This window comes from Polyodon spathula, chromosome 10 (genome assembly GCF_017654505.1).
Source record: "Polyodon spathula isolate WHYD16114869_AA chromosome 10, ASM1765450v1, whole genome shotgun sequence".
Classification (NCBI taxonomy): Eukaryota; Metazoa; Chordata; class Actinopteri; order Acipenseriformes; family Polyodontidae; genus Polyodon; species Polyodon spathula.
Genome location: NC_054543.1, coordinates 23,935,483 through 24,079,661, shown reverse-complemented (window position 1 = coordinate 24,079,661; position 144,179 = coordinate 23,935,483). Strand labels below are relative to the sequence as shown.

The 144,179-nt window shown below is 40.3% G+C and overlaps 3 protein-coding genes across 3 annotated transcripts; 1 reads left to right on the top strand and 2 right to left on the bottom strand.

Annotated features, from left to right (window-relative positions):
• Positions 1 to 172: 172 nt before the first annotated feature.
• On the top strand, positions 173 to 3,673 carry LOC121322152 (protein slit). The gene is made up of 2 exons (XM_041261710.1): positions 173 to 424; positions 1,371 to 3,673. The coding sequence occupies exon 2, from the start codon at positions 1,389 to 1,391 to the stop codon at positions 2,454 to 2,456; it is 1,068 nt and encodes a 355-aa protein (XP_041117644.1). The 5' UTR covers positions 173 to 424; positions 1,371 to 1,388; the 3' UTR covers positions 2,457 to 3,673.
• Positions 3,674 to 5,813: 2,140 nt separating this feature from the next.
• On the bottom strand, positions 5,814 to 12,006 carry LOC121322364 (protein S100-B-like). The gene is made up of 3 exons (XM_041262216.1): positions 11,901 to 12,006; positions 10,889 to 11,047; positions 5,814 to 7,110 (listed from the first exon to the last, which is right to left on the bottom strand). The coding sequence occupies exons 2-3, from the start codon at positions 11,024 to 11,026 to the stop codon at positions 6,961 to 6,963; spliced, it is 288 nt and encodes a 95-aa protein (XP_041118150.1). The 5' UTR covers positions 11,027 to 11,047; positions 11,901 to 12,006; the 3' UTR covers positions 5,814 to 6,960.
• A 33,110-nt stretch (positions 12,007 to 45,116) lies between these two features.
• On the bottom strand, positions 45,117 to 110,706 carry LOC121322011 (SH3 domain-binding protein 4-A-like). The gene is made up of 5 exons (XM_041261440.1): positions 110,612 to 110,706; positions 70,219 to 70,407; positions 67,237 to 69,587; positions 50,702 to 50,890; positions 45,117 to 49,997 (listed from the first exon to the last, which is right to left on the bottom strand). The coding sequence occupies exons 2-5, from the start codon at positions 70,337 to 70,339 to the stop codon at positions 49,773 to 49,775; spliced, it is 2,886 nt and encodes a 961-aa protein (XP_041117374.1). The 5' UTR covers positions 70,340 to 70,407; positions 110,612 to 110,706; the 3' UTR covers positions 45,117 to 49,772.
• Between the last annotated feature and the right edge of the window lie 33,473 nt (positions 110,707 to 144,179).

Sequence of the window (144,179 nt, the reverse complement as noted above, 5' to 3'; positions counted from 1 at the left end):
CCAAATTTGCATTGTAAATTTTTATAAAGGAACAGTGTTTGGTTCTAGTTTTGTAAAACGAATAGAAAGGAACACTTTGACATCGATTCCAGAAGAGCGTGTGCATGAAGGTGTTGCAACGTGTTGCTGTAATTAGTAGCTGATGTTGGTACAGAGCTAGGGACAGCAGAAGCGGGATGGGTTTATCTTTCAGACCTCCTTAACGCTCACAGGCCTGGCCAGGTGTTTACTACACCTCTCCCAGCCTCCAGCTGTCTGAATTATTAAAACATTCATTCTTTCTCTCCCTTTCTCTCACATTTCAACAGGTACCCTCTGTACAATAGCACTCGCCCTCAAACCCAGCCACCAGCAGCCCTCTTTTTCCATCACTCGATGCAGTCTGTTGACAGAGCACAGTGGAGATTGTTGCTGCACTAAAAAGGTAAGGCTTGGTTCTAAGCTTGGATGCACTGTAACTAAGAAATGTTCAGATTTTAACATTGGTGTTGTACAAATCAAATATATTTAATGACATTTGACTGTAATGTCCTTGTTTTACTAATGTACTCTCCAACAAGGTTTGGAATAATGGAATAAATGTAGAATGGGACATTTCCTCTTTATTCCTCAAACTAGTTTTTTTTTAAGACTTACACCTGTATGTATGTATGTATGTATGTATGTATGTATGCATGTATGTATGTACTGTATGTATGTATGTACTGTATGTATGTATGTAAAAAGAGGACGGTTATCTATTTAGGGGTAAAAAAAGTCTGAATGGGATTAAATAGTACAGTTGCCCCATTTCCTGTCTTACTGTATTTACTAATCTGTTCTCATACCTGTTGTAGAAGAGAGAGAGAGAGAGAGAGAGAGAGAGAGAGAGAGAGAGAGAGAGAGAGAGAGAGAGAGAGAGAGAATGAAAGAAAGGGAAAGGCTTCGACATTAACAGTGTTTTAAAAGTCAGAGTACAGCAACTGCATACATGTTTCACCCTGTTTGGGGCTCATCAGTGCAGTGTAACTGTACTCCGACTAATGAAAAGCTACCTTAAACTTAACTCGAAAGACATTAGACATTTTATATGTTATGAAAAAAGTTAATGTATTTCAAAATGCTGTTTATTTAATAAATCCAAAAGAAAATGCATTGGTAGGTGATTTTTAAGAAATATATTTGAAATATATTACTATGAAAAGGGGACATTTTAAAATATATTTGTATATTTACCATATATACAAGATGTACAGTATTTAAACATATAAAATATATATGGACCATATAGTTACACTATAATGTATTCTTTATCATGTATTAATAATACATGGTTGTCATATGGTATGTTTTTGAAAATTACTGTCACTCAGTCTTGTTGTCTTTAAAAGGCCCCACAGAAGACAAGGATGACTTTCTATTTCTGGTTTCTCTTCCAACTTTGTATCACAAGCCCCAACTCCGTGCTTCAGCCCCCGTGCCTGAAAGGATGTGACTGCCACAGCATGTTCAAATTCGTCAACTGCTCAAGTTATTCCTTCACCTTCATCCCAAACGCCACTCCCTCGGACACAGAACACCTTGATTTATCCCGAAACAACCTGACAACTATTCCAGACAGGGCCTTCTGGCCCCTCTGGAGGCTGAAGGTGCTCCTAATGAATGACAACAACATCAGCCACATTGCAGACGGAGCGTTCTCTTCCCTTCAGAGCCTTGAAAAGCTGGATTTGAGCCGTAACAAGCTGGCTGCTCTTGGTAACAGATTTTCCATTGGTCTCAATTCTCTAAGGGAACTAGTGTTGTCAGAAAACAAGCTGAAGGCCTTGCTTAGCAACAGCCTCCTGCACCTAGAGAACCTGGAGAAGCTCAATATCAGAGGCAACAGGATCAGCTTCATTGAGAATGGGGCTTTCCGTAGCATGACCCATCTCCGGAGGCTGACTTTACAGGACAACAACATCACCACCCTTCCCCACGGGATCTTCTCCATGCTGCCAAAGCTGGAGGTCCTAAACCTGCAGAGCAATCAGATCAACAGCACTGATATCGGGGTCTTCACCTCCTTGACCAGCTTGTCTTTACTCAACCTGGTCCACAACCACCTGGAGAACATCAAATTCAAGACGTTCCTCAGCATACAGACCTACGGGACTCATATCTTGCTGGCCAATAATCCCTGGCATTGTGACTGTGACCTCCAGAGGGTCTTCAGAAAGCTTCAGAGTGTCCAGCGGCTCATTCTAGATGACTATTTCAGCATGACGTGCACAGAGCCTCCTCAGCTGAAAGGCTACAGGCTGGATGATGTGGATAATAGGCTGTGCATCGGAGAGACCGTGGCGGTGCTGATCATCACTTTAACTGTCATTGTGACTGTAGTGGCTGCCATTGTCATGGCGGAGAGGAACAGGAAGAAAAGCACTGGCAAGCACTGGAGCGAGGAAAATGACGTGCCTTACAACTCCCAGGACTAGGAGCGGACAGACCAGATATGTACAGATACAATTTATTTGTATTTAAACACGATAGACAGCCAGCTCTCTGTTGACCTGCATTCTTGTCCCACAACCCCTACTGTTATTCAAAAATGAAGGGATAATAGCATTTTGTCACTGTTATAGTCAATATTTGAACAAGGGACTTCAATTATTTACAAGAAACACGCCCCAGCAATGACATTACACCATTATACTATACTACTTTTTAAAGTTATTTATATTTTTACCTTTGTCTCAAATAATCATTGTAGATCACAGAGAGGATTTTTTAAGAGCAGGGATCAAGCATCTGTTAGAAGTGTTTCATCAGCAAGCAAGAACAGGTGTCATGAATTAGTGTCATTTCAGCTGTGCTTTATTCACCATTCCATTATTGAGTAATAACAGAGTGGTTGACCTCAATAGAAAACAATGGGAGAACAGTTGTATAATCTACAATGTTCTACAGTGTTCAATGTACTCCAGATTGTCATTAGCACATTTTATTTTCAGAAAATCACATCCGCATAGTTACTCAACCAGAAGTAAAACCTTTAATTATATAACAGTGCATATCTGTTTGGTTCTTGTTTTGGAAAATGAGATTCAACACTGAGGTATCCTGTGCAAATCGACACGTCCGCCATCTTTATCGATTTACCTACAGGGCCCAAATACAGTACATACAGCAAAACCATAAATAAATATTTTAACAGTAATACTTGAAAAACACTGAGAGTAAGTAGGCTATCCTGCTTGTCTCTATTTGCGTTGCTGACAGTTTCCTTCAAAACCAAAATATAGTTCAAACTTATTTAAAACATTAAAGAGTAACAAGCTTCAAATTCCCTTATTGCAAAAATGTCTTTATGAAAATCACTATTTTGGTTAATGTTTCTTTTTTTTGTTGTCAGTACACTGCTGTGCACTCCAATAGATGGTGCTTGTACTACTAATGTAAAGTGACTGTATCTGATGCATAGATCACACACCCTAACTAATGTAAAGAAACTTTAGCATGATCTTGCCTGCATTACATATGCCTATGGCAGACAACTAGAATTTAGCACAAAAATACTATATTTCAGTAATTTCAATAATGAACATTCAAAACAATTCTACACTTCTTAAGATATGTTGCATCTTTTAAAAAGGTATCGATCTGTTGTATATTTTATTCTGTTGTATCAGCACATTATTAAGATCCAATACAACCTATTGCTACTGGAATAAAATGTTACTTTCTCAAAATCCCTGTGCAGTACTTGTCCCAAATCCTTTGTGTAATGTGATCTCCTGGGTTTTCTCATGTTTCTGCCAGGGTATCCCAATGTAAGCAATTAACACACACCCAGACACCTTATTTTGTCCTGTTTTTCCCTGCACTGGACAGAGCATCCCTCTTTTTCAGGGGATGGGTGGAATGTAAGGAAAGCAGGGGGGACTTCAGTTACTGCAGCCCAACATGGAGGAGCAGGCTGCTCTATAGTGGTGTTCCTTCAAGAGCTTTCCAAAGAAAAACTGCATTAGAAAAATAAAGTCTGACTGTGCAGCGATCAGGGGAGCAGTGAAAAAGGCACTGAAGTATATGAACGGAAAGGAGAAGATTTTTTAGAAATTTGGTACATTCACTTGATCAAGCAGGCAGTCAGGAAAGAAATGTGTTTTGAGATTTTTCTGTGCAGCTTCCTTGTTGACTGTAAGTGTTGTATCCACACTGCCACCTAATACAAGCCAGCTGATGCAACGACGTTCCCGTAACTACAAGACATTGTAAAATATATATTGTTTACTGTAAATGATCTGATGGCTTTTTAAAGCAATTGTTTGCCTATTTATAGAATGAGTTCCGTTACACTGTGCATTACAAGTGATACTGTGTGTTTATATGTATGAGTGAGTAGCTTCAAGTGTCACTTTTTTATCTTCCTTACTATTTTATGGTTCTGGTTTATTTTGCTCCAATATGCCTTTATTTGTTGCTGTGAGCGTGTCTGGAGAATCCTAAATGCCTGGCGTGAACAAACTTCCTCACTCTGTTCAAATCATTTCAGCTCTGTCAGCCGTGCCCTGTTCAGAACCTGGCAGAGGATTCTCCAAACAAGCTAAAAGCAGATCAAAGCCAGGTACAGGCAGATTTAGAGAAATTATACAAACTCAAAATTGGAGCAACAGAACCCCGAACAGCTCAGATTAACTGAAAACATTAGTGCAGAGGACTTGAGTCATTGACATTGACTTCTGGAAATATTGAATGTTGATTAATTGGTGACATGTGGTCTAGGACAGTCACACAAGGCAATGTCAAGAGAAATAGAGGTCTCCATCTTGTGGCCATCAACAGCATTGTGTTCATGTTGTATATATGAACACAAACTGTATGCTCTTTAACAATGTTGTACAATAAGATATTACAGTTTATAAATTCAGTAAACAGCTGTAAAACTTCAAAGCATGGCACGATATTGCCAATGCACCTTCTCCAGGGACACTGGCTTTAGTTTAATGTGGTATTGCATGGAACAATTCAGATGTTTTCCTAACTTGAAAGCATGACGGTGCTGTAACAAGAGAAACATGTTTATGCGGTTATTGATTAAAGGAAAATTATGAACAAATATTTTAAAAGAAAAAACAAAGTGCAAGTTGAAACAGCCTGTGAAAGTTGATATTTAAACATATTTGGACATGTTTATATAATTTAGAGCTTGTTAATTAACCTGCTGTGACTTCTAGCCTGACTTCAAACATCAATATTAGGGGATTTCAGCATAAAGGGAAATCTTTTATTTAGAGTGCCTATGTTTTTTTTATACTTTTTCCCCAATTTACAATGGCCAAGAAAATGAAAGATCAGTGGTCATCCTCCGAACCCAAGCCAATAGCCTCTTTAACCAGATTACTGTCGATTTTGTCTCCCAAAACTAAAGGAGTGCTCTTATAAAAGTTTACCACATTCACTTTCCACAGTAATGTTAGTTATCCTATGCTTTTCCCATGATTAAACTATTAATTTACCATAGTGTACTATGTTTTTAAACGTAATAATATGCATACCTCTGTGTTTTACTACACTTTTACTATATGAATGCAGCGCTTGCTAGCAATGGCACTCTCCCTTCAGTATCCAAAGCTGAAATTGGCCAAAGCCAGGACTTGAACCTGCATTCCTCTGATTTTATGAGAGGCTTATGATATGCTTGTAAACACAATGTTTTGTTTTATGAATGCCCTTCTTTGTATGATAATGTCATAGAACAGGGAAAAACAATCATACAGCAGTCTTGCGTTGTGTGCTTAAATACTGGAAGTGATTAATGGAAACAGACACATAGACACACCACAAACCAGTTCTGTATTTGCACTGACCATTTTATTAACAGTACAAGCAGACAGTCTTCCAAAGCTTATCTGCTAGCTATACTTTGCAATAGCTTTCCATTCCTAATCACATAAAAGGGACATACTTTTCAGCCAACTTCTAGCTTGAATTAAACTGGCTACAAAGTTATAATGAACCAGTAATAGAAAATTAGGCACGTATGCATTGTCAGTAACACTGTTGTGACTTTGAGGATACACTGCAAGCTCAAGCTTCATTTCAGTCTTAAAACATTCAACAAGTGCTTGACCAAGGTATCAAGGTTATCAGCACACAATCTCTTTACATGACCTGGCCTGGCCAACATCTCAACATTGGAAAATGAAACACGTTGCAAACTAAAGCTATGAGATGAAGGGCAAATAAAGTGTCTACATATACAGAGGCGCTTTAAACATTCATAACATAGCAACAATCCAGTAGTGTGTTAAACACAGGACAGGTGAGACTAATATAACAGCACTTGCAATTGCTTCTTGTCTAGTTAGACCAACATTTTGATGAGGTGTCATTCTTGTTATAAAAAATGATCCAAAAGACATTAAATGTCATCGAACCCAGCTGGCTTAATGGTGAAGGAAGGCAACGCAAATATAGAAACAGACAAAAATAACAGCAACAATAGAAAATAAACGATCAGATTAAAGAAGAGTCTCACTAATTCTACATGTGACTTCAACATAAGGCAAAAGGGAAAACAGCAACTTTCCCAACACCAACTCCAAAACATTCTTAAAAATCAGCTATCACGTCAGCAATGTGTGATGGCCTGACTTTTCATATAATGTTTCTTTATTATAATTACTGCATTTCTTAGAACAGTGCAATCCCTACAGGTTTGATTTTATTTATTTATTTATTTATTTTTTGCTTATTGATCTCAAACTGGAAAGATTTGAAGATATTATGGTACACCACAGTCTCTGTAAACACCACAGAAATTAAAAACAACAATTTAAAACATAACACCAGCCAGCCATGGTTCAAACTAGTTCCAAAGGCATTACCATCTATTAACCCTCATCAACAGGTTTGTATACAGGTTAAGGCAGGTGAAAGGGTTACAAGTCTGCAGTGCATTTTAACTAGAATTATTTATATATATGGTGGGTGGATTTGTTACTCGTCTTCATGTTGTTCAAAGAACTCATGGCAGCCGATGGTCACCATGGCGATGAAGGTCATGAACTCCTGAAAGTCACATTCTGAGTCAGCGTCCGTGTCCAGGCTCTCCATTAAACTGTCCATCGTTGCCTGGTCTTTGATTTGCTGGAAGAAAACAGAATGGAGCTTTATCATACTGTATGCAGGTGAAGTGCTGCACCTGCATCACACCAGTAGGGGGCAGATACCTTTAAATGAACAGGAAGTCATTTAGAAATATCCTAAAATGAACAAAAAAAGTTATTTTAGAGCTGTCTCAAAGTAAATTACAGATATCTAGAAAGGGGTAGGATATTATTTTGTGACATATTCAAATGAGTCAGAGCTCTCTAAATGTGGTTTGAGTACATACCTACAATCCCTCCCCTTTCTTTCCAGTACCGTTTAGCCACTCTTAGTTGTGGTTAGGATCTACCTGATTGAATCTGTTGTCAGAAGAAGAACTTGTTGAGAAGCTCCAGTGAGAGATGATTCATTTCTGCTAGGTAAACACTCCACCATCTGACATAGTGAGTGTGATTTTACCAGTAGAAGAGCGGTAGCATTTTTCTAAAGTCATATCGAGTAAAACCCCATATTCCACCACTTGAACTCTGGTAAACATAAGTGAGATAGACCAGATACGGTAGATACCATTTCCATGTATTGCCACCAGTATTGCAAGTTGAGAATGTCTTCCTCTTGCTGAGCACAAATGATGACACATGGTTACTGTATTTATCACTACATTAGCTCATTATCATCACATCATCTGATTATACAGCAGCTGAGTGACATGCTCCTGTAGACAGATAAGGAGTATGTGGTAGAAGTAGTTCTTTTATAAAAGTTTACTAGAGTAAAAGCATAGCAAAGTGTAGTAAAACAAAGCGTAAACAAGGTCAAGCATAGGTAAGCATTGTAAAGTCCAGAGGTACAGTAAAGCATATTAAAAAACGTCGCAACACATTGTAATCTATAGTAAATGCATAGCATAATTATGGAAAAAGCATGGAAAAATTGCAAAATCACAGTGTAAAAATACCTTGGTAAACCTTTACAACATTCATAGATGTATGTATGCCTTCTTAGGAAGTAGTTTGTTTATTTACTGGTAAAATCCATTTCAGCTCCATGGGTTTAGGGAAGATGGCCTTGTCAACAGTTAAAACAGCATACTGTGTTTCTGTTGAAGACAGGTGGTGATACAAATACTTCTCTGACAACAGTGTTCACTGTACCAATGTGATGGGCAAGGGCCTGTTATACTGTGTTTTTGCTTGAATCAGGTTTGAATGCTCATTTTTCCATTTCAAAACCAATGCTATATCCATAGCCTGAGCTTTCAATGCAGATGGAAAATCATGTATGGATTTCTCAATTTCTCCTTTGGGCACCCTCATTGAATTGAGAGTGTGGTGTCTTCAACGACATTGAGATTATGTTTTCTATTGCCTCAGGAGCATTCACAATAACATGCTTCGAGAGATCTATTTTTTCCAAAGGAAGACAGAGAGGTTGTCCTCTCTGCCAGGCAGCAACTTCTGTAGTTTGGTATTTTTGCCATCCAAAGTAGCAGCTATCAGTGTTGTCTACTATGAAGTGGACACTTTTCCCTAGCGGGATAACAGTTCCATTATCAGAGTTCATACTTCTCAGTGTTCTGACAGCCAATCCCAAACATGTAATTAAAGCTGATAGTAAAGCCAGAACTGGGAAACTGAACAAGTTGTTTTTAATCATGTTGCCTGTTGAAGGTGCTTCCAAGGGCATTGTACTTCAGGGTCCACTTCGTCCCATCACTTACGCTGTATACTAAATTTTGTGCAATGCCGAGGACCTTAGATATTTTGTATTTACATACATACATACATACATATATACATACCACACAAACAGAACATTTGTTAAAGTTTTTTTTACTCATCCCAACATCAAATTGGTGATATAATCTAAAAGAAAACACTGTGATAATATATAAATTTGGATAGGAGAACCAGAAATGGGTGTCAACTGGGGAGTTTATTTTGAATTAAAGAATACACGTTTAAATTACCCCCCTCCACATACTGATTGTTAACTCTCGGTCAATCATAACAGTGAGTTTTATGTCACCACTACAAGCATGGGGATTTTACATAGCATACAACCCACTCAAAGCATCAGCAGGTATATCTTATGTGGTTGTAGCCCAAAAACATGGACTGTATCACACCACTTCACAAACATGCTCCTGGACGCTCACAAGACTCTCTACTGCTGTGATATCTTTGTCGATGTGATACAAATTTGAATGAACTGCTTTTGAAATGCACATACAATGCAATGATTTTCAGTTATTGCAATTTTTGTGTTCAGATTTGTGCTGTGGTCGATACATACCCATGTGATCTTTCCTCGTTGCGCATACAGAGCTTGTGGTAAAGTGCTGTTCTAGTCTCTGTATTAAAAAGAGTCACCAAAACTTTGCCAGATCTGACCAGAACATGCCTCTGCTGTCCCCAAATATCCCAAGTCATTGAACAGTTGGCAGATTCTGTGAAAAATTCACGATTGCAGGAAAGACTATTTGGAAGCAGTAAGGCAGATCGCAAACACTGTAAAAGCAATCCTTTTAAAAAAAAGTTAACCAGTTCAGTCTTGAAAACTCATGCAATACAGAACAATATTTATTAAAGTTTAGACAACAAATATTACATTGTACATATTTCCATTACATCTTTGGCCTATGCCTCACCCTTCAGGGTAACCCTGCCCATAGTTAGTTTGCTGAAAGTGGAGAAGCTGACTTTAGGGAAGCGAAAAAACAGGTGGAGGCTGGGGAGGAGAAAGCGAACTCTGGCACACAGGGGGACGAATTGATTGAGGTAAGATATAAAGCCCTGTCTGGTTGATAAATGGACGTGTTGTTTATTGAATGACAAATGAAATACAAGCTGTTTTACTGAAGAATCTTCTGGTAATGAGGGAACATATTATGCTTGATTTTAAAAATTTTAATCTAACTTAAAAGTGAGCTTTCTGTCTGAACTTAATAGAATTATATTTTAAAGGGAAAAAGTAAAAATACAAAATGCACAGATCTGTATTTATTTTGAAAATTTCAACAGCTTTTGTTTACTAGTTCACATTTACTAGATTGCCGTTTTTTTATTTTATTTTATACTCTGAATAAATGTAGTTTTGGGATGAAAAAAAAATATTTTGTACAATCGAAATTACCAAAAAATCTTCTACTTTCAAAAGCTTTGAAAAATGTAATAAATAAATTCAAGCATTTGTATTTTTAAAAAGTAATATGAGAGTCAAATTGAACTTTATTTATCTTAGAATCCAATATATATATATAAATATGCAGAGAAGAGAAAGTTAAAATTATAGCTTAGTATTTCGCTGTGTGTTATTCGAAATCTATACATTTTGTTTCTGATATTTTCAATGTTTACATTCTGGCAACGTTTTTTTTTTTTTTTTTACTTTCACAAGATGTCTACCTCATGTACTGTTTATAGAATATAGATGGGGTCTCCCATATGCCCTACATCACTGCCACCTAGTGTGCAGCCAATAACAGGATTCTGCAGACAATGGCATCCTCATCCGAAAACAACTTGATAGTGAGCAGGTCGCTCTTGTTTTATTGAGCAAGGTAGTTTCATTTACTGTGCATGTATTGAAGATATGGAATTAGTTTTGTTTGTCTGATTATTTTGTTGCTGCTTTCTATCAGTACAATGATTTAATTAATACAGTACTAGTAAAATAGAAAAAGTAACAGTAACAGGCTATAATACATTAGCAGATGAAATAAGAATTTTGTGGACATTTTTTGAGGGACTGGTGGCAGGGCTGTGCTTTGAATTCTTTTGGTGATATTTAACATTTCTAACATGCAGCTACTCACCCCTAGAAAGCTTGCTAACTCGTTATTGATCAGATCCTTCAGTTCGCTCTTCTTCAGCTTGTGCTTGTCTCCCTCCTTCCCCGAATATTTGTGAAACACATCTATGATGGTTGCCATGGAGTTCTCTAAGTCAGACATTTTCCACACAGGGTCCCAAATCTGAAAGAACACCCACAACTGTTAAACACTCAACAGTGATAAATCTTGAAATTCTAAAAGAAACATATATGTGAAGTATGTGTCACTGAATTAATGAACTTTTAAAAAATAATTCTATTGAAGATATTGAGAAAGAATTATAATCGAAAAATGTAAAAAATTGGAGTAAATAGCTTTGAGAATGTAGTGCCTTTGTTAGTAAGCACACTAACTCCAGCAATGCAAAATAAAACTCAAAAATATACATAGACTGTCTGATCTAGTCTGTGTTTGTCATTTGAAGCTCTTTAATGTATAAAACAGTCAGTTACACTTCAAAATACATGTAGATTAATGACACTAATTACCAACACATTTTTATTTCTTCATTGTGAGGATAACCAAGTCATAAAACGATGGTACCCTTATAAAGGTTTACAGTAGTAAACAGTGGTAAAATCATAGCAAAGTGTAGTAAAGAATAGTAAAAAGTGTAATTGTTAAAGCTTGAGTCACTGGGAACTAAACAAAAATACATGGTTAACACCAGTCACACACAATACAAGCATAGAACTGCTAAAATAAAGTGCAAATATACTATAGTAAGTTTCATACATGAATTAACAACATAGATTAAGTATCAGTTATTTCCCCAGTAAAGTAATTGCAACGTTTTAAAATGAATCTATATTCTGAAGTGTGTCCACTCTAAAGAAAAAACGACTGTGAATAGGGCACACGGTTTAAAAAATGCATACAATAATTAAGTCGTTAAATAAAATAAGACAGGAAAATCAGTATTTAACACATCTAAAATTACAAAAAACAAAAGTAAATGAAAACCATCAAAAAGTTTACGCCAGATTCCTCTTACCTTGCTGTAGCTAGGTTTGAAGTCTGCAGGGAATGAAGCACATAGAGCTGCGCACTGCCTTTTTATAGCTGAGGGAGTGGAGCGGTCCCCTAGTGACTGTGTTGCAGCCTCACTGCAGCCTGGCCTGGCCAATTAGAAGCTGGAGATGAGGAGAGTTCTTTCTTCAGTCTGACCCAGTGGCAGTGATTTCATTTTGCTGGTGCCAGCACAGATTCAGCATTTCTTTAAAGAGAGTTTCCTCTTCTGAGCAGCTCTGTATTAAGGTGATTGGGTACTGACTATGCCACTTGTGAAGTTAATAGGGTGCATTTTATTAGTCTACACCATAGAAGTCTGTTGCAGGAGGTAGCTTTGGAGGTAGTTTAACACTGTGGCGAATATATTACATTATACCACATTTCCATCCGCAGTGGAATTGCAATGGACACATCACTTGGTGCCTTAATAAAGGGTATCCCAAACCTGGGGCCCATGGGATTGTTTCAGGGTGGGGAACAGCGCATACACACATTTCCTTTCCCAAACGACCCTGTCAAGCAATGTTCCCCACCCAAGGATCAATGAATTTCAATGAATGCTGCTGTTAGGTGCTTGGGGTTATTTCGAATGTAACACTGACACCAGCTCATGTCTGCGCTAAACAAGAACAAAATCGGCAACTAGATTAATGCACTTTATAATTATAACATCACAAGTTTTAATAAATACATAAATAAATAAATGCAAGATTTCTGCCAATGTATATATTTATTCCCCTACATAAATAAAATAAACCATTTATGTTGTGTTTGCAGACAGACAGTGTACAGCTGAGCACAGTAAATAAGAGCGGCTCCTAACGTCCGAGAAATGATAATAAACATACTGAAAGCAGTAATACTTCTACCTGTACAAATGAACAACCTCTCTCACTAAAGGGATCAAAATCCAGATTTTGAAAATAAGATGGTGAGTATATTCAGTCAGGATCTGCTTGCATTACAAAGAAAGATGACCTAACCCTTGTAGTCAGGTACTACTAGCTGCTTGGAAAACTCAATTTCTATGAATTCATTGGATGTGTGTCCTCAGTCAGGGTGCCTAATGTCATGGGGTGGGGGGGAGTTTGGGAACCCCTGCCTTGGCAGGCTTTACACTGCCAACTGACTTCAGCATCATGCTTTGCTTAAGCAGTGTAGTACAATCTCACCCCTGCTCAGCAGTACGTGTAGCATTGGAATCAATTCATGCAGCATCTTCATTGAGGGCATGAACAAATACAAACATATCAGGATCAGGGGTGTAGCTAGTAATGGAAATTTGGGTGGGACTCAACTTCGGTTGGCAGAGCAAAGCAGCCAAGACTGAGAATGTAAGGTAGCGAGTGAAGCAAGACGAACATTTTTTTGCAGTATATAACAGTAGTTGCACATATACACTACAAATACAAAGCACATGTGCATACAACCTACAGAAACAAACACACTGCACAATAAAAGGCAAAACCTGTTTCAATTGAAGTGCAAACAGAATCTAAAAAAATTCCCAAACAAAAAACTGTATTATATTAAAAAAGTGAGTACATATTTATTTTGCCATGTTGACTGACCGCTGCACTACTACTAACTTACTTTAAAAATGCACATTACAATAAACGCCTGGGACTTTTCAACAGACTTTCAACTTTCTGCGTCAACTGCCTTGCAAACTGTCAATCAAACGTGGCTTGCACGTGTTCCCTTTCAATGGAATGACAACCATTACTGAACGGGAAAGAGCCATCTCTGACCGTCAAGCACTGAGCATATATAAAAAAGCTGCCCTGTTGTGATGGGGATGACCCTCCCACCTTCTGCTAAAGAGGGATGTTCTCACAGTAACATATGGCCATTTTCTCTCTCACTTCACTGAGACAGGTCACAGATTGCTTAATGCTTTCTTGTCCAAATTTGGCAGATTTGTTGGTTTATACCTTCAAATTTCTTTACATCCATGATAAAATCACGCTTTTGGGCATTATTAAGAGTGCTCTTGCCTAATTCTCCTGTCAGTTTACTGACTAGAGCTGGTTTCAACCCCTCTTGTAATATTGGTGAGTGGCTATTATTCTTTTCTACTACACAAGGCCTTGTGTAGTTTTCAGATACTGTGTTGGGAGCTGATCTGGTGCTGTAAGGAGACCCTGCGCATTCACTGCATCATCCTCTATGCCGATTTAATTGGCCACAGTGACCGGAAAAAAAAAAAAAAAACATCTCAGGCCTAGCTCCCCCTCTCAAGCCTCGGGCTCACCTAGCATGGCTGTGCTTGCCCCCTACCACTGGGCAGCCCCAACTTCCACAGTCTCATTCCCCATCCCCAGCACCTAGACCTCCTAGTCCAGGAGAGTTGACCTTCACGGCGTCAAGGTCAGACATCTTGGACCCAGCCACTTCCATCGGGCAGGCCACAGCAGGGGGCACCTTATCGCCCCTGCCGCATGCGTCATAGAGGGAAGAGTTCCAGGCACTAATGCGCGTGCAGCTGCAGCCACGAACATTCCCTGGCCAGCAGAACAGGAGGGAAAGGGGAACCGCTTCCTCCACCACAAAAAGGGCACTCACCGCAAGCCCTCCCTTTGTGCCAGGACTTCCTGGAATTGGTGTGCTCCTCCTGGATCAACCCAGCGTCTGCACCCTCAGCCTCCAGAACAGCAGAGTCTGTACTGCACACTGCAGGAGCCCAAGAAGCAGGCCCTGGCACATTCCCCACTATCAGGGACACGGTCATGGTGTTGGTGCAAATTCTCCCGCCTTCCGGTTTACCGTCAATGCCCAAGGTGACATTCACAGCCTGCTGGGGCAAAAGGGCCTGAACACCGTCCCCCACCCCAGAACAGCCAAGCAAGCAGAGGAAGAGTCAGCGGCAAGGAACCACTGCCAGCCAGGGGTAACCAGTTCTCAGGCTGGAGACTGAGGCCGGGGCCTAAGAAAGACCCACCCCCTCCCAAGCAAAAGCGAGACCACCCCTGAGGGGCTCCGGCTGCCACCAACCCCCCTCACAACTGGACTGACCAAAGGCAACGACCCATGGCAAGGCTGCACCCAGGACTCCTGGGTGCTATCGACAATGAGACACGGATACGCTCTACAAGCCTGGGTAAATACGCTCAAGGTACACCCGGTCTGAGATCGGTACCGGCTGGTGCAAGTGTCCAGAAAATGCCAGAAGACACTGGAGTGGTGGCTCGTTCCTGGCAATCTGCACCTCAGATCTCCCCTCGGATCCCCTTACAGAAGAGAAGTGGTCACTACAGATACCTCCAGCCTGGGCTGGGGAGTGGTCTGGAATGGGAGAGGAATAAAAGGTCAGTGGAAGAGACATTGGCAGCAAGTGCACATAAATGCCCATGAGCTGCAGGCAGTGAACCTGGCGTTATCTAATTTTCGCCAGCAATTAGTGCACAAACATGTGCTTGTCCGAACAGACAATACCACAGTGGTAGCCTACATAAACCACCAAACAAAATAAAAAGTGACAAACAAAAAGTGCTACTATTTTCCAGATCCAAAGTTTTCGTACAAAGTTCTTGTGTTGTATGTACTCCATGTGCTACCATTGCTGGAAGTGTCACATGATCTGTTCAGTGTGTTGATATGTAAATAAATCCTGTCTGCCTGCAGGATGTATCAACTTGAACCTCCGTCTCCATCATCTGCCTGTCACTCAGCAATGAATGCATGCATCCACGCGGCAGGGGGCTACCCTGTCACAAGCATTAATACCATGGATCTTTCTAAACAATGGATTTAGGAGAGTTCCCTAATAAAAACTAAATCTCAAAACAATAATTGTGTGAATATAGTTATTGTTGCAGTTGTGTATAATGGTATTTAAAACAGGATTCATTTATCCAACTTTTTATATATCCGCTCTTACTCTGGTCCCACCACAGTCGGATATGCGATGGACTACTGTATCTCTAAATCTGATGATGGGGTAAAGCCATTATTTGTTTTCGCCCAGGTGTCCCATGTTCAAACCCACGAATAGTCTTTGATCTTAACATTTAGAAATAGCTGGGTGTTGATCATCTGTTTTTGCTTTCTTCTTTAGCAATACGTCATTGCAGGAGGTATAAAAAACACATTGCTTGTTTTCACTTTCTATTTGACAGTCTGCAGGCAAACGTTGCTTCTGTCTGGCCAAGATATCTAGTGAAAACGACTTGTTCATTAACATGCTGTGCCATCCATTTCCTTTGAAACCGAGTGTTGTTCTAGAAAGGGTAGAACAATAAAGCTCTTGTCCAAATCCTGGTGGCTTAAAGCTACAAGACAATCAGAATAAAACTCTCCAATGTATTGCATGTCTATACATATTTGTATATATCCTATTCTGATATTTCTGATATACACTGTTAATGCCCTGCACACAGTGAGACAAAAAAATGTATGAGAGAGTTTTAATATCACTAGTTTTATACAGTATATAGTACCAAGTGAAGCAAAGCAAGTCATTTTAATTATTAAATTCAAATTGAACAATGCTGCTCTTGATGAAATTTCAAGAGTAAGTAGTTTCAAATTGAATTTTCTTTGTTTTCTTACTGTTAGTTCAGGTGAAAGAGCATTGACATGAACTTACACCTATAAACATACAGTTTTTAAGTAATTAAAATGAGAACCACTCCAGCAAAATATACAAAATAAGAAAACTAAAGTTATGTTAAGTCAGCTTAGTTTTAATGTTAGTGTACAGTACTTCAGGAGTACACGAACACCCTTTGGTTGTGGAAGAAGCAAAGGGTATTACATTGCGTATTACCTTTAAAACGTTAAAAGCACTATAGTAAGCTACATTGTGTATACTGAAATTGAAAAAGGCTTCTTTTATTGTTGTTGGTTTTTTGGAATTTAAAAGAGTGTGTGTAATGGGCATTTTTGTGGGATGTTCTGCTGCTGTGGATGCTGTCCTCTGTCAATGAGGTTATAAACTCTAGAACCACAAATCAGACAAACCCGGCTCTTTTGCATAGTGGTTAAGATGCTCACTTGTGGTATGCGTGGTTGCTGGTTCACAACGAGCCTCTGCAGTTCAATAGTGCAAAGTACGCTTTATAAAGTACAGAACTAACATTGCAATTCCAGTAAATCTTACCTTATACATTTTGTAAGTCTCACATATTTCCTATATAAAACTCCAACACATTATGATGAAAAGGTATTTGTTTGAAGACACTAAAAGCACACAAGTCACTGGAGAAGCAACGATTGAGGTACCTCCCACATTCATATCAACCTTCTCTCAATGTCAGCTGCCAACAGTATTCAAGCCAGGTACATTTAAACCTACTTCTTTGTACCGGCTGTGCTGTGCTTACCTGCTCCTCCCCCAATCAACACCTCACTTTCATTCCCAAAGTGCCCTGAAGCAAGTCAAAATGCTTTATCTTGTACTAATTGTCCTGACTGAATCTCTTTTGCAAACGAGGGGTGTTGAAAACATTTCTGACTACCAGCAATCTTTTTTAAATGTTTGTAACAAAAACTTTAAAAACTATAACAAACAATAAAAGAAGAAATACGGTATGCATTTTTTAAATAAGTCATTTATAAGGACATTTAAATTATAATGTAGATATTAAAAAGCAAGTATAATTGTCATTTTAATATTTTTTCTTTACAATTGCATGGTGCTTGTCATCGTCCTGAGTTCTCAGTTCTGTTGCTCCAGCATTAAGTTATTATCATGTTCCTTAAATCTGCATGCTTTTCAGCTTCCTTCAGGAGATGATGGGTCATAATGTCATGTGATAAGAATAGAATCCGTCCAGTGTTGCCAGTTAGTATTCTCCAGACAAGATCAAAGCCAGGTGAAGAGAATTAGAAAGCTGATAATAGCTCAATACTGGAGCAACCCAGAACCATTCAGAATGATTTCAAACACTATAACATAGTAAGGGTAAAATAAATAAATTATAAACACATAGAATGGCATTTAAAGCTTCTCTTTAAAAATCTTTTTTCATGATTTACGGTTGCTGACACCCACAGGCCTCAGGTCAACAATCTCTACGGTAACTGTCTGTTTATTTAGTTGTTTTCCACGGCACAGCATGTAGCATAGTGTTAACTGCCTATCAGATGAACACAAAGGGCAGTGAATACACAGAGCTACGTTCTGCTCATAAACAGCACTGTGCTGGAGCCAGGGCAGGAATCAGCCTGCTGAAAAAGCTATTTATTACACCACAAACTGTTTCTTTGTTTGCTTTTAATCAGAATCAAACACATTTCACATGTATAGGCTAACAGGACACTTTTGTTTGCTTCCTACACTAAAACCAGTGTATTTAAAGAGACGCTCCCTTTTCAGCTGCATCAGATAAGTTTAAAGGCTACGGCTCATTTGGGATTATTTGGATCAATTATTTGGGTTCTTTGTTTCCTGTGGTTATTTTTAGAAGAGTAATAAATCACTCACCTTTCATAGTACACATTGGGCTGGGCTTCTTCATTAAAACACCATGAAACCTGTTCATTACTGTATACAACACTTTAGTTTATCAGCAGTTTCAGACCAGTACAGTGGGGCAGAGATACTTGTATCCGAAGTCAGAAGCGCCAAGCATGATTGACTCCAGTTTAATTTGCTGTCATTTTCTTTATCTTAGCATTTGGTTGGCTGCTGGTAAGTAGCAAAACCCCTACAACCAGTTGCACAATAACAGGTTTCTTGAACCCAAGTTGGTTAAAAAATAAAGAGGTTGCTTTAAAAGGTGGGTGATATATTACAGTATTTTTTGAGCCCCTGAAAAATAAGCAAGCCTATTTATAAGGGAATCAGATTTATAAAATGTCTTCGCTGTGACTGTGTTTGACAACTAATGGGCCATTATAGCCTATGGGGTGAAACTATTTTCACATCTCACTGCTTCAAGAGCTCAAACACTTTCTAGAATATATGTGGTGGTTGGTCCCAGTTTGTGGTTCTGGTTGTATTGATGCACATATTACCGCACTGCAACATCACTGTACAGTAGGATTTGTGGAAGGAGAAGCAAGCACCTCTGACTCATGGCAGGGAGCCTTGACTCATTTGGGGCTATACTTGGGTTAAGGCTACAGACATATTCCCACACAAAATTTAGGAAGGTAATTATGATCCCAATAAGACTTCTCCTTTAAAGCACAGGCCTGTTATAATTAAACACATTCAACAACATTTTCCTCTCTATAACACACTGATAAACTATGAAATAAAATAACAGCAAAACAAAACTTCTTATCTCCACAGACTAACCTGAAGTGCTGTTCCAGCTCCCCTTACCAAGCCAGATGGACAAGAACGTGCTTAATCAGATACACTCGGGTGACTAAACAATCAAATAGATGGAAAAATATAATATATTCACTTTCCTGATCATTGTAACCTTGAACTACATCCGAAATATGAAATCATATTTATGCCCAATACTTTCAAAGAATATAAATATACACTCATTAAGGTGCTGCCTGGCCAGGTATTTATTTATTTATTTGTTTATTTGTTTATTTATTTGCTGCTACTGCAGCACTATGGAGGTGTGGCTACAAAGTTCACAGTTTATCGTATGTGGACAATTTTATTGTTTTGTAATGTACGTCTGTATAAGTAATGCACTGACAGGGAAGACAACTTTTGGTTTCCCCATTGAAACACCTGTAATATGTAGCACACTCTTCCCACACTATATATATATATATATATATATATATATATATATATATATATATATATATATAGAGAGAGAGAGAGAGAGAGAGAGAGAGAGAGAGAGAGAGAGAGAGAGAGAGAGAGAGAGAGAGAGAGAGAGAGAGAGAGTGAACAAATAAGTGAACAATTAACACAACAATTTGATACTTACTTGATTTATTTATTAAAGAAAGTGCAATACCCAATGTCCCCGTGTGAAAAAGTAATCACCCCCTTAGACTCAATAACTGGTTACGTCACCTTTAGCAGCAATAACTGCAACCAAACGCTTCCTGTAGTTATTGATCGGTCTCTTACAGCACCGTGGAGGAATTTTGGCCCACTCCTTCATGCAGAACTCCTTCAACTCAGTGACATTTGTGGGTTTTCGAGCATAAACTGCTCATTTCAGGTCCTGCCACAACATCTCAATGGGGTTGAGGTCTGGACTTTGACAAGGCCATTCCAAAACTTTAAATTTCTTGTTCTTCAACCATTCTGATGTAGACTTGCTTGTGTGTTTAACAGTCATTGTCTTACTGCATGAACTAGCTGCACTTCAGCTTCAGCTCAGGACGGATGGCCTGACATTCTCCTGTAGAATTCTCTGATACAGAGCAGAATTCATGGTTCCTTCAATGAGGGCAAATCATTCAGGTCCTGATGTAGCAAAGCATCCCTAAATCATGACACTACCACCACCATACTTGACCGTTGGTATGAGGTTCTTACTGTAGAATGCAGTGTTTTGTTTTCGCCAGACATAATGGGGCTCATGTTAGCCACTTTCGACTCATCTGTCCATAGAAATCTTGAGGATCATCCAGGTGCTTTTTGGCAAATTTGAGACTAGCATTCATGTTCTTATTAGTGAGCAGTGAATCCCATTTTTACACAGTGTCTTTCTGATGGTGGAGTCATGAACACTGACCTTAGCCGAGACGAGAGAGGCCTGCAGATCCCTTGATGTTGTCCTAGGGTTCTTTGTGACTTCCTGGATGATTTTATGCCTTGCTCTTGGAGAGATTTTGGCAGGACGGCCACACCTGGGAAGATTCACTACTGTCCCAAACTTTCTTCATTTGGACAATATGGCTCTGACTGTGGTTTGTTGGAGCCCCAGATCCTTAGAAATGGCTTTGTAACCCTTTCCAGACTGTTAGGCATCAACATATATTTTTTTTTTTTTCCGAAGGTATTCAGGAATTTCTTTTGATCGTGGCACAATGTGCCTTTAGAACTGTGTGTTGACAACTTCACTATGACGGTAGGGGCTAAAGTTAGTCAGATTTATATTGGCCCAAATCAGGCCTGATTTTTAATTAAAGTATTGAAACAGTTGACCCTACTAACCCTTTAATTGGATGAGTTAAATAGGGGGGCAATAACTTGTTTTTATAACTCCCTCTATATATTATTACAACCCACATAAAGATCTGACCAAATTCAATGTGAAAAATGTGTGTGTGTGTGTGTGCATATATATATATATATATATATATATATATATATATATATATATATATATATATATATATACACACACACACACAGGCATCAATTAATATTCTGTGATGATATACATATATTACTGTTCCAAAGTTTCATTCAACTTTGACGGAGGGCTGTCAAGTGCTTCTGTATAGGCTTTATAAATGGCTGATGTTTCAGAATAAACACTGAATTGATGACTCCAAGGGTAATTCTGGATGACTGTACTAAGGATTTCCACCCCCAGTATAACTAGATGAACATACACTGCCTGCGCACTTTATCAGGACTTGTACCTCTCGTCAGGTTTGGTCACCATATCCCTGAACCCAAATTGAACGGTCAAACACTCCTCCTGTTAAGGTAAGTTAAATATTGTCAAATTCTGAGTTTGTTTCCTCAGCCGGAGTTAGTGTATTAATTATCTCCCTGCTGTCAAACAGGGTGGCCATGGGATAATGCCCCATTGTGTAACAGCAGCTGAGGCACTGCACGAGTTCTCAGCGGCTCTCTTTATTCACTGCCTCTGGAAGTGTGTGACTCACTACCTGGCTTCAGAACACAGGGGCTTGGCAGGCCTGCTCCAATCAGTACTCTCCCTCTCTGTTCTCCAGCGGGCTTCTTGCTTTGTCCGCTTTGCTCCACAGTAGAGGCAGCTAGTGAGCTTTATGTATTCACCTCTGTGCCTTGCTTTTTGTGTGAGGGGTTACATTGCCAGGGAGCAAGAATAGCTTCCAAGCTTTTCCTGGGATACCCTCTTAGGGAGGCTTTTAGTTGGGGCTCCAATTGTTCCTGCTGCCATTCAAAGTAGGCATGGGGCCTTGCAAATAAAACAGTTGTGTTTCAGCAGGTAAAAATGGCACTTAAACATCCTTTGATAATCTTTGTGAAAGCGTTTTACAAACAGACAGCATCAGATTGTTAAGTCAAAACATTTCTAGGATGTTATCTGTTGATCTTTTAATTGATTAATATGGCTCTTCAGCTAAGACAGTATATTAAAAAATATAGCTCTTAATACAGTAAGAATTTACGTAAATTAATAAAATACCAAAACGCAAAAGAAATAATAGTTAACACGTTTAAATCCATTTTACATAAACATGGATGGACCTCGTGTTTCAAATTAAGGTTTAAGCAGGTGCGGCTGGTGTATACAGGACGTTGTCACTAGCTGCTATTAACATCATTACAGAGATCATAAAGATAATTACATTGCCTACTGCTACCACCGCAAATGAGCATGTACAGTAAGGACCTCAGGCGGTTCCCCTGCTGCCCCTGTAGCACATGCGCAGATTTCTCATTGTGAGAAAACAGGTTTAGGTACCGGAGTGATACAAGCTGGGGCGTGATGTCAGAAGGAACTATTGACCACAGGTGTGACTAAGTATGGCCCTGCATTAGTCAATGAGGCTGTGAGTCTCTTTTACTGAATGGGCATATCACACCATGTACCCATTCCTCCCTAAGCTGAAGTGAGCTGCAGATCCACAGAGCCAGTTCCTACTCTCCCTAAACAATCCAAGCCCTTGCTGTGCTGAATGCTTGTAAACACATGCCATGCAGCCTACACTATTGAAATCAGTGACGCATCTCCAACAGTTGTTGTGTTTGTACTGGATGCTGCTTGATGAGCAGAGCTGACACGTAGCTTGCATTTTCTATTGTTTTCTGATAAATAATTCTCACATTGTCATGGTTTTCTCCCTTAAATATTTTTGAATCACAAGATGCTAGGAATGGTTGGGATGGCACATAAGCAGCCTTCAATTGGTTGTAGCTAACAGAATATTTCCACTTTCATTTGTTTATAGGTCTTGGATGTGCAGTTTTGATAGAAACACATATTTAGCAAACTCGACTTTTTGTTTTAAGCCTTGACATCTGGTTCTATGCAATAGTGAGATGGCTAGGTTGAACATCCGACCTGTAGAATAAAGTGCATTAGTGCTGAGCGCGAAACATTAATAGATGCTTTCATAGACCCTTTACCTAAAGTTACATTAGATAGTCCATTATTCTTGCAAATTGGTGTCTGTGAAACCATCTGTAAAATATAACAGTGCTTACTTTTATAAATTCCAGAGTAGTGAAACACAAATTAGATGTTTCCTGAAATTTAAAACCTAACCTAAACACTAGTTTACTCCAAAGTGCTTTTTTTTTTCAGTATGGAAGGAAAATAACCTAAAAGCTAGTAAAATAATAATAAAAAATCAATTCAGAAGTGTGTCTAAGTGAGCTATATATTCATTTATTAACATATTTCTTTGTCCTGTGATGAATGTGTTGATAAAAACATTTTAAACTGACGACTACGTTTTATTTATTTATTTATAATATATATTTTGTCTTGTCAATGGATGTACATGTTTAAATCAGTCACAGTAAATGTAATTTTATATTGAAACACTAGAAGGTACTCTTTCCCAACATTCGTACAATGAATTCAAATTCATTCAATTCAAAGCATAGAATAGTTTCAAAAGGCCCCATGTATAGTGTACGCTCAGTCACCTCAAGTTGTTGACAAATAACACATATATATATATATATATATATATATATATAATATACATATCCAATTATTGCTGGTGCGGAATGACACGACTTGCGAAGCATGTTAGTGCAGATGTGATAACTTTAGACACTGCGTGAGAGGTTGTAACAACAACAAACATGACCTACCGACGAACTACTCCGTCTCGACTGTGCTTGTCGAACGTAAAAGATAACAAAAGACTATTTATTTAGAGTGTTAACCAGTCACATTAGTTTTGTGTTCTCTTAAATATTCTTGAATCACAAGTGCTTGCATATTATACATAATTTAATTGTCATTTGTGCACAGCTAATTTTATAGAAGTTCTTCAAATTGATGTGCTATCCATAAGGAAATGAAATGTAGTATCAGGTGTCTGTTATGGCAATGTTTTTCAGTATAATTTTCAAACTCTTACTTGTCAAACAGCTGCAGAGACAGGTTTGGTAGAGCACTTGTTAGAAACTTTTTGTTGTATGGTCATCTTATTATTAAAAAAAGTGATCCACTCCATATTTAATTGTAAATAAATTATTGTCTTTATTATCTGAAACAAAAACACCAAGTTATCAAAAGTAGAGATATCAAAAACACAAGCCAAGTTTCAGGAGACTACTGCGGCAACCTTGGCCAGCACCAAGCAAATAGGCACAACTGTAAAAGCGGTGGGGGTCAAGGTTGCCTCAATTGTTTCTACTAACTTGACTTGTGTTTCTGATGCGTTGAAAAAAAGTGACAGTCTGACATGAATGATATTAACTTTGCCATATCAATGTGTAGCACTCTTGTGAAAGTACATCATGGTTTTATAGAATATATATATATATATATATATCCTATATAAGATAAGGATTCTTCAAATAGAAGTTCACAGTAGGAATAGCTTATGGGTCTTCCAGTCCTGGTCAGGATCAAATTACAGGTGATGTTTACTTGTTGATTATACTTCTAATACGAAGCCTATGCTTGACAAAGTGTGTCCTCTTCAAGCAAGTTCAAGTACGTTAAGTTCCAAACAATAATTATATCAAACTTATAATAGTAGGAAACACTAATGAAGGTTTTGAATAAATTATTGATGCTCATAATGCATCAGAGTAGAAAAATGCAACATGTCTAAGACTTTTGAATAGTAGTGTATATAATATACATAAGTCAGGTGTGAGGCTCCAAAAGGACATCGGGGAGAATATTCAATAATGAATGTTTAGTGGTTTTCGAGGAGGGGTGACAACTGAGGATGTCCTAAAATAGCCACCGTACTTGCAACATATCTAAATGTGGCTTGGGGCCGAAGCAGGCTGTGCTTGGGGGTCATTGTATTTCATCATCACGCTCAAGCATCATTCCAAGAAAAAGTGAGAAAACATGCATGACATCGACGTAGACTAGAGGAAAGTGAAGGCTTGGGACACTGATGAGGTGCAAGCATTTGTTGAATTTTATGAATGACTTATGTGTGTTTACTTACTGGCAACATTGCCGCCCATGAGCCCCTTGAAGTCCTTGTTCCTAGCCCGGGACTGTGTGTATTTTGTGTTATGTGTTGCGTGTGGTCTGTTAATGTTGGTGTATAGGTATTGGTGCATGGAATATAAATGGGTCTGTGTAGCACAAGTGATTAAAAATATATAGTTGCATTTAAGCACGGGGATTGCATAATCACTTCACGTGTATTTAATAGTATGTGAGCACTCTGATTGCACAAATTAGTTCAAACTAAACTAAAAGAAAAAGTAAATACAACAACTGCTTTGACTCACACGTTTTGTCTGTTTAGTGTTAGTCCGTTTTGTTTGTCTATTTATTTTCATGTGCTGTTTTTTTCGTTTAAACTTTTTATTTGCATTAAACGCACTGAGCGCCTCAGCATCTCAGTTTCACCTGCCAGTACTGCCTGTCTCTGTGTACTCCTTTCTGGCCTGACGTCACCCCTACAGCCAGCCTGTTCACAGGGGGTCAGCATTGTATTTAATGTTATTAATTTGTATTTCAATGAAAAGTAATTAGGGAATCGCCAGAATGCACACACAGACTATGTGACGTCGATGTCGAGTAATGTAAGCAGAGAGAAGTAAACATTGTCATGATATCTCCTTAAGATCCATACCCTCTGGTTAGTTCAGTGAGTGGCAGTTCTACATATGCCCACCAGATGTCACACACAGGAAATTGACTTAGAAAAGGATCCTAGTTTTCTGCAATAATAAAAAAAAAAGCTCTGATTAAAAAAAAAAAAAAAAAAATTTAAAATCCAATTAAAATAAAAGTGTACATTTGAGCAACTGCAGTTATAATATTGCTGAGAGTGTAAATCTGTCATTCAGCGTGTCAATAACAAAGCATCTGAAACTTTTAAACCAACAGATTATATATAAACAGATAAGTACATTAACATTGTTTTTTTTCTGTTATTTTATTCAGATGTAATGACTTCTAATATGTTTGTAAGTGCAACTGCAGTTATAATATTGCTGAGAGTGTAAATCTGTCATTCAGCGTGTCAATAACAAAGCATCTGAAACTTTTAAACCAACAGATTATATATAAACAGATAAGTACATTAACATTGTTTTTTTTCTGTTATTTTATTCAGATGTAATGACTTCTAATATGTTTGTAAGTGCTCAGAGGCTACTTCTAATCAAGTTGAGAATGTACATTCTCTTGTACTCTTTGTATGACAGATCCAAGCCTGACAAAGCAAAAGAGCATGATTAGAGGTAGCCACCTATACACATGTATGAATAAAATATGTAGAGTAGTATAGGGAGATGTATAATACACACTGCAGTATGGCTGCAAGCACTCTTTTTTGCTTATCTTTTTGATTTTCACTTAACTATCTTCTACACAAGTTAGACCATGCTACCCTCTGGTGGCTCTACACTGTATTTACATGTGGATTTTCTCAGTAATAAATGATTAATGGAGTCGTGCAGTATTTTGTGCTAAATCATCAGTTTCAACTATTCATTTCAGCTCATCTTAATCTTCTATTGCTATTTATTTATCAGAGCTGTAGCACGAGCTGAGGCACTTTTCCTATGTGTTGCCCACTGCACTTCTATCATTTTTATAACGGAAGAAAAAAGATATGAGGACATAATTATATTCTGTTTATTTCAATAAAAAAAGTTTAGTTTTTTTTTTTTTCTGAATAAGACACTTATAGAATTTTGAGTACCAGATGTTCTAAATTTGCAACACCTGTGTGGTTTGGTACAGTGCAAATAAGTAGCTTTTTCTTTGCAACATTAAAATTCAATATAAAACAAAATAAGAAATGTAGCAATGCAGAGTATTTGTTGTAGACACTATACTTAGTTTTAAGTCCTGATCTATTAAACTTGAATTTTAACAGTGATGTCATTATCCAAATACTGAGAAGAGGGCTTGCATGCATAAAGTTGCGTGTGACATTAATTATAAAATTACATTCAGCAATAAAATGAGCTGAAGCAGGTTGACAAGACGAAGAGTTTAGCTGCATGAGTTGGAAGCACATCATAACTAAGCAATGTTTTCCGACTTATACTCATGAATATGTATTTTAACTCTATTAATGTGATTGGCCAGCTGCGATGCTCCTTGCAAACCACAGCCTTATGAACTCGACAAAACTCGCAACTCAACTACAGTGTCAATAAAATATGAAATAGCTAATTTACTTCAAATGCAAAAGTCAAATGCTTATATAATCTACATACCGGTACACCAGAATGGATATTTAGGATTTCTGGGTTTGGGTTTTATTTCTGAGCGCTCTGCCTACGTTTAGTGTTGTAATTAGCATCATTACACCATCTGAATTTCTCAATTGATCAAGGAAAAATGATAAAATAAGCTCAACTGTTTTTCTACCTGTACATTCCTAAAACCACAGTGATGATCGCTTTACCTCGCTGCTAGGAGGTTGTAACTACGACCAACTATTTTATAAAACAAAAACTTCACCCTTGTAAACTCGACAAATAAAATGAATAATTGTTATGATTAATTATGGGTTTGAATTATAAGACCACTACTTAAAATGCTGAGCAATTCGTTTTATTCTGCCGCCTTCATTCACTGGAGTAGAAAGACGTCTTAGTTAATTGGCACAGTTCACTATTTAAAAAAAATAATAAATAGAGTTGGCATAAAACATATTTAAAGTCAGCTACATTTGTCAAAAAATTCACAAGGCATGAGCTGGGGAGGGTAGAGATAGGGGAGAAGAAGCAGAAGGGAGCGGTAAGTAGGACAGAGTGCTGGCTAGAAAGGACTGGACCTAGGATAGAAGAGCAGCGAGGCCCATTCTAGTAGCAGACCAGCAGAGCTGGACATGGAAGCTAGGATAGAAGGTGGTCACTGACTGAGGGCAGCGATGCTGACACGAGTCCAGGGGCGAAGGACCCAGCAACCGAAGACAGGATACAGAAAGTGGTCACTGACTGAGGGCGGCAATACCGACACAAGCCCAGGGCCGAAGGACCTAGCAACCGAAGACAGGATACAGAAAGTGGTCACTGACTGAGGGCGGCAATACCGACACAAGCCCAGGGCCGAAGGACCTAGCAACCGAAGACAGGATACAGAAAGTGGTCACTGACTGAGGGCGGCAATACCGACACGAGCCCAGGGCCGAAGGACCTAGCAACCGAAAACACATATGAGGGTTATGACTCTCGGAGCCGCCCCTCAGAGGAAGACGGTCCCGGAAGACCGGGACACAAAAGGAGATAGAGAGGGAGAGGTACCCGGCATCTGAGACTTCTGTAAAGGGGCGCTCGTTAGACCCCCAATTGGCCGAGACTTCACGCTGCCTGGGACCTGAGATAAGAACAAGGCATAGAGGTTAGTATGGGACTCGAGCATGAGTAGCCACGTTCCGAACTGAGACAGAGTATAAACAGCCTTGAGTGAGGCAAGATAAGCGCAGGAGCTGCGAAAGAACAGAGTGTGGTCGGGGGTCTGTTCTGACTCACATGGTGAGAACCCCCCTGAAAGTCAAGGGAGGCTGAAGCCTGCCCTGAGGTCGGGGAAGTGATGATCACTTGCCCCCCAAAAGGATGGACCCCCAGCACCTCATCAAATCTCCCACACCGTGAGACAAACAAAAGAGAGCACATGCCAGCGCATAACATAAACAAATGACTAGAAGGACAAACGGGACAAACAGGAGGATGGTTAGTAAATTTAGTAGGATATGACTATGTATATACCTGCTGCTCAGTGGAGAGGAAAAAAACCCTAGAAGCTAATTAGGGGAAAACCTCTAGTGGCTCCAGCAGACAGGTAGCCCCCACTTCAGGCATACTAGCAATTTTGGAATGGGCTGCAACTATGTCAGAGGGAGATGAATGAACATAAGAATCCACTGCAGAAGAGGACCAGCGCCCCATGGTCTTGATCAGGCTCTGATTGATGCTGGCCCTTGCAGCGGAGGTGGCTGCACCGATACGGAATGAATGGGGTGAATAAAGCTGAGGAGGAAGGCCTGTCCTGGAGAGGAGGGTGGAGAGGTGGGTTGAGAACCAGAGACAAGTGACGATAGATCGGGAAGAATCGATGAATAGAGGGTTCAGGGGGGGACAGGGGTTCTTGCATGAGAGATATCTTGACATTGCTGAAAAAGGGCAGAAAGCTGAATGAACTGACCGCGCCAGAGTTGTTCTGTCTTTGAAGTGTGCAACCGAATAAGAAAATAGGAGTTGAAAATAGGAGAGGTCACATAAACGAATACCCACCGAGGGGAAGCAAGAAGCTGAGGGAACTGTGAATTCGGAGCTTCTGAGAAAGCTAAAGAAAGCTGTGAGGCAGATGGTCTCCATGAGTAGATCCTCATAGGGGAGAAGCAGCCTTTGCGAAGAGTAGAGATGATTCTAGCATTTTTAGAAGGAGCAGCAACTATATCAGGGAAGGATGAATGAATGTAGGAATCCACTGCAGAGGAGGACCAGTTCCCCCACATTTGTGATCAGGCTGGGGGGAAGGGGAAAGTCGAGGAGGGAGGCCTGCTCTGGAGGAGAGGATGGAGAGGATGGAGGCCTGCGAGGAGGCGAGGGTGGAGAGGAGGGAGGTCTGCTCGAGGCGAGGCGAGTGATGATAAAGTGAAATGAACAGATGGTCTGAGGAGGGGTGGCGGGGTGGGTTCCTGCTGTGGAGATACCTTGAAAAGGGAGATAGGGAACTTGATGTGTGAGTGGACCGACCATGCTGAATTGATCAGTCTTGAGGTATGCAGCCAAGTGATGGAGTAAGCATGGAAGGTGGCCGAGAGGCAGCTGATCTCCATGGGTAAATCATTGTAGAGGGAGAAGTGGCTTTTCAGAAGAGTGGAAATTAACAAATGTAGAATATATGTTGATATAGACAGACAGGAAGGTGAAGCAGGGGGGAAAGCTCTTAAGAATCCCACAGAGGGTCAGACGGAGTGCTGAATATGGAGAGACTGGAGGGAGTTGTAGAGAATCCCTAGCACGGACCATGAGAGCCAGGTTTTGATTGAAGGGCTATGATTATACGAATCTGGGCGCAGAGGATTGAAGATGCTGAGCCGGCTGTAGAATAGGAGCCCTTGAACAAGGTGGAGGGCTGCAGACATGTAATGCTGAGCAGATTGAAGGAGGTTACTGAGAGTAGGATTCAGCCAAATAGCATCTGGAGAAGCTGAGGATTCTGGATGGGGGTTGTGGAATCAAATGGGACCAACTGACTGAACTTGGATACCGAAAGTAGAGGCAGAAGAAGAGCTGGAACTGAGGGCTGAGGTGGCAGCTGGACTGAACGAACATGAATTAGCTACTGGGGAAGCACTACTCTTTGCACCCCATGTTCTAGAAATGAGGGCAAAGATGAGATGCCGCCTTTCTGTGTGTTAGTTAATACAGGATCGATCAGCGGTTTGCTATTATCATGTCTGCTTGAAATGGAAAAGGTAAACTCACATTCAGAGATTTGGGTTTCGCAATGCCAGTTATTCTCTTAATAGTGGAACTCCTTAACTCATAATCAAGACAGATTTCCAGTCTCGTACCACATCTCAAACCAAGTATTAATGCTGTAACATTTGGGAGGAATAGGATTGCTGAAGAAGTGCCCCGTATTTTGATTAGATGGAGATTAGCATTAGATTTGATTGTGGGAATGCTGCCACGATCTGCGTATTGGAGGAAGGCTGGAGCATTGTTGGCTCTGGAGAAGTGCAGCTGCCAACTTAAACAGTAAACTAGAGCGACTTTGCAGCTGCAGTAGTGAACTGATCTGAAGAGGGAGTGGAGATCTGCTGTAGTGAGGAGCAATTAACAGTAGAGGGCGGGATCTGCTGAACAGAGCAGAGGTCTGAGGAAGAAAATAATGGAGTGCTGTTAGTAGTGTGCAGAGGCCCAGCTGTGAGAGCAGAGATCTGCAATAGAGAATGGAGGACTACCATCGGTAGAGTGCGGTGGTCTGCTGCAGAGAGTAGGGATCTGCTGAATGCAGTAGATATTGGTCTTTCAGTGCTAAGGCAGATTTAGATGTAGCCAGAGATGGGGTTGCTTTTGGGCAGAGATGAAAATTGCAGAGATCTGAGACCGCTGCAGAACCAGAGAGGATGAAGAATATGTTACACAAGGCGTCTGCAAAACCTATTGATTGGTCGGGAGCAGTTTATTGTCTATTGGGGTGTGACGGGGGTGCAATGGGTTGGAGCTGTAGTCGATTCTCCCGATCGCTGGTGGCGTTGCATAAAATGGGACAAGACTGGCGAAAAAAAAAAAAAAAAGGTCGAATCGTCTGAGATGCCTGAACGCGGAAGTCCGCGGCCGCCACGCCACGTATCTCAGTCGGAGTTACTATATACGCCGATTGGGTACAGCGGCGACCGGGGCCGAGGCTAAGGGTGGGGTCGAACAGTATTTAAAGGACGGTACGATCTAAGCTCGGTTACTCAGTCCTGGGAAGAGCGAAAGGAGACATGTTGCTGAATTGATTATTGTGTATAATAGTGTGTTGCATTTCAGAGACTGGAGACAGAGTTTTAGAGTGTTACCCGGAAGAACGACCGGGACCTCGTCGCTAAAATTCTACCCAGGACCGGGAGCCCCCTAGAAACCAGTGCGGGAGTGCCAGTGAAACTTAAGTCTATTTGTTTTCATCTTTTATTGTGTGTGGGACTTCGTTAGTTGTACCTTTTTTTATTTTGCACCTCATCCTTTATCATTGTTGATATTGGCGGGGGAATTTATTTTTGATTATTTTTATTTCATTACTTTTGTTCTAATTTCTTTTGGTTGAATTACTGGTCGGTGGCCATTTTTACAACCAGACTTAATAAAACCCTGCTGCGTGTATTTTTTGCCAGTCCCATTAATGCCACCATTTGACTCAGCCCACTACCCTCCTACAAGTGGTGTCAGAAGTGGGATGAGACTGAACTGGCAAGGACTCAAGTCTCTCCTAGAGGATTTGGAGAGACACCGGGATGGAGTGGAGCGTCGACGCGAGGAACAAGACGCCCAGAGGGAGGCTGAATGGATGGCACATATGCAGGCAATGGCGGACAAAATGGTTAGCCTTTGCCAGACGGTACAGACCATAGTCCTGACCCAGGCCCAACAAGCTGCTGAAACCTCAACCCCGATGGAGGCAGGATTTGGCCCGCCCAAGATCAGGCTACAAAAAATGACGTCAGAGGATGACCCGGAGGCGTTCCTGACCATGTTCGAGTGGGTCGCTGAGGCGTCATCCTGGCCAGCCGATCACTGGGCGCTACACCTGGGTCCTTGCCTCACCAGGGAAGCCCAGATTGCCTACCAGGCCATGAGTAATGAGGAGGCCCAGGACTACCCTAAGGTAAAGGCTGCCATTCTTCCTACATTTAAATTTAACACCCGAATCGCACCCAATCGGAAGTTTCGGGCATATGTGCGCCCTCCTAGTTCCCGACCACGGCAAGTGGCCCAACAGCTGTGGGATCACCTCGTTCTATGGCTCTGCCCAGAAACAAGAACCCCGCAGCAGATGATGGAGGCAGTGGCCATCTACCAGTTCCTCACGGTACTGGGACCAGGGACTCGGGACTGGGTGGCACGTCATGCCCCTGAATCTCTGAAGCAGGCCATTGAACTGGTTGAGGCCTGTGAGGATGCTGCGGAATGACGGGAACCCCGGAACCCGTCTCCGCCCACCCGGACCCAAGCCCAGACGACACTGCGCACAACAGCAGTGAGGCCCCCGGCTTCCATCGACACTTCGGGCGCTTTGCCTTCAAAGTGGAGGACAAAGTTAGCCCCCAGCTGGGCCACAGAAAATCCGGGAAGCCCCTCTTATGGTGGACCCAGAAACAAGCAGCCATCTCCTGCAATGTCCACCACCCCAGTCTGCTTTCGATGCCACGAACCAGGCCACTTGGCCCGGGTGTGTCCTGCTGCCATGCCAAGTACCGGGGAAAGGGTCAGGAGGAATCTTGTCTCGTACCTGTTCAGATAGAGACTGTGAGTACCCACGCTTTAGTGGACTCGGGGTGTTACCACATTATTGTATCGAGAGCTCTCTTGGAAGGTGCGGCTCGGCGGCCTCATGGAACTGTGGCAATCTCGTGTATCCACAAGGACACCAAGACCTACACCACCACTAAAGTTAGATTGACCGTGAAGGGTCGGACATGCAGTATAGTCGTGGCTGTCGCAAGGTGGGTTCCATACCCCATAGTATTGGGTCGGGACTGGCCTTTCTACCATGAATTACACCCATCGACCCCATCCTTAACTGAAATGAGAGAAACAGCAACTGGAAGAGAGATTGGCGAAATCTTCCCATTGAAAGCAAATCTGTTTACCACCAAGTTTCGGCCCCGGAAAACAAAACGAGAGCAGAGGACTGAGAAGCTTGAGTGGGCAGTAACGAGACAAGGATGGGGATTGGTGGGAGAGCAAAAGAAGGGGGTGGGAGTTCAGTGTGAACCACAGGAACTGGCCACTGAGGCCCCAAGGGCAGATGCTACGTCACCACCGGTCGAGCTACCTTCGACCTGGGACCGGGATGTGGACCTTGAGTGGGAGCAAAATAATAATCCCACTCTGGTACACGCCCGGGAACGAGTCCAGTCGATAGAGGGGAAGGAAGTTGAAGGCACCGGGCCGCTCGTTTTTCCCCATTTTATCGTGTCCAGGCAACTACTATATAGAGTATCCCGAGCCTTGGACACAGGGCAGCCTGTAACCCAGTTACTCGTTCCGAAACCTTTTCACACTGAGATATTGCGGTTAGCACATGATATCCCTTTTTCCGGCCACCTGGGTTGAGAAAAGACTTTGGAATGGATACTGGCCTGATTTAAACACGAATCTGGGAACAGGAATAAGTCACAGGAATGGATGCGTGATGCAGGAAAGCAGGACGTTACTATGATGGTAGATACTGAGCATCTCGAAAACAGCTGAGTAAGGTTGCTTCAGACCAGATCCTTGAAGAGGGGAACTGTTGAAATTGGAGAATGTCAGTTGCTACAAAAGGTTGAGGAGGAGGGGGTCTCCTGTAAATCCCTCAGAATGACAACAAACTGCAGGAATGTAAAGAAAAGCTGGAGCGTGTGAGCTTCACAGTGATAGCAAACCAGCTTAGAGACTGTATAAAATTTGTGGTGTTATACTGCCATCTAGTAGTTATGATTAGAATAAACCATTGGCTTGAATGAAGCCGGGTAGAATATTTGGTTATTGTGATTAAAATCCTTGTCGGTGTAGAACAACAATTGCATATTCTTTTAGATTTTAATATCTTCGTTACATGTTTTAAGACAGTTAGTCATGTATATGAATATGTTAACACAGTATTTAGATGTCACAATTTGACGAGTTGAACGAGCCCTCGCAGGTTGTAAAAGCGCAGCAGCAAGCAAGCCAGAAAATTGCAGTACTGAGGCACGGAGCTCGCAGTGCAGATGAAGCTGCCTGGTCACCATGGTTACTTAACGCTCCCCGCAGTCACGCAATGAGGGCATTACCATGGTGGCCACAGACTGAGAAGCGCTGGTGGAAAAATTGCAAAACAGCAGTGTTGTTGGATCTTGTTATGATGAGTCGAAAGCACAAGCCGCCACACAGCGAAACGGAGCACGAAACTGAATGGACAGGTCCCTAAAACGTTGAACGTAGCCAATAGAAATCCTGGGCAGGATCCCATGAAGGAAAGATAATTTTTCTGGCTCTGGGAATGGAGGAGGGGCGCTTGATTGCAAGCGAAGAGTAAAGGAATGTTCAGCTGACAGATCTTTATGGTGGATTAAATAGAGAAGCTATGGCAAGGCAAACACTGACGACGGGAATGTCGATGTCTTCTTGAAGGAAATTTAGAGATTTTAGTGGAGGGCCAGTTTGTCTAATGAAGACGCGGACGAGATGAGAAATGAAGCTGCGGTTTGAACGGTGCTGTTGCTAGGCTGGAGGCTGGATAGAGTAGGAAAGACTAACGCTGGAGCTCCTGCAGCCAAATGGAGAAGCTGAATGATGAGAAGCAGCACCGGAGCAGGTAGGAAAATATTTGATAATATCTTGGGAGTGCTGCGAAGAGAATTGACCTCCAGTGAAAGGCAACGAAGTGTAGATTAGTGGTGAATCACGAAAAGACTGAGCGTCTGAGCGTTTGATATAAAAACGAAAAACTAGACAGCGAAGGTGCAAGTGATCAGGGCTTACATAGAAAATAGGTACTAATTGACAGGAAGTTGGAAGCCCCCTGCTGCACGTCTCCTGAAGTACGCAAGCTAACATTAAATAAAAACCAGAAACTCTAGCTATTTTTTAATAGTGATATTTAATTGAAATACAGACAGTAGAATACAAACATATTGTAATGACCTGTGCCCTTGGAAGATAAAGCAGCAGACGGAGACGTTGCCACATGCGATGAATAACCAATTTATTGGTTGAATTAATACAGTCCCTGTTTGGGCCAAGACCACACCACAAAAATAATAAAAGACCCTATCTTTCCTACTCACTGACTCCCCCTTTCCCTTATTGACTCACTTCCTATCTCTGGCTTTTGTTCTATGCTCCTCCCAGGCTTCATTCTCACACACTGTCTCGCAGGCCCTCTTTCACTAATTGTCACTTCTCAGCGCATTCGTCTGCTCACCATTCGAACCTGCAGCTCTCTCCTTGTCATTCCCATGCAGGTGCTATTTATACCCCCAACCAGCTGCTCCCGCCCACTCCACTGACCAACCAGGTCTATCCCTGCTCCTTTTCCTATTCTATGTGGCGTGGTTGCACCCTTACATTACATGCACACATGCACAGGACAAGACAGACAAGACACACAAACAGCACAACATAAAAGTCCAGCAGACACAGAATGGTGCCCGGGCTGCTACACAGCCCCTCACCTAGTCCCTCGTCCCTGAGGGAAAGACAAAGTCATGAAAGTTACCCGGGAGGTGATGCTGTTGCTGCAAGTGTTGATGGTGTTGGGCAGCCGCGTCTTCCAGCGGTGCTGTGACTGCTGTTGGCAGTGACAGCAAGGATTGCGAAGTGACCTGGGGGAGGGCTGAGTTCCCCCAGGCTGATCTGGGGTACGACGGAGCAGGTCTCTGGTGTTGAGTTGGAGTTTGGGGGCGGGCAGAGGATCCTCAGTACAGGAGAGGGCCCAATATGCACGGGTACTTGACAGCTGCTACCCAAACAAGGTGGTGGATTGTCCGCCCTGCCACTTCAATAGCCAGCTTTCCCTTCCCCAGCATCGGTGCCATCTCTCCAGTGACAGTACGCAAGCTGACTGTGGTGGGCTCCAGCCGGACTCCTTCTGGCAGCATGTCCGGTCGAGCCAGTGTCACTGTGGACCCGGTGTCTACCTGGGCGGTGCGTGGGACCCCCTCTATGTGGATTGGTATGTGGCAGTAGTCCCCTGCAGTGGTCCTGGTGGGCTAGGTCAGCTACTTTGGGGAAGAGTGGAGCCCTGGTTGCCAGTTGGGGAAAAAAGTGATGAAAGCAATGACGTTCGGGGACTGCTTGGCAGGTCCCACTTACACCAGCCCCATGGCGTTTTCCAAGAGTGGTGCTGATGGATGGGTGGTGGCAGTCCAGTGTTGAGGGCATCGGCGCTGGATGTGGCCTGCTTTACTACAGTTCCAACACAGCTACATGTGGGGCTCAGGCACATGAAACAGTGGCGAAAAGGCAGCCCTGATAAGGGCAACAACCTCAGTGGGCCAAGCAGGCTCTTCACAGGTCTGAGCTTGGTAGGCTTCTGGCTGCTGGTGGCTAGGGTTCATTTCTCCTTCTTTATCTTCCCCAAGGGTCAGACTACCCTTGTTTTCCTCAAGCACTGCCTCCACCCGTTCGGCTTGTGAGAGGGTGAGCTTCAGGGAGGTTGGAGCAGCATAGTAGGAGTCAGGCCTCGGATGAAGGCCTTTATGGACAGGTCCTCTTGGGCTACTAGAAGGAAGTCGGGGTACCCCCTCAGCACCAGACTTCACGTTAGCCGCCGGCTCGCCCAGTTTCTCCCCTGGCTTGCGGTAGTGGGTGGCTGAGTGTTGGCACAGCAGGATCCACTCTCCCGAACCTGCATTCCAACACCGTAGCTAAATCATCAAAGCTGGGCGTCTCTTTGGCACTCAGGTCAAGCATGACCTGCAGAGCTTCCTCCTCTAGTGCAGCTATCAGTTTCCCACCTTTCTCTATGGGTCCCCATTCAATAGTGAGCCCTGCCATCTTAAACTTCGCTTGCTAGGCCTCACATGGGGACCGGCTGTCATAGCGGCCTGCTTTGACGGTGCTCTTCCCAGGCCTGGACATCTTCTTCGTCACAAACTCTTCACCCCTCTGTCTGCAATCAGCGTGTTGTCCATCTCAAGGCTTATCTACATACCTTTCCCCTAAGCATGCATCCAGTTCCATTAACATTGTCCCATAATCAATAACTTGTAATACAGTGGTTTGTAGTTTACACAGAGCATCCTCTTGCAAGCAAGCCATCAGATGAATTGTTTTCTCTTTATCTGTCCAGCCCTCTATGCTTGCTATTGTTTCAAACTGCATTTTAAGCAATTGCCAGTTGAACTTATCATTGTATTGCAGGGGGAGAAGTGTGTAGGCTTCTTTGTTTTTGTCCCTCCGACCATCTTTTAATGATGCCGCTTCCTGCTGTTCGCGCTCTGGTGCTCTTACTGGCGTGGTGCGCAGTGACATCACCTCCATCTTCACCACGATATGTCTATGTCCCTCTTTGTTCCGCATGGCGTCCGCAATTTTGCTCTCACAACCCTCTTCTGCCTCTCGCTTCTCCTTGCCATCTCTGGATCCAGCCGCAGCCCCTTCAGCTCCTCCTGTTCTGTTCACTCTCTATGCCTTACCTTCCATGGCATGGATTCCATGATCCCACTTCTGAAACACCAACATAATGACTCATGCCTTTTGAAGATAAAGCAGCAGATGGAGACATTGCCATGTTCAATAAATAACCAGATTATTGGTTGAATTAATACGGTCCCTGTTTGGGCCAAGACCACACCACAAAAATAATAAAATACCCTATCTATCCTACTCACTGACTCCCCCTTTCCCTTACTGAGGCACTTGCTCCCTCTCTTTGTCTCAGGCTGTTGTTCCATGCCCCTCCCAGGCCTCATTCTCACACATTCTCTTGCAGGCCCTCTTTCACTTTAATTGTCCCATCTCAGTGTATTTGTCTGCTCACCACTGAAACCTGCAGCTATCTCCATCTCATTCCGACTCAGGCAGTATTTATACCCCCTCACTCAGCTGCTGCAGCCCATTCCACTCAGATTGACCAACCGGGTCTATCCCTACTCATTGTGGTATCGTTGCACCCTTACACTACATACAACACATACACAAGACAGACAAGACACACAAACGGGACAACATAAAAGTCCAGCAGACACAGAATAGTGCCCGAGTTGCTACAATATAAATCACTCGTCATACAGTAAGTAAATAAACAGACAATAAATATTTTGAAGATCACAGAGGCTAAAGATATCAGCGGGACTTGGAAATTAATGTATGCACACAACGAGGGATGAAATCTATTTTATTTTACGCCAAAGCAACGTGTAAAAGGACCTAAATAAATCATTTTTATCATTATTTTAACCAAGGCCTGTGTCTCGGGTGCCTAGCTGGCTACAGCCTTGTTTATGTTGTTTATTTAAATTTAAGAAACTCCTTTTACTTGTAAATCCCCTACCTTCCTCAAAGAAAAGTGAAAAGCCGTTGTTTTCAGACAGTTAATCATCATTTATTAAAATGTATGTGTACATTTTGTTTATCTTTATAGAGAGCTATTATGATTTTCTGTAACTTAGCAACCACCAGGGGTTCTCATTGATGCTCAATGTTAAAATAATTCTCATGCCCAAACTGCATACAATAATAGTGGTATGAAGTGCAATAGACAGTTCATAAGTGGTATTAAAAAGTGACAGGTAGTAACCAAAAGACGTCTTTGTTGTCAATATATAGGGCGCTTAGACCACACTCACTCACACAGTGAACTGCCACTTGTCCAGGCTCCAGCGTATTGTATAATTGAATGCCAACTAAACAATAGTTAAAAAAACGGATTCTGACTACAGAATGTTTCTCAGTGAAGCAAGGTCTGTTATGCTTGAGAGAAGCTTGGCTCTATACCAGGCTGATTGTTGCAGTGTTGGATGGAGAGGAAAGGGCCGGCCCGGGTACAGCTTGGATCTCTTGTGTGGTCCATTGAAAGCTGACATCAGAGGAAGTGCAGTTGGCAAAGAAAATACATGAGGCTTTAAGTTATTGAGAGAGGCCCTGCCCTGGGTGATGGTATCAGCGCTGATATTACTGTGAATAAGAGCCAGCTTTGAAATGATCCTTCTCTTAAAGAGGAAATTGTTTGAAATCACTTACCTTTTTAGAAGTTTGCAGTCGTTCTTGTTGCAATATCCATTGTGAATAAGGTGGGTGTTAGATAAGCTAACACATCATGTGCAGGGTGTCTCTTATATAAGTTAACACTATCACGTGTAGGGTGTATCTTATTGTACAGAGATGTCACCTTGTGCAGTTTGGGTTAGAGAACCGTAAAGCAGAATTAAGTGTGGTGTTCTATGAGTGGCATGTCATCTCTACACAGGATAAAATCTACTGGAATTTTACCAAATACTTCACTGCAAGTGGTTGATTTCTGGTATGTGATTTGTAATTGTTATAAGAGATCCTGTGCTTGTTCTGGCTGCTGAAATTGTGCTCAGTGATATCTGTTATAATAAGAGACACTCTGCAAGTGACATATTAACTTAGGATTTACCTACTATTAAACAAGCTCTGGAGGACAAGTATATTGCATGCTTGACACATGGGATGGGCTGTGCAAAGTACATTAGGGTTACTGCAAAAGACTACACCCTTACAAAATGCCCCCATAGTAAAAGCATAGCAAAGTGTAAAAAATCAACACATTCCAGCAGATAAACAGCCTGCACCATGCATGTGGATTACAGCAATTAAAATTTGACTGGTGATTATTAAACAGCTCACTGGAGTTCATTAAAAAGCTACCAGGAGCTTTCCTAAATCAGAGGTATTAATCACTTGCATTACATTTAGCATCTATTGTACTCAAACATATAGAAAGTAACGAGGGGTTTTAAATCCTGAGTTTGCTTTTGATTAAGTAATGTATCATAAATCCTATTGACTTGTCTTAAAAATCCCACATGATATGCAGTTGTAACAATTTTACGCTCAGTAAAATAAGCAGGGATTATATATGCTACTCCAGACTGTGTGGTTTTGGACCTTGTTCCTTTAAAGAAAAATAACCATTCAACTGGAATCGTGAAGATTACAACCCACCAAGACTTCCCAGTGAGTCAGATTGTTTATAAAAAAGATCTGTGATGGTTCCTTGAGGGTTATTCAAAATGAATCAATGAGTTATGTAATCATAGTCAACCAGCTAGTGACAATACTAGCTGACGCAATGAAAAGATTTAATTTGAATACAAAATACCAAACAAATTGTTTAAACTCTTTAAATTAGTTTTAATATTATGACTGCATTAACTGTCTTTGTCCTGGGATTTTAAAGATTCTTTTGGATGTAACAGTTCTTATTTCAGAAAGCAGTTTACAATCCGAACAGTGATTATAGATGAGACAGGATAATACTTTACTAGTCAAAACTATAAACTAATGGAGAAAAAAATCATCCTCTGCAGGTCAGTGGGCATCGTCCGATCCCATGACCAAGCCAACTGCCTCTTTACATCCAGGCATTCCACAGTGGGTGTCTGTGAGTGGCCAGCCTCTGGAGAACCAGGACAAACCTTGCAGTTCAACTGGCTTCCTGGCAGTTGGATCTGCTTAAACGATCATTGATTTAAATCAATTACAACCTCTAAAATGATCTTCTCGATGCCAAATAACCTATTCCTGTAGTGCACACGTGGTACATGTGCTCAATTTGTCTCACACCCTAATATGCATGTGGCAGGGTGGAAGTTCTGCACGTGTGAAGTGTGGGGTTAAATTTGTCTCTGCCAGAAATCACAGGTGTGACCATTCCTCAATTAGGTCATTTGTGCTAATTGGGGAGTGGCCACGTGTATAAAATGAGCCCTAAATCTTTTGTTTTGGGGAAGGAGTTACATTAGGTGTGTGCCTATTCCTATCAATGTGGGGACAAAATTTAAAAAAATGTCCCCAAAAAGATAGTAACTCATGAAAAAAATATTTACTTTGTTATCGACTTTCACCCAGTGTGGAGTTTTGTATGGCTGGATTAAGCAATGGTAAATAAAAATATAGTGAGAGCCAATAAGAATCAGTTTATGGTCCCAGGGTTTCTGTCCTTGGTAGAAGGTTAATTTAATGATTTAGAAATGTGCCTGAGTTGTATGGTACTAGTTTTGTAAAATGAACGGGTTTTTGTTTAACAAAAATGGCACACTGTGCATTTTGGTGTAAAGAGCCTAATAAGTGGGGCTCATAGTGTGGACTATCTAAACACCAAGGTCTTTCTCTAGCTGAGGCTTTTCTAGTTCTATAACCCACATTTTGTATAAGGCTCCTACATTTACATTTGTCAAAATGATATTTCATTTGACATGACGAAGTCCTTTACAGTAGACTGTATTTAAACAAAACATAATGTACTGCATTAATTTCGCCTTTCCAAAGTATACGTGTAGTGCAAGCCAGTGAGTAAAGACAACAGTGAGGTTTGTATCAATGTATATTCAGAAAACACAAAAAAACAGCAAAATTCATACAATTTAAACAGCCGTAAATGTTTTTGAAAACAATATTGTTTAAAAATTACAAATTATGTACATGTCAAAACTATAGGTGGGGGTTCCTGTTACACATACTAGTGCAATCATCTCCAGTGTCTTATGGTACTGATTGTCATTTTTGTTCTCTGTAATTTGTACAAGAAAGCTTTGAAACTTTGAGTCTACAGAAGCATTGGAAAGGCAGAATGTTATATTTATGTATATATTATGGTACTGCTACGACAGGAATTGTTAAAAAAAAAAAGCCTATAAAAGGTAAAAAAAAAAAAAAAAAAAAACAACAACTTTAGTACAAAAATATACACATAAGCAGTTGTAAAAAGCAGTTAATTGTCGCAAACTATTCACTCATCTTGTTTCTAGAGAGAGTGTTTTTATGCAGGTAACTCAACCAGCAAAGCAAAATGGGAGGCAAATTTAAATAATAATAATAATAATAATAATAATAATAATAATAATAATAATAATAATAATAATAATAATAATAACACACAACAGACAAATCTTTGTACTGAAAAAGAAAATTGAATTTTGTCTGACTGTTCTTTTTCGTGTTTTTCTTCATATACAGTACCAGTCAAAAGTTTGAGTACACCTGCTTGAAACCAGGTTTTTCATGATTATCTATGCTTTTAACTGTATCAACTTGTCTATAAACACTTAATATTTCATTATATGATACATGTACTTATATAAGCTGATAATCATAAGTGAATTGCATTCAAAGATTTAATTTTTAAATGAAAATGTAAATCTTGTGAATTTCAATGAAATGGTTACCCAAAGCAAGGGGATTTCAGTCTGAAGTCCAAGTAAGTTAAAAGTCTGAAATGTGTATAACACGGTGTTAGAACACTGGCCTAAGTACAAAAGTGTCTTTGTTAGATGTTCTCTGAGTTAACTAGCATGTTACCTAATTAATCTTTTGTCATCAATTATTTTTAACAGGTGAGGGTCCATGATTACTATAAATATAGGTAGCATAGGCACAAGTTTGTAATTCCTGAATGTAAGGGAGCAGAAAATGGCAAAATATGCTCAGTTAAGCAAAGAAAAAAGACTGTAATTACTTTAAGAAATGAAGGTCAATCTTTTCTCAAGACAAATCGCAAGAACTTTGCAAGCGTCTGTAACTGCTGTTGCCAAGACCATCAACCGATTTGAAGAAACTGGAACTCATGAGGACCGAACAAGGTCAGGCAGGCCAAGGGTGACCTCAGAATCAGAGAACAAGTTCATTCAAGTCAAAAGTCTGCGAAACTGGCAATTAACTGCCCCTGAAATACAAGCTCAGCTAAATGCTACTAGAAGTACAGATGTTTCAACATCAACTGTTCAGAGGAGATTGTATGAAGCTGGCCTAACTGGAAGAATTGCTGCAAAGAAACCATTGTTAAGAGTGCAGAATAAGAGGAAGAGACTTGCTTGGGCCAAAAAACACAGAAACTGGATGTTTGAGGAGAGGAAGTTGGTCTTATGGACCGATGAGTCAAAATTTGAAATATTTGGGTCCAACTGCAGAGTATTTGTAAGATGCAGAGAGGGTGAGCGCATGAGTTCTGCATGTGTGGTTCCCACTGTGAAGCATTGAGGAGGCAGTGTCATGGTCTGGGGTTGCTTTGCTGGTGACAGAGTTGGTGATCTTTACCAAGTCCATGGCAAGCTCAACCAGCATGGCTATCATAACATACTTCAGAGACATGCCATTCCATCAAGATTATGGCTAGTTGGGCGGTCCTTCATTCTTCAGCAAGATAATGACCCGAAACACACCTCAAAGTTGTGCAAAAACTATCTGGCGAAGAAGTAAAGTGAAGGACAACTCAATCTAATGACCTGGCCTGCCCAGTCTCTAGACCTCAATCCGAACTGGACAGAAGAGTCAAAGCAAAGCTACCCACAAGTGCCCTACATCTCTGGGAATTGCTGCAGAATAGCTGGGAAGACATGTCGGGTGATTTCCTGCTGAAACTTGTTAAACGAATGCCTTGTGTTTGTGAGGCTGTTATTAAGGCAAAGAGTGGCTCCTTGGAGGAATCCAAGATTTAGAGACATTTTTAATTTTCATGAACATTGCTTTGATACTCCTCATGTTTTGTTTTGTATATTTTAACATGTGTTTTCATTTTCAAGTATTTACAGAAACATATACGACGTAAGACATTGTCAATTATGAAAAAAAAATAGTTTCCAGCTAATGTACTCAAACCTTTGACTGGTACTGTGTATTACGAGCATCCAACAAGTACTTTTACTGATAACTGCAGAATGTCTGAGGGTAGTAGGATCCATTTTAGCCCACTACTCGATAAATATCTTGGATCCTTTGAACGGATAATTGCGCCTCTTCAAACATGTTTGATAATGAGCAACTCATCCCATATACCCTGAATAGAATTTACCAGTGATGCAGTAATACAAAAAATAAACTTAACAGGCTAAATGGCAAATGTTTTGACTAGAAGTCTTTTTCAGTGAAATTTGTAGTTAGGTATTAAGTAAATGGAATAAAACATGTTAATTAATGACTCAACACAAAACAATGTGGTCTCTCGGTTTCCCTTATATTTATATTTTGACATGATAATTTTTTTTTTTTAGAAATGTGACATCTCTGGGGTGAATTGTGGGATTGTAGTCCTGGGCAAAATGTAATTAAACACGACAAAGAAATATATATATATATATATATATATATATATATATATATATATATATATATATATATATATATATATATATATATATAGTTTCCACAGTGGTAGCTCTTGAGGTTTAAAGAAAGGTCACATGCACGTCATGAATCAATGGCATTTGCTAGTTTTGCAACATGTTTTCATTGACAGTATAAGCCCTCGATATGATACAAGTGTCAGCACCAAGGGTGATAAGAAAAGACTTCCAATCGCTTTTAAAACACTCCATATGAAAGTTAATTGCTATTGATTAGTACTCAATTGTAAATCACTTTTCTTGTTTTGAAATCATTAGGTTATTATCATATCCCTGGTTCCCTGAAATAGTGGGTATTTATTGTTATAGACCCTGTAACCTGAACAGATATAACAAAGACTGCTCTTCTGAGCCTGTGACGCAGTTATACCTGCCCCAAGGGCATAAATAGACTTCAACACAGATCTGTATATAATTTTTCCTTCAAGCCTGCTGCAATCATAGATGCAACGACCTTGAAGGTTAATGGTTACATTTCTATTTCATGGAACCAGGGTTATGATAATAACCTAATGTTCTCTATCAAGTACAAAATGTAACCATTACCTAATGGGTAGAAATAGCAAAGGTGTCGCAAGGCAATTATTGCAAATGAAATGCCACAAGCACGGCCAAGGCCACCTTGCATGTTAACGTTAAGAACACCAGTACAAGTAGCTGGAGCTAAAGATTTTGAAGGAGAACTCGCCTCTATGTCTATGTCTATCCTGAGGCCACCCTTAACACTCTCCTTCCAAAACCATGGTTTTGTGGATCCATGACATTCAGCCGATAGAACAACATAAAAGTATGCAGAGTAGCCCACACTACTGCATCGCATATGTCCCTGACAGATGCGCCCTGGAACAAAGTCCACAAAATCGCAAGGCCCCTGGTTGAATGGGCAATGAGCTTTTCTGGAGGGGGCAAGTTGTCCTGCTCATAGGTAGTCTTAACTGTGTCTAATCCATTTTGACAGCCTCTGTTTCGACAGAGCTTTTCCGTGGCTCAGGTAACAGGTGAAAAACTGTTCAGACTGCCTGAGTTCTGTCTACATAATACGCTAAAGCCCACACTGGATAAAGCATATGGAGCCATCTCTCCTTGTCAGACTAGAAAGGAGGCGCATGAAAAGCATCAAGCTCCACCGTCTGGTTAATGTGGAATGCCAAGATGGTTTTCGGCAAAAAGCAGGATTGGCGCGAAGCGTAACTTTTGCCCTGGCTTCTACAAAAATTATGCAGGCTTTTGCAATTGAAAATGCTTGCATCTCTCCCACCTGCCTAGCGGACATGATTACAAGCACAAAAGCCTCTTTCATAGAAAAATATTTCAGCTCTGCTGAATGCAAGGGCTCAACGGAGGGCTTCATAAATGCTTCAAGCACCACATTAAGCCTCCAACGAGGGACAGTCTCTTTCATAGGTGGCCGAAGCTGCCAAGCACCCTTTAAAAACTGCCCTGCCAGGAAGTGAGTTCCTGCCAAGACTGAATCAATCTTAGTATGGTAAGCCAAAATGGCTGCCAAATAGATCTTTAGTATAGAGGAGGGGCTCCCCTCATCAAATAGGTCCTGTAAAAATTGCAGTAGCACTGCCATGGGACAGGTCATGGGGTCAAAACCCTTGGACAGGCACCACTTTTGAAACACACTCCACTTGTACCCATACTAGGAATGCGTGGACGCCGCTCTGGCATTTTGTAGGGTGTCTCTGACCCTATTAGATATCCCTAGATGGCTCAGATGTTGCAGTTCAGGAGCCAGACCCAGAGCTGCAGGCTCCATGGGTCTGGATGGCACAATGTCCCCCATGCCTGGCTGAGCAGGTCGCGGCATATCGGCAATCTCCACGGCTGACCACTCAGGAGCTGTATCAAGGTTGAAAGCCACAGTCTCCTGGGCCAATAAGTGTCTACTAATAGCACCCTGGCCTGGTCCTGTCTGATCTTGTCCAGACACAATGGGAGCATGGCGAGTGGTGAAAAGCATACAGAAGCTGTCTTGGCCACTGGTGCACCAAGACATCTATTGGCAGTGGGTCTCTGATTCCTGTTATGGAGAACCAGAGGGGACATTCTGTTGAATCCTGGGAAGCAAACAGGTCCACCTGTGCTCTCCCGAATCGTTACCAAATGCGGCTCACCACATCTTCGTAAAGCCTCCATTCTGAGGCACTAGGGACTCCCCTTGAGAGGTCTGCTTCCCAGTTTATAATCCCAGGCAGATGTGTTGCTTGCAGGGAGAGAAGGTAATTGTGCACCCATAGCAACAGCTTGCGGGCTACTCAATGGAGACTAGGAGACCTGGGGTCGCCTTGGTGGTTTATAAAAGCCACCACGGTAGTGTTGTCCATCCGGACAAACACATGTCTCCCTTGAACCTCCTGTAAAAATTTTGCAAGGTTAGAAACATTGCCTGCTCCAAAATATTGATATCGAACCCAAGCCACAAGGGGTTCCACACCCCTTGCGCTCCACTGATATTCCACACCACACCCTAGCCTAGACTGGACATATCCATGGTGATGACCTCCCTTCTGGTGACGCTGTCCAATGCTACACCTAAGCACAGATGAGTAGGCTGTGTCCACCAGGAAAGAGCCTCCAAACAGTTCCGAGACACTGTCAGCAGGCGGCCACGGTTCAATGCAGGCTGAAAAACCCTGCTGTTGAACCAGGCTTGGAGAGGGCACATGTGCAAAAGGGCTGTCACCTCCTGAGACAACACCATGGCGTCTCGTGAGTCCATGACTAGAGTATTAGTCACGCCCCAGAAGGGAGGGGGACTGTGTTTGAATTGCAGACAATAACCAGTCTGTACAGTAGTACGCACCCAGTTGTCTGTGGTGCTTTGACACCAATGCTCCAGGTGACTCCCTGAAAAGGGGCCCTGGGTCTGTGGCAACAAATTGCTAGGGCTATTACTTGGCTTGACGCATAGCCTGAGGCTTTTGCCTGTGCACCTAATGGTGGAACTTGTTAAAGTTCTCCTGATGTGCAGCTGCAGGCCGGTTATGAAATCCCGCTCTGGCTGTAGCAGCTGGCATACTGGATATGGCTGCTTGGGGAGCACGTGCACCAGCTCCTCTTTTATGGACTCTCTTTTGCGTTGACAGCATTGTAGCATCTCATCTACAGAGGGTCCAAAAGTATGCCCAGGTGTAATCCACAGTAATGCTTTATCCCCGTCAGCCACCTTGGGAGAAATTCCTTCCCACCGCCTGTCTTTTCAGCTTAGAGATAACGAGCAATATTTTATTAACAAGCCGTGGCTCATCTAACTGTTGTGGTGTGGGTCTGTGGTTCTGGGAGAGAGACCTAAGTAAACATCCTTGGTAAGCTACCAAAATGCTGTTATAAATTACCCTAGCGGTGCAGTGAACACACTAGCTGATTAAGCCCATTTAAGGATCACCTCTGAGACCCGACACTGTTTATTGGGCAGGTATTGTCTTTATTAAGGAGTGCTAACTTGGGTGCCTCCATCAAAGAAGCTATTGGAGGGAACTCAGCCAAGCTGAGTTTCCATGCCTCATGGATGCTGTACAAAGTCCCCAAAGACAGGGAAACAGACAGAGCTGTAGCTGGGTGACCCCAAGATGAGTGCACCTCGAAAAGAAAATCCGGGTGCACTGGGGGAGCGGGGTGGGGGGTTGAGAGGAAGTAGGCTCATCCTCAAAAATGGACTGCTTCCGTGTCTCGTCAATAAACCACAGGACTTGTAATGCTTTAGTACCTCTTTTAATCAGAAGCAGAAGCTCTGCCAACAGAGAAGGGTGAGCCACTGGCTCTACCTCCTCAGAGAGTAACTCTGGATCACCCATCTCCTCAGAGGTGGCAATGGAAAGCAGATCGTCTTGTTGCGAGTCTGCACTTGGTGCCCCTTGTTGACCCAGAAGAACAGCGGGGGCTGGTGAAGCAGTTCCCTCATGCAACAGCTCAACCAGTATTGTACTTTGCTGGAAAACAGCTTCCCAGAGCTTGTCCAGCTTTTCAGAGTCCTCTGATCTGAGGCCAGCGACATTTTCTCCTATTTCTTTTAGAAACAGGAGGAGGGAAGGGAGAGGCAGGGGATGACAAGGAATACCATGTCACTTATTCAACTCTCCTGCTTTCCCTTGGCACAGCGCCCTCAGAGGAGGATGCAGCCATCCTTTTAAATGGATGATGCTGGGGAGCCCTGTCTTGGTGATATAGATGTGGACCGCGCCACAGAGCTGTGAATCATCTGTTTCTCTAGCGTACGCTTAGAGAAGGACACACAGAACTCACAGAAACTGCAGTCTGCGAATGCCTCCTTTGCATGCTTCAGTCCCAAACAGGAAGAGCACCTGCCTTGCTTCTCCTCTACTGGGAGACTGGCCTTGGAAATGTCATGATACCTTACGTACGGTCCTGTTTGGTTGTACACTCAGTACAGTACGATTCGGGTACCCCGGTGCAGTAACCACGTTTGCTGTATGTATTCCGGGTTGGGAACGGAGCAGGTCTGTGATCTACAGTTACTGCAGAAGCAATATATAGGGATGCCCACCTATATAGTTTTTGGCAAACCAACACAGCCCTAAGACTGGGGAAAGCCGAAAACCATGGCTGAGTGCACAACATGTAAATAGCAATTACTATAGTCACTTAATAAAATGTAATCATAAACAGGGTAATTACACAAGTGAATAAGCAGTTAAAAGCAGAAATTAAAAATGATATTGAGATCTGTGCGTGCAGTCTATTTATACCCTCGGGGGCCGGTATGACTGCGTCACAGGCTTTGACAAGCAGTCTTTGTTATATCTATTCAGGTTACAGGGTCTTTAAGGATAAATACCCATTAGGTAATGCTTACATTTCATACTTGATAGGGAACAACACATTAGTGAATAGATTCATTTAATATCTGAGGACAAATGCCTCTTAAAGGTAATTACTCAAGTATCAGCACCCCCTAGTCTTCAATGTCCCTGAGAAAGACACCTCATCAAAACATCTGTCATTGAACCCCGTTATTGTTTATTATTATTGTTCGTCACCAGACCTGGATAAAAAAAATAAACAGCACTTTTACAAACCAGATAAAACCTCTCTGTTCATTACCGCACTGCATTACCTCTGCACCTGCATCCACTCAGACACTTTGTCACGTGCATGTACGTCCACAGGTAGAATGAACGGGGTGTTAAATGGCGACGTCGTCCTGCACGGCAGGGCTGAAGGCTGAAGCTCTCAGGATGTCCAGGCAATTGACGAGGATGAGTGTGCCAGTCAGGTGCTTCCAGCGCTTGGTGATGGGGTTCTTCATCCTGTCCAGCCCCACATGGAGTTCTTGGAGCACATCACGGTAGCTGTCCCCCATCTGGGCAGCCCAGGTCAGCAGGAAGTCATAGGCTGGCTTCCACATCGCCTGGGCGGGAGGCATACAAACAAAGAGATCTTTTTCATTTCAAATATACACTCTTGTGAATCCAGTCCTTGCCAGAGAATGAAGAGTCCTGGAAAAATGTATCATATCTCATTGCAAAATAATGTAACAGTTCTTGTTTATTTTTACCTATCGAATGCAATTTTCTGTAAACTGAAATGTTTATTTATTTATTAAATTTTCCAGAAAACAGTACTGAATTGTAATATTAACCAAAATTAGGTGAATCTGAAATTGTGACCTTTATTATTATTATTATTATTATTATTATTTTATTTATTTATTTATTTATTTATTTATTTTTTTACAGGTGATCAGTTTTAAGAATGAAACAAAAAGTACACGACCTTGACAGTATGAGCATTTGAAAATGTATGACACGACTAAGCACAGATACGGTCACGTAATCATTCATGTTAAAGAAAGTGTCATCACAGTTGGATATATGTAAAAATGTTATGTATAGATGGCACACCTACATTTTTTCGCTAGTTTTCTCAAAGTTTGTTGGGGGGGTTTGTTGGGGGGTGGAATATATCTTGAGCTTTGCACTACTTCATGGAGCACACTGTGTTGACTCTACAAACTCTGTTGTGGTCACCCCTACGCTGTACATGCTATAAAACAGTTGATGTTTTTCCTTTTCTGTAAATGCAGTTGGCTGGATCCTCTCGGCTCAGACCTACCTCAGAGTCAAGCACCCCATTCTTGTCTCTGTGAGGAGCTTCGTAGGCGTCCATCTGTTGTTTGGAGACCTTGGCCAGTTTCTCTGCCAGCTCCCTCCACCTTGCAGCCAGCTCCACAGCCGTGGTGAGCAGCACAAAGTCCTGGATGAGCCGGGCAACTAGGCCCTGGCAGTCTATCTTCAGCAAGGCCTGCGAGGAAGAGAGTTGTGTATGTTAGAAGATACCTTCAAGGAATCCAAAATCTATTGGTTCTGGCAACACAAAAGCATGCTTTGATTCAGTCTCTGGCATCTGCTAACAATGCTGTTTGAAGGAAGAGGGCGAGGTCAGCTGCAGTGTCGGTTTCATTTTCAGACAATACCGAAGAGAGTCTGAATACAAAAAAGGGCAGCGGGATGCGAGAAGGCAGGAGGATTACAAAGTCAACTGTTACCAGCCCGCAGTGCGCAAGAATCTCAGGAATTGCAGGAATGACAGAGCAGGGATGTTCACAAGCGAGTGCCCTTTGCCCACATCTGAAGACAGGAAGCAGCTACAGTAGTGCAGCATGAACCCATTATCTACACTAATGAATAATCTAGCCAAGTTTTCTTTTGGTTATTCTGATATATCCACAAATGCAATGTCTCTAACTAAATTAACATAATATCAAAATAAAGACACAAATGACAAAACCTGGTAAAATCTGTGATCCATATTCAAAAACATTTACAGAAGACTCGATCAGAGAATTTTCTTTGAAATACTGATCAAAATCTGTACCGCACTAAAAATGTCTTGTGTAGTGTGTTTGCTTTATGTTTATTGGCACTTGCATAAAATCGGTAATAACCTTTTGAATAAAACATAGAGAAAGAGCTCCAATGTGATATTGCAGTTTGGTTTCAACTGCTGCTCTCAGCCTGCATTTCATCATGATAGTATAGCACAGACTATAGGTTAATTCAGATTAGTAATTCAAAAAAATATTACAATTCTTAATGTTCTTAATACGTTGTGGTAGGTCGGAAGCCTGCTTTGTAAATAGTCTGTGTGTCTGGTTTCAGCTTTAATAAAATTAGATTTTTTTGTGAATGTAAGTTTTGTCAAGGAAGGAGTTAAAGCCATCCCTGCCAACAACTACGGGTGGAATGTGGCCCTTCCAAAACTAGTTCATTGAGTGCAAATTAGAGAATGACCACATTCTACCTGTGGATGTACATGCATGTGACAAAGTGTCTGAGTGGGTGCAGGGGTGATGCTGTGTGATACTGAACAGAGAGGTTTTATCCGGTTTGGAAAAGTGGTGTTTATTTTTTTTTATCCAAGTCTGGTGACGAACAATAATAAACAACAATAACGGGTTTGCAGACCCAAACAATAACAACAACCCAACACGTATCCACCCCACAATAATACATACACGGTCACCAGTACTGGGTGAGTGCAGTAGTGCTCATGGTGGGTGATACAGATTATTTGTGACAGTTGTGCAGTGCTGTTCCGGCTTTAGTGCTGGCCGTTGACGACAGCTCCGGAATCGTGATGAAGGAACAGATTACGATTCTCCGTCCCCTTGTATGCTGTCACACATGACCCCTTGGTAAACGAGTGCAACTGCCTCTCCAATCTGCAGCTGCCACTTTGTTTCCCTTCCGGGTCAATACATTATTGCAACAGAGTCTCGCCCCCTTCCAGGCTGACCGACTTCCCTTGAACCTTGGGAAAGAACTGTCAGACCAGACTATCCGTGGAACTCTGTTCTCGCTGCTTAGCACCTCTCAGGTCGGGAGGGAGATTTACAAACAAGAATCAGTGTATTTCTGTCACAATGCACCTTAAGTAATTCTAGTTCTATAACACTAGCAGTTTGTCTTTGTTTTTGTAAAAATAGTGTACATTTAGCAATGTAGTAAGTGGTTTGAGACATCATTTCACCTTTGTATACCCATATATATATATATATATATATATATATATATATATATATATATATATTCATTGTTGTATATGTTTTCATTGTGCTCTTCGATACCTTTTCTTCAGCACTGCGGTTTAGCCCCTGAGTTACGTTATTAACCATGTTGCCTAATGTGTATTTGTGGATGCAATCAAGTGTTGAAAGATGCATTCCTATGAAAGGATGGTTGGAAATGATGTCTGATGCATACACTACTGAGCCACAAGTATGTGTGTGGCAGAGCAAAGCTCTGCCCTTTTTAAATTGGCAGGGATGGGGTTAACTTCCCCTACCTGCCTGGGTTTATTATGTTCAGGTGGCTGGGGTTGATTAGTTGATTAGGTTGATTAACGATCAATCAGCGCCCAGCCACCTGATATAAAAGGAGGCCTCTGCTTCTCATTTGGAGAGAGGGAGCTGAGGAAGCAGGTTGGTGTTTGTTTTGTGGTTTTTTGAATTTTCTAAATCCAGTGAAGGCATTGCCCAGCCTGGAAACTTTATTTTTGTGAGTTTTGTTTTTGCTTTATTTGTGTTTGAGTATCTGTTATTTTGCCCTTGTGCACTTTATTTTTGTTTATTTATAATAAAATAGTTATTTTTTTGAACTGCAGTCTGTCTCTGGGCCTCTATCCCACTTCTGACACCAAATGTGGCAGGCTGGCGAGTGGATAGAGGCCCAGAGACAGACTGCAGTTCAAAAAAATAACTATTTTATTATAAATAAACAAAAATAAAGTGCACAAGGGCAAAATAACAGATACTCAAACACAAATAAAGCAAAAACAAAACTCACAAAAATAAAGTTTCCAGGCTGGGCAATGCCTTCACTGGATTTAGAAAATTCAAAAACCACAAAACAAACACCAACCTGCTTCCTCAGCTCCCTCTCTCCCAAATGAGAAGCAGAGGCCTCCTTTTATATCAGGTGGCTGGGCGCTGATTGATCGTTAATCAACCTAATCAACTAATCAACCCCAGCCACCTGAACATAATAAACCCAGGCAGGTAGGGGAAATTAACCCCATCCCTGCCAATTTAAAAAGGGCAGAGCTTTGCTCTGCCACAATGTGATGCAATAGTATTAGGATGCAGTTGAGTAATTTATCTGGAGATAAACAGAGAGCGTGTCAGTAGTAGTCCCTGGGCTAGCTCTGGATGGCACTGATATAAAATGTCTGCTAACTGCTGGTGATCTGGTTATGTTGTGCCTACAGAGAATCTGACACTGCTAGAGGAGTAATGTAAAACACAGGCCCTCACAGTGAAAAGAACCAGAGTAATGCTCTTCAGACAAAAAGCCAGGTCTCAGAGAAACAAGTACCAGTTCACACATGCTGACAATATACTGCCTTGTGTGTTAGATTTAGCCGCCGTGACAAACCATGGGTTTCCCTGCAGCTGGTGCAGAGCAGCTTTGCAGCAGAGGTGCTTGCAGGCAAGCCAGTAATGTTCTGCACAGCCAGGGCTCACCCTAGGCATTCATTAGAAACCTTTCTGATGAGATGTTGTGATGTTCTGATGTCAGCATGTTGGTTTGGACCCTGTTAGAAAGCAGCATGACTGACTCTGACTACTGCTAAGAAACAGAGAGCTGTGCAAAAGCATGATGGCGATGGTCAAAATGATGGTGGACAAAGCATAAGAATCATAAGAAATAAGTCCCATAAAGGTGAATGTGTGTGTGTGTGTGCTGATTTTGCATGTATTAGACAGTCAAAGCTGGTCACGCAGGCAAGGAGGAAAGTCAAACATGAACATTTTATAGGTATTAAAAGGTAGATAAATGGAAAGAAAACAAAAGGGAAAGGGAAATACTAAAAAGAATAAATACAATTAAATTTGTTTACTTTACCCCACGTGAAAATGTGTTCCTAAAATGGATGATTGACAGGACAGGTGTGACATTGAAAGGAAGGAGCACTGCTTCAGAATGCACCTCTCATTGCTATTTCTGTTTGCTGAAATTATATCCAAGAAGGGAACGTTCCAACACATCACACTGGGAAATCTAGGCTGGATGTGCTAATGCTGTACTGCTATAAAAAATACCCTGAAGTTCTGAATCAGCTGAGCCAGTAATAAAAACCAAAACTAAGCTAAAAATAATAACTTATTGGGCCATGTTTCATTCCATCTGTCACGACTGACAGCCGACTCATCTGATTCCCATACAAACCTCCATTCACAATGAGACAGCACTGCAAGCAGAGGGGCTGCTAATAACAGACAGCTTGATCCTCCAGGTAACAATTCAGCAAAATAAATAAAATTAATCAAAGGACCGAACAGAGTGATATATAGAATGGATTTATTGTATACCGGTAGGTCACTGGCTCTGGTGACAGTATTTCAAAATCACATTATGCAAAGTATTTGGTGACATCATTTTTCACTTGGTGAGATGTTATCGCACAATACCTCCCTATACAGAAGAAAAAGTTTATACAAAACATAATACTGGATCCACTAAAGCAAAATCAGCAACAAAGAAATCCTGTATTTATGTGTAACAATATATTTAACGTCAATCTGCTATGTGAGCATGAGAAAGCTTATTTTCTCTTTTTTAAATAAATGGAGCAGACCTTTTTTTTTGTACAGATAACTCAAAGTACAAAGTCTGCAAGATTCTATATGAAGCAGGTTTTGTGCATGAAAATCTCCTGAAGGATAGGTTGCTGATAAGACCCTGATTATTAGAAGATACATCTGCAGACAAACTAATATTATTTCAGGGATGGAAATAAGCTGGATAGCAGTTTGATCAGTTCCTGGTGTTACTATGAGTTTAATAAGATGCACCTGAGCCTGTTACCTATACACTGTGGCTAATTAATAGCGAGTGCATCACAGCGATAGAATATATATATTTCAATGCATAGGTTGCCATACCATACGTATCATGATATAATTAATAAAATGTGAAAAATAAAATGTCTTTGATAGTTTTATTTGATTTTTTTTTTAAAAGTGCTAATGTAAATAAGTAAAACAAAAAAAGTGATATCAGCTGCTAAAATGTTTCAACCGGCTTAATACACTATCTTAAAGATAAACAAGTATGAAACATTTCCATCGTATACAACAGTATAATCCAGTAATGAGATCAGCATTGTATTATTTATATGCAGAAGTTGCAATATTAATCTCTTCATCTTCTCAATAGGGTGGAAAGATGGGTTGTAATTTCAGTATAGGCTCATTTCAGTATTGTTAGATATACAAAATGAAAGCACACTTTGGATTTTAAGCTTATGGTATAGGGTTACTTGTGTTTTTGTCAGACGCTTATTCTTTCGTGACCTCCATTTCAGCAGTGCGAACTTTAAACATGATATTAACATCTTAATCTGTGTTTATAGAACATTTTGTGGTTTAGAATGCTTTGTCGTTTACATGCAAGACATTCTAACTATAGTTACTGTTAACAGGTTCCAAAGAGGACTTTAAATTCTTACAATGGCATGCTTCAGTGCTGTAAATCAATAGATGCCTCTGCAACAACAGACAGTAAAATACATCGTACTCCTACTCTACTCTATAATAAACTGCATAGGCCTATATTTGTGTTTTTTTTTTTAAAGTTACTTAGTATTCATATTGTTTTGTATCGCAATGACTGACAGTGTATCAATTAAACCAAACCTTTACAGTCTGTACAGGTGAATCGCTAACCCCATTAATTAAAACCCGGAATAGGTGAATCTGCTAAAATCCCTGTATTTAAATGTGAGGTTTAGGTCCGGACTTTGACTAGGCCATTCTAAAACGCAGAATTTCTTCTTCTGCAGCCATTCTTTTGTAGATCTGCTTGTATGTTTAGGGTCATTGTCTTGCTGCATGGCCCATTTTCGGTTCAGCTTCAGCTCACGGACGGATAGCCTGACATTCTCCTCTAGAATGTTCTGATACAATGCAGAATTCATAGTTGTATCAATGACAGCAAGTCGTCCAGGTCCTGAGGCAGCAAAACAGCCCCAAATCATCACAATTCCACCACCATGCTTGACGGTTGGGATGATATTCTTCTGTTCGGACATAGTGTTTGGTTTTCGCCAAACATAACGTTTCTCATTGAGGCCAAAAAGTTCTACCTTTGACTCGTCTGTCCAGAGAACATTGTTCTAGAAGTCTTTGGTGAACTTCAGATGGGCAGCAATGTTCTTTTTAGAGAGCAGTGGTTTCCTCCTGGCTATCCTTCCATGAACACCATTTTTGTTCAGTCTTTTTTTTTGATAGTTGAGTCTTGAACACTCACATTAGCCAAGGAGAGAGTGGCCTGCAGATCCCTGGATGTTACTCTTGGGTTCTTTGTGACTTCTTTGATGATTTTCTGGTTTGTTCTTGGAGAGATTTTGGTAGGACGACCACTTCTGGGTAGAGTGACTGTGGTCTTGAACTTTCACCAACTGTAGACTATGTCTGACAGTGGATTGGTGGAGTCCTAAATCCTTACAAATAGTTGTGTAACCCTTTCTAGGCAAGTTTCCACACACCTGTACGGTGAAGACCAGACTCACAAAGTGTCTGATCTTTATATAGGGTTGGGCCTTCCACTTACTTTTTCACATACCCTGAATGTTAATTACTCATTGTTTCTCTAATTCATGCATCATTTTGTTTCAAAAGACATATAATTGGTTAATATAAACCCTATTGGATATTTAAGAAAAGTTTTGATTCAAGAAGGCTATCATGGTAAAACTATGGAATTGCCATAATGATCATTGGGGTTCACAAACTTTTTCTTGGCACTGTATAACTTCCTCACAACTATATCAATCTGACAGGGTCTTTCTGTCCAGTGTACAAAACTCTCAAGATCACAAATCTCCTGTGGCCCAAACATGCTGACATCAAGATCAATCCCTTTGAAACTGAAGCAAGGACAAATCAGACAGTATGTGTGTGTGTGTGTGAGAGAGAGAGAGAGAGAGAGAGAGAGAGAGAGAGAGAGAGAGAGAGAGAGAGAGAGAGATGTTATATGGCTTATTATCCATTCAATAATAAGGTAAAACACAACACTATTAAGGTACTTGCTGGCTCCGGGGAAACCTCCCCAGCGCAACAGCATAAAATCCTAAAAAACATCATGTTCTCCTTTAAACTTTTTTTATTTTAACCAAATAAAGGATCATAAAATGTAAATAAAACACAAAAAGCCTATATTAAAATGTGTTTTTCCTGTAAAAATGGATTAATACCAAAGTAATAAAAACACTGTAAAACAATAAAACTAAATATAAATTAAAGCTAGAAGTTAAACAGCAGCTCTCCCTCCTCATTCAATGCGCAAAAGGCGTCTCCCACACACCACCTGAAAGCCCTCCAGGTTACTGACCATTTTAAAATAATTGAAATCCACCATTACCCGACTAACTACTAAAATACGAAATAATCTGATATCTGTTAGTCCTACCTCCAAAAATCTTATTTTTCCTGGATATTAAAATGGCCAATTTTACCTGCCCTAAAATAATTAATTAAAACACTCTTATTCCTTGCTTTAAAACTTGCTTTAAAACTACAACTACAGTCTGAAAGCTGCCACCCTGCTGGCAATGCTGACCAGGCCTTGCCCCCCTTCATCAGTGGGGAGGTACAGAACTGCCGGCCTTAGCCAGTGTCTCCCACTCTAGAAGAAATCCAGTAATATTCTTTGAATCTCCTCAACCATTCCCCGTGGGTGGTCCAGACACGCCAGCTTGTACCATAACATGGAGGCCACCGAATTATTGATGACTAGGACCCTCCCCTTGAATGACAGCTGAGCCTGCAGCCCCTGCCAGCTGTGCAGCCACCCCCTCACTGTATCCACCAGGCCCTCCCAATTCCTCTGAATGAACAGCTCTGTCCCAAAGAACACCCCCAGCACCTTAATCCCAGTCCTATCCCACTGCAGGGCCTGAGACAGCATGCCCCCCCCGCCCCTTTCCAACCGCCTGACAGGAAGGTGTTGCATTTTGTCCAGTTTATCCATGCTGAAAATGCTCTCTGAAACATTGCCAAGCTCTCCTTCAGGGCCTGGATGTCCCCATCACTGTCTATAGGCACTCTATATAGTTTTTTCCTTATGGGTTGGCTGTCAGGGACATCCGAGATTAACTACGAATCAGAGAGCCCCCCCGTCATCTGACTCATACATGCCCTCGTCTTCATCGAGATCTGCCTCATCTTTTTCAACGACCTTGCCACTCTCCACAGTCACAGCTTCAGCCTCGGTGCCCCCTGTCTTACTACCTGTCTCGCAGTCAGACTGGGGCAGTACTGTATTTCTGCTTTCTTCCTCTGGGCAAGGTGGCAGAGCCTCTGGGAAGACGTCAGCTCCTCTTCCGGCATGGTTTGGGGATCGCATCCACTCTCTGCAACTTTCACGCCTGGGGACTGAGTCTTCTCTCCGCTGCCCACAGACGCTCACCCGCAGTCTCACTTTGGTTGTCCTTCTTCAGACTGTTTGTTTTTCTTTGTTTTGCTACTATTTCAAACTCTTCTTCACTTCGTCCAGCCTCTTGCCCTGAGGGTGTTTGTGATTGGCTGTGGCTGTGTCTCTTATGCTGCGGTGTCGAATTGGCTTCAGGCACTGCTACCTCGGGCTCTGCTGGCTCCACTTACTTGGGCTTTGTTGGCTCTGGGGGCTTCTTGTCCTCTTGCACTTCCCGATCGCCCCCAACCTCCTCCCCGCCAGGAACTCCCTTATCCTGTTCTGCTTCAGCCCGATCCCTGTTTCCTTTGATGTCACTGAGCTCCACATTTAAAACACCTCATCGTATCAGAACTGGCAAAAACAACTCAATTTGTCCCCTTGACATTAAAATTCCATGCTACCACAATAATTAAATTAGGATTATGTTGTAGAATAAACATGTGTCTTCTAAAAGGCAAAACATGTTTTACACTTGGAGTTTTATATCCTAGAGGGATCATCTTAATGGGACACATTAATTTTCCATACCTTGACAACTCTCTTTCCAGTAACTTGTTTTTTAAGAAGGGAGGGACTAGACAGTATTACTTTGGTTACAGGTGTCACTAAAGTTGAAACTTCAATAAAAGACCCTTGCACACTAAACCCCTCCTCCACTAGCTTGCTTACCAAATCCATATCAGTTAAAAAAATGACTAGAGCTTTATTCATCCTAGAAGCTGATTTTATTTTGTTAAAGCCCACAACCTCTCCTACTAGGCATTCCTCCACCGACACAGCGATATACAGCGGCAACAGTGCCGGCGAGTCAGTACCCCTGCTCCCCCTGAAGTACACACCATATCTGCGCTTTCTACGATCAGCTAAAAAAACAACAATGACTCACAAATATATTAACACTATTAGTATAGAGAGAGAGAGAGAGAGAAACCACCTCAATACTGTGCAAATTGGACTTGGGGGAACCCCCCCCCCACAATTTAGGCCTGGACCCTTCTTGAAAAGACACGCTTATGACGTGTGTGGAAATTATACCTTGAGAAATGACAACATTAGGCCTCAAAGACGAACTTGAACAAAGACGATTTTAAATGTTAGCCTTTATGCGTAATTCGGGGGAGGCATATATCAGGTCATCTCCCATGGACATTGCAGCAGCTCACAAGTCCCTTGTTAGTATGCCAGGAGTGGGGGCGCCCTCTCACTACCCCCGACCGACTGGGTCGGACTCCTGCCCAAGTCCCTGCTGTCCCAGGCGGTTCCTTGCCGGTCAGAGAGGACCTACGCCACATCTATACTTTCGCAGCTTATGCGCTAGCCTCATGCAAGCAACAACCTGCTATTACTCTCCCTGAGGAGGGGTCTCTTCCTTCGTCTCTCCTATATGGGACCAAGACACTTTTCCCTAACTCTCCACACCACCCAGCTGCCAGCCGATGCTGCCTGAGTAGTAACTGAATGTGTCCTTTTGTCCTCTATGTCTCATTCTCCTTGTCGCCCAGCAACCAGAGGATGCTGCCTGACTCAGCAAGGACTTGAGAGCTTTGTCTTTCATATGTTCTCTCATCGTCCACAGTGAGAGTTCAGAGTGTCTTGTTTGTATGTCTTGCTCTGGCCCTTAACCCTAACCCTAACCCAAACAAACTGTAACCACATACATCCCACGTCATACAAAATAAGAGCCATCCGCACTACAAAAAAAAAAAAAAAAAAAGCAAAACTCTCCATGAACAACAGCTGTAGTATGTGAAAATAAACACAGTATTGACCAGATGCCTTCATTGTGCTATCAAAAAATGAGATAGAAAGTGAATCTAAGCAATAAGACTCTCCATTAACCCGCAGATTCTAAACCAAAAAGAATGTCCTGACCAATAATCAGCATTAGTGAGACATTTGTAAAATATATATGCGTTTATAGAGACAGTTAGACTAACCCCAGATTGTGACCTTTCCCAGTATGTCCCCACCAGGACAGTTCAAAAGCTAAACAGTGCACGTTACTATGGGCTTGCCTAATGTTTTTCATTTTCATTAAAACATTTTATTGGAAAAAGGCCATATGAGCTATAATTATCTCATTTACAATGGCCTCCAACAGAAGCAAATTACAATCACATAAAACACACAGACTACAAATTTAAAACAATACACAACATGATATATATACATATATATATATATATATATATATATATATATATATATATATACATATATATATATATATACACACACACACATACATACATACATACATACACACACTGAGTGTACAAAACATTAGGAACACCTTCTCTTTCCATGAAATAGACTGACGAGGTGAATCCAGATGAAAGCTATGATCCCTTATTGATGTAACTTGTTAAATCCACTTCAATCAGTGTAGATGAAGGGGAGACAGGTTAAGGAAGGATTTTTAAGCCTTGACACAATTGAGACTTGGATTGTGTATGTGTGCCATTCAGAGGGTAAATGGGCAAGACAAAAGATTTAAGTTCCTTTGAACGAGGTATGGTAGTAGTTGCCAGGCGCGCCAGTTTGAGTGTGTCAGAACTGCAACGCTGCTGGGTTTTCAGGCTCAGCAGTTTCCTGTGGTTATCAAGGATGGTCCACCACCCAAAGGACATACAGGCCAATGGTCGAAAATGGCTCATTGATGAAAGAGGCCAAAGGAGGCCACCACGAATTGTGCAGAGCAACAGATGGGTTACAGTTAGTCAACTGACAGTCCAGTACAACATTGGTGCCGAAAGACCCACAAAACAATGCACAACTCCTCGTAGCTTGACACAAATGGGGTATGGCAGCTGGCAACCTAACAGATTTCCACTTCTTTCATCAAAACACAAGAAACTGCGCTTGCAGTGGGCTAAGAAAAGAAAACACTGGATACTGGAGGATTGAAAAAACATTGTAGTCTGATTAATCCCGGTTCCTGCTGTTTCACGCCGATGGGAGGACTAGGATATGGAGAAAACCACATGAGTACATGCATCCATCATGCCGCGTGTCAACTTTGCAGGCTGGTGGTGGTGATGTGATTTGATGGTGTGGGGTGTGTTTTCATGGCACACAGTGGGCCCTTTGATAAAAGTGGATCAATGTTTGAAAGCCACAGGATATCTGAACATCACTGCCAATCAGGTGCATTCCTTCATGGCAGCAGTGTATACATCTGCTAATGGATTTTTTCAGCAGGATAATGCCCCATGCCATAAGGCTAGGATTGTCCAGGAATGGTTCCACGAACATGACAGTGAATTCAGCTTACTGCAGTGGCCTGCCATGTCACCAGATCTCAATCCAATTCAGCATCTGTGGGATGAGATATAACGACCTATTCAGAGCAGAGATCCACTACCAGCCAACTTGACACAACTGTGGGAAGCATTGGAGTCAACATGGGCCAGCATCCCTGTGGAACGCTTTCGACACCTTGTAGAGTCCATGCCCCGACGAATTGAGGCTGTTCTGAGGGCAAAAGGGGGTGCAACTCAATATTAGGAAGGTGTTCCTAATGTTTTGTACACTCAGTGTGTATATATATATATATATATATATATATATATATATATATATATATATATATATATATATATATATATATAGTGTGTGTGTGTGTATATATATATTTTGTGTGTGTGTGTGTGTATATATATATATATATATATATATATATATATATATATATATACACACACATATACATATATATATACACACACACACACACACCATATACATACACAGGGCTTCTTCAGATAATGAAACAGCACATCTAAGTCCCATAGGCAAGGCATTCCAATCTGAAACTGCAGCAAAAGCTAAATATTTCCTTCCTGTAGCACTTTTTATCAACAGTATTTAAAATTATTTGGTACCACAAACATTTTGTAAGCTGTAGTCACAGGTATACTCATGGAATAGATTACTCAAATAAACAGGAAGTTTGTTAAGGGCCCCTGTAACAGGGGAGATCTGTGCTGGCTATCTGGCGCATGCAACATCCTGCAGGGAGAGGTCGAGAGCCTCATACGATCTGCCTGTCAACCATGGCAGTGAAAAAGAGAGGTTGGGTGAAGGTGTGTTCTCTTTCACTCTCTCTGACTGGTCGAGAGGCGGGCCTTGGGAGGGGCGCTCAACCTATAAGAACTATGCTCTGTTATTCATTCGGGTGGCCATGACAGGGGAAACCCAGTGACGCTGGGTATGGAAGCCAATATAAATAAAACTGAGACAAGAATGTCAGCCACTGGAGCGAGAGAACAGGACAAGCAAGCACAACTGAGGAAGACAGCTAATAGTAAATAAGAGAGAAAAATAATTGTTATGTACCCGGGGCGGATGTGTGTAGGTAGCTGGGAGAACCTTGGCCACCCCAGTGTATAGTGAGCGAATACCAGAGCATATGTTGGAGAACCGAGCTGACTGGCTACGGGGGTGGGACACGCTGCATAAGCAGCACCTTTTGTTTGTAGTTTTATTACTGTGTTTTATTTTCCATTTTTCCTTATTATTTCTGAACACCTGCGCATGCGACATAAAACAAGTGCAACCCCTTTACCATCGTTGGCATTACGGATAGCGGAACCAGCGCCATCTGGCGGATAATAAAAGAAAGAAAAGTAAACAGTAATAAAACTGGGCACCGGAGTTGTTTCAATTACATCCTTCTGCCTCCCATGTCAGTGAATACCCACACCCGTCACAGACCCTTTAAAAATCTGAGAAGTTTAATCTAGAATACAAGGTACAGTGATGTTCTAAAAGACTACACTGAAGAACAAATGTACAAATCCTGCTAAACATTATACAAATCTTCCTCAGCGACTCCTTACTTGTTTTGTTGTTTTTGTATTGTTGTGTATCATTACTATGGGTTTGCCTACAGCCGATGAAACATCACATCATTCAAACTATCAACAAACACCACCCCCACCACAAGATCAATATAAATACAGAGTGAGACCTCAGCAAGTAAGCAAGGATGCCCTGAGGATCTGTGTACTCGGTACGGACGGCACTGTCAAGTCACTGCAGAGAAATAAACCTGGCAGAGCATTCCCAGCGTGTTCCCCCATGTACACAGCAGACAGGCAATTTGAAAATGGGGATAAAAGTAGTTTGCTTTGGGCAGCACACTTGGAAAAGGAATCACACTTAATACATTTCAGGACAGGCTGACACTAGTAAGATTTATCTTTTCCCCCTTCCTTGATTAGGTGGTCCTACAGTAGATTGACAAATTTGTGTAAATTACCATCTTTTTTTTCTCTTCTCTCTTTTTCCTTTAGACAACTGATTTGTCCAGAGAGAGAGAGAGAGACAGATGTTATATGGCTTATTCCAGAAAACATAAACAAAGTGTGGCTCCCTCACTGGTACAATCTTCTGAGGCTGTCTGGTAAGCCAAACAGTATTAAACTGAGAACATGACTGACAGAATTCTGTCTGAAGTTGCTGTATCAGGCAGAACCGAAGGCCCAACAAACCGTGCCCACATTTAAACCCTGTAGAGAACACAGTGGTCAGTCGAGGCATAATTAGAACATTCCCCAAACCTGCTTAGAAATATTATATGGCTGATCTTATACTGCACCTAGCAAGCAAACCACAGTCTAATTACTAAGCAAACAGCATACTTGGAGGATGTTATTGAATCTGATAAACCGTACTTCAGGGTCCACAGTAATTGACATAGAGGTAGTTAAAACACATATTGGTTTTGTATTATTAAAAGGTATAGTGACTCATACAGATTTTAGATGTTGAAATTTTACATGTTGAAATTTAGGCTCTCCAGTTTTTAATATGTTATCAGTAGAACCAAAGCACCATTTCGATACAAATTAACATTTTTGTTTTGATTTGCAGAGCTTAGTAATTACATTAATAACCTCTTGCTGCTGCAGGTAGCAGTGTTTAAAAGTGACAGAATGAAGGGAGGGCTTCAGGAAGGAAGCTACAAACTGAAATGAGTCTGGTGCTCAGAAGGGTAAACTACAGAGCGATGCAGTAAACAGGAATCACAGTTTAAAAAAAATATAGGATTGAGGGATAGTGCAGCTTTAAAGATAAATGCCTTATAAATAACTTTTTAAAAAAATAAAAATGCATTAATTCCTTTTGAAGCTTCAGTTTCCTTCTGAAATGTATCATAGCAAAAAATGTCAACACAAGGGGATCGACCAGCAGATTTTATTTCTTACACATCTTTCAAACAGAATCTTTGAAAACTAAACTGAAGTGTCAACAGAAATTAATGTGTTTTTATTCAAATGTATTTATTTCAAGTCAGTTGATAAGAGCTTTATATATTATTCCAAAGCTGAATTAGTTTTAATATTTTACTGGCAGGGTGATGTCAAAATGACGGCTTTGCCAAGCATTGCATTTTGAGCTCCCACATCAAAGGCAAGGTTTAATCCATTAAAAAAAAAAGATAAAAAAAAGATTTGAGTCTATCTTAATGAGTAAATGGTTAATTATGCATGGTATAAACAGAAAACACATGGTTCAGGGTGAGTAACTTTAAAATAAATCCATTTGTGAGTAAAGACATGAACTCCTCCGGCCTGTCGTCCCTCTGTGTTTATGTCTTCCCTCATTCATTGATCATCTTCATGTTACTCACCAAGAACCACCAAGTATGCTTTGTTGATGCTTTGACATCCAAACCACCGAGCCTGATTTAGCTGTGCTGCATATCATTGCCCTGGCAGTTTAGCACTGGAACTCTGCCAGAGAGTTTAACACAGCCCTTCCTTAGCCTTGGAAATATGGCTTTCAAGCAGTGTTCATTAAATAAAGCTCTCAGAGGAATCAGACCTGCTGACCATGGCTTGAGACAAGGGAGAGGATTGGATGGAAACGGTTCCAGCTGCTGTTCACTTTTTGTATAGTTAGTAAAACTTCTTAGTTAGTTAATAATTAGTCTTCTTAGTTAGTCTAATCAAGCCCCTCTACATATCGGCATTCTGTATGATGTGGCACAATTGCTGGGTCCTGATCAAATCCCTATTGAAATTCATAATGTGATACCCTCCACAATCCAGAACCTGTCTATTCTGGAATCTGATGCATAGATGTACGTCAAGAACTTGCAAGGTTTCAAAATCTGATCCAGAAGTACTGTAGTCGTGAGATCAGACCCAAAAAAGCTAGGTTTGATTTTGCCGACCACTGTACCTTGAAGACATATCTAACTCAATGACTTTCTAACTAGCAGGCAGTGTATACAGCAGACTAATACACTAATCAAGTCTTGTCAAAATCACCAGGGACCAGTCTGGTCTGTGGTCTCAACCTTGACCCAAGAAGGTATTAGTGTGTTACATATCATAATGCAACCATGACATTTTCATCGAATACCAGGTAAAGATCATTACAATAATCATTAACCGTGTTTCAACTCCCATTAAGTGTGACTTTATTCCTAGTTAGTAGCTCTTTCTCTCTGTCTGTTTTTCACTCATCCGCTTTATAAAATAAAGCCATTGCAAATACCAATGCTCTCTCCCACAATAGAGGGTGGCAGGGATGGAAATAAGACTCTTGTTGCATAGCTTCCCTCTTTTAGCATCTCTTTATGGACTAATCCCTGGGAAGAGACAGTAACAAAACATCTTGGGTGCTGTGGTGGAGATCCTTTGTTAGAAACATGAATATTGCTGATAATGCAAGTATTGATAAGAAGACTAAACAAATTCATTGATAATAATATGATTGAGAAGCTCTTTCCTTTTTTTGTGTCTTTTAATATTAAGGGGACCCCTCCTGAACCTGCATGCCTGCTGTCATTTTCATTTACTGTTTGAAAAAGTGCAGGAATAAAGCTTGGTTGAATAACGAGGACTATGTAAAAATGAAGTAAGGAAAGTCAATTCAAGTATTTCATTACCTAGTTAGAGTACATTCAGACAACTAAATATTGACTGAGTATCTGAAACACCAGAGGGATGTCAATACCATAAGCACCACTATGCCTACCTGTATGTTTATCTGTTGCTACTCCCCTCCATATCTAATCCCTACATCAACTTCTTTCTCCCCTCTTGTCCTAAACTGCCACAGCCTTTAGTCTAAGTTGGGCTAATAGGTTGTAATACTAGATGTGTATTTTGCAGAATGTATCTGGTTGCAACTGCATAGTGAAAACTGAGCACTTACTGTCATGAGGTACTTCTGGAAGGACTTCCTCTCTTTGTCTTCGCCGTTGTTGCAATACTCTTTCAGCTTCTCCAGCACCGAGGCCACCTTTTCCGGCTCACTGTCCAAATCAGTCCGGCAGAAAAATGACAGTGGCATATTGTAGTAGCCCAGCGCATCGGCGAACAACCTCCAGCTGCTGATGTTCTCCATCAGCATCGTCCTTACTGATGCATAGATGTACGTCAAGAACTTGCAAGGTTTCAAAATCTGATCCAGAAGTACTGTAGTCGTGAGATCAGACCCAAAAAAGCTAGGTTTGATTTTGCCGACCACCAGCACGTTTTTGGCATGCACAAGTCCTATCTTGCCTTGATAGTACCCTATATACCACTCTTTGGTCCACAACTGTCCTTTCAATTTGATTTTCTCCTCACTAAGTAGCGCGATCATATCTCCTTTCTTGTACTCCAAGAGGTACTGGTTCTTGTTTTGCCTCATCACGGTCTTGAGGAGCTTGCCGTACTTTAAACTGGTGATGCATCGGTCTTGGAACATCGGATATTTATTTGTTACAGCAAGTGGAGACAATAAAATCTTCTCTACCTCTTTCTTCTTGAGGAACCTCCTCTGCCCTGTGGTCCGTACCCCTGTTTTTGGCAGGGGTTGAGGCGTCTGTACACAAAACTGCGCTAGGATGCTTTCATGGTCATCCTTCACTTGAACCTGGAGGGTGAAGTCTGATAGGTCATCCACATTGCGGGATGTGATCATGTAAATCAATCGGCTCACTTTCCCCAGTTTCACCTGAAACCCCCGTACGATCCTGGTTTGCTCGTTCTCTTTGACCTCGTAGTTGGACATGTTGGAATACATTCCGATTTTCAAGTCCTGTGGCCTCCCGAGCACAAACTGGTGCTTCCCCCATAGCTGTAGGGCCACTGGAGGGGCACTGTGGGCCTGCTTCCCCACCTCGCTCACCATTAGGGTCTTGGGTGCACAGTCGTGCCCAAAAATAGCCACCACGGTTTTAAAGGAGGGATGGATATGTTTAGGCCCATACACACCAAGAGTGACTTTCTTCACCACATGATCCCATACTGTGGAGGGCTGCATAAGATTCTGTGCTTGAACGATCACTGCCACATACATGCAGGGCTCCAAGTTGTCAAGCTGCACCTGCACAGTGTCCCCAAAGATGTATGCTTGGGGCATCGGGAAGTAAGGCCCTTCTTTGCAGTCACTCCTAACGCAGACAACATCAGCTGTGTTTCTGCTGTCCTTCTTCACCTCCACAGACACTTTCATTTCCAGGGTGATAAAGGTCTTGACCTCCATGTTGCTCAGCTTGATCTCCACCACCGGGCTCACTGTGGAGTACTTGTCACTGTTGAGCTCCAGCGGTGGGTCTAGCAGGGCTTTCATGGAAATCTGCTGGGTGTCTCCAGGAGCCATGTGGCCCTCAGGGACGTGAATACTGATGCTGGTGTCTGGTAGCTGGACAGTCCCACCACAGCTATCCAGTTTGCACACTATGTTTGTCTCCACCGGTTGCGTTTGACCCCAGCCTGGGTTCTGGCCGAGAGAGTCCAAGTCATGACAAGATCTGGCCAGCTTCCGATGATTCAACCAAGCTGCCCTAAAGTCCTCCCTGCTCTGGAACTGCTCTGGGGCAGGGGCTTTCAAACCGGAGAAGAACCCAGAGGAGACAGAAGAAGCATTGGACTGGGCTTGGAGAATAGAGAGCTCCGAAAGGCTGTAGGAACGCTTACTCCTGAAGAAAGGATTGTCCTGTCTCAGCGCCCGGCACACTTCCAGCTTGGGACTAGAGGGAGCATTGTCAAAGATCCTGTTGCTGAAACTGTTGGTTGTAGGGGAGCTGGGAGAAAGGGAGTCAAAGAGAAGCAAGTCCACCGCTTTCAAACCTATCTGCTCACTACTATTCTGATCATGCGGTGGCTGCACAATTCCGTTGAGAAAGGGGTTGGTAGAGGAGCAGTTCAGAAAGGGATTGTTCTCATACGTCTTGGTAGACTGATTTGTGAAGACCTCCGTCCATTCCCCAAGGAAGTCAAGTTCTTTGGCTCCCTCGTTGGCACTGTCTCCAGGGTTGTCTATCATCCCACTGTCGCTGAGAGAGGAGTTACGATGGTTGACCGGCAGGACGTAGGCAGCAGGAATGTAGCCCATTTCGGTGGTGTTGTGGGCATACCACCAGTCTCCTCCGGAGGCGTCCAGCACATACAGGTGGTCTCCCTTGCAGAACTTCAAAGTGGTGAAGCTGGTGGGGCAGTAGTCCTTGATGGCAACGACTTCTCGTGCATCTCCAAAGGAGGCAGACTTATCCAGGAGTAAGGCACTTGGAGAAGGCACTGCAATGAGAAGAAGCAGCAGCAGCATTTTAAAGAAACTTCTCAGAACTATAACATCTGCATTAAATCAACCCCGACTTTGCTTTTTCTTTAAAATATGGTTCAATGTCTTTAGTTTTGGTTACTTACTGACACCAAGTCTACCGCTTACATTTTCCCAGTTTAAAGGTCACTACATTGGCTTCCATTGGCTTCCACTTACAAGGCTCTCCGTGGTTTTGGTCCTGCCGATTTGAATTGCTAATTCCTTACAAACTGGCCCACACTTTGAGATCTGCCAATAACAATCTCCTACTAATTCCATGAGCTCAATTAAAAATGTATGGTGCGAGGGCATGTATGTATATCTTGAGCTCCTCCACTTTGGAACTCACGTCCAGGTTCTATTCAGAATGCTCAGTCAATCAATATTTTTAAATCTAAGCTTAAAACATTTAACGTCTCCTTTATTGTGTTATATTTTTTGTAAAATGCCCTGGGATGTTTGTTCTCAAATGAAACTGGTATGATATTATCTTATGCTATTTAAATTATTTACATTTTGTTTGCTTGTAGTACTTCTACTGCATAATGGCACTTTGGCTAGCAGCAGATTACCAAGCTGAAAACCTAACAAAGTAGAATCACCCACCTTCAACATCACTGAAGCTTGGCTCAGGTATCCCATCGCTCAAGTCGATAAGGGTCCCTTCTGATTTGCAGCGGGGAAGCACGTTGTTGTTATTCGTAGCCCGGATTCTCTGTGCAGCCATATTGGATCCTTTCCAGTTGCAGTCCTATACTTCCACATCCATGTTATCAAGGACTAGCAATCATTTATCTAAACAAATTAAATACATCCTTATGTTACAAACATATCCACAGTCACAAATTTAGAGATATTGCATACATTTTATCATAGCACATTCACTTCTGCCCTCTGTAACCTATATGAGGATAGTTGGTCTCGATTAAGTAAAGCCGCACAACATCAACGGATAAAACAGCATAATCCATAGTTAAAAAAGATAACAATGGCAACTTAAAGCATAAGTATTTGGGTTCCAGAAAATATAGTGTTACACATCCCCACGCATTGCTACAGCTGTTTAAATATAGCATTACACATCCCCACGCATTGCTACAGCTGTTTAAATATAGCATTACACATCCCCACGCATTGCTACAGCTGTTTAAATATAGCATTACACATCCCCACGCATTGCTACAGCTGTTTAAATATAGCATTACACATCCCCACGCATTGCTACAGCTGTTTAAATATAGCATTACACATCCCCATGCATTGTTGCAGCTGTTTAAATATAGCATTACACATCCCCATGCATTGTTGCAGCTGTTTAAATATAGCATTACACATCCCCATGCATTGCTACAGCTGTTTAAATATAGCATTACACATCCCCATGCATTGCTACAGCTGTTTAAATGGCCCGCTCTGGGGCATGGGTAGAGCATCCTCATATATAGCATTACACATCCCCACAGATTGCTACAGCTGTTTAAATATAGCATTACACATCCCCACGCATTGCTACAGCTGTTTAAATATAGCATTACACATCCCCATGCATTGTTACAGCTGTTTAAATATAGCATTACACATCCCCATGCATTGCTACAGCTGTTTAAATATAGCATTACACATCCCCATGCATTGTTGCAGCTGTTTAAATATAGCATTACACATCCCCACGCATTGCTACAGCTGTTTAAATAACGTACCTGTCATTTTTCCTTTCATTGTTCACATCCTGACAACATTTTACACTTATAACTTTAAAATCTGTTTCAAAGCTCTTTTCAAAATGGCCGCTCTGGTGCATTGGGGTTAGAGATCCGTCATATAAATCAATGCAGGATTATAAAAATTAAAATTAAAATAAAAAAACAAAAAACAAACACAAGTGCTCTAGCTTTTCTTTTTCGTACCACATCACGGATTGTTATTGCTGTGTTACCTGTCTGACAATGTGGGCAATTATCCTTACACTATCAGTGCACTAGAGTGGACATTTTGAAAAGAGTTGTGAAACAAACTTTAAAAGGTATAGTGTAAAATTCTGTCAGGATGTTAGCAATGAAAAAAAAAAATACAGGTAAATTATTTAAATGGTTGTAGCAGCATGTATTTTTCAGAACTCCACTACATAGTCTCTAAGTAAGTAACCTTTCTGGTACGTGAATTAAGTAAAAATCCTGAGACACAAAGTAAATGTAATTTGAAGTGATAGTTTGCTTAAGAACGTGCTCTATCGCTGACATTTAGGTTGGATGTTGACTGAAAGACTCAGTCCACCTCCAGCCTGGTTTCTCAATCTACCAGTCAGTCCTCTATTGAATAAGAGTCATCCTGGCTACCAACGGAGGCCATGCACCCTATTAACAGTGCTATAGTGGATGTTGTATAACTATAGCCTGACATACAACATTTGAATTTGTCTATGCAAACACGGGTCTGCAATTTTGGTTTTGTAAAAAATGAAACGTAACTATTCCAGGGAAACAACTGTTCTGGAAGTGGAAATGCAGTCTGTCGTTTCATCCCAAAAAATGTTAATCACATCAGTGAACGTAATTGCTCCTCAGCATGCCTAGACATGCAGGGCTGTTTACACACAGCCAGCACAGTGAGGGGCAAATGACTGAAATGCCTTTGAGAGCATGATTACATTTACATTTTTATATTTGGAACTTGTCTGGACGCTGCCTATACCCAAGCAAAGGACAGCAATCCTCATTTAATACAATATACTTTTAAATCTTTTGGATGAAATTTCCCATTTTTTGATTCTGCCTTTAATACATTCCCTGTTTCAAAGCCTAATACAATCTGTGTTGGAGGAAGCATAAAGAGGTCATGTGATAACCATATTTGACTGCTGTCAATAAAACTGCCTTTTTATACTATAAACTGAACTACGATTATTTTCCAAATGGTTTTCCTACTTTAGGCACCTTTTAAATACTACAAAATAACTCTGCACAGAAAAATGTATTTTATGTACAACTTTTAAACTTACTTGTTTGTTGTTGACTCTTTCTAACCAACAACTTTTGCCATATAATTTTAGCTTAGCGCCATTTTAATGCAAAACTTTAAAAACACACCATTGTTAATTCTGAAGGACAGGTAGAAATCAAGCACATAAACATTTTGGTTATAATTTTACCCAAATCCGAACCTACATGACTATTTGTATAATTTTAGACTTACCGTATAAAATATTATTCAACAGACCTGCATATTCTGTATGCTATTGTATCATTCTGTAAAAAGTGTAATCTTTCCATATGTTATTTAATAAATAAAAAGTGTTTTAGACTTAATGTATGATATTATAATGAATTAAATTGCATCTATCAAGAATTTTCAGTCAGAACTTTGACTAATGAAGGGTTAAAGCTACAATTAAAGCTACAGTAGGTGACCGAGCACTGCATGGTCAATGACCCCCCCCCAGGTCCTGGGCTGAAGGTCTTGTACAGTCAGGGAGGATGACAACAAACAAAACGTGACCCCTTTGTTTGACAGTGATCTGAGGAATTGTGTCAGATCAATACAGAGTATACAAAGTAATGGCCACTGGAAAATCTGGTGCCCATTTCACCTGACTCAAACTCCTTGCTTATGACATCTTACCATGTATGTACCCAATCGCATCTTTAAATACACAGGAAAGAATTTGATACGGACAACAACAATGTGAACTTTGAGTCTCCAAATAATATAAAGGGTAATGAATGCCTAACTAACAAATAGGGCTGCAATTCCTTCAAGTGTTTTTGGGGATATGTAAACCATGATAGAGCTAGCTAAAAACCTGACATTGAATCAGGTTTAAGTCTTCCTCATAAATCAAAGGAAATTGAAATCTGGCTGTCATTTCTTTCTCAATGTCTCACTGAATTTATTAAGTTTATTTTAGTAATTCTACACGTAGTACTATTGAGTGTTTAATACATTAACTTATACATTAACCATTGTCAAAAATATGCAGGCCAAATACAGTATAGGCATTAACCAGTATGTACAGTGTGTGACAAATGTATTTTCATATTCATAAAATTAGGGATTTTCCATGAAATGCTGTACACACGCAGCCTTATATACAAATGCATGTTGCAGTCATTTATAAATTAGTGATGTAGGGCTTCTTAAGATGGCGCTACTGATTGGATATAAACATTCCCAATATGTAAAAGCTTGAGAGTTCAAAAAACATTTAATACGAAACAGGAACCTTTAGGCTATTAAACGGAATCCAACACCCCTAGTCAACACCTGTCTTGATTCTGGTCAATAATCCAATAGGAAGCACTTGCCAAGGACTTCCTAGCTTGTATTTAAACCCAATAAATGGAGGAGTGAAAGATTACTCGAATATATGAGCCTAGGAAGAAAGCAGGTATACTGCTTGAGAGAGGCCCAGGACAGACCTGCAGGCAGGGGGTGTTCTGGTCAGGATTGAAGTAGGTGTTCATCGTCCCCCTCTCCCTCTCCTGCTCGATTGCAGAACTGCGGAGAAGCTCTCCTGCTGCCTGCCTGGCTACAGCCACTCCTTGTTCCTCACATTCCCAGAACATTATATAAATACATACTTGAACCTGTTACACCAGGTTTTCATACAAGCTTGATTTTCCAGTGTATAGGTAACAAGCCCAGGTGTGTCTTATTAAACCAAGGAACTGATCAAATTGCCATGCAATGGGAGTCTTATTTCCATACCTGCAGTATGTATTGTCATTTATAATAAATGGTTGACTGATAGACCTTAAAAAGCAGAGTATTGATTTATCAGTTGGATAATTAGCATATTGAGCGTTAATTACGGAACTTGCTCACAGGCATGAAGGCAATAAAGTTCAAGATTAGTGTGCATACTGGCCTTCCACCAGTTCAACATGCAAATGCAAAATCTTGTAATAAACTGTGGCAAAGTGCCTATCCCTGTGTTTATTTTGTGTTGTATGTTAATGTTGATGTATAGTCATTGGTATACGGGATATAAACGAAGTCTGTGTAACATGAGTGTTTAAAATGTATATTTGTATTTATTCATGAAGATTGCACAGCACTTCACGTGCAAGTAAAATGTAATAATATGTGAGCACGGGGAATTGCACTTTATTAATTCACGTGCAGTTGTACCGCGACTCCAATTGAATGATTGATTAGCAATTGAGTCTGCATTTTTTCACCCACTCCGGGTTGTGTGTTCGGTGAGTGGAGAACGAGATTGGAGACGGAGGTAATTGGAATCGTAATCGTATTAAGTATCAGCTCACCATGTTTGTCTGTATAGTTTTTTTTGTCTCTTTTGTTTTGGCAAATGTGCCGTGTCCTGTGTTTTTGTTTGTTACAAACATTTTATTTACTGTCTGATCATTCTTTAAATGCTGAGCAAAACCATTCACTCAGCTCCACCAAACTCCACCTCTCTTTGTTTATTTCCTGGTTCTTGTTTCTGGTCTGACGTCCCCCACTCCGGCCATCTTTGTTACACGTGGTGTCAGAACCGGGACTACCAGTGCCTCCTAGATGCAGACCAGAGCAGGGACTGTAGTTTTTGGGGAAGAAAAAAAAAAAATAAGGACGTTTTTTTTTTGTGTGTGTGTGTGTGGGGAAATTTTTTTCCCATGGGGGGAAGAAGCGGGAGAGGAAAGCAGCAGCAACGACTGCAGGAGGAGGAGGAGGAACTAGAGCCCAGGAAGGAGGAGACAGAGCCTTTGTGGAGCAGGGAGGACCTCCCACTGGTTGTTGACCTGCTGTGGGCCAGAGATGGGGAATGTTGGGAATGCTGGGAACAACACTTCTACCCAGTGCCCTTCGTGAACCCAGCAACCATGGTGAGCAACTACTTGGTTGCCGATATGGACTGCCCTAGCAGGTTGCATTCCAAGTGGGAGGAGCCACGCCCACCTGCATCCTCATTGAGCTGAAGGGAGATGACTTGCAACTCTCATCTCCACCAGCAGAGGAAGAATGTCTGCTGGTTTTGCCCCCAGAGTCAGAGGGAGAGGAGCCGTCTCCAGCGCCAGAGGGAGAGGTCCCACCGTCATCTCCAGAGCAGGAGGGAGAGCCACACCAGTCCCCTGCAAGTGAGGGAGAGCCGCACCAGTCCCCTGCAAGTGAGGGAGAGCCGCACTAGTTCCCTGTAACCGCCAGGAGCAGAACAGCAGGAGCTGCCTCTGCCTCCGTCAACTCCACCAGCAGAGGATGAATGCCTGTTGGGTCCATGTCCACAAACAGAGGGTGAATGCCTGCTGGTATCACTTCCCCCACCACCAAGAGGAGAGGAGCTGGAGCTGCCTCTGCCTCGATCACCATCAGGGGGAGAGGAACAAGAGCTGCCTCTCCCTGCACCAGAAACAGGAACCAGGAAATAAACAAAGAGAGAGGTGGAGTTTGGTGGAGCGGAGCGAATGGTTTTGCTTGGCATTTAATGAATGAACAGACAGTAAATAAAAGGTTTGTAACAAAACAAAAACGCAGGACACGGTGCACTCGCCAAAACAAAAGAGACAAACAAAACGGACTATACAGACAAACACGGTGAGCTGATATTTTACTTAATACGACTACGATTACAATTACCTCCAATCCCGTTCTCCACTCACCGAACACACAACCCCGAGTGGGTGAAAACATGTAGCTTTTATGCAGCTGTACCGAGACTCAATTGCTAATCAATCATTCAATTGGAATCGCGGTAAAACTGCATGTGAATTAATAAAGTGCAATTCCCTGTGCTCACATATTATTACATTTTACTTGCACGTGAAGTGCTGTGCAATCCTCATGAATAAATACAAATATACATTTTAAACACCAATGACTATACACTGACATTAACACACAACACAAAATACACAAGGGGTGGGCACTTTGCCTCATAAACACACAAACACACCAGTTTAAATGCACACACTCGGATATGTAATATGTGAAAACTGGATTCACTCATGATGAGTAATTAAGTAAATCTGATCTAACTTGCAAATATAAAATATGGTGCATGTATGACCGCCTCCACTGTATCCGCTTTGCAAGGGACTTCATATGGGAAGCATTGCTCATTAAAATCTTCTGTGTTCGTTTGGAGACAATTGTAGTCCTTGGGGACAGCAAGATATTTAGTAAGCAAGGGATTTCAGCAAAAACAGGCAGAAATGCTCCACCCGCTGTGAAATCACTTCTGTTTCAAATGGGCTTTATTGGCATGACAATAAGCCAAAGCAGTTTACAGTGAGAAAAGTTATGAACTTTGTGCATGTTAGAAAAAAAATTGCATGTTCCTATATAGATTTTATATAACGGTAACACACAGAAACCAAATGTGCAGTGTTTCCCAGTCAGAGAAAGGTACCAACATACTGAGCAGCAAAGTTCTGCTGTTTCCTCTACCTCTCCTAAAACTATTTGTAATCAATTTTTCTTCTTTAAGTTTCATGAAGTCATTAATCTGGCTATAAAATATGGGGAAGAATATGCCCTTTACTTCTGCAGCTATTCATGTGCCCCAATACTTGAGTGTAGCAGAAGCAGTTTATCATTACAATTGTATCCTTTTCTTTTAAATACTAAATTCTTTGTTGAGACTAATTTACAAATACATATGAACACCAGCAGCAAAGATTAATCAAGGTGTAAACAAAACAGTGAATTTTGTGTCACTCTTTTACCAGTAATGACAATACAGTACATAATGTAATAATTAACTTTAGTTGCAGCTCTGATAATAGCCATTACAGCCTGCCTACCCAGTCTCTTTAAAATGCTCTTATGTGGTTTCTATGGTTCCAACCTTGCAGCAGAAAAGCATCTTGGGACAGGTTGTTCTGAAACAAATGCCCTGGCACCTCCCCCAACACTCCTTTAAAAAAATAAACTGCTCCTCACAAACTGATAGCTAAAACTGGAGTGTGTCACCATCAGCAGCAATTCTCTACTAAAGTAGGACTCTTGAGTGTTTGCTTACAATATTCTTCGTGCTTCTTCACAAATGTTGCAGTCAATGATAGGTATTTGTATTACCAGTTAATCAGAACATCTTAAGAAAACCTCAAATACAGTAGATATATAGATAAATAGTAGTAGGATGTTCATTTGACTGTTTGTAGCTGTGAAACGTGCATTACTGTCATTGAATTAGAGTGGAAACAGTTATCAACAATTATTATTGATGGTTTGTTTAGTCTTGATTATTTATTGTACTGAAAAAAGTGAGTCATCTAAAGCTAAACAAAAAGTTTTAAATTCAAAAAGTTTTGTTCCTCTTACTAAATGCTGGGTAATTAAAGTGGGCATCACAAAATTACTTTAATGCAGGCTCCCCTTATGTTGTGGCAGACAGCAGTGGTATGTATGGCTTTACAGTATTTTTAAAAGCAGAATTAAAACAGTGCGATAGAGAAATAACTATTTACTAGGAAGAAAGTCACAATTCATAGGAGTTAAAACATTGAAACATTATCAGAACTGGTTTCCTAAAAGGAAAATAAGAAATAAATGTAGCAGCATCAGCTTTTCAGCTTTGTGATGCCTTACCATTCCAACACAGTTAAAAATAGGGCCCATAACTACTTTTAAAATGCTTATGGTTCCATTTTAGTTTCAATTCTATTTAAGTCAATGCCTCAATGCGATTATTCTTTGAATAGCATTGTGACAGAGTGGAAGCCCTGCTGGTGTGTGGGGAATATTGGGTAGGCAGGGAGGGGGTTATATTCCTCCCTGGGAATGTTGCTGGAGCCAGAATGGAATAATTGATGATTAATTAGGCTCCAGCCACAGGTGTATAAAAGGGAAATCATGGGTGCTAATGTTTGTTAATGTCAAATAATGTTGTTTATTTAGCTACATCCAAGACTTCAGGAGAACGAGCCTTGGAAAAGACACTTTAAAAAACTGCTGCGAATCTGTGCTACACAGGACTTGAAATTTACACTGAAGCCCCTTATATCAGAAGTCTGACAGGGCTTCATAAGGCTGGTAAATGTATTTAGATATATCATTGTAATTGATGTGTAACGATTTTAAAACTCGTGCTTACCTGACCTTGTAGCTACTTTGGCTTGGCATGTGGCCCGAAATATGTTGGATTGACTGGCTTTCATAACTCAAGAGTGTAGCTGTGACCTCGAAGGGATGATATCTCCTTTGTTTCTGCTTAATAAGCTGTTTGAGCCTATGTGCAAACCATAATCAAACCAATTCAAACTGGTTCTAAGCAATAAGTGTCAAAGAATGCATAATGACACACTATACAATTGGAACACATAGGCTTTTTCTGATAACCATGCACCTTGTGTGGGGCAGTGTACACTAGGTCTTTCCAGTTAAATTGCACAATCTCTTATTGTTTCATCAGCCATCTGTTCTTTTCCATTATACTACCGTTGCTATGATTCCCATTTAAATGGTGAAAGAAGTGAGAAATCATTGCAACTCTCTGTAAACGTTGTGTGATTTTCTTGCATTTAATGTAAGCTCTAAAACAATGCAGGGTTAATAAAATTAAGCTGTACATAGCTGGTGTACATCAGCCGTTTGCAATCACCAGCCTTATCGTTCGACCTTGTCATGAGCGGTTATAGCGCTTTGCTGCCTGATAGAATTGAGCAAAACTCATAGCATTGTTAAACGTAACTTTGTTATCTAGGTTTCTGCTGACACTGGTAAAATGAAGAAGAAAACGCAAATGTTAACTTTTAATGTGCTTTGTCTCACACCATGCATTGTGCTAGGGAAATAAGAGCAAATTTGGTCAAGGAAATTATGTAAGCTAGTTGTATATCTGTGCTGTTCAAAGTAATTTCTGGGCTCAGCTCAATAACATCTACACTGAGGCCAGCTCAGACACTAACATCTCTGTGCGACGCCAGCTCAGAAAAAAACAACATCTCTGATGCAATTAAAGCTCAGATTGGCTCAGAAGTAAATAACATCTACACTGATGCCAGCACAGAACACTATTGACTGAGGCCTGTATGAGAGATGACCGATGTATCACATTTGACTTGATTTGTCCAGGTTTGCATTTTTGATTCCTAAATAAACTGTTATAACTGCTAATTGAAGATTAATTATTTTTAAGGCTAATTCTAACCTCTTACAATTTGGCGAGCCAGCCAGGAGGCATCGACAAGGGGCAATGTGGCTGGCTGTGATAAACGAGGAATGGGTATTCAAATTCAAAACCACAGATGAGCTCTTACTGTGCAGCAGAGGTAACAAGCTGTCTGGGTGACTAGGTAACATACTGTCTAATATTGGCTAATATTACACAGTGTTTTCTCATTGTGTCTTACAGGGGTATTTTGACATATTTTGGGTATTTACAGTATATGGGGATATGAGTAATAAGCAAAGGAGACTATACACCCTCTTGCAAGTGGAAGTGACTGTATAAGAAAATTGGTTAGACCTGTTTTCCCTCTGTTTTTCCTGTCCAGTTTGTACGTTACAAAAAGAGGCTTTAGGACTAATTTAACTGTCAATATCAAGTGGCACAGATAAGGAACGATCAGGAGATAAGTTCCAGTTAAGCCCAATTTAGGCACATTCAAAAGTATAAATTAAATGTGAAAATGAAACCAAACTGCTCATAAAAATAGAAAGAAAAGTATATGCTGCTTGTTTCCTTGGAATAATTTAATAAAATACACTGACAAAAGCAAGGCAAAACCAAACAAGGAATAAAGATTGTTTGAAACTTTTGTAGTCTGGATTGAAAAGCAGAGTATGGCCACACTTTTGCATTAGATCAACGTCATAGAGGAATATGTTGCAAAGCACGATAGTTTTTGTGCATTCATGTTAGGAGATCTGTCTAAAATTGTGAACCTGAAAAGAAACTAGCAGAATTGTTTGAATCTGATAAAAAAAAAACAGAGAGACAAGAAGGAAATATTGTGCAGGAGATCTATTTGGTGTATAAAGGCAAGTTAGAAATGTGCATAAATAATGCAAGGGATTTGAAAACGGAAAATTACACTTGACACTCAGTGCAAGGAATTCATGAAATAATTAAGAAAAATATCAGACAGAGCTTTGAATGCGGCAAAGCAGTTACAATTGAGAGCAGCTCATGTAAAGAAAGAGGCAGCTTTTTGCTAAAGCGACTGTGTTAATGGAAAGCTTTTTACAAAGATAAAGAAAAATGTTTATCTGCAACAAACTAAGATGTATGTAGGCCCAGGACTATTTTATTAAATATTTTCATGATTAAATGTTTGTGTGAGAATTAAGTGTGCTAGCCATGACATCACAGACTGTTAAGAGTTTGCATGAGTTTTATGTTTAAATGTCACTTATAAATACAAATTGCATGAAAAATAGAGGGTATATTTTAATTTAAAAGTACACTGAAATGCAACAAAAAGGGAAGATGTATGCATTTGAGTGTCACATTTTCAATATTAATGGTTGCTCTGTCTGCAATGAAGTAATTACAGCTTTCCTTCAGAGGAGGAGAGTGCACATTATACTATGACCATTTAGAGGATAATTTGTGTAAATGTAATTCTGTGTAAAACAATTTAAGGAAAATTTTAATGTGTTATTGAAGTGTATTGGTCATTCTGTAATGATTATAAGTGAAGCTAGACATGGTTTTATTTTGTTTTGATTGCATGGCTTGGTGGTAAGCTTTAAATTACAAATTGGTAATACTAATTTGAACAGTAATGAAAGAAATTACTTTTATATTGCAAATGTGGTTATTTTAGTGGTTAAATTTGACTATCATTAAAGTAAATTTGAAACATATTTTAACAGAACTGTTGTCTTGACTTGACGAGTACAGCAAAATAATGCAAAGAGAGAATAGGGATTTAACAGATTGATTTTTGGTGCTGCCATAGAAAAGCAGCAGCACTCTTGAATGACAGTGGTGTAATTCTCAAATGCTTAGGTATTTTTTGTTTGCTTGTTTCTTAAAGATAAGGAGCTGTTTTATGTTTAAACTTGTTTCTCTCATTAATGATTCAGGTTAAAAAAATGTATGTATGTGTATATATAAATCCCCGGATACCAGCATATTTTGCTTGATGCTTAGTAGATCTCATTAAGCTCTGTCCAAACATATATTTGGGTGATTTTTTGGTGTCCCCCCCACACAAGTTATTATGACCTGAACTTGGTAGAAATAGCAAAAATTCAAATTTCAAGGGGGTTAATGACCAGTGGTGGGACTTGAAACTAAAAGTTTTTCACAGAATTTGGAAGACTGGTTCCTAAGGTTCTTACAGCAATACTTACATTTTAGGACCCACATCCCCTACAGGATAAAGGGTTAGGCTGAAGTTTGAATAAAACTCGTCAGTTACCCCTCGTTTGGCAAGTGAGTAGGGTCCTCCTAGTATTTTTTTCTGAAAAGTCCTATTCAATACGATAGAACAAGGTGCTACACATGATGGTAGCATCTGAATTGCACCCAGGATTATTTCTGGTCAAGGGCCCTTTCTCACTTTAGGTTGTCCTTTGCAAGGTCACAGGTCAAAGGTGAAATTTTGTAATAAATAATGGAACTCAGTTCTGAACTCAGTGTATCTGAAAACCCCCAAGTGAAAAATCTAAGACGGACGGGCAACGGCACTGGTTGAGTTGGCATGGAATGACCCTAATGCTAAAAACTTTTCGTACATTCGTACCAGGGAGAAAGTCACCATTAATAGCAGTTTAAACACAATTTAAGATAATGGTACTGTCCAGTTTGAGGAAAAAAAATAAATTAAAAATATATTTGACATTACCACCATTTTAAATATATTCATAGGTAATATCAATAATATACCACTGAATGGAATGCCTCTTCAGAAAGGTCACATTCTTTTGTTTTAAAGGTAATTTGATGTGGAAATTTCTGAACGAACTTTACATTGTAATATGGTACCAATTATACAAGAATGTGCTTAATGAAAAGAAAAATAATTAAATTGCATAACTTTATGATTAAATGTTAAATACATAATGTAAAATAAGAGTCAATGTTTTTTTTTTTTTTATTCCTAAACAAAATGAATGTGATGCCTGTGATGTTGACATGGCAACTTTCTTTGCAACAGCAACCTGAGAAACCACAGGAGACACTTGCTCTGAAAAGTGTTCTACATTCATCATTTGAAAATACTGTATCCCAGTTAAACAAAGTGACGTCCCAATTAAATGACATAAATAGCAATGGGAAGAACCGTCTCCCAGAGTTCATCCCATTTAAGCAGCAACATCAGTATCCCGATTAGGCAGTGCTGACTGTATTAACGTCAGAGACAGATATATTAGCTGTGGATTTGACAGCTGCTTTTTCTTGTACTCATTGCAAATCCCAATGCGTTACAATCTTTTGAAGTGTGTTTGCCTCAAGGGTGAAGGCCGGGCTAGCCAAAATCACAGCATGAATGAAAAACAGAAAACATTTTTTTTTTTTGGAAAAACAATGATTTTGAAAAAAAAAAAAAACAAAGAAAGAAAAAAACCTCCCTGTCCTTTTCCCTTTCTGATTTGGGCTAGTAAACATTTTTCAATATGTACAAAACTGTGGCAAAGTGGTTGATAGTGTGCAGGTACAGGCGATCAATGAACAGACAAGTTTATTTAATGATATTTTTATGTCCAGTGCCTGGCGACAAAACAGACAGTAAACAATAATGATGGTAAGTAATACAGCAGCGTGTATTACTTCAATTATAATCCCCGGGTTTGCCCCAAAATAATAGTCTCATTTTTACTATACACCCACACAAAACAGAAAACACATACACAAGTCTGTTGGTGCGTGAATTAGTGCTAGTGGTGCAAATTCAGTTATTTGTGATACAAGTGAAGTGCTGTTCCAGGTTTGTGCTGGCCTCTGGCAACAGCTCCAGCTGCCTAGCAATAGCAGCAACAAATAGACAAAAACAAACAAACACTCACGATATGGATACACAGAACACAGGTCCTTCCGGGTTATTTTTCAGAAACCAAAACGAAGGAACAGATTACGTCACTCATGACCCCTTGGTAAAAGATTGCAGCCGCTCCTCCAATCTGCGGCTGCCACATGATTTCCATTCTGGGTTGATTGGTTAATGTACGGAAGCTCCGCCACTTTTCTAAATGACTGACTTCCTTTTAACCCTCGGAACAAAGTGTCAGACCAAGTAGTCCAGAGTACCATGTTCCCGTTACTTAGCACCCTTACAGGTCGGGAGGGAGATTTATCACCAAGAATCACTGTCTTTGTCACAAAGACCCTTACAGATGAATAAATGCCAACAAGTGGTAGGGCATTTGTGGCCATTATAACTAGAAGTGTAATCTACCATTTTCATAATCAGATAGGAAATATTCAACAATAAATCACAGCATTGAGAGCACAGAAAAAAAACAAACAAACAAAAAAAAATGTGTAGACTCTTTACAAAAGCCAGGAAACATGCATGTGCTTATTACTAGGGATACAAGTCGGTTAGGATTGGTTTCAGCTGTTTTTGACATCCAGATGGTTTAAAAATGAAAAACCAAACTGCACCGTGCAGCCAAGGGAACATTACAAGACATAACATTATTACACACGTCTCTTTATTATTTATTTATTTATTTATTTATTTATTAACTGTGACAAAAGCTCAACACAGTATTATTGCATCACTCATACTAATGTATTATACAACTAGACAATGTAGAAAGAATAAAGGAATGTATGAAGACATTCAACTTTATTTAGTATTTTCCTGATGCTCCCATTGTCGCCGAGGTCAGTGCAAACAGCATAACATGTGCAAGTCATGTCTGAGTAGAACTGCAGCTCAATCTTTGCGAAATCTAAATCGACATTTTGGCTTCAAAGAGATGTCTGGCAGCATTTTAAAATAGCTACTGTTGAGGAAAAACTTCCAATTTAAAATGTCATTTAGATTTATGTTAGCAACAAACTACAGCTAGAATTCAGGCCTGCCGCCAGTGCCCAAAAAACATAGGTAAAGTTCTCGTTGGTGTTTTCTTATATGTCAGTTTCGGTTTGGGAAAATCATAACCACTGCATCCCTACTTATTACACTATAATATTAAATGCATGGAGAAAAAAACGGCTCTAAGAATGAATTAAAATTAATTAAAATTGCATGAGCCAGGAATATAATATTGTAGCGTGCACAGGGGAAGGCAGCAGCAGGGCTGGTAGGTGACGTAATCACATACGAAGACATAAGCCTGATATACACTCCTGCAAGTGAGCCGGCTCTTTGCTTCAGAGCGGGAGGTCCCAGGTTCATGTCCCACCTCTCACCTGTGAGAAACTCCTGTCTGCGGGAGCTACAGTTTGTTACATTGGTATCAGAAATGGACGCAGGTACCCCGGCACGCACTCATCGCACTGTAGCCTGGTGAGCAAGTCCAGGACAGACTTGAGGCTTGCGGGGGAGAGTGTAGTGTGCATGGGGGAAGGCAGCTGCAGAGCTGGTAAGTAACTTAATCATACACCAAGACCCGATATACTCTCCTGCAAGTGAGCTGGCTCTTTTGTACTGCGGTATCGTCGCTTTGCTTCAGAGCCGGAGGTCCACGTCACAAGTAAAATGTATTTGGTGGTAAACCCTAGCAGACAATCTCTGCCAGCACATTGCCTGACCATAGTGAAACCATAACCAAAGAATTAAAATCCAAAGCAACATAATTAGAAATATATATAATATATAATAAAGTAGGTATAACTGCAGTGTACAAAATTTAAATGTACACAAAAGGTTTAAATGGATTACAAATAATTTATTTCAGGTCATTTCAGACAAAAGCCCTTCTTCAGCTGTGTAGAAAGAAAAAGAAAATAGAGCAAGTTTATGGCACTGTTTACTTTTCTGTGTCTAAATTAAAACTATTTTGACAGCCACTTTGTGTGTACTGGTATGATTTATTCTAACAGGAAAAAAGTGGAGCATGCAGATTTTACATTTTAATACAAATGTAGATATAAACCATGGTAGCAAAGACAAGAAACCACAACACGACTGAAAATCTGTAGCGCATGATTTCTTTGGGGTTTGTAATGTAGTGTATCATTTTAATTAATTAATTAAAACCTGGGCGCACAAACAATACAAGTTTCATGGAAATGTTATTTTGCCTGAAGGCTCTCTATGTAAATGCCCCTGTACCTATTAGCAGTACTGTTTAGCTCTGTTTGTGCTAAAAAATAAACAACTGTAACAGCTGCAAGTTTTTGCAAACATGTCCAGGCACTGGTCCAGTAATATACACAGCTTCTAGCTTTTTTATGCTAATTAATCGCAAAGATGCAAGACTGGAAATAGCTCAATGATTCGATATTACTGCATTGTATGTAAGTGGCTTTGAAGGTTACGGGACCATTGCTCAATGACTTGATATGACTTCATTGTATGCAAGTGGTTTTGTAGGGATACGGGAACATTTCATAATGATCTGATATGACTGCACTGTATTTGAGTGGTTTTGTATGGATACCGGACCACAGCGCAATGATTTGATATGCCTGCATTGTATTTGAGTGGTTTTGTATGGATACCGGACCACAGCTCAATGATTTGATATGCCTGCATTGTATTTGAGTGGTTTTGTAGGGATACCGGACCACAGCTCAATGATATGATATGACTGCATTGTATTTGAGTGGTTTTGTAGGGATATGAGACCACAGCTCAATGATTTGAGCATCACACCATATGACCTAGTCGTCACACCATAGGACACTAACTTTTTACCCATTGCTTTGTTGGCCTCCTAAGAGGTACTATGCCCATGTATAGTATGCCCTTGTATGCAGTAACAGATGATTTACCAAGAATTCCTGTATGATTTTAAGTGACAAAATGTATCATATTTTCAAATATAGATTTTGCTTTGCTGGAAAATGTTTTACGAATAAAAACATACAGCCACCAACCTCTATTTATTCTATTTGCTTCCAGATGGCCACTAGCAAAGCGAAAACAGCAATGTACCGAGCAAGGATCAATAATGACTTGGCAAAAAGATGAATGAGGTATATTTAGGGCTTCTAATTTTCAGTTTTAACCGATAAAATAAATAAAAATGAAATTGGTGTATAGCCAACAAACAACAGAAAAAACTGGAAACGGTTAATCAATTCACATTGACTTTACCCTTTTCCTATTAAAAAATAAAACCGACTACAAAAATAATAACAAATACATTGTATATATGCTGGACAATGTTCCCGCCTTCCTGACTTGTATCTATCATTTACCATTTTCACCAAGAAATGCAGACACTGTGCCGTCTGTGAAACATTTTAACGAGTGTGTAAAACACCCTTTCACACAGCATGGAATTGCGCAATCTAGCCCAGTGTAATACCATCATAACCCTTTCACATAGCCAAAGAGATCGCGCGAGCACAACTTTCAAACCTGTCAATCAACAGATTGTTCTCATAGCAACAACAGACTGTTCTCGTGCAATCTGAAACACTGACAAGACCTAACAAACGCAGTGATTCATTTGTAAAGAAAGGAGGTGCCGGGGCACAACCAATGACAATAATACTGACCCTAAGAAGCGCATATTCAAAATCATAACACGTTTATTTGAAAGAGCATTGTACGTACTTGTGTTAGATGTTTACAATCACATATTCTACATCATAGTCGTGCAGAGAAATTTAAAATAAAAAAGCCTGTGTGCATGTTTTGTTATGGTTAAATGGTTTAAAAAATAAAAAAAACACACCCCAACAACATTGGTTTGACCCATGGTCTGCACTATTATCAGCGATGTGTATGCAACAGAAGCCGCTGGTAGAATACAAAAATGATTGATTGAACTTAGGCTATGTAGTTGTTATCTTAGTATGTTTTTATTCTTTATTAATTAAATTATATTAATTGAAAGTCAATAGAACCAGATTGTTATTATTTTTATTGTTTTGGTTTATTTTTTCTTTCAAAAGTTGTCGTTGTTCTTTGTTGAAATTAATCAGCTTTTATATTTAGTTGTGTACTACTCATTTAATCAAACCAAGTAGTGTAAGAAGTTGCTTGTATCGTTCATGATGTTTTTCAAATCAAGTAAGCTTATTTGTGTATAAAAAACGACAACAGAGTTGCAGCCAGTGTCATCTTACTTAAAGGCACTCAAGCTGAAATCATAAAGTAATTTAAAGTAAGCTACAAACGTGGCAGTGGACTGTCTCTCTTTAACACGCAAGCAAGAACTTGCAGACTTAATACAACTGTGTTGAGATTTTAAAAAGAAAACATTTTATGAGATTTTTAACTAGAGGGCTATTTTTAACTAGCGCGTCAGTGGCGGTATTGCCTTTCACACAAACAGTAATGACAGTTCAGTGCCATCTCTGAAACACCTTGAAAGGTCGATCTGGTCAAAAAGATGTGGGAGGAACAGCAGGACCAGTTGTGCCATTCTGAGGGGGAGGATATGTAACAGTGGAAACCTGTACTGACTGTCTGGCGTATGCATGGTACTGCAGGTAGGGGGCAGCAGTCTCATAGATCCACCTGTCAGGCATAGCAGTGACTCAGAGAGGTGGGGAAAAGGTGTGTGACTTTCCCTCTCTCCGAGTAGCTGAGAAGCGGGCCTTGGGGGATTGCTGGCCCTATAAACATTATGCTCTGTTCCCTCAGGCTGGCCGCTGACGCTGAAAACGTACCAAGCGTGGCCAGAGAAAACAGTAACATAAGAGAAAAAGAAAGAAAAGATTATTTTTGCAGTGGGGAAAAACTTGGTCAGACCCCGACTATTGTATACAGTAGTCAGGGAACACATGAGTGTAGGACGGAGAACCAGGCCATGCAGGTAGTGACGGTCGGGGTAGTGCAGCACCTTTGTTTTATAGTTTTATTTTCCCTTTTTCTTTCGCCTTTTGTCCTTTTGTGATTATTATTTCCAAAGCACCTACGAGTGCACCCTAATTGGACTGTGTACCTGTATTGGTATAACCGTGGTCTTGTTTACCGTAGCCAGTACTCAAGCCACGGACAACAGCGCCCTCTGTGGGCTAAAGTGAGAATTAAAAAAGGGACACAATAAAACTGGGCACCTGTGTGGTGTTTCCAATTACATCTTTCTGTCTCCCGTGTCAGTGAATGCCCAAACCTTTCCACAGGGTTGTTTAACAAACTGCCTGTTTATTTGAGTAATCTATTCCAGGAGTGTACATGTGATTTCAGCTTACGGAATGTTATACCGATGGTAAAAAGTGCTACTGGAAGGAAATATTTTGCTTTTGCTGCAGTTTCAGATTGTAATGCACTGCAGATGGGACTTAGATCAGAGACTTCCCATCATCAATTTAAACATGTGTTGTTCCATTATCTGAAGAAGCCCTGTGTATTTGTATGATGAATTTTAAAATGTGTGTTCGGATTGAAATTTCCTGTTGGACACCTTTGTAAATGAGCTAATTATAGTTCATATGGCCTTTTTCCAATAAAAATGTAAATATAATATTGTAAGAATTCTTTTATGTTTTTTTTTTAATTATTGTCATTTTTCCACCTAAAAATTTTAACTACTCCTGTTCACACACAGTGTAACCAATCAACATGAAACTTGACAGGTATCAACCTGTGTAGATTACAGTTCAGACGCAAAAAAAAAAAAAATAATTGCGCTCCTGCGTCAACCAAGAAGGCGCTCTGATGCATTTTTTGGAAAAACCATTCAAAATATTTTTCTTGGGAACTAGTGAACCGATTAATCTGAAACTTCACATTTGTCATGAGCAACCAAACTCACTTCAAGTTTGCAAAGTGATACATTTTACTACCAAGATGGCTGCCACCAAATTCGTCAAAACGTATCCAAACTGCTTCTGTTTGCAACCTGTTTAACCAACTAGTTCCGTTATCGTATGGAAAATGGAATTCAAATATGGCAAAATAGTGTTCTTTCATAAAATAAAATGGCAGCCTGACCTACATTTCATTCTTAAATTTAAAACTGCTTCAGTTGAACACGGTTTAGTTGATTAACTCAAAACCTGACAAGCATCATCCATGTATCAATACAACTTTTTCAAAAATGGTGTTTGTGTTTTTATTGTGTTACAACATGGAATAAAAATGGATTTATTTAGGAGTTTCGCCACTGATCAACACAAAAAAGTCCATAATGTCAAAGTGAAAAATAAAATCTACAAATTGTTCTAAATTAATTACAAATACAAAACAGAAAATAATTGATTACAGAAGCATTCACCCCCTTGAGTCAATATTTGGTAGAGGCACCTTTGGCAGCAATTACAGCAATGAGTCTATTTGGATAAGTCTCTACCAGCTTTGCACATCTGGACACTACAATTTTTGCCCATTCTTCTTTGCAAAATTGCACAAGCTCTATCAAGTTGGATGGGGACCTTTGGTGAACAGCAATTAACAACTCTTTCCACAAATTCTCAATTTGATTGAGGGCCGGGCTTTGACCTGGTCACTCCTGGACATTAACTTTTTTGTTTTTAAGCCACTCCAGTGTGGCTTTGGTTGTATGTTTTGGGTATTTGTCCTGCTGGAAGATGAATCTTCTCCCAAGTCCCAGGTCTCTTGCAGACTTCAGAAGGTTTTCCTCCATGATTTCTCTGTACTTTGCTGCATCCATTTTGCCATCTATCTTCACGAGCTTTCCAGGTCCTGACACAGAGAAGCATCCCCATAGCATGATGCTGCCACCACCATGCTTCACGGTAGGGATGGTGTTCTCAGGATGATGTACAGTGTCAGGCTTGCGCCAAAAATAGCACTTAGCGTTGAGGCCAAAAAGCTCTATTTTGGTCTCATCAGACCATAGAATCTCCTTCCACTAGGTGTCAGAGTCTCCCACATGCCTTCTGGCAAACTCTAGTCGAGATATGATGAGTTTTTTTTCAACAATAGCTTTCTTTTTGCCACTCACCCACAAAGGCCAGTTTTGTGAAGCACCCAGGCTTTGTTGCCATATGTACAGTGTCTCCCAGCTCAGCGGTGGAAGACTGTAACTCCTTTAGAGTTGCCATAGGCCTCCTGGTGGCCTCCCTGACTAGTGCCCTTCTCGCCCGGATACTCAGTTTTTGAGGACGGCCTGTTCTAGACAGATTCACAGTTGTGCCATATTCTAGACATTTCTTAATAATGGACTTTACTGTGCTCCAGGGGATATTCAATGCTTTGGATATGTTCTTGTATCCTACCCCTGACTGGTGCTTTTGAAGAACCTTATTCCGGATTTGCTTTGAATGTTCCTTCGTCTTCATGATGTAGTTTTTGTTAGGTTTTTGTTAGGTTGGTTGTTTATGTACTAACCAACTATGGGACATCCCAGAGACAGGTGTATTTAACCTGAAACCATGTGAAACACCTTAATTGCACACAGGTGGACTCTATTCTACTAATTATGTGACTTGTAAAGACAATTGGTTGCACCACAGTTTATTTAGGTGTGTCATAAAAAAGGGAATGAATACTTATTCAATTATTTTCTTTTATATTTGTAAGTAATTTAGAACAATTTGTAGATTTTATTTTTCACTTTGACATTATGGACTTTTTTGTGTTGATCAGGCAAAAACTCCAACTTAAATCCATTTTGATTCCATTGTGTAACACAATAAAATGTGGAAAAGTCTAGGGGGGGGGTTAATAATTTTGACAGTCACTGTAGCTTCTTGTTAACTCAGTTTCTGCTGACATTGGTAAAGTGAAGAAGAAACGCAAATGTTAACTTTTAATGTGCTTCGTCTCATACGCGCATCATGCTAGGGAGATAAGACCAAAGTTCATCAAGGAAATTATGTAAGCTAGTTGTATATCTGTGCTGTTCGAAGTAATTTCTGGGCTCAGCTCAATAACATCTACATTGATGCCAGCTCAGAAAGTAACACCTCTGTGCCATGCCGGCTCAGAAAAAAGCCAACATCTTCGATGCCATGAAAGCTCAGCTTGGTTCAGAAGTAAATAACATCTACACTGATGCCAGCTCAGAACACCATCAACTGAGGCCTGTGTTTGAGATCACTAATGTATCACATTTGATTTGCTTTGTTCCTGTTTGCATATTTGATTCCTGAATAAACTCTTTTTAATTGACTTTTACTGAGGAAGATTAATTATTTTTCTGGATAAATCAAACCTCTTACACATGGTGTAAAATAAATTTTGCCCAATTATAAAAATGTTTATAGGCTTGTAACAGTAGTGTAGGCCAAAATTATCTTCTTGGGAACCAGTCAACCAATTGATTTGCAATATTGCATATGTCATCAACAACCAAACCTGCTTCAAATTGCCAAGCATAAGTTGCAGCGATACATTTTAATATCAAAGTTGCTGCCAGCAAATTCACTGAAATATGCCCAAAACATCTTCTGTTTCAAAACCGTATAAACAACTAACTCTGAACTTGGTAGGCATCATCCTGGGGACAATGCAATTCAAACATCGAAAAATTGTGTTCTTTTGTAAAACAAGATGGTCGGCAGACCTACATTTTCTTCTTAAATTTAAAACCACTTCAGTTGAAAAATGGTTTATATTCGATTAACTCCAAAGTTGATAAGCATCATCCCTGTGTGTGTGTGTGTGTGTGTGTGTCTATATATATATATATATATATATATATATATATATATATATATATATATATATATATAGACACACACACACACACACACACACACACACACACACACACACACACAAGCTTTCGGACAGTAATAGGCCCTCCTAGGGAATATCCTTAACTGAAAAAACAACGCCTTTCTTGAACTACTATTTTAATAATAATAATAATAATATATAATATATTATTATTATTATTATTATTATTATTATTATTATTATTTTATTATTATTATATTATATTTGAATGTAATAATAATAATCTATTGAGTTAAAGTTAAGTATGATGCAAGCAAAAATGCTGATGTACTTTTAAAAAATACTGAAATTGTTATTGATTAGATATCACAGCTTAATGCTGAAAAACTTGATAGTTAGAATTTGTTAATTAATTTAAATCTGAAATCCCAGAAACTCTAGCTGACATATTGGTTTGTCTTTACACTCAAACAAGTGTTATACTACTTAGTGGTAAATAATATATAAATATCATTGATTTTCAACTGAATCTGTGTATAGATCTGAAATATTTTCCAGTCCGTCAAGCAGAAGCGAATTTTTAGTATCGTGGCTTGTGTATCGTGATACGAATCGTATCGTGGCTTGTGCATTGTGATATAAGTGACTTGTGGCTGGGAGAAAGGTGTTCCTTTGAAAAGAGGAGGGACTGACAGTGCTGTGAACATGACAGATGGAAACTATTGACCATGGTATAAGGATGTGAGGTCTCAGGTTGACTCATGTAAATGGAACTTTACATGTAAGAATGTTCATATTTGAATAGTCTTTCAAAATTCAGAGGGATTTTGCAGATTAAAAATGCTGTACCCAATTTAATTAGTGGCGACAGCGGGTCCCTTCTCCTGTACAGTACAATGGGTTTCATTTATTACTCAGGACTGGCAAGTATCATAAAAAAACAGGTGGCAGGAGGGTGACTTCATACCGATTTCAAGTCCCAACCTGGAATGGTAGACTGCACTAACCTTCTACCGTTTGAACTCACATTCAACTGATTGACAGTCATTATGCTTGTAGACAAAATGTTGAATCTATATCTAAAAGATTACCGTTCAGCAACTAAACAAAATGTTGACAAAATGTAAATTTTTATTTTCCACCAGACTCTTCAAATCCACCTGGATCTCAGCTGCTTCGAGCTTGTTTGAAGAATCCCAAATACCAACACTGAAGAACTTCCTTGTTCCATTCAAATCACGTGACAGTGAGCTTTCAACTCTACTTGCTCCACATACAATTCATTTATATGCAAAATACCCATAGTCACAAAATTGAGGGTTTAAAAGATACTGCATTGTGTGCTCCAAACATTCTTTTACAAACATACTTGATTGAGGGGAATTCTGTGCAGTAGGACTGCTGTAAGCTTCTCACATAAATCTCTGTAAGCATGGCAGCTTATACAATGTACTGTAATCAGAGTAAAACCGCCAAACCAGGGTAATAAACAGAAGGTTTATACTTCTCAAGCAAGGATTTAGACTGTGACCCACCACACAGAAAACAGGTTCAAACCAAATAAAAAATCTGTCCTTCATAGTTTGGATGATTAAAGCAATTCTTTAATGCCATGGTGATGGAGTAACAGAATGTCTCACAGGAAACCAGTGGAAGAGCAGGGGGCTACTGTACTGTATTGCTGAATTCCCCTCTTGCTGCCTGTGTTTATCGAAGCTGGGGGGCCCGACCCCAAAACAGGAAGTTGCTGACAAAAGTGGAAAGGAAATGCCTGGCTGACGGGGAACTCCAGCCAGATTAGAGTTCTTTATAGTGGCTTCATTGTGATTAAAAGGATGCTGCCCCCACCCCCTTTTTGATCTAAAATTGGATTTAAGATCTGAAAACTGCAGGCAGAGGCCAACATTCCCTGATCTTTCAGCCTGCTGAAATCAGATTATTTTTAGTTTATATATAAAATTGATGCATATGAAGAGAGAGGGACTACAGTCGGGCACAGTGTATTACTTTGAGTCTCTAAATCTTACGTAATATATATGCCATTATTTTGTTCTAGGCCTCACATCTTACTATGTAAAAAGAAGCACACACTATGCTTCACCTGTATCATTTTGTTACAGTATTTTTTAATTAAACTATTCCAAACATATATTTCTCATATTTCAATGGCCAGCTTGTAGCGGTGTCAGTTTATTGATTATTGCGGTGTAACCCACTTAGAACCCTTGTATATCTGCAGTTTAATAATATTATATGAAGTATTCAGTACCTGCAGAATACAGGTATTCTCACAGCAGAGAGACAGGGAGGTGGAGAGGGAGCCCCAGTCCTGACTAAACACCACTGCCTCCCTCCCATTCTGTCCTGTGCCTCTCTCAAGCAGAGACTGACAAATTGTGTCAAATTCTGTGGTGCTTTTGTGAGAGTGAAACCTGTGAGTGAAAGTCAGACTCAAACTCCATTTGATAACTTACCCTGTACATGACTGAAAATAAATTGCAGCAAAAACACTGAATGGGCAAAATAAGCAGAAACCTTATCCATCTATAGCTTCTGCTACACACACACTTGTGTAAATGTGATATCCCTCAAATGACTGACTATTTTATATAAGACATCCCAATGTACATTATTCCATAATATATAAATCTTCATTTCCCTGTCGCTGTCATTCCCAATGGTGGAAAATAAGACCTAACAGACACTGACAGACAGATACTGTAGACCATCTGTATCCAAGACATCATGAATTCCTACTGATTCACAAGGAACAGTATTATGTCTCAGTATTATGTAGCCTTGCAGACTTGTCATGTCATATCAGTGTGGTCCTGGCTGCCCTGTTTACAGTGTGATGGCAGATGTTTGTAGAGCACAGAAGACATTAACAGTAAGCTGTTTTGTAATGTTTCAATGTGCTGCAGACACAGCAGGTCCATAGAGAAATAACATCTCTGTGAACTTCCTTTTGGCAATTGCATTGTAGACAGAGCATGACACATACTGAACAGACAATTGCAAGGCAACAGCTGAGATGACTAACAAGTGCACAGTTTTCTAAAACTTACATAAACAATTTGAGACGCTCTGTATTGTATCTCAACAAAAGAAAGTGACTGCATTTTACACACCGAGTAAGAAAGAGAAAAAATAGAAACATATGACCTATAATAATAATAATATAATAATATTTATTTTTAAATAGCACCTTTTATAGTGGACCATCATCACTAAGCACTTTACAGAGGTAGACTGTGAACTGTGCATTATATGCAGAGTCACTTACAACAGGACATTGATTTAACATCTCATCCACAGGATGGAGCATAAGGAGGTTAAGTGACTTGCTCAGGGTTACACAGTGAATCAGTCAGTGGCAGAGGTGGGATTTGACCTTCTGTTTACAAGCCCAGAAACACACTGCCTCCTTAATGTGAGTGTCAACAAGATGTATGGTCAGTATGGGCAGGCAGGATGGCAGTGATTCTACAACAAACAGCTCCCAAGATGTTCAGTTGTACTGGAAGGATATGTATTTCTTCATAGAAAAACAATGTTAAATTCTGTCCTGTACAACAGTGGTGTGCAGACTTTTTACATGCAACCCCCTTTTCTTAGCAAACATTTTGTTGCGCCCCGGCATTTATTTACAATATTTGTCAGGAGCACCGGCACCTATTGGAGACGGGTGACTATTTGAGACTTGGCGTTTATTATGTAAGATCACTAACATCTGCAAATAATTCAGATGATATCATGAAAAAGCTGTCTGCACACAACCTTATAGAAACATCATTAGTAAATTATAACATTCCAGCAACATCATTAAAATGTTGTGTCAGTGGATAATTGTAACAGTTTGCATTGTAATAATAATAAAAACAGTAAAATCCACTAAAGACAGCCCTGTAAATATCACAAAACAAGCGTGTATTATAGGCTTGCAGCACAATAAAAAAAACAAACATGGTTTTAAAATGAACAAAAGCAATAAGTATCATCTTTATTAACACATTGTGGCAGGCTGGCGAGTGGATAGAGGCCCAGAGACAGACTGCAGTTCAAAAAAATAACTATTTTATTATAAATAAACACAAAATGAAAGGGCACAAGGGCCAAAACAAAACAATTTAAACACAAAGAAAGACAAAAAGCAAAATTTACAAAAATAACAATCTCCAGGCTGGGCAATGCCTTCACTGGATTCAAGCTTTCCAAACAACCAAAAACCCCAACCTGCTTCCTCAGCTCCCTCTCCCCCAAATGAGAAGCAGAGGCCTCCTTTTATATCAGGTGGCTGGGCGCTGATTGATCGTTAATCAACCTAATCAACTAATCAACCCCAGCCACCTGAACATAATAAACCCAGGCAGGTAGGGGAAGTTAACCCCATCCCTGCCAATTTAAAGGGCAGAGCTTTGCTCTGCCACACACATATTTATTGTTCATTGGTAAGCATGGACAATCAATGAAAAATTAACCAGCAACGATCTTCATTGCAAAAAAACTGCATGAAATACTGTTAATACGAAAAATAAGTTCATGTTGGCCCACAACACACTAAAAAATGCTTCAAACTGTTTAAAGATTAAATCAATACAAGTACCAGTTTTATCACAAAACTAAAACGAATTTGTTTTTATAATGTGTGCATTGATAAATAAGAATGCTGGAAAAAAAAGCAAAATATGAATACTCATTGCAAGACTCAAATGCATGAAATACTGAAAAAACTAAAATGTGTAGAAATACACTGAAAGGTAACACTGTTAATATCAGAAAACAAGGTTGTATTTTACTTTCAGCATGTTGAAAAAAGCTTCAACTGGGTTTAAAATGAATAATATCATAAAAAAACAAAACTATGCACTACATGTACCTTTAAAAAAAATTAAATTCAGTTTTCTTATCATTCATCCTGAGCCTCAGGGTCTCTTTATTGCTGTTGAAAAACAAATTGGTAAACTTGTTGTACAGCCATGTGTGTGTGTTGGCTGGAACATTCAGTATGACGCGTATTATATTATTATTCATAACCTAGCATTTAAAAGAGACCCAGCGTGTATTGATCATATTTCCAAGTAGACCCGGCGAGTATTGGAGACGGGCGATTATTTGAAGTTTTACAGTAAATCCTATGATAAGAAAGCCAAAAGTGATGCCTACTTAGTTATAGGTTAAGACCTAACCACTCCAGAGATGAAGACATGAATGAGAGACCAAAGAATTAGCCTGCTGTTTGCACCACCTAGCCTCCGAGACAAGAATCAAAGCATCCAGAGGCAAATGGCAAGATAAGCTGGTGAATTAGCCTGCTGTCTGTCTGCCTGTCTGTGCCACATAGACCCCTCCTCACTCAGACTGGTAATCAAGCCTCCAGAGGTGAAAGGCAGGCGTGGCTAGTGAATTAACCTGCTGTCTGTCTGTCTGTGCCACCTTATCCTCCTGATCTGACCCCAGGCCTCCAGAGGTGAAAGACAGGGTTAAGAGTAGTAAGAACATAAGCATCTTTACAAAAGAGAGGAGGCCATTCGGCCCATCTTGCTAGTTTCATTGTTAGTAGCTTATTGATCCCAGAATCTCATCAAGCAGCTTCTTGAAGGATCCCAGGGTGTCAGCTTCAACAACATTACAGGGGAGTTGGTTCCAGACCCTCACAATTCTCTGTGTAAAAAAGTGCCTCCTATTTTCTGTTCTGAATGCCCCTTTATCTCATCTCTCCTTTAAACTGAGGGAAATCAACATGTGAATTCAGCCCTAAACCTTTGCTAAATTGATTCTGGTAATTAATAATCTTGAGGCAGCATGACAATATAATAATAGCTTTTAACAAATGAAATAAATAAATAAGTACATCATCAATATTTATTTATTTTATTAATAGTTTTAAAAATATATATTTTAAAGTTTCTTTATAGTTTCTAATAGTATATCACCTTCTCCCACTGAAATCATTAATACTGAGCAGCTGTTCACTGTTCCTGACACCAGACAGTGTGAACACTGGATCAGTGGTGTTATTTAATTGGGAGAGTCAATGTAAATTAGGGCTGTATATTACTGAGTAATAGGATATAAATAGCATCTTTTAAATATTGAGAACTGAAATATAATTTTGTACAAAATAAAAATAAATATATTGAATAAACCTACACACATGTTTACTCAAGATGCTTTTCTTATTTTGTAAGATTTGTATTATCACAATGATTCGGATAATTATGAAGCAGTATAAATTAAGCAAGTGCTTAGTGCTCAATTCACGTGTTTATTGCTTTCAGTTTAAGGGCAAATTAAAAACCCTGTCCCGTCCCAAAGTGTTCAGGAACTGTGGGGCCAGATGGCAACCCTACAGTGACCCTACCTCACCTCAACAAATTTAAAACATACTGTAAGGAAATGTTCCTTTCAGTGCAGTTGGGAACACATTTGCTAGTAAATTTAAGTAACATACTAAAAGTACAACTATAATAAGCAAGGAGTTATTCAAATATTAAAATAGCTTTTGCCTGTTTTTTTTTTCCCTACTTTCTCTATAAGTTGAACCCAACTCCAGGTGTACAGGTGTTGTATTTTGTTGCATTTCATTTCTATCATTATAAACATATTTGTCAATTTTCATGTTTTAATAGTTTCACAAATCGATGGATTGTGCATGTCCAGTAAATAACTAACATCGCTTCTGTTCAATCTAGTAAAATAAAGCATTTTATTTTAATAGCATTTAAATCTAAAAAAAAACATGTAAATATGGTAAATAGCAAACCAGGTTAGCAACACAAAATAATCAAAAAGAAAAAAAAAGCATTACATTTTTTGCTGGGAAAGTGTGTCATGAAATGCTTCTGAACAGTAAACTACTTTATTTATTTATTTATTTATTTTTTTTAACATCCCAACAAGTACATTAACAGTGAAGTATTACAAATTACAGCACACAATTTTTTCTAATCTGCTAATACCTTAGTGACTATGGTGTTGTTTTTTTTTTGGAACTACTAGATTGCACCATTTAAAATGCCAGGTTCATGTATTAAGAAAGCAATATCAGTTATTTGCTTATTTATAAAAAAAACAAACATAAATATCACCTTAAATTTAAAAGATTTGCCTGTGCATTACCAGAGGCTCTCTACCAGCCATTTCTGGGTTTCTTTGTAACCAATAGAAGATCAGCTTTTTCCACAGCTAGCATAGTCGAATAAGGTTCGATCGTACTATAGGTAAATATATATCATTATAGAATTATATATTATATATAGATCATATATAAAATATTCTATAATATATATCTAATATATATATAAATATATATGCTATATTAAATATAATTTTATATTTTACTAAATAACAGAAGCGAACTTAGTCTTTACTACAATCACAATCCATCGATTTGTACGTGTTAAACTATTAAACACTTGAAATTTTGTACTTTTAACGGATATATATATATATATATATATATATATATATATATATATATATATATATATATATATATATATTATTCATAATAATCTCTCAATCCTTCACCAAATATGAAAAATATATTGACTATATTGAATGCTATCAACACTTGCTGTATAAAATGTAGTACTGAACCAGACTGTAAACAGCAGACAGAGTTAATGCTGACACCAATGTCTACTTAACATAGTTTTACCTTACAAAGTTATGGATGCAAATATTTTGCTAACTTACACGTAACAAAATAGTTGAAAGATTTGTCTTGTTAAGCAATAGTGGTAATTGATTAGGAGAGTTGACCTAAAACTCTCTTCTTGATGTTTAAGTTCCTGTTTATATTTGCATGGGATATGCAAATGAAAACAATGCCAATATGCAAACACCCATTAAGATGCCAAATATATACCCATATATAATTACTATATATATTATATATATATATATATATATGATATATATATTATATAGAACCACTGCTTACCATATATAATATATATATATATATATATATTTTGTGACCATAGACGTGGGCTGGTCACGAATGGTAAATATGCTGGACCGGTATACGGGACCGCGGCACTGGAAAGTGCCGGATTGAGCTGGGAAAGACTACATCTCCCAAGAGACAATGTGGGAGTTGCAGTTAATAGAGCCTACAAAAATGGCAGCCACCAAAGAAACTACAAGGGCCAGGAGTACATAAGGTTTAATTGAAATGTAAACCAGCACAGCTGCAGGTGTTTAAGAGGTGTTAGTTTTGTAAGTGGCTGGACTGGTTGACAATAAAAGGAAGTGATCTCCATTGTTCAGGGTTGAGCTGGGGGAGGCTTATGGTGGTTGTGGTTAGACTTTGTGGAGAAAGGAGAAGGTAAGGAAAAGACAAAAAGAAAAATGGAGGAACAGGTTTAAAACTGGTAAGTAGCTTAGCTACCCAGTGTATATGATAGAGAGTGAAGTCAGATCTCTTAACAGAGATATATATTGTTTAGGTTTGTTTTGTTTGGTACAAATAAATACAGACACTGTACTGTTTTATTTCATTTCTGTGGTCCTGTCATTCTATCTTACACCAAAGAAGACAGTGCAGAAATGTTTCTGCCAGTATATATACTATATAGTATAGTCAGAGCTCCAAAACAGAGTTAGCTGTTATTTTGTGTTTGTTTATTAAAAGTGTGTGCAAGCACTATAAAGTATTAAGGGGACAATAACCTGTGAGTTGCAGGATATATATATATATATATATATATATATATATATATATATATATATATATATATATATATATATATATATATATATATTGGGGATATGCAAACAACACTCGTTTCTTTAAATGTCCACTTCACACCTGAAGATAACTGTATAGTCTTTATCACTATCTGTAAACCATTGCACTGAGAAGTTACTGTGCTTAAATGGTTCCATTTATTAAATTAGAACATTTGTCAACTAAAATGAGCGCACTGTTTCAGCAAAGCAGAGTTTAAAAAGCACACTTTCCAAATGTTGGTGTTATTTGAATTGTAGGAAACAGTCTTAACAATGCTGTTCACCAGCCTTACAGAGGAAGATATTATATACTTGCTTATTGTTTTCTTAAAGATTATTTTGCTTTTACACCCCAGAGGCTATGAGGAACATGAGGAAGATGGGGACATCTGAAACAAGTAACCTACTTTTATTCTATTTGGAATTCACTGGTAATATGAACCAAGCTGCCTATTGGACCCTATATCCTTGCACAGGGGGATTAGACAGTATGTTTACCACATCAATGCACCACATAAACTTACTTTCTAATCACCCTGTATTTCATTGTGAGGCCATTTCTGTGAAGTACTGTAAGTCCCACTAGAATAGTAAGGCGTATCGTACTTCCTGGTTTTGGCAGCGCTCCCTAATGTAAACTACTTTAATTGGACTGTTCCAGCCAAGAAATCTCAATCAGAGTGTATTTATTAACTACCAATCTGAATGAGTATTTATTTCAGCTCATTGTGCCCAATTATACTTAACCTTTTTTATTATTTTTATTATGACTTTTTAGTAATTGCATTTTATGTGATTACTTTTGAAGTGCTCATACAGATACCAACTCTCTATTTATCAAGGGAACAGGGATAATAGGAAGCATCTCAGTCCCCAAGCCTAGAGCCTGCTCTAGACTGTAGGGAGCACCCTTTCTCTCAGGGGAGAAAAATAATCTGTTTCCATGCCTCAAACCTCTAGATCAGGGAGCACCCTTTCTCTTAGTGGGGTGAGCAGTTCAGTCTCCATGCCCTTGGTTGGTGGAACCATCCTTTTAAATGCTTCAGTCTCCTCATTGGTGATGTTCTTATAAACTGTTAGAGCTTAAAAGCTTAGAGCTCCATTACTATGCCAACTGGTGAGGAGTCCTCTGGATTGCTGCTGCACCTTGTGATGAAAGCATTTTCCGTAAAAGGCATGCATAGCTGTCTTGTTATTCCCAGGAAGTACAAATATACCATGACACACCAGCACTTAGGAGCACGTCTGATGTGTCGGCATGACTGAGAAAACAGAAGACCCTTTTTCTGGGTCAACAGCTTGTGCCTTCTGCTTACAAATGAAGGCTAATATTTAACAAGGCTACAAAATGTAATGGTTTAAAATTGTGGCCCTTACAAGGTGACAGCGTGGGGAAGAATCGCTTTCTCCAGGATTACATTTTATATTCTTGCATCATCCCTTTGAATTGTGATAAACTTAACTTCTGATAGTGAAGACACATAGAACCTAAAGTGTTATTGTAAATAATTCATACGGTACTGAAATATTTTATTAAATGTGTACTTGGCTGAAGCAACAATGCAAGTTCTGTAAACAGAACCACAGGTTTGCTTGTAAAGAAAGAACTGGTTCATTGCTGCCTGCCAGGCACCTCAGTCATAGCAAGTTCCACTGTCATCACACACTCTTTGCTGAGAAACAATAGGGCCATTTGTGGTACATTGAACAAATTAGTTGTTAATGTTTAGCAGCTTGCCAAGACTGATGTAGTACCACCTCCTTCTTTCTACACACACATTACAATACAACCTCAGCTCAAGAAGAAAAACAAATTAATGTTGCAAGTATATTTTTGGAATCAAAGTGCATTGTCTACTATTTTCAATTTCTCTTAAATTATGCCATGCTCTAATTACAAAGGCAACATGTGTAATCGGTTAAGACACTAGGTATCAAAGAAGACGTTCAATCAGTGTCTCCAAGTTTACTGCACTAAGCTATGCTTATAAATAGCACATTTCACTTCAAAGCGAATAGGCCCTACTTGTTCCTTACTGGTTTTGTAAACCTTTTTATAGTCCAACTGGGAACTGCTGGGTGTCCCACAAGCATTGTACACTATTAAAGGAAGTCTTAACAGGAAGAGGAGGACAGCATGCATTGTTTTAACCTAAGGAGCAGGGGTGTGCATAGCATTGTTGTTTTAAATACAGTGTGTACGAAACAAACTACCCATAATTTGAACACCAATTCAAACAGCGCCTCGTTGCATTTAAATAACCGACACTGCCAATGTTTTACCGTAATTGTTTTATAGTTTCTTTAAATTCGTTACATTTACAAAGGTTTTTATTTACTCATTTCACTATATGACTGGGCGAAACCTTCAAGCGTGACTGCCTTCTCACACCGGGTTATTTGATTTTTTGTAAAACTTCACACAAAAATATACAGGAATCTTATCATACAAAAACAGGTTTCCATTAAACTGGATTCTAGCGAACTAACAGCTGTATGTAATGATGTTACAAGCTTAAATGGTTATGGCAAACATTTGTTTGATGCATTTCCATCATTTGTTTTCTATTCGCTCACTAGCCTAGCGTATAATCTCTAGCGAATAACCAACCTCGTTGAGCATTCTGGTTATATAACGTGTTGCTGAATTGCAAATGTATCAAGATGGAACTAGTGTTTCAGGAATTAACTGAAATTGGAAATTGGTTTATTTTCATATATTATACAGTACCAGTCAAAAGTTTGAGTACACCTGCTTTAAAACAGGTTTTTTTCATTATTGTCTATGCTTTTAACTGTATAAACTTGTCTATAACCACTTAATATTTCACTATGATACATGTACTTATATAATCTGATAATCCTAAGTGAATTGCATTCAAAAATTTAATTTTTAAATGAAAATGTAAATCTTGTCAATTTCAATGAAATGTTCACCCAAAGCAAGGGGATTTCAGTCTGAAGCCCAACTCAGTAAAAAGTTTGAAATGTGTATAACACGGTGTTAGATCACTGGCCCAAGTATAAAATTGTCTTTGTTAGATGTTCTCTGAGTTAAATAGCATGTTACCTAACTAAACTTTTGTCACCAATTATTGTTAACAGGTGAGGGTCCATGATTGCTGTAAATAGGTAGCATAGGCACAAGTTTGTCATTCCTGAATGTAAGGGAGCAGAAAATGACAAAATATGTTCAGTTAAGCAAAGAAAAAAGTCTGTAATTTCTTTAAGAAATGAAGGTCAATCTTTAAGACAAATCGCAAGAACTTTGCAAGTGTCTGTAACTGCTGTGGCCAAGAACATTAAACCATCTGAAGAAACTGGCACTAATGAGGACCGAACAAGGTCAGGCAGGTCAAGGGTGATCTCAGAATCTGAGAACAAGTTCATTAGAGTCACAAGTCTGCGAAACCGGTGATTAACTGCCCCTGAAATACAAGCTCGGCTAAATGCTACTAGAAGTACAGATGTTTCAACATCAACTGTTCAGAGGAGATTGTATGAAGCTGGCCAACTGGAAGAATTGCTGCAAAGAAACCATTGTTAAGAGTGCAGAATAAGAGGAAGAGACTTGCCTGGGCCAAAAAACACAGAAACTGGACGTTTTGGAAGTTGGTCTTATGGACCGATGAGTCAAAATTTGAAATATTTGGGTCCAACCGCAGAGTATTTGTAAGATGCAGAGTGGGTGAACGCATGAGTTCTGCATGTGTGGTTCCCACTGTCAAGCATGGAGGAGGCAGTGTCATAGTCTGGGGTTGCTTTGCTGGTGACAGAGTTGGTGACCTTTACCAAGTCCATGGCAAGCTCAACCAGCATGGCTATCATAGCATACTTCAGAGGTATGCCATTCCATCAGGATTATGGCTAGTTGGGCAGTCCTTCATTCTTCAGCAAGACAATGACCTGAAACACACCTCAAAATTGTGCAAGATTGGTGAAGAAGGAAAGTGAAGGACAACTCAATCTAATGACCTGACCTGCCCAGTCTCCAGACCTCAATCCCATAGAACTTGTATGGGACAAACTGGACGGAAGAGTCAAAGCAAAGCTACTCACAAGTGCCCTGCATCTCTGGGAATTGCTGCAGAAGAGCTGGGAAGACATGTCTGGTGATTTCCTGCTGAAACTTGTTAACCGAATGCCTTGTGTTTGTGAGGCTATTAAGGCAAAGGGTGGCTATTTTGAGGAATCCAAGATTTAGTGACCATTACAAATTTTTTTGAACATTGCTTTGATACTCTGTTTTGTTTTGTATATTGTAACATGTGTTTTAATTTTCAATTATTTACAGAAATGTACACGACGTAAGACATTGTCAATTGAAAAAAAACCTAGTTTCCAGCAAGTGTACTCAAACTTTTGACTGGTACTGTGTGTGTGTGTGTGTATATATATAATATATATATATATATATATATATATATATATATATATATATATATATATATATATATATATATATAGTGCACAGTGCTTATAGAAAGTCTACACCCCCTTGAACTTCTCACATTTTGTTGTGTCAGTGCCTCAGATTTTCAAGCATTTAAATGAGGATTTTATTAAATTATCTACACACCATACTCCACTGTTAAGGGGAAAAAAAAGTTTTTATTGAGAAAAAAAATTATATATTGAAAGACCATAATATAAGTCTCCACCCCACTGAGTTAATACTTGGTTGAAGCACCTTTGGCAGCAATTACAACTGTGAGTCTGTTGGGATAGATCTCTACCAACTTTGCACAATATTTGACGATTCTTCTTTACAAAACTGTTCAAGATCTGTCAAGTTCCTTGGTGATCGTTGATAGACAGCAATCTTCTAGTCATGCCACAAATTTTCGATTGGATTTAGGCCAGGGCTGTCACTGTGACACTCAAGGACATTTACCTTTTTGTTCCTTAGCCACTCCAGTGTAGCATTGGCTGTATGCTTTGGGTCATTGTCATGCTGAAAGGTGAACTTCCATCCTAGTTTCAGATTTCTTGCATAGGGCAGCAGGTTTTCCTCAAGGACTTCTCTGTGCTTTGCTCCATTCATTTTTCCTTCTATCCTGTCAAGTGCCCCAGTCCCTGCCGATGAAAAACATCCCCATAACATGATGCTGCCACCATCATGCCTTAGAGTAGTGATGGTGTTCTTTTGGGTGATGTGCTGTGTTGGGAAAGCACCAAACATAATGCTTTGCATTTAGGCTAAAAAGTTCCATTTATTTTCGTCAGACCACAGCATTTTTTGCCACATGGCTACAGAATCACCAGAGTGTTTTTTTTTTTTTTTTTTTTTTCATACTTCAAATGGGATTCAAGGTGGGCTTTCTTGAGTACTGGCTTCCTTCTTCCTACTTTTGACCAGTCTTGGCCATAAGAGCCTGTAGCTCTTGCAAAGTTGCTATTGGCCTCTTGGTAGCCTCTCTGATCAGTCTCCATCTTGCTCGGTCATCCAATTTGGAGGGACGGTCTGATCTAGGCAGGGTCTTGGTGGTGCCATACACCTTCCACTTCTTAATTATCATCTTGACCGTGCTCCAAGGGATAGTCAAGGCCTTTGATATTTTTTTATACTCATCCCCTGATCTGTGTCTTGCAACAACTTTGTCCCTGAGTTCTTTTGAAAGCGCCTTGGTGCTCATGGTTGCGTCTTTGCTTTGAAATGCACAAATTTCTAGAATGCATTTTAATTCCAGGCTATTTTAAATTTAATGCATTTTAATGCAACAAAAGGTGAAAACTTTGAAAGGGGGTGTAGACTTTCTAAAGGCACTGTGTGTATGTCTGTGTGTGTGTGTGTGTGTGTGTGTGTATATCGATAGAGAGATAATATGTGTGTGTGTGTTGTAGTCAAAAGTTCACATATTCCAATGGAAATTTATAATGTCTTGAAATTTCTCGAAAAACAGAATCTACAAGGTGCTAGAAATTTTAGACTATGCTGGATTGTAGGTGGACATTCTTAGACCGTATAAAAGGGCTAGGCATAGGATGATTGCTCATGCAATGTCATTACCCATAAGTCAACATGGGGGGAAAAAGAAAAAGTTGACCTTGGGCAAGAAATTATGTATTGTCAAAGCTGGAGAAGATTTCCAAGCATTTGAGTATCTCAATTACAACTATTGTTTCTATTATCAAAAAGTACAAGACTTGTGGTACTGTCACAATGCACCCTCGGTCTGGAAGAAAAAGAAGAATAAAATCAAGATTCTAGAATGGCCTAGTCAGTCCCGATCTATATCCGATTGAGACTCTCTGGTATGAGTTTAAGTAGTCCTCAGAATTTGAATAAACTGGAACAATTTCCTTTGGGGTATGTAAACTTTTGACTACAACTGCGTGTGTGTGTGTGTATCTATATGTGTGTGTGTGTATCTATATATATATATATAATATATATATATACACACACAGCAGTGTTCATCCTCTGGGTATCTATTTCAGTTCTCAATAATAGTTCATCAGTCAAATAACTTTATTTAATCATTAGACTGACTGAATCGTTTATATTTATTTTAATGAAATTCAGAGGCAAATGTCCAATTGTCTGATGTCACCTAATGTTAGACATGTTATAATATTGTTTGAATGTGTAAAAAATATTTTCTACAGAACAAAAACTTTACTTTTTATAAGAAAATGTTTTATTCTGCGTCGAACTGTCGCTCATATTTCTAAATAAGTACAAACTTTATGCTGTTAATGATTGATTAATTTTGGTCTGAAATTAGTTTTGGCACCGTGTTCTTGAGTTTCAGGTAACTATTTAACTGGGTGGCTTTTACATGTTTAAACTTAACTGTGATTATTGGTCTCTTACTGATATTGAATGATCTCTCATTCAAACAACACAATTCTGCTCAGAAATTTAATTTCCATTACATGAGAGTAGAATAGATGTCAAAACTTCCTGCCGATTTGAACTCGGCTCTCACCAATATAAGCACCAACTAAGACATAGCTTTACAATAATCTAATATGATCTATCTGCATCTCCATCCATTTGCTTTTCCTTCCATCTGATGATGTAGATATCCTTCTGCCTGGTGTTCATGGCTGAAGTGTAATGCTGGCTCCAGGGATCAGCTTATTTTGCCTCCCCAGAGCATCAGCGCACACAACGGCTGTGATGCTGGCTCCGGGGATCAACCACAGTGCAGTCTCCCCAGTGCATCAGCATGACAACCATCTGGATTTAGCTAAGTAGGGTACATCTCTGGGGTCTTCAAGTGGGCACCTTCCATCCTCGGTGTTTCGTCGATTAGCCCACGACACCTCAGTAAAATTTAAATACTGTTGCATTTTATTCTGGACTTGTTCCACTGCCCCGCCCCCACTTACTCTAACCTCTATATCTAACCCATGGTCAAAATAAACCCTCACTGATATTTTGTTCAGTTCTGTTGCTATAGCGTTGTCAAAGTATTTAAGGTATTTAAATAAACATTGCAACAGGTGGCTTTGTGGCAGTGCGCTTTTGCACTTAAACTAAGGCAATAAATGTAATTCAATCTATTTGTATTATACTGATTCTGTTAAAAATCTTTCTTCACCTGGGTGGCTGTGGGCAATTGACCAGCCAGGGCAGATGCAGAAATGACACAAAATTCTAAGCTAATTCAGCATCTGCCCTCCTCAGCTGGGCACTTCGCCAGCTGCCTGGGCATTACGGCAACGGTCCATAATTTTTATATATATATACACACGCACACACAGCCTCCAGATTAAAAAAATGATCATTGTACAACTGTTCATATTTTAAGTTGTACTGTTTCCCTCATGTAATTTTAGTAATTATAATAACAATAATAATGGTAAAACTACTACTACTGATAGTCCAGTATCGGATGCCCTCTGGAGATAGCTGCACCAAAACCTAAAAGACACTTCAATCCTGCTTGGGAAAGTTAATTTTTTTTTTTTTTTTTTTTTTTTACTGGTCCAGGGGCGTAATTAAAATATACAGTGGCCAGAGATCATGCCAAGAAATGATGTAACCATTAAAACATGTCTGTAGTAGAATATGTTTGTAAGAAAAGCGAAAGAAAACACCTGAGCCAGGTGTATGACGGCATTTGTAAACTTGGACCAAAAAGACGCACAGAATTATCTCTGCCTTGCCTACATTACACTTTAGCAAAAGCTTAATATTTACAACAGGTACCAAAAACAGGTATTTACAACACCGTAGTGCATAAACTGTTGCCAGAAAGAGAAATTGTCTTTTCAGCTAAACTCTGAAATCCGCGTTAAATCCATCCTTTGTTTGCAGAATGTGTGATGAAAGCACTGACCAAAGTGTCTATTTACCACCGTTTTTTTTTTTTTTTTTTTTTTTTTTTAACCTAAAAAATATCTGGAGGCTTTAATGCAAAAAATAAGTGCACCCATATTCAGTTTTGAAAATGAACAAAATAATGATCCAGTACAGAAATTGTGTGGCTTAAATCAGTGCTTCAGTAATGTCATCAGAGGCATGTTTATTTTATATTATAATTCAATGTACGTTATACTGACGGACATGATATTATGTCCTACTGAGGTCAGTATTTTGTAGTGTCAGGCAGTGACGACGCGGACGTATATATAATATATATATATATATATATATATATATATATGATATATATATATCCAACACACACACACACACACACACTTTTGATAATTATGGGGGGGGGGGGGGGGGGGGGCAATACATCTGTGGCCAAAAGTTTTCAGTGGTGCTCCAATAACCTGTTGAATAATGTTATGCTAACATACTGCTTTGTACTTTTCCGTATGATTGAAAAGTATGCGCTAGCTCATAAAATTAGCTCGGAAAGTATTTCCATTGTATTTATGCGCATCATTTATCGTACAGGACACACTTTATCCACCTCTATTGAACGTATTTTCATTTATTTATTTTTATTTATTTTTTGCTCGCGCACATGAATTTAACCCAATTTCGACTGTTTCAATTACAGTTGTCAAGCTTTTTTGTTTATTTATTTGTTACGCGTGAGTTTTAGCGCAAAAAAAAAGTTTAATGGCAACATAGCTTTCTAATGAATGCAGGTCAACACCAATGGATTTACAAAAACGGGTCAACAAGATAAATAAGCGAGGGATTGGAATGTTCTATCGATCATAACGGGAATGAATAATCGCCATCCGTCCTCTAAAGTAACTCTTGGAAAAACATTTCCGTCAGAAACCAATACTGTGTTATTTGTTACTTTCTGTAGAGCATATATAAAACGGAGCGGTCTGACCGACTCAAAAAATGAATGGAATGTACTAACAGCAGTTATGAGTCAACACATTTTGTTTTCGTTTTCCTTTGAAGTCAAACTCTTTTGAACTTGTTTTAAAATGAAAATAAAAATGAGCTTTACTAAAAGAACAGTAATGCACTGCAAAAGATATTGAAAAAAATATACAAAAAAAAAAAAAAAAAAAAAACAAAGCTAGCTACAGCAACAGACTTTCTCGAAATATAGTATATTATTAAATGCGAACAGGTTGAAAACTAACCAGAAACTGTTCCTGTCCATTAAACCTAAAACACTGCTAGTATCCAGTTTACAGCGCTAGTGTGTACTGTGTAGCAAAAGGAACCTTCATATAGAACCATGGCAGCACACAAATGTATTAAAACCGAGCTTCAGGTACCACTCGGCGCACAGACAGTTCAACAGCAAACTGCACACTTAAGACATCGTGTGACTTACCCGTGAAAATGTGGATGAACTCGTTTACACTAGATATTCCACAGTAGGTACTATTCCTTTGTCAGTTTTCACTGTGCTGGTGATAGCTGAGGTTGGTGATGTCATCATGTGAGGGAGGGACTGGAGCCCGCAGCCCCGCCGCTGTCACTCAACCCAGCTGTTCAGATTAAACTTTCAGCATTCCAGCAAATTGTGCAGTCTAAGAGTGACACGGGCTTATAGAATCTGTACATTTATGTGCAGACCTTCCGTGATGTTTGCTATTTCTTCCTCTTTGCAACTTGTTAAGGAGAGTGCATTGTATTATTTAAAAAAACAAATACACATTCGTTTTTGCTGTGTTCAACCGTTTTAGTGTTGCATTAAAATGTTTCCTGTGGGTGTTTTTCCTTCCATTGTTAAGCTTGTTGTGTACTGCACAATAAAAACCAGGCCCTGTTGACGATCCAGTTTGTTTACACGCCCTAACTAATTTCACACGCAAGCACACAAGCCTGTCCTGCCCTGGTCTAGAGGGAGCACTATTTCACTTAGGGATGAGTGAGTGAGCAGTTCAGTCTCCATACCTCAATCCTGCCCTGGTCTAGAGGGAGAAGTCTTTCACTTAGGGATGAGGGAGTGAGCAGTTCAGTCTCCATACCTCAATCCTGTCCTGGTCTAGAGGGAGCAGTCTTTCACTTAGGGATGAGGGAGTGAGCAGTTCAGTCTCTATGCCTCAGGCCTGCCCCGCTCCATTTTCTTACCGCTTATTGGAGTTAGGAACATTTTCTTTGATTTTTGCTGTGCTTTTACTTTGGTAAACTTTTATAAGGGCTATTACATAGGCTTTCTTGATTTAGCATCCCTGGCTGTGCCTTTCATGTTGCTATGTGTGATCTGTATGTGAGGAGCACATGCTGTTTACATTTTCTTGTTTGGATGTTTTAGTTTATACTGTGCAACAATAACACCTGCAAAATCCAGCAATTCTTTTAAAGCTATCTGTATGCTAATGTAAGCGTAGGTTGCCTGCTAAAAAGATTGACAATTAACTCCAAGCATGCGTTGAGTATTGACAGTACCACTGTTTTGAGCTTCCAACTGAGAAGTTTGTATAACAGTAAATGTTTTACAGTTAACTGATCACATACAGGTTTGAAAACTCTGCAGGGCAGCTGACAGATTTTCATATTATGAAGATATGGATGACTATCACTACAGTCATCCTGGTCACAAAGTCAGACCAGGAAGAACACAGAAACCAAAACACATAATGGCGGTGAACCTGAGGCACTTCGGCGCTTAGTACTTTATTAACTAATAAAGCAAAAGACTTGAACAAACAAAAGACACACAAAACAAAAAGTGTTGGCCAAACAAATAAAAAAATAACAAATAGCAACAAAACAAGTATTGTGCTGGTGTATAAACCACCACGCTAGAAATTGTTATATTCCTCTTACACAGACTCGCATCTCTCCTCTTACACTCCACCTTGTGTGCAGACAGCTGCCGGCTTTTATTTTGGTTGAGGGGTTAACTAGCTATTAATTAAATTACCTTATTCCCCCTCAGCCGTAGTCTGCACGAGATTAAATATGGATGCGTGACTGTCAGCTAGTTAAATAATCAGTAGCTGATCATCCAAGCATCCTCACAAGGTTTTTAAAAATAAAAACAATAACGTGGTGGACGGTGTCTCGCTCATCTGGCCAAACAATACATAATAATAGCGGACGGCTTTCGCCGTCACATTAATACATAAATCAAAACAATAGTAAACAAAGGGGTGGGACGCTCCGCCACAATGACGCAGAATCATTAATGCCTGCTTCAGGGAATTTGTATTGGGAGTGGAATCTGAAGCCTTGTTCTATGGAATGGCCTGTTGAGCCTTCTATTGAAGGCCCTTATAATACGTTGGGATTGTATGCATTTTGAACACAGCTGCACCTGTCAACTAAGTTCCTCTCTCAATTCAATTTAAATGTGCTTTATTGGCATGACTATACAACATTAAACTTTTAATAAAACATTTCCATCTCTCCTTATCCTTCAACATCCCTCTCTTCCATCTGTCCTCCCTCCCCCTCCATTCCTCTCTCCCTCACTCTCAATTTCAGCCCTGTGATGGGATTGTGGTGTGACGTGTTCACTGTGTGTCCCTCAGGCTGTGACTGGTCTCTACATACTGGCCAGCCAGTATAGCTTTGTGTATGTCCTCCCCCAGCAAGACAGACAGTCTGTGTCAGGCATGTTTGGGAATTCTGGTACAGAACTGCAGAATTTAGGAAAGAAAATGTCCCTTGTGTGTTTATTTATTGCAGTGTATTAAGAAGTGCATCTTTGTCTTGACCTCTCCCCTTTCATAGTGAGAGCACAACCTGTTCTCTCTGGCCAGCCAGGACTGTGTCAGTCTGTTTCAATGGCAAAGCTGTGGTCACAGAGTTTGTATTTGGTCAGAATCTGCCTGTTAAGTGTCTCTGACAGTGCCCAGGTGTTCTGCCAGGGTGTATTTTCTGTTTAGGGCCTGATAGAACTACTGTCTGTTTTGTGTTTTAGTGTTTTTATCCCAATGGTCCAAATAGGATTGTTTGAGGTGTTTTATAATTTGGTGTATTGGAATTGTTTTAGTAATGCTGTCCTGAAGCTGACTGTTGTCAGTGTGGCTCAGTGAAGTGAGCTTCAGCAGCAGAGAGTGCTTTTCAGGACTTAGATATGTTTTAGATCAACCCAATATTTTAATGCTCTTTTTTGGATGCTAATAAGCAATGGGCAATGGCCTAATTCAGCCGTGCATGCATTAGTTGGTGTTTTTCTTTGAAATTTTAGTATTTTTGCAAAACAGGGTTTCTGTGGGGTGTTTGTCCCATTTTGTGTACTCCTGGTCTGTAACTGGAACTCGCACTTCACTGCCACAAAGTGCAATTAGCCGAATCACACTTTCGAACATTTTTAGCCAAATTGTTATAGGGGTGGTAAATCTCCCTCCTGACCTGTGAGGGCACTAAGTAACGGAAACAGAGTACCCTGGACTGCTTGGCCTGACACTTCATTCCTAGGGTTAAAAGGAAGTCATTTAGAAAAGGGGTGGAGCTTCGGTACATTAACTCATCGACCCAGAATGGAAGTGATGTGGCAGCCACGGATTGGAGGAACGGCTGCAATCTTTTACCAAGGGATCATGAGTGACAGTATGAGTAGGGGTCGGAGCAACGTAATCTGTTCCTTCATTTTGGTTATTGCAAAAGAACCCGGAAGGACCTGGGGATCTGTGAATACGTATTGTGAGTGTTTAGTTTTTTTGCCCAATTGTGTCATTATTATTAGATGGCTAACACGTTCATTTATTGTTTACTGTTGGTTTTGCCATCAGGCACTGGACATAAAAATCATTCAACAAATTTTGCACCTGGATTATAATTGTATGTCTGTTCATTGATCACCTGCACCTGCACACCATTAACCACTTTGCCACATGTGGTGTCAGAAAACGTGATTATGGATCACGTGTTATTTACAGCGCTGCTGGAGGCGCTGGACAGCAGACATGGAGCTGCGGAAAGACGGAAAGAGGAGCGTTACACGTCACTGGTTGAGAAGGTTGGTCTGGCAATCCAGACCACAGTAACAACGGCACCCGTGATGATGGCCCCAAAGATGAGGGCACAGAAAATGATGGCGGAGGATGACCCCGAGGCTTACCTGGTCACTTTTGAATGGACACCGAAGCAGCAGACTACAACCTGGTAAAGCGAGCCATCCTATGCTGGCTCAACATCACAGGGGAAACTCTCACGGTACGATTTCGGGAGTACCGAAGATCCCCAGATATACACTCCAGGGTGGTTGCACAGAAGTTGTGTGACCACCTGGTACACTGGCTAAGCCCAGTCCAAAAAAGGGTCTCCAAATGGCAAAGCCATAGCAGTGAAGCAATTCTGCCTTGTGGTAGACGCTGAAACTCTGGTGTAGATATGGTGTCACAACCCCACCACCCTGGAAGTAGCAATAAAACTGCCTGAGGATTTTGAAGACAACCTGTTCATAGCTCCCGTCCACTGCAGCAGCTGTACACCACCTCCTCTCTCAGCTCCACCTACAACACCAGGACCGAGACCTCCTAGATCTCCGGCCCCAATGGCCAACCTTGCCTCCTCTTCATGGAGGTCAAGGTTGGCCCCCTAGCGGGGGTAAAGCTGCTACTACGGCCATTTTGCCATACCAGCAATGCGACAAACAAATAACCAGTGTTCCCTTCTCCCCTATCTGTTTTAGATGTAAACAACAGGGGCGTCAGGCTACGTCGTGCCCATCGGCAATGAAGGGTGACATGGTGACGTGCAATTGAGCATCTGAAGCGGGTAAGCATGGGGAAAATGGTCGAGCCGGGCCTTGGTATTGTTATTGCAGTTTTAGGCAAGGTAACAACCCACGAATTAGTGGACACTGGGTGTGAGCAGACCTTAATTAACCCAGCTCTCTTGGGCGGTGTGTTGTGGCAGCCACAAGGCCAAGTGGAGATCTCCTGCATCCATGGAGATACGACGACATACCTCACCCTAAAAGTATATTTATCGGTAAGACCTAGGTCATGAGGATGGCGCATGATATCCCATTTGCGGGGCACCTCGGAGATTACAAAATAAGGGAACAGATATTTGCTCGATTCTATTGGGTAGGACTTCATACTGATGTGTCGAAATATGTAACCACGTGACCAGACTGCCAGTGAGTAGTGCCGGGTAGAGTGTGCCCCGCCCTTTTGCTTCCACTGCTGATTTTATTTCCACCCCCTTTGAACGCATTGCAATGGACATAGTGGGCCCTTTGCTCCTTTCTGATTCTGGGTAAATGCATATATTAGTGGTGGTAAATTATGCAATGTAATACCCATAGACAGTTCCATTGAGGTCCACTAATGCCACTGCAATTGCCAAAGAACTAGTGCAGATTACGGTTAGAGTAGGGATCCCCAAGAAGATTTTGACTGATCATGGAACCAACTTTCTGTATAACATGCTACAGCAAGTGTATAAAATATAAAAAATGTCTCTTCAGGACATCTGTTAACCATCCACAGACAGATGGTTTCATGGAATGTTTTAATCAGACCCTAAAGGAGATGTTGAGATGTTTTTTAAACAAAGAGAAAAACATTGGACATTGCTTCTTCCTTACCGCCTTAGAGCTCTTGTACGACCAACAGCCTCACGGCATCCTCGATCTGTTGAGAGGAGCACAAAGGCTCATCCAAAAATGTAGTGCAGCATGTGCTCCTATTAAGATTGCCTGGATTTGGTTGGTTGTTTGGCCCAGGACAACCTCAAGTCGGCTCAGCATCAGCAACAGCAGCATTACAATAAAAAATACACTAATTCAACCCTTTTGACCAGGAGACAAGGTAATGCTGCTGCTTCTCTCCTCAGTCGTGTGTTAAATGGAAAGGGCCATATGAAGTGATTTGTGCTATAGGAAAGGTGAATTATGAAGTTAGACAGCCTGATCGCCGGAATGAATGTGAAATTTATCATGTCAATTTATTAAAGCCCTGGCAGGAAAGGCAGGCCTTATTTATAGCCACAGGAGATGTAGAGGATGATTTAGGCCCCTGTCCAGAGACCCCTAGCACTAAAATAATTTCAATGGGGGAGCAATTGGTTCCAATTAGCAACGGGAGCTGAATAACTTATTGAGGAGTTCAGCAATGTTTTTTCTGACTTGCCTGGCAGAACTAACTTAGTTGAATATGACATTCTCTCCCTTAGGTGTCACCTTACGAGAGAGACCTTATCGGATCCCAGAAAGTCGACAAAGTGGCATTCACAAAGAGGTATGGGACATGCTCGAACTTGGGGTGATTGAGCCTTCCAGAAGCGAGTGGTGCAGTCCAATTGTCATTGTGGTCAAGAAAGATGGCACCAACCGCTTCTGTGTGGACTTCCGGTAGGTAAACGCTATTGCCAAGCTCGATGGGTACCCTATGCCTTGGGTCAGCAAACTTCTAGATAGACTGGGAAAGGTGAAATTTATCTCTACCCTGGACCCCCAAAGGGACACTGGCCGATCCCCTTAACCCGCAGTTCCAGAGAGAAAACTGCATTTTCAACACCAGAAGGGCTGTTTCACTTTAAAATCATGCCGTTTTGGATACATGGTGCACCTGCCTTTCAGAGATTGATGGACTAGGTTTTACACCCACATCATGAATATGCAGCAATGTATATTTATGACGTGGTTATTTACAGCTCTACCTGGCGAGAGCACTTGGCTAGGATTACAGCCGCCTTTCAGCCTCTAAGCGTAGTCTGACTGACAGGTAACTTGGGGAAAATGTGCGTTCGCCAAAACAGAGACTAAATATTTGGGATTTTTAATGGGGAATGGAAGGGTGAAACCCGTTGTCACCAAAATCCAGGCTTCGGTAGACACGGCGATCCCCAAAACCAAGACCATTTGTCCATTAAATGGGCTACTAACTTCTTATGATACTACCTGCTGGGACATTCATTTGATCTTGTCACAGACCACTCAAGTGGTTAAGCACAATGAAGGATATCAACGCCCAAATAACTCTGTGGTATCTGGCATTGCAGTCCTTCATGTACCACATGGTACATTGTGTGGGGAAAGACCACTAAAATGTGGATTATTTTTCCCAGGAGGGTGGAAAAATAGATTTAGCTGAGTGTTCCTTTGGCTCCACTCTGAGTGGAGGGATATGTGACATAGAAAGAATGAATATCTTGGAGAAATCCAGTGTGATAAGAGTGGGGGCCTAGCAAAGTTCCCAAATATTAAAAATCCCAAATATTGAGTCTCTGTCTTAGCAAACAAACATTTTCTCAAGTTAGTTGTCAGCCAGGCTGCACTTAGAGACTGTAGGACGGCTGTAACCACAGCCAAATACTCTTGCCAGGTAGAGCTGTAAATCACCACATCATCAATATACACTGCTGCATATTCATGAATGGGCGTAAAACCTGGTCCATCAGTCTCTAAAAGGCAGCGGGTGCACCGTGTAGCCCAAATGGCATGGTTTTAAAATAGAACAGCCCTTCTGGTGTTGAAAATACATTTTTTCTCTTGAACTGCTGGTTAAAGGAATCTTCCAGTATCCCTTTTTCAGGTCCAGAGTCTAGATAAACTTTGCGTTTCCCAGTCTATCTAAAAGTTCGTCGTCCTGAGGCATAGGGTACTCGTTGAACTTGGCAATAGCGTTTACCTTCTGTGTGGATTTTCGGAAGTGATTGTTGCTGTCTTTCTTGGCCACTATGATAATTGGACTGCACCACTCGCTCCTGGAAGGCTCAATCACATAGGGATGGGACGGTATGTAATTTGCACAGCATGATAGCCGTTAAATAAAATACAGTGGTAACTTTAATATCACAGTATGTGGTACATCATGCAAGTTATAAAATAAAGTCTTAAATGAAGAAAGACAATGTAAATCGCTTAAATGACTGTAATTCTCAAAAATAAAATCAACAAATCACACTTCCTTTCATGGAATGATTTAAACATTTGGTATTTAGTATTTTACTGTGCCAAATAACTTGGTAAGTTTCTTTTTTTATAAAGACAATCAGAATTAAAAAAAAAAAAAAAAAAAAAAAAAAAAAAAAAAAGCTGTAGTTCTGCACAGTGCTGAACAGAAACAGATGCGTAAGTCACTCAACTGATTATTGCTGTGAGTTTGTGAACCAAAGGGACGATAAAGATCACGAGTGACCTGCTAATCAATGCAAATAACCACTAAAACTACTAAATTGTTAGTGGAGGCGAACGACATTTTATCATTATACAATGTTTAGCCTGTCAATGCTATATTAAACAAATAAATCAATTATTTAAACAAACATAATGTACTAAATCCGTGATAAGTGACATTAAACTGACTGTTGACGACAAATGTAAATATAGCACATTAAAAAGAAAGAGAATTGGGAAATGATTGGTCTAAATTACAAACAAAATGTACTAAATCCGTGATAAGTCATGTATAATTTTACAACCAAGTTAAAGTTAATCAATTACATTAAACTGACTGTTGATAATCCAGACAAATGTAAATATGGCACATTGAAAATGTATGCTACAAACATGTACCACAGGTTATTATTTAAAATACAGCAGTTCAGAAAAAGTCTTCCTTATTTTATTCAACCAGTTAAATAAAATATAAAGAAAAAATTGTATAGAATAAAAGGAACGGTATTAATACTGTAATGTACCTAAACCACGGTAAACCGAAAAACCGGTATACTGACCCATCCCTATTTATGTAAACTGTCAGTGATGCGCCGGTGGAAAAGAGTTGCAGTACAGCAGTGTCTTTCTGATGAAAATGCAGACCAAGTTGACTACTGGAACTGCACTTTGAACAGCACTGTAGTAGCTGGGCTGGAGACTGGCTGGAGCAGGAAAAACAAACGTTGGAGCTCCTGCAGCCAAATAGAGAAGCAGAATAATGAGAAGAATCACCTGAGCAGGTAGAAAAATAGCTGATAATATATTGGCAGCGCTGTGCAGAGAAATGACCTTCAGTGAAAGGAGCGAGGTTTTAAAGATTAGCGAAGATGTTAAGCTGAAGCATGAATGACAGAGTCTGAGCGTTTGCTATAAAACAAACAACAAACACAAGACAAAGAGAAATAGTGCTAGGTTAATATAGGAAAAAGACAGACGGAGCTGTCAAACAGAAGCCCCTTGACTGACGTGGCGAGCACTGTGCAAGGCTATTTAGAGATGGCTAGAAATGAGCTGCCCCCATACCCCCCCCCCCCTGACACTAACTCTGACCGAGCGACTGGTTTCCCCCCGCTCGTATCTACATAAATGGATTTTTTTTTAATGTTAATCACCCCCTGTAAACTGTCTGTGAGCTGATTTCTTTTCCCAGGCAGAGCATGGCTGAGGAAAGCTAGAGTGGATGGCATAGAAAAATGAGGTAATCGGGGGGGCAAGACGACAGTGAGAACTCCCCCGAATTATGCATAAAGACTAACATTTAAAGACCACTGTCAAACAAGACATGTTTATATATAACTGATGTTTAACAGAACTCCTGGTCTCTCCTGTGGTGTTTGTCAGGGTTACGGTTCTTTGCCAAGCCTGTGTGAATTGCTCTTGGGATAAAAAAAACAGTGAGGAATAAGTGTAGGAAAGGTTGTTTGAAAACAAAAAGAGCACAGAACATCAATCATCATCTGTGTAGTTTAACATTTCTTCTGGAGAAACTCGCTTTCCTGAGCCATAACTTCAAACACTTGATCATAAACACAGAACTATAAGATGACAAATATTTTGGCTTCAGCCTTCAAGTACATGCATTAGTCTGGTTTCTCGCCAGCTCTGTTGAGCATAATGGGCCACTACGTTGCTACCTGGAAACATTATGCTGTAATCAGTCCGCTGTGCTGTTTTCAGTTTGCGTAACGACCAAAAAAAAAAAAAAATCCTGTGAAAAATTGTTGATTATTCCTTTGTGAGAAAATGGCTTGCTTAAAATACTTGTTTCATCTCTCAATACTCTTCAATGGGTTGGTTGTGACAGCATGTTCTTTAGTTTGGTACGTGTTATGTATGCGACACAGATACGAGACTGAACTTTATTAGCACCACCTGTTGACAGATGAGACTAGGTCCTGGGTGCGCCCCTGATACACAGCTCTGTAACAACCAACACCATTGCAGATCTTTATGATTATACCATAACTACATTCCCTCTAAGACTTTCATTTAGTTAGCCACTGTGGCTAAAGTAACTGAACATTTTTTTAGCCACACTGGAAAAACTTTACCCACTTAACAATACTATAAACATGTTATAAACATACTGTTTCAGCACGGCAAAAAGACATGTGTTTTACCTGTAAACATCCAGATATTTGCCATATAATGCCAGACCCTACCATTTACAATACATATAAATATTATATTTAATTTGTACTAGAACTGATTAATACATGCCAAACTTAGTCCCACACGAAAAAAAAAAAATAATTACAGGTTTACTAAATTCTGAATAGGTTTGCAGAGATAATCATGTAATGCATATTTCTTCACAGTATTTTAACTGTGATGTGGTTTTCTTTCCACTACAGAACGGTGAAGTAAAATTGTGCCAGTAGACAGTGCTGTTAGTGAATGTTAATATTAATGTCTCTCTGACCAACCGCAGTTCTAGTGACACAAGATTGTACTAATGTGATTAATAATATTAGTAGGGTTGTACAGCCACTACTGTGTTTCGCTCTTGCAATGCTGAAATGTTACACATGGCACCCCACGTTTATGCTATATATTCCTTAATTATGGAAGAACAGTGTGCTGTTTCTACTTTGCAAATACCGATATATAAGGAATTAATACCTTCTGGTCACACGACAAATCACACTAGTGTGCATGTTCATTCAATGCAGAAAAATACACGTGTTGAATATATATATATAACCGCATATATTATATATATCCCTAGTATATATCTGGCATATATATATATATATAATCAATATATATAATATATATATATTGCTATTGTTTTCGTTTTGAGGTGTAGTGTACTCCAGTGTAATGATCACAGTAAAGTTTATTGGAATATATCTCTACAGTCTGGTTTCTGGCCGCATCACAGTACTGAAACTGCTCTGCTCCGGATTGTGAATGATCTCTTGCTCGATGCTGGTGCTCCCTCTGTGCTTGTCCTTCTTGACCTAACAGCTGCTTTTGACACCATAGATCATGGCATTCTTCTTGACCACCTTCAGAAGTATGTTGGAATCTCTGGAACCTGTCTATTCTGGATGTCCTCTTAACTATCCGGGCGCATGCAGTCTTTTTTTTATGCTGGAGGCAGTGGTGTTGCAAACCCAGTCACTTGTGGTGTACCCCAAGGATCTGTTCTTGGACCCCTTCTCTTCAATATCTAGATGCTTCCCTTGGGCCACCTCATTCGCTAACAGAACCTCATGTTTCACTCCTATACCGATAACACCCAGCTCTAGTTAAAACTTGACCCTGGTAGCCCCTCTGCCTGCATTCAAGACATCGAGGCCTGGATGTCTGCCAATTTTCTTCAGCTGAACACAAATCTGAACTCCTCCTAGTAGGATCTAAAACTCAACTTAAGAATCTCAATATAGCTGCCCTGAACCTCAGAAACTGTCTGCTGCTGCCTTCTCCCACAATATGAAGCCTTGGTGTACTTCTGGACAGCAACCTCTCCTTTAATGCCCACATCTCCTCCGTGGTCAAATCTTCCTTCTACATTTTAGAAACATCTCCAAAGACCATCCCTACCATCCCGGATGCTGAGATACTTTGTCAAGCATTTGTCTTCTCTTGACGCCACTGCTGCAACTCTCTTCAATATATGGTGCTCTCCTGGCATGCACCATAAACCGACTGCAGCTAGTTCAGAATGCTGCTGCCAGGATCCTTACCAGATGTAAAAAACGTGATCACATCTCCCCCCCACCCCCCACCATTTGCTCAGCTTCACTGGCTACCTGTAAAGTTCAGGATTATGTTCAAAACTCTCCTGCTCACCTACAATGCCTTTCATCACACAGGTCCCGAGTATCTCCTCAACCTGCTGACTCGTTATGTCCCTGCCTGCAAGAGTCCACCGACTCTGACTTACTTGTTATCCCCAAGCAAAAGCACACCACACTTGGACAACGCTCATTTAGCTTCATGGCTCCGACTCTCTGGAACTCTCTCACAGCTTTGATTCATGATGCTCTGACTGTAGCTCGCTTTAAATCAACTCTTAAAACCCACCTGTTCTCTTTTGCTTTCCATGCTCATTAAGTCTGATATGTTATTTGCTGCTGCTACCATTTCACGTATTGTTACTATCATGTATTCTGCACTTTCCATTGTATTCAGTACTATGCTACTATCATGTATTATGTACTTTCCACTGTATTTCATGTATTATGCTTTTCTCATTTTGAAGTATAATGGATTTTCTTGTATTTATTGCATTTTGTAAAGCGCTTTGTGATGGTGTTCCACTATGAAAGGCACTGTATAAAATAAAGATTGATCGATTTAAAACTTGAAATGATGCACGTTATTAGTATAGCTTTTTTTTAGTAATCAATAAGTAGCATATATTTTAACTACAAATAATACAATACAACTCACATGCAGAAACGACTACTATGGAGTAGGCAACGACAAAAAAAAAAAAAAAAAATCCACCTATTTTTAAAAGAAGAATAAAATCAGCACTAATTATAGCCGCATAATCGTAGGCCATTTTAATGTTTTGAAAGGTAAAAAAAGGTTCCTCAATCCAGACAGAAATGATAACACTATGGAAAAAATCTATTCCCCTCCATGGAATGTGGTGTTAGGGAGTTTGTTATCTTATGACGCAGACTCGTCATCTACCTACTGACAACCATAGATATAGAATATTTTTCTGACAACTGCTTCCTCAAAGCGTAAACATGTACATGACTTGTCCTGCCTCATCTGCATGGGGTTGCGAGGATCTCCGTTTCTTGTCCACTCTACTGCACTGATAGTGGAAGGATTGCCCACATTGTCAAATAGGTAACACAGCAATAAAGATCCATGATGTGGTATGGAAAAGAAAAGCCAGAGCACTTGTTATGGTTTTTTTTTTTTCAATTTATTTATATCGATCTTTCTGCAATGATCTCAACCCAGTGCGTTACAGCGGCCACGAAACAGCTTTGAAACAAATTTTAAAGTTAAGTGTAAAAAGTTGTCGTGATGTTAACAATGAAAATAAAAATTACAGATACGTTATTTAAACAGTTGTAGCAACCCATGGGGTGGCATGAGGCTATAACCTTACGATTAACAGGATTCACGGTTTCTTGATTTATTATGGGTATTCTCAAACGTAAACAACAAAAACATACCATATGTGAAGTATAAAAAAGAAGCTTACAGTTAACTAAATGTTTACAGTATGAAGCAATTCTTGTATCTAATCTATTCTTCTGGTACAGTCTACAGATGTACGCTATAGAATCTGTTTTCTGTCAATCCTGACACATCACCTTCAGAGGACGCTCCAAATTGTATTAGAAATTGAGCATAAGCAATACCTTCCAAAAGGCACAAACCTCCGAATAGCAGCTTGCATTCTTACTGAATGACTCGGCTCTGTTTTTTCATGTGGAAAAAGTACTGTAACTGTTTTATCATTCATGTCTGGACAAGTTCAGCTTCATGATATTTAAACTTAATCAACTCAACAATTTTATTATTTAAATAGATTTATGTAGTTTAATATCAAAATGACATGAATGCCCAAATGACATTGAATCTAATTTCATGCTGGTATTTTACCCTTTTTAAAATGTCTTGGTGCTAGTTTGTTTATTGTACACTGATTGGCCAATGAAAATAAACTTAGAAATCCCTCAAATCTACATATATGCAAATGTATGTGGTCATGTGGGCATGTCATGTGATTCACGAGACTTATGTGCTGTGAAAGGTGTTCAATTATTTCACCACAGGGAAAATATTGAAATAAATCAGATTTTGTTCCTCCCTTTGGCAAAGTGGCTGGTAAAGGGGGAACAGACATAGCGGTGATGCGGTGCAGAAGTGAAAGGCAGACACTTATAATCCTTTAGAAAGTGCACTTTATTCGTATTCCAGGTCTGGTGACCATTTAAATAATAAATCCCTGGCAATACACAACCATGTGTAAAGCCCGGGGATAACAAACAGGGCACAGTACCAAACAGAAAACAAATGCACGGTCACCAGTCCTGGGTGAATGCAGACATGCTTGTGGTGAGTGAAGACACGGTATTTTGTGACGGTTTTGTGCAGTGGTGATCCGGATCATGCTGACCCTCGTTAACAGCTCCGGATTGGTGAGTTAACTGTCTGGTGGTGAAAAACACAAACAATTACAAGACAGACAATATACAATACACAACACACTTTTCTCTTTCTGCACGAGAGGTCCTCTCTCGGTCCTTCTCTCTCCTGAGCCTTTACCCAAACGAAGGAAAAGATCAGCGTTACCCTGGCCCCTATATGTAATCCCGCATGATATCTTGGTAAACGGTTGCAGCTGCCTTATTGCTAGCAGCTGCCCCTCGTTTACCTTTTCGGTCAGTACTGTCTTGCAACAGAGTCTCGCTTCTTTCCAGGCTGACCGACTTCCCGGTCCTGGAAACGAACTGTCAGGCCAGCCCTTCCAGATACTTCTTTCGTTCTTCAGCACCCTCACAGGTCGGGATGGAGATTTATCACCAGAACTCATTATCTTTCTGTCACACTCCCCTAGTCATTTTAGGAGAAAGGCATATATCAGATTTAAGACAAATGAGGATACTTCTAAGAACTGAAAGAGGCATGGATGAGAAGGATATCAGTAACTTAGGGGGCCTGCTAGTGGTTGACAATGTGACCAAATCACCCTTCATAATGCTGGTCATTATATTGCACCTCAAACCAAACAGACACAGTCAAGAGTGGTTCTATGCTGATAAGATGGACAAATGTTATTGCCAAGGGATAGAAACATAGTCTTAATATTTCGCAATGTAAAAATGCAATGTTAAAATGCAGTGTAAAATTGGGTCAGCAATTGCTTATCTAGTACCATAGCATAACTATTAACCAGTCCCCCTGCCTCTAATGGATATAAGAAGTACATTCGTAAGAAATACCTCCAAGAACAAATTTGGAACTTTACCAGTGTACCAGAGCACCTTGGAGGTTAGACATAATCCTAAAATCTATGCTGAGACCACGAAGATACTTTAAACGATTTTACAGCCACTAGGAATAGAGTGTTGCACGGAGACAGGTTAGTGTTTGTACTGGTGTTCCAGCTGTACTTAGAGAGAAGTCATGTTTCGTAGAGGTGTATTAAGACCACGGAAGTGCTTTAAACTTTTTTTTAAAATCACCAGGATTTTCCGGCCTCAACAGAAAATGATACAAAGTGAGTCTAAAACAAGAAGAATAGATAAGATAAGTGTATTTCACACACACACACATACACACACGCCAAGTTGTTCTTTGAGTACCGAAGAACAACCAGTGCTTTCTGAGAACAAAATAAATATGGACAGGGGTTAAGCACACTATTGAATATGATCTAACATAATAAAGCTGCTGGTCATGTTCAGAGAGGGAACAGTGCACTCCTTCATACCCTCACACTCAGTTTCAGTGAGAACATCAGCAGTTTCCCTGGTTGCCAAGGCGACCGCCCGTGGTTCCGCTCCTGCCGAATATGCAGAGGGACCAGCGAGGGTTCAAGTGCCACTTAGCACAGTGAGTTTCAATGAATCTGCACAATAAAAATACATGAGCAGCCTTATCAATGAAAGGGAGTTGTATAAATTAGGGGACAGCTGTCAGATAGAGTTTTGAGATCTGCGAATATAAATACTTCTCTTTGTTATACATTTTTTTTTTTTTTTTTTGTTTCTTTTCTGATATACAGGGTCAGGGTGTCTCATAAGTCAAGCATTCCAGGCAATATCGGGACGGACAGCACTGGTACTTTATTCACTATCTGACTTACACATCAAAGAAACATGAAATGTTGAAAACTTTATGGTAAAGGAATATTGCAGCTACCATTTTCCGCTCTAACCGAGGAAACTTCATTAGTAGAGTCACGTGACAAATGCGTAAGGGAGGCAGCACTCCTGTTGAAAACTGGAAGAAAGTGGGCAGCAAAGAAAGCTGCGGAAGATGCAAAGGCTGCCCTTCAGCACTTTGAACCACATACAAAAATAACGTGACACTTCATGGATGTTCACAACTGCATCATTTAGCATCAAATTCACAATGTGTGCTGCACAATGTACATAAAGCGCATTCGTCTCTTTTGCAACAATTCGAGCTTGTACACCACTGTAACCACTACACGTTGCTGCTGCTCCATCAAATCCTTCCCTGACATGTATTTAACTCCAAACCTTTGCTCTCTAGCACTTTAGAATTTCAGATTCAATTCCTGAAACGATTTCATCTTGAATTTCAACAAAACCTAAAAAACGTTAATTTATCTTTACAGCAGTTGGTGTGTCATTTTCATAGCAAAAGATTTGGCTCATATGGGCAACCTTACTAATGTCTTTAGTTGTATCCATTACAATTAAAAAGAATGGTACTTGTTTCACTTCATTGACAATATTGTTTTCAATACTTTTAGACATAATCTCAATAACTTTGTTTTGAATTGTGGGGCTTAGGTATTTAATTGTGTTTCTTGGTAATTGTATGAGCTGTTTCAGCACTGGATCATACTCAGCTAAGAGTTCAATTACAGACAGGGAATTACCTGAATTCCCATCGCCAAGAGTCTTTCTGTATCCTCTAAAAGGCAAGCTGCATGTAGCTAAAGTTAAGGTCACATTAACTACTCACTTCAGAACTTGTCTCCAAAAGTTCCTTTCTTTCTGTGCATGATCATTGTGTGCATCTAGTGACTGTATACAACACATGCATCTTTATGCATTTCAGAACTTTCGTATGCATGTATTTTGGTTGATAAACCTTTCCAATTACAGATTCCTTTTGCCCAAGCAGGCTAAAATCCTAATTTGCTACTGTCCCCAAATAACCAACAGGGCTCACAGTATACAGAATCAGGTTCAGGTGAATAGCATAGCCATGTTATACGGAAACGGACATCTACTTTTGTTGTACGATTATAATAATGTTCTGAAAAGCATCTCCCACCTTGCTTTTCATCCCTTGGGAAAGGTCTTTTCAGTTGACATGATCCATGATCTGTTAAAAACCGCTTCACTTGGTGATCGCTAGCATTAAAAGGAAAGCTAGCCCTATCTGTTGGATATTCTGCTCCTTTAGGTATGTTATCAATCACAACTTCAGCACTGTCATTTTCTGCTAGTACTGTTTCAACTGTTGCTTGTTCATCATTTTTTGTTTTTATCTTCAGAGCGCCACTTTGGTGGTGATACTGAGACATATTGCCTGCTGCCTGTCTGTTTCCAATTACTGAAAACATTCTTCCAATACTGTTAGTTCCTTAACCAAAGTTAATACATTCCTACCGATGCTGATTGGCCTTTTTACAGTTTCTTGATTTTATTGACCAATTGGCAATCAGCTAATTGAGATCTGTGTGTGTGTTTTATTTTTAAGTATTTATTTATTTATTTTTTACCAGCGACTTATTTTTTCCACTTGACACCGCATGGGCATGATCACCCCGCCCCCCAGCATTCCCGTATTTCCAGATTTAGGACACACCACTGCTCATGATATGGCTCCGTAACATCAGCAATAGGTTTTGCAGAACAAGAAACAGTGATCTTAGAAGCTGAACATTGTACGATTAAAGAAATGTAAGTATAAAATATAATTATATAGCGTTTTTGTCGCACCCTTCAATGTGTCTCCTAGGCGGACGTCTGTTCTGCCTTTATGGTTGCCCCACCCCTGACTGCAGATTCCCACCCCCAGTACAACTTCCCTGGAGAAATTAAAAACTTGAGGAATCCATAGTCTCATATCTGTCCAGAAGTCGTCAAACACCTTGCACACTTATTTTGCCGAGTCAGTGCTTGGTTCAAATTCTTTGTCCAAAACCTGTACACGCAGTATATTTACAATATATAGCGGATGATGCAGATTAACAAAATAAGAACATAAACTCATTGGCCAGAGAAGATTAGTTTGATAGCTTGTGGGTTTTGTCAGTAAACACACACTCGGGTGCCTCTAGATTTCAATCCCTCGTACATTTATAATATCACCTGTTAGTGTTTTGCAGGAAAGCCAGTGGAGAGCTTAGTGTACTCATAAAACTGCTGCCGAAAGTATGTGTGGCAATATATCCCACCTACATTATAAAAACTAAAACCACACTCCAGCCAGGAAATATGCAAATCAAGTACCATACAATGCCATCTGCAAATCTATCCTTCAATGTTAATATTAATTATTGGGATCTAAAATTTGTCTAAAATCAAATATCAAGTTCAGAATTTTTGTATTTTTTTAATTTAGGATTGAAATATAATTTCAACTTAATTTAGATCTTTTATTTAAAATCATGCAAAAAAATAAACTATAAAATGATATTGCAAATGTCTACTGGAAGCCACAATACAATAGTAGTATTGTATTTCATGTTAGATTTTGAAATGTCAATTTTTTATTAATTACATTTTTAGTTAAATTTGTGTCTGTTTATAGAAAACTACAAAGCTGTATGTAATTCAATATGTTAACATCTCATTATTCAGCAGGTTTCATTAGACTTTATGAAGCAAAGTTAGTTAATTATAATGTATGTTTTGTACTCTTAGTATTGTATGAAAATTGTTTACATTTCCATGCAGCAACAGGCTCCATATATTTCTTAATATCTGCCACTAATTAAAGATATTAACTTTTTTTGCCAAGGGCAGCCTGTGGGTAACCTTATTTTTAGTCTTTGGCAGCTACATTGCAATGTTGTCAAAAGGGTGTAGAACCACAGTCAGAACAGCACTAATTTAACATCTGCAAGGTGTATTTGTTCAGGAGGGACCAGTGACCATCACTTAATGATCAGCAGCCTCTAATTCCTTCAGGAAGGCTGTGTAGGGCATGGAAATCTGTACTCTGCTCTTCAAAAGAGTGTCATCAATTCAGAGAACCTATTTGAAGAATTATTACAAGTTAAATGTGTAATAGTTACTTTCTCAACATTTATAATGTTAACTACTTTAACGGCAATGATGACACTGTATTATAAGTCACTGTAGCAGTAACTACACTTATAATTGAGATCTATTGTTAACATACAAAAAAAACAAATGTTGTGTTTGTTTTCTAATCCTCACCAGCCTTCATTTATTAATCACTGAAAAGAAGATTGAAGAGAATACCAGTAAGTGGCGGATTATGATGTCACTATTTTGTGTTTGACTTGGTGGTTTTAGAGAGTTGCCTCAGGTATAATTTTTTAGCATTGTGAATTGCTGCCTTCTTTAAATAATGTAACATTTAGATTTGAGAAAGTAAACAAAGCTACAAGGCACTGACAGAGCTTTTTGAATTGCTGCCCTGCAAGCCAGTCAGTAACTATCCCATTTAAACAATTCACGCTTTATCTGCTCAAAGTGAATACATGACTCTGGTAAATGGTAAACTGTAAATGGTAAGCTGTAAATTATTAAAGAACAGTAGCTGAAAGGTAAACGTAGCTCAAAGATTAACCACCACTGTATTCAAGTGTATTTTATCAGGACAATTAGAAAACAGAAGTTTATCTGTTAAAAGTGTATTCATTTTAAAATCCATTTCTTGCCTTTCATTATCCCTGCAGGGTTGATACAGTGGAGGTGGTGATGTGTACATCCATATATCTGGAAAATCTTTTATTCAATTGCGATGGAATTTGCTACAGCAATTACTTAGCATAAGGTATTGAGAGTTTTAGATTTTGGGTATATGGGAGTGTCCATCTATCCTTACATGTGTCCAGGGGTTCATTTGTAAACAAAAAGGTACCGGATCTTATCAGTAAAGGAGAAGGATAGCATTTTGTTTCAAGACCTAATATATTGATTTGGATTTACAGTTGCTTCCTATATATGCTTATAGGTTTCATGTCTCATTGTTGGTGTAGGTAGCTGCATGCTGACCGTAGCAAAACCTGCAGCCCAATTCACCTCCACACACAACACGCAACCCCTACAAGCACACACCACCAGCCAACCCTTGCACACATACCACCATATAACCCCTGCGCGTGCACACACACACATAAGAACATAAGAAAGTTTACAGATGAGAGGAGGCCATTCGGTCCATCTTGCTCATTTGGTTGTTAGTAGCTTATTGATCCCAGAATCTCATCAAGCAGCTTCTTGAAAGATCCCTGGGTGTCAGCTTCAACAACATTACTGGGGAGGTGATTCCAGACCCTCACGATTCTCTGTGTAAAAAAGTGTCTCCTATTTTCTGTTCTGAATGCCCCTTTATCTAATCTCCATTTGTGACCCCTGGTCCTTGTTTCTTTTTTCAGGCTGAAAAAGTCCCTTGGGTCGACATTGTCAATACCTTTTAGAATTTTGAATGCTTGAATTAGGTCGCCACGTAATCTTCTTTGTTCAAGACTGAACAGATTCAATTCTTTTAGCCTCTCTGCATATGACATGCCTTTTAAACCTGGAATAATTCTGGTTTCTCTTCTTTGCACTCTTTCTAGAGCAGCAATATCTTTTTTATAGCGAGGTGACCAGAACTGAACACAATATTCAAGATGAGGTCTTACTAGTGCATTGTACAGTTTTAACATTACTTCCCTTGACTTAAATTCGACACTTTTCACAATGTATCCGAGCATCTTGTTAGCCTTTTTTATAGCTTCCCCACATTGTCTAGATGAAGACATTTCTGAGTCAACAAAAACTCCTAGGTCTTTTTCATAGATTCCTTCTCCAATTTCAGTATCTCCCATATGATATTTATAATGTACATTTTTATTTCCTGCGTGCAGTACCTTACACTTTTCTCTATTAAATGTCATTTGCCATGTGTCTGCCCAGTTCTGAATCTTGTCTAGATCATTTTGAATGATCTTTGCTGCTGCAACAGTGTTTGCCACTCCTCCTATTTTTGTGTCATCAGCAAATTTAACAAGTTTGCTTACTATAAAAGAATCTAAATCATTAATGTAGATTAGGAATAGCAGAGGACCTAATATTGATCCCTGTGGTACACCACTGGTTACCACACTCCATTCTGAGGTTTTTCCTCTAATCAGTACTTTCTGTTTTCTACATGTTAACCACTCCCTAACCCATGTACATGTGTTTCCTTGAATCCCTACTGCGTTCAGTTTGAGAATTAATCTTTTGTGCGGGACTTTGTCAAAAGCTTTCTGGAAATCTAAATAAACCATGTCATATGCTTTGCAATTATCCATTATCGATGTTGCATCCTCAAAAATCAAGCAAGTTAGTTAGACACGATCTCCCTTTCCTAAAACCATGTTGACTGTCTCCCAGGACCCTGTTACCATATAGGTAATTTTCCATTTTCGATCTTATTATAGTTTCCATAAGTTTACACACACACACACACACACACCCATCATGCAACCCCTGCACACACACACTGCCACCACCATGCAACCCCTGAACACACACCACTACCATGCAGCCCTTGCATGCACATATCACCATGTAACCCCTACACACATACTCACCATGCAACACCCTGCAATCACACACCACCATGCAGCCCTTGCACACACACACCACCATGCAACCCTTGCACGCACACGAAACCATGCAACCCTTGCACATATACACCATCATGCAACCCCTGCACACACACCACCACCATGCAACCTCTGCAAACACACCACTACCATGCAACCCCTGCACGCACACCCCACCATGCAACCCCTGCAAACACACACACACATCCCTGTACACTATTTTGATTCTCTCCCCTTCCCCCAGGATCACTACAATATAGTCATGCCTAGAGGTTTATTAGACCTCGATATGAGTAGAATGGCAGAGTTCAATATATTTTATTCATCTATCCAATGCAATAACTATATAAATGCATAAATAAAGGCCTATATCAGCAATTTCACTTATGGGTTTTAAGAGACCAGTGCCCTTCAACAACTTAACATAAATACTATTGTATTTTATTGGTAAAATATTCCTTATCTATTACTAATAGTTTAAACTGTAGGCTATAGATAATGTTTAAACAGTTGGACTATGCAATAAGCACTTACAATGTGGCTTGAGTAAATTTCCTTCAGTAGTTTAATTGGCTAAACTGCTGTGTCAGTGTACTGGCAAAGTAAATAGCTTCCGCGTGTAAAGAGCTTTGGTAACCTTTGGGATGAAAGGTGCTTTATAAATCCAAGGTAGTATCTTCATTTAAATAAAGACCTTTTTAAAACTAGGGGTAAGGTAATTTCGGAAGTTAAAAGTGTTTGAAGACCCTGGGTCAATCACCCTCAAAAGGGTGAGAAGGGGCAATTTGCTTGGTATGGAAGGGTGTTCTAAACCACCCAGGGTCTTGAAATGTGGTGTGCAGGCAGCATAAGCAGATCACTGATTGTTCCTGGAGTTTCAGAACCCCCCCATCTGTGTGAAATGGATATTGCATTACTTATCAGTGCCCACTTTGGGATGCTGGTAGAGGGCACAGCAAATTTCTTGTTTTTTTTATATATTTTATTTTTATTTAGCACATTCTTATCTCAAACTCCGCTGTGAGTAAACTTGCAAAACAGATTGTTTAGAATTGGGCTTGCTACTCTCTACCTGCCTTTAAAGCTGTAATTAACATTGTTAAACCAACTCAATTTCTTAATTACATCACGGATATCTGATAATGATGAAACAAGCTGTCAAAGTTACAAAAAAAAATAGGTGTGCTCCTAACCCTATCCACCGGACCACCAAGCCTCCTAATCAGGGAAACACAATCTTTCTGTGTTCTTTATAAGTACAGTATAAATAATAATGGTAAATATAATTAGTAATCATAATACTACATTTTAGTAACAGCAATAGAGGCAGGTTGAATTTGTTTTCGATGTTTGATGAAATGGAAACATTACTTGCAAAACAAAGGAAGAAACAAGAGTCTACAGATTGCAGAGCATGAAAGTTATACTGATCCTTTTGACTAATACAATACAATAAGATGTATTTGAAGTTGTTGAAGGGCATTGGTCTCTTAAACCCAGATGGTCTGATAAACCCCTACGCATGAATATATATTGATGGACATTACATAAGCAAATGAGATTTCCTTTTTTTTTTTTTTTTGAATACCATGTTCCTTCTCAAAAATGTGTTTTAATGTCAGCCTTTAATAAAGGAAAAAACTTCTTTGGTTTGTGTGTGCAGGGGTTGTATGGTGGTGCGTGTGTGTGCAGGGGTTGTATGGTGGTGCGTGTGTGTGCAGGGGTTGTATGGTGGTGCGTATGTGTGCAGGGGTTGCATGGTGGTGCGTGTGTGTGCAGGGGTTGCATGGTGGTGTGTGTGTGTGCAGGGGTTGCATGGTGGTGCGTGTGTGTGCAGGGGTTGCATGGTGGTGCGTGTGTGTGCAGGGGTTGCATATGGATGTGTGTGGAGGGGAATTGGAGTGCAAGTTTGGTGCAAAAGAGGAGGGAAGCGAGGGCATATAAGGGGTGCAAGGAAAAGACTGGGAAGGGTAGGGTAAAAGAAAAACTAATACAATCATTTATTTTCACTTTCGACTCCCAGTCCCCTTTCCCACACCTTATGATTTTGTTTTGTGATTATTTAATTATTGAAAAAATAAACAGCCTTCATCTACTTATGGTTGCAGTCTCATTTCTGTCCCAAAAAGAACCCGAAATGCTACAATATATTGATGGACATTACATAAGCAAATGAGATGTCCTTTTTTTGGAATATCATGTTTCTTCTCAAAAATATGTTTTAATATTAGCCTTTAATAAAGGAAAACAATTGCTTTAACTATTTTACATGTCTCTATTTCAGTTTTTGTTTATTCATAAAAAAATAATGTTTTCTGGGAAGAGTAAAAAATACATTACCTTTGACCGTGTACTAAGAGTTACTCTTAAATAATCTAGTTTATGGTAAACTGTGCACGCATGACTTAGAAATGGCTGTCAGCTGAGCAGAATATCCAAAAAACTGGGCTGAATTCAAAAATGCAAAGTAGCCTAGAATCTGGGATGTTATCTAAAAACCAGAGCAGCCCAGAAATTGGGACGTTATCAGAGTGGTCCAGAATGTGGATGTGAATGATAACAGGGGTCTATATGTAAAACTGTGATTACATTTGAGTTAAACTAATGTATCCTGTAACAAAACTGTAATAGTGTGGAAGATATATATTTGCTAGTACAATATATCGTCCAAACGATTATAGATATCCGCTATTTGAAAGAAAAAAGTACACCACCACAGAAAGCCAATTCTTACATTCCTGCATAACATGATAATTCATATAAAGTAATAACCGATAGTTTGATATATTAGTACAACAAAATACCACATTATATTTTAATTGAAAGGTTGTGGAAAGCTCTCTCTCTCTCTCTCTCTCTCTCCCTGCAATGTTAAAAATGCCTGCAAGCTTTCCCACTCATGTGACAACATATTCCTGTGACAGACAAGGACCAATCAAAACACAGGACTGTTATGCAGGTCCATCCAAAAAACCATGACTGAAAAGCAGGCCTAAAATGTGGCAAACTTCTTTTTTTTTTTAATGGGACGATGCACTCAGAATGGAAGAGCTGCTGGGACATACAGTAATCTTTTTGTAGCAGACTTGTTAATATATATTTTTTTCAATGCAGCACAGAAGCAATTTTATGGTATATCATTATGCTAATGACTATCAGGTTGTACACAATGACTGACCACCTAATGGTACTACTAGTCCCTCCTAAGGAAAGACATGGCATTAAATAATATTAAATATTGTAGCTTACCAGAATGAACCAATTCCCCCTCTCAGAGCGTAGAAAGGGGCCTAGTATGTCCACAGCAACCCTCTCCCAGGCCAACCGACCTGGTACTGCTGGAGCAGGGCGTGCAACCAGCCCGGGGGTCCCTTCAGGGCAGTGCAGGTGTTGCAGCGACGGCAGTGGTCCTCCAAGCCTCGCCTGCACTGCCCCCAATAGAACGACTATCGGAGCCGCCTCTGGGTCTTCATCACTCCGAAATGGACAGTGCCTGGGGACCCATGATGAACCTCTAGCACCTTCTTGCGCATCGCCCCAGGGACAACCACTTGCCACCTCACCTGCTGTGGGCACCTTACACTGCCGCTGAAGGACTCCTTCATTGGAGCCAGCCTGGTCCACTGGACCCACAGCCCCTGAGTAGTGGTGAAAAGAGGGGCCACCTCATGCCAGGGAGGCCTTCGTTGCTCTTCTAACCATTGTAGCACGGGGCAGAAGTCCGGGTCTCGGTCTTGGTGGGCCTTTCATTCCACCCTCTCAGCCGATACTCCCACCTGCCATTGCTCTTCACCCCAGCTGGCTAGCTCTGTTTCCCTCTCCTCCCTCCTGCTGCATTGGCTCATCCCTCGCAGGCACATAGCTGATGGGACAGAGCATCCGCACTGGCATGCTTCTCACCAGCCCGGTGTTGCATCTGGTACTAGAATGCCTGGAGTTGCTCAATCCAGGAGGTGACTTGTCCCTCTAGCTCCTGGGACATCAGGATCCACTGCAGGGTGGCGTTGTCCATTCGAATGGTGAATGGGAGCCCGCAGAGATAGCAGTGGAAGTGGCGGACCCCCTCCACCACCGCAGAAGCTCCCGTCGGGTGATGCAATACCGGAGCTGCGCCTTGCTGAGCGACCAGCTAAAATATGTCACCACATGCTCTTCTTCAGCATCTGGCTGGGACAAGACAGCTCCCATCCCCTCATTGCTCGCATCCATGTCCAGCAGGAATGGAGAACGGACATCCAGGGGGACCAGCACAGTGCACTTTGCAGGTATGCAAACGCCTCCTGGTGCTCCGGGGTTCACTCAAAGGGCTTGACCTTCCTCACAAGGCTGTGCAGAGGGGCAGCGATGGTGGCAAAGATCTGCACAAACCTCCAGTAGTAGGATGCAAGGCCCTGTTAACCTGCTGGGGGTTGATGGAGACAGGCCAGACTTTACATGGTTCACTCACGGGTAATCGACTCATAAGCTCCACTTGCCATCCATCTTCCACTACCGAAGAAGTCCCGGGGCTGTTTTCCCCTGTGCCATGCTGGCTGGAGAGTGCTGGCACCTGAGAGCAGCTGTGCAGGCTGTAGTTCCTTCCGGTGTTGGGCCCGTCAAGATGCTGCATTGTTCCTGGTGACACTGGCACATAATGAGCCCAGGGGAGGGCTGAGGTCTCCTGTCTCGCTGAAGCAGTTTGCTGTGCCCTCGGAAGATCCTGAAGTTATCGAGCAGAGGGGTCGTAGCTCTGACCCTGTGGTCCAAGGGTTGAGGCTGGTCCTCTCGGGTTGGCTAAAGCCAGGCCCCCCTGTATGTGCAATGCCCCAGTCCTGAGTTCTAGCTGTATTCCTGTGTAGCGCAGGAAGACCAGGCCCAGTATGCAAAGCTCCTGTACAGCTACTACCCAAGCAGGGTCGTGTACAACCCGTCCAGCCACTTCAATAGCAAGGTTGACCTTCTCTTGCGTTGGCACTAGCTCTCTGGTCACAGTGCGCAACTGCACGGTGGTGGGTTCCACATCAGGGAGGACGAGAGTCACCATTGAGCCAGTGCACGAGAGCAGTAATCCGAACCCTAACCCTAACCCCCTCGATTCGGACGGGGATGTGGCAGAAGTCCCCGGCAGTGGTCCTTCCTACTGCTACAGCTGGCTGGCACTGTCTACAGTCTGCTGTTTCCATGGGGAGCGACGCATGCTCTCTCGGCTGGGTCCTGGTGACGGGTGCTGCAGCTAGGTGGTCTACGATGAAGGGACTGGGTTGGGGGCCCACGTCGTCCCGTCTATGCTGGACCCTTGGCTTTTCCCTGTAGTCGCTGTGTCAGGCATGGTGGTGCAGCAGCTGCTGGCAGTGGCGCCATATGTAGCCAGGCTGTCCGCAGTCCCAGCACAGCTGCGGGTGGGTCTCAGGAGTCCAAGCTGGCTGGTTGATCGCTGCCCTGATGAGGGTGATGAGCTCCGCAGGCCAGGTGGGGTTGATGATGCTGTACGGGGCCTCCTCTTCCTCTGCTTGAGCCATGCAAGCTCTCGGCAGTGTGTGGTCGGGCCGCCTCTTCTGCTCACCACTCTCGTTCCCAGAGGCACGGTTCTGCTCCCCCTCCCCTTTGTTGACATCCTGCTGCTGGGCATATGTGTCAGGTGGTGACGCTGCCTCTTCCTTGATGCGCACTTGTGTTCCTCCCTGTGACAGAGTCTTCGTCGAGTTACGCGTGTGGGTCGCTGCTGTTCAAGCATACAGAGAGACAGACGAGGTGTTGATGTTGAAACGCAGGCACAGGCACGCAAGATTTATTAATACAAACAAACAGAAAACGAAACTAAAATAAAGGTGGTCATATGACGTTACCAGCGCTGGTAACGCATAGATGACTGCCTTTATTTTACTTTCCCCAAGCAGTGCATCTACAGAAGGAGCAGACTGGCAATGGATGCTACCCAGTTTGCCGCGATGATGGACCTCCTGCGACAGACGCTCACTGCGGCAGTGCAGGGGGCGGCTAGACCCGCAGCTCCAGACCACTCCCTACAGAGACCCACCAAAATGACGGCCGAGGATCTACCTGACGCCTACTTGGAGGTGTTCAAGGCCATGGCGATCTCAGCCGGGTGGCCCCAAGTCCAGTGGGCTAGCTGTTTGTTGCCCCAACTCACCGGGGAGGCTCACGTGGCTGAGAGGACGCTGTCCCTGGAGCACATGCTGGATTACCCCCTGCTGAAGGCAGCCATCCTGAATCGTGTGGGAGCCACCCCGGAGGGCTACCGGAAGAAATTCCGGGAGGAGCAGTTTGCGGCGGGGGAGCACCCCCGAGCTATTGCCCACTGGCTAAAAGATTATGCCATGGGCTGGCTGAACCCGGACGCGGTCACCAAAGCCAGGTTGGTGGAGCTGATCGTGATGGAGCGGTTTCTGGAGTGTCTGGCCTCGGGACCTTGGCTATGGGTCCAGCAACAGGCACCAGATACTTACCTACCTGCGAGACCGTCTGGGAAGAGCGCGGCTACCGGATCGACCCCTCAATTGGCCCCGGAGAGGATGAGGGAACTGGGGGGAAGGGGTAGTCCAGGATTTGGTCGGGAGGTGTCGGTGGGAGCTCCCGGCCCGGGAACTGGGGCAGGGTGGGGATACCCAAGGGCTGCTGCAAGGCCTGCCGTTTTCACGGCACCTTTTGATTTGTAGTTTGTGGTATTGTGTTTTATTTTGCACTTTTTGTACAGTTTGCTGTATTAGTCCTCTGTGTGTTACCATTGCTGGTAATGTCACATGACCACCTTTATTTTACTTTCGTTTTCTGTTTGTGTGAGTATAAAACCTGCGCGCCTTGTGCCGGCATTTCAACACCACCTCTGTCTCTCTGTATGCTTGAACAGCAGCGACCCACACGCGTGACTCGACGAAGACCCTGTCACACTCCCATTTCTGAGCGCGATGACATCCTCGCGGTGGCTGAAGGACCTCCTTCCCCTTCGACGATGATGACGCAGTGCTCCTCAGCCTGCGGGGCTGTCTGTCGTTCTCCCAGCTTCGCCATCTTGATCCCTCGTTTCTCTTCAGCAAGGGTTCTCGCTTCTCTCTCCTGCCCAAGTGGCGCCCGTTCATGGGTCGCTGCTGATCCTCAGCTCATCTACCAGCTCTTCCAGTCTGGCTTCTCTCCTCTCATCTCTCGCCATCTTCAGACAGACTCTGGGGAGACCAGATCGGATTCTACTTTTCTTTTATTGTCTCAATAAAATAAACAACAACGCATCCCGGTTTTAAAACAGGTATTCTCTCTTTCTCTCTCTTACGCTGCAACTCACTTGAGGTTCATGTACCGCTTCACAGACAAGAACTCTCTCAGCCTTTCACTTTGTCTCTCACAGTCTCACTCCAGTCAAATCCACACACAGCTATCCCCCCCTCCAGGAATCCGCCCACTACATGCACTCACAGACACACACTAACGGCATTGCCCTGTACCTTCACAATACACAGAACGCTAAAAGGGACGTAACAAACAAGACAAACACAATGTCCAGGATGCCGCCATCGCCGGGGTTGTTACAATACATTACACACACTTCTTCTCATTTATGCGTGTTTGCTTAACCTGCATGAACACTGTCTTTGTTTTGTTTACAAACGCAACTGTTAAACTACTCTATCGTTACCTCGATGTTTGATATTCGACATTAGTTTGATATTCACACTGCATAGCGCATACAGACCGGGCATGCAGAAAAATACTTTTTTTTTTTACCTTATTTTCAGCAGCTTCACAGCTTTCAAAGCAACTGTCTTAAAGAAGACTAAAGGATGGTTCACACTGGGCAAAGGATTCATACAAACATTACAAATGCATCACTTTGCTTTCAAATCGTAGACACTGCGGGCGAGTTCTCAGCGTTAAGTTGGTGATGTCACTTGCGTTCAACCAATGACATGCCTTTCTCTTTCCTTAAAAATTTTACAAGTAAAATACAATTTACTGTTTATTATTTGAAATAAATTATACTTAGTGTATATACATTAGTGGAAAATGTCTAAAGAACTAATAAGTAAGCATGTACGGTACCATAAATAAACAGATATATAATCAGAATGAAAACTAACAACTCAGGAATTTAAACTGTTTGATTTGAGTCTCTCAGGTCAGCTCAGCAAAGTCTGAGCGAATGTCAGTGATTTTACTATGAAACTGAATAGTGGTATTTGCTGTCAATCACACAATAATTATTATTTTAATTTTTTTTGTATCAGCTGTTTACAAAAAAGAGGGACTGCGATTATACAGTGTATAAGTTAACGCAGCTGTGTGCACGACTCCCCGAACCTCCAGAAGTCTTGTCTATTTTAAACCAATCAGAATGAACTAACACAGGGAGAGGATTGCTCAGTGTGAACTACAGCTTCCGTCCGTTCGTAGCGTCCGTTCGTATGCCCAGTGTGAACTAGCCTTTACTGATCTAAGAATCAACCGCATATAGTGATCAAAACCACTGGGGCCAAATCATTCCTATACTAGCCATGTCAAAGTACTCCGCTTGTAAGAATCAAGCAATCCGCTTATAGGAATCATTGTATTTATGTATACTGTATAATTCCTCGTCCGCAGCGACTCCCAGTAGAAAAAGCAAGTTATGCAGCTTGTGTGTCGACAATGCAGGAAAAAGAAAGACATGTGACTGCATTGTACAGGTATTTTTTTGTGTTCTATTTTAGTGAAAATGTGTTTTAATAAAGTGAATACACATTAATTGAATACCTACTGAGTACAACACTGTTATTGTGTGATATGCATGTAGAGGGAGGGGGATTGCGTAGCATGCTCAGTGAAAAACTGAGATGTGCATCGCAACTGGCAAAAAAAAAAAAGCAAGCCACAGTTGCTTAAATGCAGTGGTAGTCCTGACAGTAAATACTGTACTGTAATGTCATTTTAATTCAAACCCCATTACATGTAACACCGCACGACAGGTAAGCTAGGCATCCTCACGAAAAGATCGCGTCTGAAGTATACTATAGTAAAATAGGATTTTGCAGCCTTGAGCAAACATAATCATGATCATATAATAAGTTGCTTACACACAAGGACTTGTTTTGATTGTTTTGATGTATTGTCCGTGCTGTGCAGTAGTGATCTGAGGTAAGTGCTGGCTCAGTGGCTGCAGCTCCCGATCTCCTCAATCCTCCTCTGCGGTAAACAAATAAAGAACACAAACAATAACAAACACACATATAGCTCTGACAGTGAATCACATATCGGCGCAAGGGGGCCTGGTACTGACATAGCTGCTTCCCCCTTGTGCCACAAAACTCCTCGCTGCAATCAACCCGGCACCATGTTTTTTTCAATAGCTGATTGCAACGGAGTCCTTCCACTTACGTGCAGCTACACGCACCCTCTAATATGGTCACCTTCCGGTTTCTGCCTACCGTAGAGGCTGCCCATCTAAGAGGAAGTATACCACCAACCTTACACAGCTCCCTTTCTGGTCGGGAGGAAGATTTACAACTCAAATTCCTTTCCTGTCTGTCACAGGTTGCCAATACCGACGTAATGTCATCTTCTACGTCTTGTTAAAACCCTGGCAGCAGCGTTTTGCACAAGCTGCAGGCAGGATAACACATATATGGGAATACCAGAAAACAATCCAGTCTGGATGTTGTGAAAACATGAATTACTCTCTTTGCATCTTCCATGGAAAGTGAGCATCTTAGTTTAGCAATATAGTTCTTAAATTAAAAAAGGCACTTTAGTTATTTTTCTAATATGAAGTTCAAATGAGAGAACTCAGTCAAAAATGACACCCAGATGTCTAATTTCAGACCTCAACTTAAATGGGAAGCTGTCAACTGCAAGAACATCTGAATTTGTATTTTTTGATCCCAGTACCATTACCTCTGTTTTAACAATAAATAGTTTTTTTGACATCCATTGCTTAATGTTACAGTATATAAAATCATATTTACTATCCAACCTTGCCTCTCATTATTTTGACTGACTCATATTAAATATGTACTGCAGACACCTCTCCAGTCAATATTTACAACTCCAGTCTATATTTCTCTCTCTCTCTCTCTCTCTCTCTCTCTCTATATCTATATCTATATATATATACACACACACACAGACAGACATGCTCAAATTTGTTGGTACCCCTCCACAAAAAACGAAGAATGCACAATTTTCTCTGAAATAACTTGAAAGTGACAAAAGTAATTAGCATCCTCCATTGTTTGTTCCATATTTAATAGAAATCAGATTTTGCTTTTGATTTTTTATTTAACATAATATTGTAAATAATAAAACAAATGAAAATGGCATGGACAAAAATGATGGGACCGCTAACCTAATATTTTGTTGCACAACCTTTAGAGGCAATCGCTGCAATCAAACGTTTTCTGTAGCTCTCAATGAGACTTCTGCACCTGTTAACAGGTAGCTTGGCCCACTCTTCCTGCGCAAACTGCTCTAGCCATCTCAGGTTTGATGGGTGCCTTCTCCAGACTGCACGTTTCAGCTCTTTCCATAGATGTTCGATAGGATTCAGATCAGGACTCATAGAAGGCCACTTCAGAATAGTCCAATGTTTTGTTCTTATCCATTCTTGGGTGCTTTTAGTTGTGTGTTTTGGGTCATTATCCTGTTGGAGGACCCATGACCTGCGACTGAGACAGAGCTTTCTGACACTGGGCAGTACATTTTGCTCCATAATACCTTGATAATCTTGAGATTTCATTGTGCCTTGCACAGATAAGGCACCCTGTGCCAGGCGCAACAAACCAGCCCCAAAACATAATCAAGCCTCCTCCATGTTTCACTGTAGGTATGGTGTTCTTTTCTTTGAAAGCTTCATTTTTTGGTCTGTGAACATAGAGCTGATGTGACTTTCCAAAAAGCTCCAGTTTTGACTCATTTGTCCAAAAGACATTCTCCTAGAAGGATTGTAGTTTGTTAATATGCATTTTAGCAAATTCCAGTCTGCCTTTATGTTTTTTTCTTTCAAAAGTGGAGTCCTCCTGGGTCTTCTTCCATGGAGCCCACTTTTGCTCAAAAAACGACAGATGGTGCGATCAGAAACTGATGTACCTTCACCTTGGAGTTCAGTTTGTATCTCTTTGGCAGTTATCCTTGGTACTTTTTTCAAATATTCGCACTATCCTTCTGTTCAATCTGGGGTCGATTTTCCTCTTGTGGCCGCAGGGAGGTTGCCTACAGTTCCATGGACCTTAAACTTCTTAATAATATTTGCAACTGTTGTCACAGGAACCTTAAGCTGCTTGGAGATGGTCTTGTAGCCTTTACCTTTACCATGCTTGTTTATTTTCTTCCTGATCTCCTCAGACAACTCTCTCCTTTGCTTTCTCTGGTCCATGTTCAGTGTGGTGCACACAATGATACCAAATAACACAGTGACTACTTTTCTCCATTTAAATAGGCTGAATGACTAATGACAAGATTGGAGACATGTGTGATTGTGACAGGATGACAGAGGGCTGAGGCTCAGAGACAATGTAAAGGCAAAAATAAAGTTTTTTTATTAAGCAAAATAATCAAATAAACAGGCACAAGGGCCAACAGAAAAAGGTTCAAACACAACAAAGTGAACTTACAAAATAAACGGTCAGCTTCCAAGTCTTTAAACAAAACACTCCAACACAAAACAAACAGAAAAGACACACCTCCCAGCCAGGGCCTCTCCCCTGGCTTTTATCCCCTGTGGCTGGAGCCCAATTAATCAATAATTACTGATCATTCAATTAGAGCTCCAGCCACATTCTCACATGTTTTCCTGGCAGGGAGGAATTGAACCCCCTCCCTGCCAGTTCCAAACACATTCATATAGACGGGACAGTTCCCCATCACAGTGATACTAATTAAAGAAACTAATTAGTTTGAAATATCATTATAATCCAATTATTTATTATATTTTCTAAGGAGTACCAACAAATATGTCCAGGCCATTTTAGAACATCTTTGTAGAATAAGCAATAATTCATCTCTTTTCACAGCTTCTTTGCTTTATTCTATGACATACCAAAGGCATGCAAGTATACATGATAAAATAGCTTTTAATTTCATCACTTTTCAGGAGGAATGAAGCATTATTTCAATGAGCTGTAAGGGTACCAACAAATTTGAGCACGTCTGTATATATATATATATATATATATATATATATATATATATATATATATATATATATATATATATGCATATATTGCATGTTCACACAAGAATTTTTATCTATCTTCTCCCTACTTATGAAAGTCAGTTCAGTCACCTCACATATTCTTTAAATCATAGTATAAAATACTGTATTTCAATGATATTTTGTTTGTGTAGTGATGAGAAGCAGCGAATAAATCTCAATGCAAACTCACAGTGTTGACATGGTTCCCCTAAACCTCA

Coding starts and splice junctions, on each gene's coding strand:
- LOC121322364 (XM_041262216.1), bottom strand. CDS start 11,026: ATGTCTGACTTAGAGAACTCCATGGCAACCATCATAGATGTGTTTCAC. Junction 7,111..10,888: donor AGTTAGCAAGCTTTCTAGGG/GTGAGTAGCTGC, acceptor GTTTTCTTCCAG/CAAATCAAAGACCAGGCAAC.
- LOC121322011 (XM_041261440.1), bottom strand. CDS start 70,339: ATGGCTGCACAGAGAATCCGGGCTACGAATAACAACAACGTGCTTCCC. Junction 50,891..67,236: donor TCCAGAAGTACCTCATGACA/GTAAGTGCTCAG, acceptor TCTTCCTCGCAG/GCCTTGCTGAAGATAGACTG. Junction 49,998..50,701: donor ATGGGGTGCTTGACTCTGAG/GTAGGTCTGAGC, acceptor CCTCCCGCCCAG/GCGATGTGGAAGCCAGCCTA.
- LOC121322152 (XM_041261710.1), top strand. CDS start 1,389: ATGACTTTCTATTTCTGGTTTCTCTTCCAACTTTGTATCACAAGCCCC.